The sequence below is a fragment of the Cyprinodon tularosa genome, unplaced genomic scaffold (assembly GCF_016077235.1).
Source record: "Cyprinodon tularosa strain WSP-4 unplaced genomic scaffold, ASM1607723v1 ctg497, whole genome shotgun sequence".
Classification (NCBI taxonomy): domain Eukaryota; kingdom Metazoa; phylum Chordata; class Actinopteri; order Cyprinodontiformes; family Cyprinodontidae; genus Cyprinodon; species Cyprinodon tularosa.
The window spans coordinates 240,013-384,191 of record NW_024039226.1 but is presented as its reverse complement, the minus strand read 5'-3'; the positions used below and the strand labels follow the sequence as shown (position 1 = coordinate 384,191).

Sequence of the window (144,179 nt, the reverse complement as noted above, 5' to 3'; positions counted from 1 at the left end):
GATGGGCTGATGACCTGGTCAATCTTAAATGGACCGAGAAACCGGGGAGCCATCTTTCTGGAAACAGCCTTCAGTGGGAAGTCCTTAGAGGAGAGCCAAACCTCCTGTCCCGGCAAATAAGCGGGTGCAGGAAGGCGTTTGCGATCTGCAAACGCCTTGACACGGATGGAGGCACGTTCCAGGGCTGCTCGGGTCTGGTCCCAGATTCTACGGCAATGGGAGAGGTGTGATCTGATGGAGGGGAGGACAGAGTCAGGGAAGGATGTGGGGAGGAGAGATGGCTGGTAACCCAGAGAAGCTTCAAATGGGGAAAAACCAGTGGCCGTGGAAACGTGGGTATTATGGGCGTATTCAACCCAAGCGAGATGCTGACTCCAGGTGTTGGGGTTCTGGGAACAGAGACAGCGGAGTGTGTTCTCGATTTCCTGGTTGAGCCGCTCGCATTGCCCATTGGATTGTGGGTGAAATCCAGAAGAGAGCGAGACCTTAGCTCCCAGACTCTGACAAAAGTCACGCCATACTCTGGAGATGAACTGTGGACCGCGGTCAGAAACAATCTCAGTGGGGAGTCCATGAAGCCTGAAGACGTGGCTGATTAGAAGCCGGGCTGTCTGATGGGCAGACGGGAGTCCGGACAGGGCCACCAGGTGGCAGGCCTTGGAGAACCGGTCAATGATGGAGAGGATAACTATTTTGTGGTTGGAAGGAGGAAGACCAGTGATAAAATCTAAGGCAATGTGAGACCAGGGGCGGCTGGGTCTGGGTAAGGGTTGGAGAAGACCAGTAGGTGGTTTGCTGGAGCCTTTATTTCTGGCACAGACAGGACAGGCAGAAACAAATTCAGAAACATCTTTATTGAGTGATGGCCACCAGTAATACCTCCGGATAAGGGCGATTGTGCGACTAGAGCCAGGATGACCAGAGAACTTTGAAGAATGACCCCAGCGGGTAACTTGGGACTGTGGAGGGCACATAGCGTCTTCGTGGGGGGCGCCTCCGGGGTCTGGTTCGCCCACCAGTGCTTGCTGCAACTGTCTCTCTAGCTCCCAGGAGATAGCTCCCACAACGCAGGACTCAGGGATAATGGTTTCTGGATCTCCGGGGTCTTCAGAGGAGGAAAATAGCCAGGACAGGGCATCAGGCTTAGTGTTCTTAGAGCCAGGGCGATAAGTGATGGTGAAGTTGAAACGAGAGAAAAACAAAGACCAACGACTCTGGCGGGAGTTCAGACGTTTGGCGGACTGGATGTAGGAGAGGTTCTTGTGGTCGGTCCAAATGATGATGGGTAACTCTGTCCCCTCCAGCCAGTGGCGCCATTCCTCCAAGGTCAGCTTGATTGCCAGAAGCTCTCGGTCTCCTACGTCGTAGTTTCGTTCTGCAGAAGAGAAGCGTCTAGAGAAGAAGGCGCAGGGATGGAGTCTCCTGTCGGAGGCTGACATCTGGGACAGAACCGCTCCAACTCCTGTGTCTGAGGCGTCAACCTCCAGAGTGAACTGGACCAGTGGGTCAGGGTAGGTGAGGATGGGGGCCTGAGAGAAGCTCTCTTTAAGGAGTCTGAAGGCCTGATCTGCTTCTGATGACCACAGGAATGTCCTTTTGGTCGAAGTGAGAGCTGTAAGAGGGGAAGCAATGACACTGTAGTTCTTGATGAACACTCTATAGAAGTTTGCAAACCCTAGGAAGCGCTGAAGTTGCTTTCGGGACGTGGGAGTGGGCCAATCAGTAACTGCTTTGACCTTTCTTGGATCCGTCTTCACCTGTCCACCCTCAAAGATGAAACCGAGGAAGCTGATGGATTCTTGGTGGAACTTACTTTTCTCTGCTTTTACGAAGAGTCGATTTTCCAGGAGGCGCTGTAGGACCAAACGGACATGCTGCTTATGTTGTTGGGGATCCTTTGAAAAAATAAGTATATCATCAATGTACACAAAGACAAATTGATTAATGAAGTCTCTGAGAATGTCGTTTATGAGAGCCTGGAAAACAGCAGGGGCGTTAGTCAAACCAAATGGCATGACCGAAAACTCAAAGTGGCTGATGGGGGTCTTGAACGCCGTCTTCCACTCATCCCCCTCTCGAATCCGGACCAAGTGATAAGCATTGCGGAGGTCCAGTTTAGTGAACACCGTGGCTCCCCGAACCGTATCGAAGGCTGATGCCAGGAGGGGAAGAGAGTATTTGTTTTTAATTGTAATCTGATTTAACCCCCGGTAATCGATGCAGGGGCGTAAGGTCTTATCCTTCTTCTCAACAAAGAAAAACCCTGCTCCGAGGGGTGAGGATGACGGGCGAATAATGCCTGCATTTAAAGAGTCATTAATGTATTTCTCCATGGCCCCCTGTTCAGACTGGGATAATTTGTAAAGACGGGCCGATGGCAGCGGAGCCCCTGGTAGAAGATCTATGGAACAGTCATAAGGCCGGTGGGGTGGAAGACAGAGAGCCAGATCCTTACTAAAAACCCGATTGAGGTCATGGTACTCAGAGGGTACCAGGGACAGATCAGGGGGGACCTCAGGACAGAACGGGGCGGCCGAAGAACGAGGAAGAGCTGACTGAAGACATGAAGCCAGGCAACTGGAGCTCCAGGTCTCTATTCTGGATTCTCTCCAATTAATATGGGGATTGTGAGCTAACAACCAAGGGCAACCAAGGACTACAGGTGAGTGTTTGGTGCGAAAAACAAAAAAGGAAATGGATTCATGGTGATTACCGGAAGTTATAAACTGAAAAGGAAGTGTCTGCTGGGTAATAGTAGCTAAAGGACTACCATCTAAAGCTGCAACAGAAATGGGAGACGGTAACGTGCGAACTGGGATCTGAAAACGATTAACCAAAGTGGGATCTATTAAATTCTGCTCAGAGCCCGAGTTCACTAAGGCAGAAACAGGGTGGCGAGAGTCCTGAAGGTAAATAACGGCCTTTAACTGAAACCTAGGACTGGGGTCTTCAATACATGCGCCCGCCAGTATCCCCAGAGTTACTGGCGGACCTGGTCTTTTGGGCGGAGGGGACACGACAAACGGAAATGACCGATACCGCCGCAGTAAAGGCAAAGTTGGCCCCTTATGCGCTTATCCCGCTCCTCAGCTGACAGGTGGGGTCTACCTATCTGCATGGGCTCCTCGGTGGGCTGGCTAAGGATGGGCCGGGCTTGGGAAGGCACGGGAGGAGCTGAGGGGGAAGAACGTTGTACCGGAGGCTGATCGTGACACCGCCTCTCACGAACCCTCTCCCTGAGTCGCTCGTCTACCCGAATAGCGAGGTCGATTAAATCCTCAAGACTGTCGGGTTTGTCACGGCTTGCTAGCTCGTCCTTTAATCTTTCTGACAGAGCATTGAGGAACACAGGTTTTAAAGCGCGGTAGTCCCAGCCAGCTTGAGCTGCCAAAGTGCGGAAGTCGACTGTAAAGTCTGCGACCGATCGACTTCCCTGTTTGAGCGACCATAATTTCTTAGCCGCCTCCTCCTCCCCCATGGAGGAGGCGAACGTTCTTTTGAAGCGATGCAGAAAATCGGCATAGCTGTAATCGAGGATTGTTTCCTCATCAATAAAAGACTCGGCCCATTTTAAGGCTCTGTCTCGGAAAAGACCTATTAAATAGGAGATCTTGTGGGCGTCGTCAGGAAAAGACAGAGGAGAACGATTGAAAACTAGAGAGCATTGTAAAAGGAATCCCCTGGACTTACTCAGATCTCCAGTGAACGGTTCAGGGGCCGGAGTTGAAACCCCCACGTCGGGCGCAGATGATGCTGCGGGGACAACGGGAGCACTGGCTGCAGGCGGAGGAACAGAGGTAGGTGGATTAACATTCAGCAAGGTCTTCACATCCTGCAGTTCCCGGGTTAGGGAGCTCAAGGTCTGCATAACCTGTGTCTGCTGTTGAATCATGGTCTGAATCAGGGCTTCATGCTGGCCTAGCAGTAAACCCTGGTGGGAAATAGTACTGCGTAATTGCTCTCCAGAGTCAGCTTGGTCAGTTCGTTCTGTCATGTTTGGGTTTTCAGACTCTGAATAAGAGCAATCACGGAGGCACTGATCAGTTAAGGGTTTTATTGAAGTTTTGTGGTGTACAGAGAGGAGTCCGGCAGGCAGGGTTGTCAGGATTCAGCTGGAAGAGGTTTGGTGACAGGTGAGAAACAGTTCGGTGCAGGTAGAGGAGTGAGGGATGTGTGAGACTCACAGAGAGGAAGGCTTGGTGTCTGTTTGGGAGGATGGTGTCCAGTGGTCCAGGCTATGGGTGCAGGTCCGATTGGTGAGACCAGATGGTGGTGTCTGAGGGTGGACAGGCAGGTGAGCTCAGGCAGGAGGGCTTCTTTGGGTTCTGAGGCCAGAAGCCTCACTGGTTCCTAGAGGCTGACTGAAAACGCCTCTAACGGGGGTCCAAAGCGCAGAGGTCTCTGGAGTGGTTTCAGGCTTGGGATCCTGGATTCTAGGAGAAGGGAGCAGAGAGGACAGGGTTAGATTCAGGCAAAGCTAGATGCTAGGCTTGGTTCTGGATCAGTTGTACCAACGCTTGAGCATTAACGAACTGACGCCCTCCTCCTGTTTCCAGCTCCTTAAAAAGGGTGGGAATCAGCCTGATGAGGAGCACCTGCCCGTCCAGCCCTGCAGAGAGAGAGAAAAAAAAGACAAACCCAGCCTGCACCAAGGACTGGGAGTATGACAATACCAGAATGATTGACAATTAGAACAACCCTTTATTTTGATGATCCACCTGGAAAAAGATAATCCTTTCCTATACCTTTAAAATAGGCTGAACCCAAAGTTTTCATTGAAGAGATACATTTGTTGTTTCAATGTTATATCTGTGTGTAGAACACTTCCATTTTCAAAACAAAAGCTAATACAGACCACAAAATTGTTTTTTCTATACATATGCACCATCTGACAATGTTTTTTTTCCAAAGATCTATAGCTGAAAATTACTACTATTTCACACCTTGTGTAAATCAGTCTGACTGGCTATGCTATTGCTGTCACTGCAGCAAAATCTCTGTGAATGTTTAGTGGAAGCCTGTGCAATGACTGAAAGTAGGCTGGCGTGACAGCTCAGACTGCAGACACTTCAGATATGCATCCAATTTAATACCATGTATTAAAGTTGTTTGAATTGAATTCTTTGGAAGGTGAAAATAGTGGAATTGGGTCGTTCAGACAGCAGAGAGTGTGAATTTAGCCTCAGACATTACAGTCAAATTCAGTAAGTAAACATGGATTAAACTGCACTGTGTAACTCCAACTGAATGGTACTAAATTCAGAGAAGATCAGTGAATTGCCACCATTTTAACAAACCTGGCATTACACGCAAGTCTTATTTGTTAAAAAAGGAAAAGAGTTTTATGACACGTAGTTTGATTTAACATTTATTTCAAACACAGACTTCACTTCTATAACCTAATTTACAACAACACAATGCAATAACTGATCTTTTTGGTTACAGACTGGCAAAAAACTGGAATTTGAATTCTAATAAGTTTATTACAGTAATTTCATATGTCAGCTGACACAAGATAAAACAGCTTGAATATCTGTTAAAAGTGAACTCTAGCTCTATAGAGTCCAAATGAACTGTAGAGAATATTGATTAGCAAGGGGATGATAATTCCCATCATGCTCATAAAATTGTAAATGATTCACTAGAAACAAGTAAGACATGTTTAGCAGATTCCAATAACCTTCTTCTGAAATTGCTGTTATGAAACAACACTAAGGGAGGTAATAAAGCAGATTGATATTTGATTGAGAGCTGTATTTGCAGAATTATTAATCCCCAATAATATTAGGTTGTTTAGCCTTCTCATGTAACAGATAAATACTTTCATATCAATGGGATATTTTGTTTGATAGCTTCCAGCTTCCTGTTTCCTCCATATGTGACAGTGAAGTATAGTTCTATATAGTTATAGTTTTATTCAGTTTTGTTGTTTTACCATGACAAAGATGAGAATCTACTCAAGTTAAAAACCTTGTCTCTAAACCTTTACTTTAGAAATGCTTTCTGCAAAAAGTTAGTATTTTTCTTTTCTTATTTAACAGAAATAAGATCGTTGATCCTGTGTTTCCTTGTGTTACCTTTGTACTGCCCTCCTAATGGTGTGCATAACCAAAATTAGACAGCCAGCCAAACTCCCTGAATGATAACGCGAGAGTCAGGATGTAGCGTCTCAAGCTCCAAGTTTACTGCAGACTCTTGTTTCCAGACAAGGTGTAAAACTGAAATAATACAGAAATAAGGTCGAATGAATTTCTAATACAAACACTAATGCATGAATATTAAACCAAAATTACATGAACTATAGTAGCAAATACAGTACAGGTATCTTTAAAATCCTGGATGTATGATATAATGAGCATATCCTATGCGGAATGATGGTGATGAATTAATACCTAGATATTAATCTAGCAACACGAAAATTTCCATCAATATACATTAAAACTAAAAGATATCCATGTAAATGATACATATTACTTACAGACTATGCTTTCTATGGCTCAAAGCAAACAGATGGTGACAGATGAAAAGACAGCTCCATAATCTGCTGAGGTCTCCATTAACTGACAGGAACATGTGCTACTGCAATACCACATTTGACCACATTACCAAACAGGGGGGCGCTAAAATGCCTAAAACTCAAAACTGCCTGGGAGGCAGAACACTCCCCGCCTGGCATCTGTAATGCCACTTAACTATTAAACTATCTAATTATCAACTTAGTCCTCTTTGGGAACAAGAAGAACAATGGCTGAGACTGGTCTCAGAAATGTCTTTGGAACCCCTTGCGCTGCAGTCTTCACTTCAACCTTCCGCACCTTTCCATCCTGGCTTGGGTGGGTCGCGGTAACCAGTGCCAGCGGCCAATCGTTTCTTGCAGCTTGGCTGTCTTTTAACAGGACTATATCGCCTTGTTGCAGGTTGCGGTGTGCCCCAACCCACTTGCGACGGCTCTGTAGTGTAGGGAGGTACTCCCGTCTCCATCGGGTTCAGAATGTGCTCGCAAGAGCTTGCACCTGTCTCCACTGGCTCTGGTGGAGGTCCTTATCTGAGAAGTCCCCAGGTGGAGGAGGCACGGCACCCTTTTGTGGGAGCAGCATTGCGGGAGTCAACAGAAAAGGTGCATCTCGGTCGGTAGACACTGGAGTAAGGGGTCTCGCATTAATGATCCGGACACTTCCCACATGAAAGTGCATAGGACCTCATGGGAGAGATGGACGTGCTCCTGTAGCAGTATGGAGTCGAAGATCCGTCGGGCTACTCCAATCAACCTCTCCCAAGAGCCTCCCATATGCGATGAGTATGGGGGATTGAACTCCCAAGAGCAACCTTGGTCACTCAGGTACCTCTGGATACTTGACCCTTGTTGCTGTTTTGACAGTCCGAGTTCCTTGCTAGCAGCAATGAAATTCGTCTCACAATCAGACCTTAATTGCTTTGCAGGTCCACGGATTGCAAAGAGTCGCCTCAGGGCATTGATGCAACTAGAGGTATCCATGGACTCGACTATCTCTATGTGCACAGCTCTAGTGCTCATGCAGGTAAACAATATCGCCCAACGTTTACTTTCGGCCTGCCCGCCTCTAGTGCGCCTTGCAGTGACTTTCCATGGCCCAAAAACGTCCAGCCCAACGTAACTGAAGGGTGGAGATGTACAGTACTGAGACGCTCAGGGGGCAGAGCTGCCATGGTTTGCTCTTCCATCTTGCCTCGTAGCTTCCGACAGGTGACACACCCATGTATGATGGAGCTGACGAGCCGTTTGCATCCAATGATCCACAGGCCTGAAGACCTTATTGCACCTTCAGTGAAATGGCGCCCCTGATGTTTCACCTGCTTGTGGTGGTAGGACACTAACAGGGAAGAAACATGGTTTCGCTTTGGTAGAACTAGGGGGTTCTTTTCAGTGTGTTTCAATGGTGCATGTGTGAGCCTTCCTCCTATTCTCATGAGGCCTTTTTCTACTACTGGAGTGAGCCTACAGAGTGGGCTGCTGCTTGGTAGAGCCTCACCATTTATCAGAGCAGAGAACTCAGCTGGGAAAGCTTCTCTTTGGACGGCCTGTATGATGATGTTCATGGCTTGTGAACGCTCATCAGGTGTGCGTGGTTGTTTGCACCAATGCCAGCCTTTACATCCCTTTGCGTAGTCCTTAGACTTGTGACACTGGACTATGTGGATGAGCAAGGTGACAGCTCTCACTAGTGAGTCCCAAGTAGAAAAGCGCTTGAACCTATCTGTTGTGAGAGATTGTACTTGGACCTTTGTTTGGAAGCTTGATACCTCGGGTCGCACATCAACATCAAGTTCGGGTCTAATGAGTTCGAAGGACTCGGACTTCTCCTGTAGACCATCATACGGTCTTTGAAGGAAAGCTGGTCCGCTGAACCATGTAGTTCTCGCAAGGTTTGATGCAGAGACAGCCCTGGATGCGTGATCAGCTGGATTGTGCTCTGTTGGTACATAGAGCCACTGCTCTGGCTTGGTTGACTGGCGTATTCGTTGCACTCTGTTGTGTACATACACGTAAAATCGCTTCACCTCGTTATGTATGTACCCCAAGACCACTTTGCTATCACAGTAAAACTTGACTGCATCCATCTTGAGATCTATTTCGTCAAGGATGAGCTCTGCCATTTCTACTGCTAGCACAGCGCCACAAAGTTCGAGGCGAGGGATGGTAGGCTTACACTGAGGGGCTAATTTGGCTTTCCCTAGGACGAAGCCGACATTGCTTTTCCCATCTTCATCAATGGCTCTTAGATAAGCAACAGCTCCAATAGCCTTGGTGGAAGCATCAGAAAACACACATAGTTCCAGTCGTCGTGCCTTAGTAAGGGAATCTGATGTGTAGGTACGAGGGATGTGCAGCTCCTTCAGCTCTAGGAGTGAGTCTCGCCAGGTTACCCATTCACTTCGTTTCTCCTCTGGGAGTGGAGCATCCCAATCAGAAGTGTCACAGGTAAGTTCCCGAAGTAGAACTCTTCCTTGCACTATGACCGGAGAGGCTAGACCAAGTGGATCAAAGACACTGTTGATGGTGGACAGGACACCACGCCAGGTGAACGGCTTGTCACCCACATATACTTGGAAGGTAAATGCATCACTAGCTATCTCCCAGCACAACCCAAGACTTCGTTGTAAAACCGTGCTCTCCTCACTCAGGTCTAGATCCTGTATACCTACAGCATGATCCTCTGGTGGGAAGGCCTTCATCACAGCTGGGCTGTTGGAGACGATTTTGTGGAGTCGAAGGTTTGACTCAGCAAGAGATGCTTGCGTCCGCTTGAGGAGGCTGATGGCCTCTGTGTCACTGGGCAAGGACATGAGCCCATCGTCGACGTAGAAGTGTCTCTCTATGAACCTTCGTGTGTCTGCACCATGTTCACGTTCCCCTTCTTTGGCAGCAAGCCTCAGCCCATAGATGGCAATGGAGGGCGAAGGGCTATTGCCGAAAACGTGCACCTTCATCCGGTACTCGATTATGTCTTTCGTCGGGTCATTATCCCTGAACCACAAGAACCTCAAAAAGTTGCGGTGGTCCTCTCTGACCAGAAAGCAGTGAAACATTTTCTGGATGTCCGCCATGATTGCCACTTTCTCCTTTCTGAAACGGATTAGGACTCCCAGCAGGCTGTTGTTAAGGTCTGGGCCTGTCAACAGCACGTTGTTGAGGGAGACACCACGTTCCTGAGCACTGGAGTCGAAAACCACTCGAATTTGACCAGGCTTCCGAGGGTGATAAACTCCAAATGTTGGGAGGTACCAGCACTCCTCGTCCTGCATCAGGGAAGGGGCTGGTTCGGCATGATCGTCCTCAAACACCTTTCTCATGAAGTCGAGGAACTGTTGTTTCATCACAGGTTTCCTGTTCAGGGTCTGACAAAGTGAGGAAAGACGATTGAGTGCCTGCTTTCGATTGTTTGGGAGCCTCCTTCGTGGGACCTTGAAGGGTAATGGGGCGACCCAGTTGTTCTTGTACACCTCAGAGTCCATGATCTTTAGAAATGCAATGTCTTTGATGGATTGAGCAACCTTATTGTCATTTTCTGTTGTTTGAAACAGGTTCTGACCCAAGCGATGCTCAGTAACTCTTTCTGGACTGGACTGGGGGGTGTTGATGAGACTGCTTGGTTGCTTCCCGCCGTGGCACATCTTCTCTTTCAGATCAATGAAGTTATTGCAAGGTGACAAGAAGGAAGGACGTCCCTTCTCCAAAACGTGGGTCTTGAAGCCACTCACCCTGGGCTTATGGGCGTGTCCAAGGCACACTTCCCCAACCACCGTCCAGCCTAAATCCAGCCTCTGAGCGAAGGGGGAATCATGGGGGCCATTTATCTGCTGGCGCACCTTGTGAGCTCTTATGATGTCTCTCCCTAGCAAGAGAAGGATTTGTGTGTTTGGATCAAGCTCAGGGATGTGCTTTGCCACGGACTTTAGGTGGGGATGAAACAGAGCCACCTTTGGGGTCGGAATTTCTGACCTATTGGTGGGTACTTGGTCGCATTCTGTAAGTGGCGGCAAAGTGAGTGTAACTCCCCCATTCACAGACTCTATCTCGAAGCCTTCTGCCTTCCGGCCAGACATTTCCATGATGCCAGCACATGTTTTCAATGAATAGAGAGAGGAGTTGCTTTTGACATTGAATAGGTCGAAGAATTCGGGCCTTACAAAGGAGCGGTTGCTCTAGTCGTCATGTATGGCATACATGTTGATGGCCTTGTCGCACTGCCCCTTAGGAAATACGCGGACCAAGCATATCCGCAAATCTCAGTGCAGCGTGACGTGACTGTAGGTACACACCCAAGTTCTTCTCCTTCTTCTTTTTTCTCTGCCGTAGAAGCTTGAACCTTGGGTGTCTCGGGTACCGGACCAGGGTGCATTGCTGCAATATGGCGGTAGTAGGAGTCAGGACCAGGAGATCAGGAGACCAATTCCAGTTTGCCTGACCTGTCTTCGGACTTCTGCTGGATTCTCCCTGTTTTCAGAACCTGGATATGCTTCCTGATTGACCTAGACTTCCCTTCAGTACCTCTTCGGATCTCTCATCTTCTGGCCCGGTCATTCTGTATATATATATATATATATATATATATATATATATATATATATATATATATATATATATATATATATATATATATATATATATATATATATATATATATATATATATATATATATATATAAATGCCTTGATTGAGTCCACGTTTTACCCAGCTTAGAAGTAGATAGGCTGCATTGGTAGTGTGCTAACATGTTAGTATAAGCTTCAGCCATTTGAAATGTGTGTGTGTTGGTGCATAGATATATATGTTTGTTTTGCTTATCTTCTGTGTATAACTAATTTAATTGGCTGTTTGTTAGAGAAAGGTAGTGCAGAATATTTAACAGCATGTTGAGAAAACACAGAACCTGAGGCGGAACTTGAGGCAAAGAAATGCATTAAAGGTGACGGCCCCCACAAATAAGCATACATGAAAATTTTATAATAGTGCCAAAATACGGAAGAACAAGTGATGATGTATTGCATGTCTGGATTAATCATATTGTAGTACTTAAGATAAAAAACGGAAATGGTATATGTGGATAATATTTGGTATATTGGCAATTTCTTGAGTTCATAAATCCTTCTGTCCCTTGGGTTTTTAATCTGATGTAAATGTTTTCATATCTTTAAAAAAAACAAAAAACAACGGTGTACATTTAAAAGCACTAGGATTTATTGTTTTTAATTCCAACGTAACTTTTTCTATCCCTGATAATGCCATACTGCAGGCCTGGTGTCTCTCTCTCTTTTTCTCTGCAGGGCTTGACAGGCAGGTGCGGTTCATCTCTGATAATTGGGAGCCTACTTAAGGAACCGGGACTAGGAGGAGGGCGTCAGTTCTTTCTTATCCAGGGGGCGCTAGCTGGTTGGATTCTCCAGTTTTTTACCACCTCTCTCGAGGCTCATATGTATCAGAAAACCCTTTAAGTCATCCTTGGGGAATGCTTTATAGAGAACCAGCCAGAAATCCTTCTCTTTCTGCACAGGAGTTTATGGCTACAGGTTGCACTCAGACTGATGCAGCTGTCAATAACAGATGAGTTTTATGAAACCTTCCCAAACTGAAATGGAAAACACAAAATGTTTCTTTCTTCAGTATAGCAGGAACAGAATAGCCTAGACATCTTAATTGGTTTCTCCAAACCAAGGGGATAAAAGATCAGGAAGATCCAATAAATGCACATCTTTCTTAAAATCAGTAGCTCAGTAAAATACACTGACATGATCCTAGCTTGTCAGCTAGGGAAAAAAAGCCTATTTGCTCTAGAAGTCCGTAGATTAGCACAAACCCATAATTTGCTATTCTGGCCTATGGTGCTAAACCCTTGTTTATCAAGTGGGAGAAGATAAACGACTCTTTTAGAGCTGCTCAATGCATGAAATTGATGAAAATCTCAAAAGCATAAAACTAGCTGTAGCCTGATGATCCTTCACCTGGTCAGGATTTTACAGACATTATGACTCTACACTGATATTTATACTTCTGTGTTATTCTGAGATATTTTTACCTCTTGCACGTGAGCAGGGGGATTAAACTGTCTGAAATGCTATAATTCTCTAAAGGTGTGTCTATAAAAGCAGCTACATCTCATGACATCGACTTCCTGAACAGATGGAAATATTTTATTTTTCAGTATTTGGACTCCTTGGGTTTTGGTCTCGACACACCAAAATCTCTGTAACCATAGGAACATTGTAAGGCTGTCAGTAGTAGAGTTTCTGATTTAGGATTTGCAGGCATGCTGACAGCTTTGCAAAGGTATGATTTATTCCCATAGGCTCAGCCTTTATTCCAGTCAAGAGAACAATGGACTGTGGGACCACTGGAAAGTACTTCCACATGCACAGGAATTGTGGTACAGTATTAGGGTTGTTTTGTTTGAATCACATCTACATCTCAACCTGGTTCTGGTTTTCCGCTAATCTTCTGAAAGCTAAAGAAAACGTCCACAGTTAAAAGACAAGACATTAAACCATCCTCTAGTCTGAAGGGACATGAATGAATTATTTGTAATACCCAAACAAAAAGCGTGATTCATATAACAGTTTCAGTGTTTTTTTTTGGTTTTTAAGACCAGCAGTCCAGATGCTAGATTTTAACGTTTCACACTGCCACATCAAATACACAAACTTTCTTAGACCTTTACTCTACTAGGCATTTTATACAGAAAACAGAAAAGTTTGTTATATTGTGTTGTTTACCAACCTTAAGCTTGGTATGGTAACAAGAATTGAATAATTTGTTATGACCTGATTATTTTGTGTTGATGTAAACAATAATGCTGCACTTGACCTAACTTTAAATCTTTGCCCTGTTCCAAATTATTTTCTGAACATTTCAGTTGATGAACCAAACTAATATATTGAAATTGAACCAACCTAATGTATGTACTTTTAACTAAATCAACATGAATTAATGTTTGTATTGACACCAGTTAATTAATATAAATATAGCCAATTTATAATTTTCACATTTCATTTTACTTTACTTCAAAATTAATTTCCATTTCCCATATTACAAACTCTATAAAAAAAAAAACACTTGGCCAACAGATTGCTTTATATGTATTTATTAATTCTTAACATAGTCTTAAATGATGTAAATCCAGGTGGTGTAAATTGACGTTAACTAACCTCGGCAAGCGGTAGCAGTTAGCATTTGTCGCTAACATGCTCACCACAACAGCCTTTCTGCTCTTTATAACATAACACTGGAGGCTCCTGGTGCCAGTGAAGGCCGGGTATCCAGCATTTAACTCGAACAAAACTCCACCCTGTGTCATGGTCTTGGTTCTGTTCTGTTTTACTCTGCTCCATGTTTTCTAGTTCTATTGGTTTAATTCCCATTTTGTTTTATTTCTTTATATATTTGAGTTCTTAGCTTTTTATTTGTTGCCTCTGTTACCCTCTTGTGTTGGTCTCCTTTTCCCTAGCTCCTTCCTAGACTGCTCTCTTCACACCTGCTCCCAATCTGTTCGTTAGTCCTCTCTTTGTGCAGTCTATCATAAATACTGTCCATGTGCAGTTCCTCAGGGCTGTTTCCTCTAGTCCTATTGAACCAGATATATCCTACATCCTTATTATGCCCTTGATATCATTAAAGCAAACTGCAACAGGAATTGTAGAGCATCGATCTAACAGTTGTCCTGGCAACAAATTCTCCGACATGAGCTGGAAACCTTTTTTCCTGCTCAAACCTTTTAATTTGTGTTTATGGCTATGTCTTTTCATACTTACAGTTGTCATATGTCCTGTGCTTTTGGACAATGGATTAAACAGTCCTTTGTTTGACATAGGTCACCAAAAATGTATATCTATCTGCTCTTGTCTTTGGCCTTTATGATAATGTTTGTTGTTTAAGTTCTCCTGGAAACCTTATAAGCCTTTTGACAACAGCTGGATTTATGATATGCTTAAATTACCAAATTGCACAAAGGAAATGCACTAATTTGGGAAGGAATGATGTTAAAAATGTTACAACTTTGGGACTTTTTCATTCACTTCCCTTTTTTAAATAAATCCTGCTTTTGGGGTTTTTGGTTTTTAAAACACCAAGCGTATTAATATTGAAGGGGTATGAATACCTTTGATAGCAAATGTGCCACATTTCTCTGATACTCTGATTGAATTTGTTGGGCCCAAAAGTGGAAATGCATAGTTATCCTATTTATATTTGACCTTGATCCTCACCTTCTAACGGACTTGGACATCAAACTAAAACCTTTGGTGCCAAAAAAGAAATAAAAATCAACTTAGAGCCATCCGGGTGCTTTTTATCTCAGAAGGAGATCCCTGAACGTCTGTTGTGGAGTAAAATCAGAAAGGTCACCTCCAGCTGACTGCTCCAGACTACACAGCAGAGACTCACGTGCACTAACATACACATACAGCTGCAGCAGCTGCCAAAACAGAAAAGAGAAGCTCAGATTACTACAATAACAGCAGGAGACATCATTTCTCAAACACACGTCACATCTGCTCAGTTTTTACATTGTTTATAGTACTTTGTTACTAATAATAAAGGTGCATTGTATATAATTTAGTGACATCACCCAGTAAAGCTAGACATTACAGCCAATTATATTCTTACCCCAATACTATTTTAAAATGAATGAATAAAGCATTTTCTGAAAATCTCAAATTCTTGATCCCATTTGATTTGGTTCTTTTATTCAAATATAGAAACCTTGTAGACTGAGGTAACACAACTCAGGACTTAATAAGATACAGTTAACAAGCCCAAGGAATATTCTGCTGACTATTTACACAAGCACTTTTTTAATTAGGGGTTCTCCTTTTCATGTTTTTGAATTCCTGACAAAAGTTATGCCAAAGTGTCAAATATCATAGGTAAATATGGAAGCTAAATATTTAGGTGGGTAGGGTAAGGTGCATAAGTCAAAGAAGGTTGGGAAGCCCTGCTGTTAAAGATGACCTTCTGCCCAAATCTCAAATATTTTCATAGCTTCAAACAGGTTTCCTCTGGGATCATCCTGAATTCAACTCCATCTATCTTCCCCTTGACTCTGACCAGCTTCTCTTTACAACGGCAAGATGCTACCTCCACCACATTTAACTAACAATAGTCTGTGTTAAGGTTGATGTGCATTGTTTGTTTTATATGTAATCATCAGGGAAACATAATCTTATTGCCCTTACACTTATCTGTCAGAAGTCATTCCAGTCTCACTCCAGGTGCTGTTTGGTCAATAATATTGTAATATCATATCTTAAAGGTCATTGGTAACACTGCTTCAACAAGGTGAATTAAAATAATAAGTTTTATTAGAAAAAGCACAAAAAACATGCTCCATTTTTAGTTAGAAGTTTTCATTTCAGAAACACATTATTGATCCCCAAAAGGAAAGCATATTTTTCTGGCCAACAAAATGCATTGGGGTTTGTATTTTTAATGTGAGAGAAAATGTGTAAAACAGATGAGAGGTTCTGAATACTTTTGCAAGGCATTTGGGCATGGCATGAATAGATGAACAGATGCAAAGTAGTGTAACTTTAGATGAAAAACATTTAATATAACAAAACATGAAACAACTTTAAATGAATTACTGCACAAGAATGCCTCAAATAATTTACAAATCACCTTGTTTTATATAATTGAGGACTTAATGATATCAGTCTGCATGGGAAAAGTGCCCCTTGTTTCCCCATGGAGAAAATTCAATTCAATAAATGTGGGAAATCATTTGTTATTAGATATATGAGAGCTATAGAAAACAGTCCTAGCATGCATGTTTTACACATGTGAGGATTACATCAATGTGCCATACGTGGGTCTATACTTAAAGAATGTTTGTAGCAGATGTTGCACACCCTGGTTGTAGAGAATTCCTCTTTGAAAGACTGAGTAAAAGGCTTTGAAACTCAACATTATAATGTATTATGGTGTTTAAATTCATAACATAGGCATCATGGATTACATGGATCAGGGATAACAATCCTTGAAGTGGTCTTCTTACATTATGATAAACAGGGAATTGGATAAAAATGTTGGATTTGAAGGCTACCTGAATGGTACCAGCAGTCAACCTTAAATTTTTAAAGTTTTTTTGTCATGATTTTCTTAAGAGATCTGACCCACATGCAGTAAACCACTCAGAGAACCAGGATAAAAGTTTGAACAGGTTTATTGATAAGGACAGCGGGGATAGGATTCAGGAAACTCAGTGTGCTGGTGAACCGGAACTAGAAGAGGGAAGGGAAGTATCAATGGTTAGTTCAGGATCAGTGGGAACTTTGAGCGATGACTGGAGAGACTGAGAAAACGGTACTCACATTGGTTGAGAAGACCTCTTCTCCAAGAATCCAGTTAGTGTGGGTTTATCCGGAGATAGAGACTCGTTGGAGGGCGGACAGGTCTTGACTTGGTTGGATCCTGAGGAGCTATTGAGCGGACTGTCACTTGGGAATCCAGGAGGACTTGAACGGAACTTGTGGAGGTTAATCCCCTGCTCAGTGTGAGACTCAAACAAAGGCCAAACATCCAGCTTGCAGGAAGGCTTCCTGCCAAAAAGGCAAAGAGAAAAAGCAAGGTTAGGCTCGGCGAAAAAAAAACAAAGACTTAGTTAGACTCAGCAAAACTCAGCTTGGCTAGAGTACCCAAAACTGGCAAACACTCTGGCATCGAGGTAGTGACAGTCCAACGCTCAAATAGTCCTCAGTAATGAGCCAACCATCCGCAGGTGTGTGGGAGGACCAACAAGAACAGGGTGCCACCTGGTGGTGGAAGGAGAGAACAACACAAAAACACAACTCACACAAACTGGATTCCTAACATTTTTGCACATTTATTATGAGATTTAACCATATAAACCGTGAAAACTTTTACCTCTGAGCCTATCTGTCCCCATTCTGATCTGTTTGCCTGATCTGTCCTCAGACTTCTGCTGGACTCTGCATGTGTACTGAACCTGGAACTGATCTCTGACACCATCTGTTTGTTCTTGATCAATTGATTAAGAAGGTTTTAGATTTGTGTCACACTTCTTGTCTGTTCGGTCACCCTGGGGTTGCAAAGAATATCCAAGTCATCCAATCTCAGTTTTGGTCGCCTAAGGGAGGATGTCAAGGAGTATGTGGTAGCACGTGCCTTGTCCAACCAAACCAAGCAATCACACAGACCTCCCTCTGGTTATCTCCACCATTTGCCAGTTCCTTCTCAGCCTTGGTCCCACATCTCCATGGACTTCATCACTGGAATATTCATCTCCCAATGTAACTATGTCATTCTCACTATAGTGGACAGATTCTTTAAGATGATTAATCTCTTTCCATTACCTAAACTACCTGCAGCAAAGGACATGGGTAGTATCCTGACAAAAGAAGTGTCCTGCCTGCATGGAATTCCCACTAACATGGTCTCTGACAGAGGTCCCTAGTTCGTGGCATAATACTGGATGGAGTTCTGTTCATTGTTTTGGATCTCTTTCAGCCTGTCTTCTAGATTTCACCTGCAGACTGATGGCCAGACCAAGAGGGCCGGCCAGGAAGTGGAGCTTTGCATGATTTGTGATCCTGGTGCCACAAAGTGGTCTGAGTACCCGCCATGTGTTGAAAAATAAATCAACTCCCTGCCATCTATTACCATTGGTCTCTCCCCTTTCTATGTAGTTTATAGATTTCAGCTAATGCTGTTCTCCATTCAGAAGAGAGAGGCTAAAGTCCCTTCAGCTCATATGACTGTAGTGGGGTGTCAGCAAGTATGTAAGAGAGACAGAAAGACAATGACAATGACTGAGTGTGCAGCTGTTCAGAGGATCTCCATCTGAAGTTAAGTTATTTTCTCTGTGATATCTCTGTATCTAAGTAACTCTAACTGACTACTTTAAAACATAGCACCTTCTGCTGCACTTTTCTACTGAGCACTTGTCAGTTTCACACGGTTTTATTTCTGATAGCAAGGAGTAGCTAGCCTAGGCTAGCGCTAGCTTAGCATTGCTATGGCTTCTCTCTCTCCCTCCCTTGACTCTTTTCCAACTCTTCCTTCTTCCTCTCCTCTCTCCTGCTCTCTGTGTCAGATGTTCAGTTATTCCTCTGCCTCCTTTAGTGATAATGGGATGTGTAATAAGTGTAGTATTTTTGTAGCTTTGGAGGCGAGGGTGTCAGAGTTAGAATCCAGGCTTCAGGCTGTTGAACATCCAGGAGTTAAAGTAGGCCCCCCACGTAGCTGTCCTCCAAAAGTGCCTGAGCAGCCAGGCGATTGGGTAACTGTACGCAGAAAGCGTAGTCGTGGATCTCTGCCCACTGGTCACCACCAACCCGTTCACGTTTCTAACCGGTTTTCCCCACTCAGTGACACACCCACTGAGAAGCCCACTCTGGTGATTGGCAGCTCCATAGTCAGAAACGTGGCATTAGAGACACCAGGGACCATAGTCAAATGTTTGCCGGGGGCCAGAACGGGCGACATCAAATCCTACCTGAAACTACTGGCTAAGGATAAGGTTAAATACAGTAAGATTGTTATTCACGCTGGTGGTAATGACACCCGGTTACGCCGATCGGAGGTCACTAAAATTAGTGTTGCTTCGGTGTGTAAGTTTGCCAAAAAAATGTCGGACTCCGTAATTTTCTCTGGTCCCCTCCCTGATCTGACCAGTGATGACATGTTTAGCCGCATGTCGTCATTCAACCGCTGGTTGTCTAGGTGGTGTCCTGAAAACAACGTGGGCTACATTAATAATTGGCAATCCTTTTGGGGAAAGCCTGGTCTGATTCGGAGAGACGGCATCCATCCCACTTTGGATGGTGCAGCTCTTCTTTCTAGGAATCTGGCCACATTTATTAGTCCTCCAAAACCCTGACCACCCAGGGTGCAGACCAGGAAGCAGAGTTGTAGTTTAACACACATCTCTGCAGCTTCTCTACTGTTACCCACTCTTTACTCCATCCAGACAGTGTCTTGCCCTCGACTAAAATCTAATAAATTAGCAAAGATTCCCAAAGGAGTAAATCATGACAATCTAATTAAAATCAAAATAACTCCAATTGGGGAAAAAGTTAAACAATTAAATGCGGTCTGTTTAACATAAGATCGCTTTCCTCTAAAAGTCTACTAGTTAATGACTTGATTTGTGATAATCACATTGACTTGTTTTGCCTTACAGAAACCTGGCTGCAGCAAGAGGATTATGTGAGCATAAATGAGGCAACTCCTTCAAGCTATTTAAATTTTCACATCCCCAGAAGTTCTGGGCGAGGAGGAGGAGTAGCAACAATCTTCCAGTCTGACTTACTGATTACTCCCAAAACAATTAATACCTACAACTCTTTTGAACATTTAACCCTTAATTTCCCTGATCCAAATTTCAAGGCAAGAAAACCTCTTCTTTTTGTAACTTTGTATCGTCCACCAGGTCCTTACTCTGAATTTTTAGATGAGTTTTCAGAGTTCCTTTCTGATTTGGTATTAAATACTGACAGGGTCATCATAGTGGGAGATTTTAACATCCATGCTGACATTGAAGGCGATAGCTTAAGAGCAGCCTTTAATGCTATCTTAGACACTATTGGCTTTGTTCAAAATGTGAATAGTCCCACGCATTCTCATCTTCATACTTTGGATCTTGTGCTGACATACGGCATAGAATGTGAAGAAATAACAGTATTTCCTCACAACCCTGTCCTCTCTGACCACTTTCCAATAACCTTCAGGATTACTTTAACAGAGTTCTCCTCCCCCAAAAGAAGGTTCAATTTTAGTAGATCTTTATCAGATAGTGCAGTTATAAATTTTAAAGAATCTGCTTCACTTTCTCTCTCCTCTGTGTCACTGAGCAGTGCTGCAGAGTGCAAAAGCTTAGCTTATTCCCCTTCACAGGTTGATGATTTTGTTGATTGGGTTGCTAGTTCTCTGCGTATTGCCTTAGACAACGCAGCTCCTTTGAAAATGAAAACCGTTAAAAATAGAAAGCTTGCTCCTTGGTTTAATGCAGAGCTGCGTACTTTGAAGCAAAATGCTAGGAAACTGGAGAGAAAATATCGCTCCACAGGCCTGCGAGAGTCCTTCCTAGTCTGGAAAAATGGTTTACTGCTGTATAAGAGGACTCTTTGTAAAGCAAGAGCAGCATACTTCTCCTCATTAATAGAGGAGAATAAGAATAATCCTAGATTTCTTTTTAATACAGTTGCCAAACTCACCCAGAGCCATAGCTCTGTTGAACCGTCCATTCCACCTGCTCTTAGCAGCAATGATTTTATGGGATTCTTTATAAATAAGATTGATCTTATTAAAAATAAGATCATAAGCACTCCTCTATCCGCGATTGTACCTGAGGTAGTCATGGAATCTGAACCGGGTTTAGACTGCTTTGATCCAGTTGAACTCTCTGAATTAGCAAAATTATTGTCTTCATCTAAGCCTTCAACTTGTATGTTAGATCCAGTTCCAACCAGGTTATTTAAGGAGGTATTCCCTTTGATCTCCTCCTCCATTTTAGATGTGATTAATCTATCTCTGTTACAGGGATATGTACCTAAAGCTTTTAAGGTTGCTGTAATTAAACCTCTGCTTAAGAAACCGTCTCTTGACCCAGATGACTTGGTCAATTATAGACCTATATCCAATCTTCCTTTCTTATCCAAAATTCTTGAGAAAGTAGTTGCCAAACAAGTTTGCGATCACTTCCACCATAATGAACTTTTTGAAGAGTTTCAGTCTGGCTTTAGAGCTCATCATAGCACTGAAACAGCTCTGGTGAAAGTCACTAATGATATTCTCATGGCCTCAGATAATGGACTTGTATCTGTGCTCGTCCTGTTGGATCTTAGTGCTGCATTTGATACAGTTGACCATAATATTCTTTTAGAAAGACTTGAATATTTTGTTGGAATTAAAGGAACAGCACTAGACTGGTTTAAATCTTATCTATCTGATCGAATTCAGTTTGTTCATGTTAATGATAGATCTTCAACACGCTCAAAGGTTACCTGTGGAGTACCACAGGGATCAGTGCTAGGACCAATTCTCTTTACTTTATACATGCTCCCAATTGGTAGAATTATTAGACAGCATGGGATTAATTTCCACTGTTACGCTGATGATACCCAGCTATATCTGTCTATAAATCCAGATGAAGCTAACCCATTACATAGATTACAGGCATGTCTTGAAGACATAAAAACCTGGATGACTCTTAACTTTCTGCTCCTGAATGCAGACAAAACAGAAGTTATAGTCTTTGGACCAGAGTCTCTGAAAAAGAAACTGATTAGCCAGTCACTTCATTTGGATGGGATTAAACTGATTTCAGATAATAAAGTAAAAAATCTTGGTGTTATTTTTGATCAGGACCTGTCATTTAAATCCCATATCAAAGAGGTTTCTAGAATTTCCTTCTTTCATCTGAGGAACATTACAAAAATTAGAAATATCCTGTCCAGGGGTGATGCTGAGAAACTAGTCCATGCATTTGTTACTTCAAGGCTGGACTATTGTAATTCTTTACTATCAGGAAGTCCACAAACTGTAGTTAAAAGCCTTCAGCTGATCCAAAATGCTGCAGCCAGAGTTCTAATGAAAATGAAAAAGAGAGATCATATCTCTCCTATCCTGGCTTCTCTTCATTGGCTTCCTGTTAAATCAAGAATAGAATTTAAAATCCTCCTTCTCACATATAAAGCCTTAAATGGCCAAGCTCCATCTTATATCAGAGATCTGATTGTTCCTTATGTTCCTAACAGAGCACTTCGCTCTCAATCTGCAGGTTTACTAATGGTTCCTAGAATTTCTAAAAGTAGAATGGGAGGCAGATCTTTTAGTTATCAGGCTCCTCTCCTGTGGAACCAACTACCAGTTTTAGTCCGTGAGGCAGACACCCTGTCTACTTTTAAGGCTAGGCTTAAAACTTTCCTTTTTGATAAAGCTTATAGTTAGGGTGGCTCAGGTTATCCTGAGCTATCTCTATAGTTATGCTGCTATAGGCTTAGACTTTTGGAGGACATAGGGACCCCCATTTCATCATTCTGCTTCATTCTCTCTCTGTTCTCCTATTCTGCAGAATCTGTTAGTTCAATCTCTAACCTTCTGCTCTCTCTGCTTTTCCTCAGAGTAGCTTTGCCTCGTCTGTTCCTGTTTGGCTGTGACGTCATCCTGGAAAGAAACATCAGCTGTGCTGCTTCTATCAACACCCTTGTTTATAGATGTTGGAGATCGGCCTGTTTTCCAGTGTGGTCCTGTTTCTCTGACCGTGACTGAGTGGATGTGCTCTCTTCGTCCTCTGGCATGGGAGCTGCCTTGGAGCTCGTCTGCCTGGCTGCGTGTTTCCTGGACGGGGCCGCCTTTTACAGCTGCTTTTTGTATCTCTGCTTCTGTCTCCTTGAACCCCAGTCGGCCTCGGCAGATGGCCGCTCACACTGAGCCTGGTTCTGCTGGAGGTTTCTTCCTGTTAAAAGGGAGTTTTTCCTCTCCACTGTCGCTACAAGCATGCTTAGTGTGGGGGATTGTATTTGAGTCAATGAGTCAATGCAATCAACTGGTTTTCCTTAGATAGAAAACTTTGTATCAATTTGACTGTATGATCTGGTTGAACTGTAAAGTGCCTTGAGATGACATGTGTTGTGAATTTGGCGCTATATAAATAAACTGAATTGAATTGACCCAAAAGATTGAGGCACAGTCCAAGGCCGCTCAACGTTACCGGAACTTCAATATCAGGAAGGTCAGAAGGTCTGGCCCTCCAACAGGAATTTGACCATAAAAGTGGTCATCAGAAAGATGGCACCACGCTTCATCAGCCCATTCCCCATTTCCAAGGTGGTGAACCTGGTGCCTGTGCATCTGCAACTCCCAAGAACCATTAAAATTCCTCCAACATTCCATGTGTCCTGGGTCAAGCCTGTCAAGACATCAAGGTTTGACACCCCTCCTCCAGACCCCTTCCACCCATCCAACTCATTGATGGAGATCCTACACAGTACGTCGCATCCCAACTTCAAGAAACAGGTAGAGGAGTTCAGTACCTGGTTAACGGGAAAGGATACGGTCCAGAGGAAAGATCTTTAATTCCTGCAAGACTCACTCTGGACAATATTATGATCTCAAACTTCTGCAAAGCTGCAAAGCCAATCAACAGTATATCAACATCAGAATATAACCAGCCTACAGACCAGACATCAGGGCCAGATTATTTCGAGCCACCTGGTGAAATATATCCCAGTATTTTGATCCCTGAACCACATCTGATCTGATGGCCTGCCTGTTTGCCTGACCTGTCTTGTCTCTTCATTATCTGAGCCTGCCTAAACCCTGGCTGATCTGAAAGCCTGACTGTTACTGGACCCAAAAGTGTGCCCTGACTCTCCTTTGGATTGCCCCTCATATTCTCCCTGGAAATCGGATCACCTGGCCTGAACCCTGGACCTACTCATGGACCTCGCCCTCTGGTTTGCCCTTTTGCTATTAGGCTCAATTGAATCATTGGTTCCTGGTTCCATTGATGTGGGAGACCTCCTACTTTGTTCCTGTATTAAAGGACACTTAGCCAAATTCTGTAATGATTATAAATCTGTTGACCTGACATCCTACATCATGAACATCTTAGAGAGAAAGTCCTGTTGGTCCAACTGAGCAAGCAAAAAACCGCTATTCAAAAGTGTGTTTATTGCTGTGTAGTTGTAGTTGAACAGGCCATAATACACCTGTTTCAACAAACCAACCGTTTCGACAAGGCAGGAAGCACTATCAGGATCATGATCTTTCATATTACTTGTACAATTAACATGAATTAGCCTGGCTTACTTTGTCAGAAGTTCCAGAGGAGTCAGATAGAGGCATCAACAGACATAAGGATCAAAGACTTTCTGAAAGGCAGACTGCAGTTTGTGAGACTGAAAGGTCAACTATCTAACCAGGTAGTCAGCTCCAAAGGGGACAGCACTTCTAACTGTTCTGTTGTTACTCTGTACACATCTGACCCCCAGTTCAAGAAGAATTCCTTTAATCTGGAAATATTAAAATGAATTAGCAGTCACAGTGTGCATCAAGCAGGAGAAGAAGCTGAGTAGTGGGAGCTTGTGAACCGCTTTATGGCATGGTGTGTAAACAATATTCTGATTCGGACTCCCTTAAACAAGGGAAATAATTATAGGTTTCAGAAAAAAAGGGAACAAATCAAATACTTTTAAAATGCTGGGAGAAGAAGAGGAGGTGATAGAGGGGTATAGATACATTTGGTGTCCATCTAGACAACCAACTTACCTGTAGTCCCTACTGTGAAGCCATCTTTAAAGTCGTTGGGAAACGGCCATTCCAACCATTGCATTTCCGAATTCTCCCGAGTGGTGCACGACTTTACAAAAGTAAATAAAGTGAATGTGATTGGTCGTTTATCAAGAGGGTGGGACTGTTGTAACGGAAGGTTCGCAAGAAAGTTTGGTTCTGGCCAGTTTCTCAGAAGCATCTTGCTAACCAGTTAGCAACTTAATGCCAGTATCTTCCCAATGGGAAATTACATTGGGACCAAGTAGCCCTAAATTGGCGTATAATTACCTGGCATGCATAAGATAATAAAAAACCTCACAGATTTTGAGACAGCATTTTTTTTTTTTTTTTTTGAAAATAGAAATTTTCAAAATTTTTGGAACTATGGTCTGATAAAGGGTACATTTATATACATGTTTAAGCCATAATGATTTGACATTTAAATATGATTTCCCTTCGACTTTAACAAGGGGCAGAGCCGCCTGTACTTTTTAAGGAATCTTGGGTGCTTGGCGAGAAGTAGTTTCTGGCCCCTATGAGTCTGAAATTGAGTCTAGCACTGTCTCTCAGTGTCTTGTGGTTTTGTGTTTTTTCCTCTCTCCTTGCTTTATTCTAGTGTCTTTTTTAAGTTTCTTTATTTCTGAAAGAAAGGCCTGAGAGGAAATCTAATAACTATTTCTCCTTCCTGACTTTGCTTGATATCAGGTGAAACAAATTTTACTATAACACAAACAAAATGCCTAAGATTAGCCCAAATCCTTTGTCAAATCCCCCTCTGGGACAGTTTAGATGATGCTGTCACCCTACTCATGAACTTCATGCCTCATTTGCCCCCCTCCTCTGATTCCCTTCACAGACCCTCCCTCTGTTTGCCCCTTTCCACCTGACTAGCCAATCAGACCAGACAGATTTGTCTGGGTATGAAATAAATGGGCAGTGGGAGGGGTGTGGATGACCGACTGGACAGGACCAAAACCCCTGCCGGCCAGGCAGAGGCTGAGAGGCTAAGAGAAAAACATCTAAAAACATCTGTTGTCCTCGTTTGTTGGTGAATAGCCTATAAATTAAATACATCTCCTAGCTTTTCCTCAAAGATCTACATAACCACAGGTGTAGAGGAAGGGCAATCTGAGGCCCGACTCAAGAGGAGAAGTCGATAAACAAGAGGGGGAAGCAGGGGTGCAGGACTCAGACTGAGCAGATGTCAGTTTGGCTGGTTCAGGCTGTCAGCTCAATCCCACTATGCTAGCAGGGGGACGAAGGTTCTCTGACTTGGAGATATTAGTAGGGATGGAGGACGAGCATAAGGACAGCGCCAGGAGCAGAGCTGGGAGCTGCGTGGAGTTTCACAGCCTTAAAGTAAGTCAAGTTTCCAGTCTTACATTTGATAACCTTAAGGTTTAAGACCAATTGTTCTCTGTTAGGATTTTCCTAAGGGAATCAACAAGTGGTTTTGAAAACAAAGTATTATTTGAACCTAATCTCAGATAGCAAAAATAAAATAGATTGCTCACTTCCAATATTTAGGGAATAGAAAAAATATTTAAAATGGACAGCCAGCATAAAAAACTAAATACACCCCATGGTTTACAAGCCTGCAAATCCACCATTTACAATAGGAGTTTGTCTCACTACTAGTTTCTGTTAAAGAACTACTTTTCATAAGATGGCTTCAGTTGTGAATTCATTGGTGTTGTCTTCAGTCCAGGTGGTGTCTTATGTTGCTTGAATGAAGTGAAGGATTTACATGGTATTGCTTTGTAAAAGTAATTAGAAGTGAATAAATCATGGAAGATGTGAGGTGTTTACATCAATATGAATAGTGAAAATTGAAAGAATAGAGAAAAGCAAAACTTTAAAGAAAAAAGGAGACTTTTGCGTGAGTTCATAAAATCTACTTTTTATTTGATTTGCCTTAACAAATCAGGGACAGGATCTGGATGTGACATAAAGTGAAGGAAGGCAGCAGAGACAAAACTTTTTTATTCAAACTCTTAATGGAGGATGATCCATTAAGAGTTTGAATAAAAACTGAAAAAAAAAACTGTTCCTATACTGAGTACTCGGCAGATCAAAGTACCACTGAAGGTAAACTATTTCCAACCCTGGCTCTTGGAGCAGGTGGTGGTACTGGATGAACTGAGAGGGTCTCTGGAGGATCTGGTGGATCCAGGGAGACCTGCACCGACACCAATGTTTCACTTTCGACAATAAACACAGCTCTGTGGCTCGCTAAGCAAAATTAAATCATGTTGAGTTCATCATACAACAGCAACCCACGAGCAGATAAAGGCTGCTCCTGTTTGATGATGCTGTGAAGTGAGCTGGGCGACATTTTGCTGGTGAATTGTTTGTAAAATCTCAACCTTGGTTATTAATGTGTTTGGACCTTTACAATGACAACATGAATGCATTCATTTTAAGACTGTGTGTTCTGGGTTATTGCCCTGTTGCTTGGACCTATATTGGCCATAACTTAAGTGTTGACCAAATACCCAAAATGTATGTCTAGGAAACTTTTGTTCTTAGAGAAATTTGTCATTAGCTGAACAACTACAAACTTCTAAGAGTATTATGGCTGAAAAAAACCTTTTCATACTCACCATGCCTGAAGAAAAATTTGGTTTTAGTTTTGGGGCAAACATAATTTGTATTATGAACAAAAACTCACATTTTATGTCCTTTTTGTTAAAAAAATATTGTTTCAGAGGTCGTACTTTAGAAGTTATAGAGATAAGACTTTCTTGTGCCAACCCTTTTCAAACAAACTTTATTTATTTTGCTTGTTTATTCCGTCATGAGCCTGAGTAAGAACAGACCATTTTGGTGTAAAAATGCCTTTTTTGTCCCACAATGGGGAAATGTACGGTATGTAAAAAAAACCCAGGCCATGATAAAAACCAAGGACTTCCTCGCTCCAAGGTACCAATGTTACTCGCTGAAGTACCTTTAAACCCTTGGGAATGATCCTTGTTTTATATGTCCTCAAATAAAAACAACTCAATATCTTAAAGAGGGTACAGTGTTAATGCCTGTATTTCTTGTATACATAATTTTTAAATTACAGGACAAAGCATGATATGCAAATGATAAGCTGAGTCATTAAGGTTCACATACAGAAACAATATCTCTGGGCCCTTTGTTTTTACCCTGTTCTAACATTTACGTATACATTGCTGGCATTGAGGATTGGTTTAATACATTTTGGAAATTCAACTTGGAAAAGTATTTCTTCTTTCTGAAATGTTTTTGATTTTGTGGTTATACAAATGTTCTAAGTGTAACTTTGTCAACTGGAAGTTTGATTCAGACACAGATAACATTTGGTCCCTTTCTAAAATGAATCCAATGTTCTGTGTTGCTAGAGCTGAGCAGAGTAAAGCTTCCTCAATGTAGATTTAAGGTTTGATAAATTAAAGTCACATCTTCAGAATCTGCCAGAGTTTGACTCTTTAAAGCTTCATCAGCACAGCATAGGTGACCAGAGAAGACAGAATTCATTTTAACTCAATAGAGCTCATCTGCCTGGCTGTGTGTTTCCTGGGTGGGGCCGCCACTGGAGCTGGTTGACAGTTGCCTTTTGTATCTCTGCTTCTTTTTGTATGTCTATGTCTGTCTCCTTGAACCCCAGTCAGCCTCTGCAGATGGCCATATTAAGCCTGGTTCTGGAGGTTTCTTCCTGTTAAAATGGAGTTTTCCTGTCTACTGTCGCTACAAGCATGCTTGGTGTGAGGGATTGCTTTCAAGTCAATGAGTCAATGCAATCAACTGTTTTTGCTTAGATAGAAAACTTTAAATATATGACTTTGATTGTATGATGTGGTTGTAAAGCGCCTTGAGATGACATGTGTTGTGAATTGGAGCTGTAAAAATAGACTGAATTTAATTGAGAGGTGAATAAATGTAGCTCTTTTTTATGGAAAATACTTTAATTTCCTGCATATTTCATATACATCCAATTTATTCATGTTTACATGTTGCTTATTTTATATATTTGTCTGATTGCATCATTTTTAAATATAAATGAAACATTATATTAATTTACCCAATAATATTCTTTTTACCAGATACTTTGATACTCTTATTTAAATAATTTCTTCGATTAACTACTTTTTTTTCCTCATTAAGAATATATTGATTTAGTATTAACTTTACTTTAGTGCAATTTCTGGCTACTTTACCCATTTCTTTCTGAAAGCAGGAATAAAACACTGTGTGTAAAACACAGAAAATACTGTAAAAAAAAAGGACTTAATAATTAAAAGAAAGACTTAATAGAATGCAGAACTTCTTGTCTTATCTTGAATGATGAAAATTATGCATTTTCAGACTGCTGTGACATGCAAGTCTTTTCTTTTTTCTTTAGAAGACTATCATAACTGGAAAAGAACAAAATGGTTAAAAAACCAGCACCTCCTAAATCCGAATCTCTATTGCAGCATCTAAACTATAACAGGGCTCCATACAGTTTCCTTACCAGAAGTTTGTTTACATTAACTTAGGGGGTTAAAAGTCAAAATGACTCATGGTGGTAACTAATAAAAAAGGAAGAATCTTTAAGGAGACATGAGGCATTCACTGAACAGGATCTTTGAGCATTCAGTAAGACTGTTACAGACATCTTGTATCGATAGTTAAACAATTAGAGCGAAAGTTTTTTAGGAACATTTCAGAAAACCAGCTAAAAATTGAATATATATGTGAGTGTGTGTGTGTGTGTTCATATATAACAGGAATACAGAAAGCCTATTTCTGAGGCTGTTTTTTACATTTGCAGTTCTTTACATTTGTTTTACAAGTAGCCTAATATGCATTTGAATTCCAAAGTATTTCATAGCTCTAATAGTCACAGTATAAAAACACATTTTGTTTAGCTTGCACCTTCCTATCCAAACATAACTTACAACACACTTAATAAAGCAGGAAAAAAATGAACGCACCATGCCATTAAGGAAGCATGTTGGAAATCTTATCAAAAAGCGCTTTGTTTCATAATGTTGGACTCACGGTGTGTGTTTTTATGCTGATACAGATCTCCTCAATTCAATAAAGGGTACCTAATATAGGCAGTGTTCAGACGAATAAGTTCAGTCTTTATTACTACCACTTCTCTGTGCTTCAGTTAAATCCAGCAGACCAAAAGAGATTTGCAAGAGATTGGAGAGAGTGGAGCTGGGCCATGTTGCCAGATGTTCAAACTGTTTTTACAGGGGAGGACTGGACCCTGTTCTCTCAGGTCTGATCTGTTTTAATGATCTCAGACCCGCACCATAGGGATCTGTTATTAGGTTAAAAATGACACCTTTTAAAAAGTTGTCACAATGAAAATTTGAGAAATCATAATTTGTTTGTAAATTGGTTGATGTTCAGTGGAGTTCCTAACTATCCATGCCTTTGGAGAATGTGATGTTTATCAGCCCTAGTGAAAGATAGTAGATAATAAGTAGAATAAAGTAGTGAGCTGTAATGCTTTAACACCACAGTACTGGAGTTTTAAATTGAAGCTTTGTAGGTCAAAATTTAACCTTAACATTCATCTGTCAAAACACAAATGATTTATTTTAAAGTTTTTTGGGGGGATGTTTCTGAGAGACTGAAGGGAGTTCTGTCCATTTTTATTACATTAAACTTTAAACTCTGGAGTCTTCTTTGATTTACTAAGTGAACTTAAATGTATTAAAATTTGTGTTTAGGAAACAGACAAACCAGCTTTGTATTTAGATTTTCAATGTTTGACCCATTTGTCCTTACATTTTTAGTAGTATAATAGTATGAATACCAGCAGTAGTCAAACTGCCAATGCACCACTATTGCAGCTGTCAGGGGTAGCACATAATAAGCAATAAAGTGTTTTTTTCCTCTTTTTTTTGACAATAGGAAGTATGATGTTTTTACATTTTCTGCAGGATTGTTGAAGCCTTGTTGTAAAAGAGTGAAATACTCTCTGCTTCAAAAAGGGAGTTTAAGGTCATAACGTTTTCATCAAAGTGATATTTTTTTGAAGTAATACTTCATAAAGTATCTAATGTTGTGCAGAATGGAAGTATACATTTTACTGATAAGTATATAAACTATAATATATATATTTGTTTTCTTTTGTTTTTTTTGTTTTGTTTTAGAAATAATTATAACAAAGCTTTCTATTGCTGGAAGGGTCCAGCAATAGAAAGCTTTGTGATGGGGCCTAAACATGACTTCTTCTCAGCGTTAACGTTTCTCACATTCAAGCAAAAAAAAAAAAAGAAAAGAAAAAATGAGGGTCAAAAATTGGTCAATGGTGCTTGTCACTACCCGATCCGTCCCAGATGCATGATCCGCCCTGCGCATGCACGAACAGATATTTTTATTTTTTAAGTTTTTTTTATTTTCATTTAACCTTTATTTAAGCAGTGAAAAAATCCCATTGAGATTAAAAATCTCTTTTTTAAAGGAGTTCTGGCCAAGAGGCAGTAAAGTTACATAAGAAACAGAGAAACATGAAATGTAATGACAGGTACATAAAAAACATACAGTATCAAGTATATACATCCGGGTGTCCATAAATAATGTAATTATGGTACTAAAACTACTTATTTCTATCCTTAACTCACTTAAGACGGCTAATGGAAATCTTTAAAAAAATGTTTTATGACTTTTGTGAGACAATTTTGATGCTTTTTACATTTTCTTCACTAAACAGCTTCCTTGATGTCATCAAGGGACATGCTCAGAGCAGTCCAGCAAAATATGATTAAATCATGTTTATGTGCATTTTAGTTGTATTTTTCTTTAGATTACGCACTATATACACCATAATGTTATCACAAAAAGAAAACATAAAACTCAAAAAGACTAGATTTATATTCATATCCCAAGCTGAAAAAGTTAGCCACCAAAAGTGGCGTAGGATCCTATTTCCAGTGCAGATCAGGCAGAGACGAGTGATAAAACAGAAAGGATTTTAAGGCATTTATTTTCTCACGAAATACATTATTAAGCTTTAACACATTATATTTTAGTACGTTTACGATTTTTGGGACGGGAAAACCTCATTTAAGTATTTTCAACAAAATCGAGGATGACCCGGATGTATGATGTCTGGATGCGCAAATGAGCTGATGGCGCATGCGCAGAACGGATGGTGCTTCTGGGACGGATCAGGTAGTGACAAAGTTTTAGAAAACAAGGGTGCTTGAAAGCTTAGCAGAGTTAGCTGCTTTTTTTCTCCAATTATAAGTTAATTTTTGCTAATGCTAACCCTTAGCATTAGTGTACAGACTGGTAAACATTACAAAACAAGTGAGGAGACTGCTTCACTTACTTGCTTAAACTTGTAAACTATAACTATTATACATATAACTTGTAAACTATTATAAAACTTGGAGTTTAACACTTTAACCTAAAAATTTTAGTTTTTCTTTTTTGCTTATTCGGACATAATAGTGACTTACAAAATGTGATCAATAATTACACATCTTAAATAACTTATTCAAGAATAATACATTTTATTTATTAGTAATTGGCCTTTACTGAGGAAAACTGTAATCTGCATTTATAGATAATTCTTAATGTTTAAGGGACCTTAACAGTTTTAAATATCAACCCTTAAATATTTAGAACCATTCTGTACTGTTATGAAAATACTCGTGGTGGAGTGGCGGCCTAGTGTTTAGGGCATAGAGCTTAGAATTAGAGGTTCTGAGTTCGAGCCCCACTCCCACAGACTCCCACTCTGGCTCTCTGAGCAAGACCCTTAACCCCCACACTGCTCCCCGGGCTTCCCACAACGGCAGCCCACTGCTCCCCAAGAGGATGGGTTAAATGCAGAGATAAATTTCTCCAATGTGAGATCAATAAAGTTAAATTATTATTAGATTAAATTATTAGATTTATATTTTATTCTAGATTTCTTTCTAAATTGTCTACCTTGGCTCACATTCAAACTAAAGGTTTTCACTCTGCTGAGGTTTTTTTTGTTCAGGATGATCTTTAATGAGGTGCTAGACTAACATTAGCCTTAATTAATTTTCTTGGGCTAAAAACAGCTTTGAATGTTATGTAAACTTTTTGTTTTGGCTCCTACTTTTGATGATTCAAATTCAGAAAATACAAGGCAGACTGAAATATCACAAAACATCTTGGTTTAGGTCTGGTTCTGGTTTTGAAAGCTCTCTGGACTCTTGTGAGTCGGTGAATCGGTGAATTCTTGATTATGTAGTTAGAATCTTTTTTTTAGATTAAAGTATTTGAAAGTCTCAGAAGAGGGAAGTGAATTAGGTTTTCGATAAGCTTTAAAACAACACAGCTGAGCTTGCAGTGGCAGAGAGCAGAGAAGGACCGCTGCATGAGTCAGAGGTCAGTGAGAGAATGAAGGTATGTTTGTGTTCAACACATCACACAGATACCATGAGGCATATGTCTGCTCCTATATCAATTATACAGCCGTCCCCGTGTTCGCACAAATACACACATAGAGCCGCACCAGGATCAGAAGCCATGGAGTTAAGCGTGTCATTAAAGTCATCTCGTGACTCCTTCAGGTCGATCATTATTGTAGCCTAAGTAATAACAAATCCAAGTATGCTATACATTTAGGAATGTATTGTACTTTACATACACAAGGAGGCCTCTCAGCTTCAATCACTGTGTTCAGTCTTGCGAGTGAGTTCACAGGGTTTGTCGCTCATACTGTATGAAAGTACAGATGAAATTCATGTATATGAAGTCATATGCATGTTTACTTTTATCTATGTGTTCCCATTTGAGTTTTCAACAGAGAAGTAAGACTTTGGTTCTATTATGGCTCTAGATTTGTATTGGAAATGCATTCATTTTTAGTTCAAACGGCAGTTTTGTTTCAGTTTTATGCAGTTGCAGGGTTTCGGACATTTAGTCATGCTTATTCAATGTACCAAATCAAAATGATTATGTCATCAAGAGCACACGCAAATATTGTAGCCCAGGTGTGCGTGCATGAAATATTAAAGGGAGACTGGGAATATTATATCCTCAACCTGTTTGTGTTTGAGGAAGAATCCCACCAAAGTCCTCTGGAGGCCGAAACAAATTGAGAAACCAAAAGATCAGCTTACATTCTTTGGTGGTGAGACTCAAATCTTCATGAGGTAAGACCTGCTGCTGCGACTAATATGAAGGAAGGTGAGAATATATCTCATTTTTTCATCCTTAGTGGAGAAGTAGATCCTAACGTGTAAACATGCCGTGCCTAACAGAAGAGTTCCTACCTTTTTATGTTGTACTGATAAGCAAAAAAGGGATTAGAAACACTTTGGTTAGGCAGGGCACAACTTTAATGCCTTATATTAGGGTTAATATATTTTTATATGATAGGCATTTGCGTGGCCAGCAACATTTTCTTGCATTTGAAATTATTTTTCTAATCGATTCATCTGTTGATTCTTTTTTCTTTTGTTTTTATTGATAAAGATAGATAGGAAAAGGTGCTTAAAAAAGATTTTATAGAACATTTAGAACCAGGGGCAGTTAAAACTATGCAACTTGAAGAGGTGTTTGTAGAGTATATTTACAGACAAAAAAGCTTTTTCATCATCAGGGCAAAGCATTTATACTTTTGTAACAATTGTGGCATAATTACATCTCTGAGCGGGTTGCTCTCTCAGCCAAAGACGTGTCTGTATACTCAAGTTTACTTGAGAATTATTTTAATATTTTATTTATTACATATATTACGGTTAAAAGTTTCAGCTCAAGTATACAGCTTGACTAAAATGCTGCTAAAAAAATCTTGCCCAAATGTTTTTGAAAGATAGTAAAAAAAAAATCTTCCAGCATGTGATTTATTTTATTAAATGTATACTGTTGTTTTGAGAAGTCAGATGTGGGTCAAAGAATCAGAATGAACAAACAGCATCTTGAAGAAATAGCAGAAGGTTTGAATGATAAAGCTGTAATTTAAAGCAGAGTTGGGCTATTAATGCCCATTTTTGGCCTTTAAAGTAAACTGGCAATAGATATCACCCACCTAAACCCGACTGGAGTCGGGGAGAAGAAACTAACTATTAAAAAATACAATGTTTAAAAATCCTATTAAAGATTTTTTAGCCTAGATGGACAACTCGTTATGTGGTGTTTATGTAAGGCAGAGCTAGGTACCGGTAAGTGTATTTCTGTGACACAATTTAGCAGCAAGACCATTAAAAATGGTGTACATAAAAATAAAAATAGAGAGAATAAATAAAAGTATTCATTGCAATGGTAGTGGCATAAAGGCAAAGGTGGCTATAGAACTACTTTAATACTTTTTACTTAAGTAAAAGTAGAACATAATCAACCAAGGAGTCACACAAGTAAGAGTTAAAAACATCTTTAATTGAATTGCTGCTAATGTACTGAGTAATTGCTGATCATAGCAGCTGATTTAATGTTTGTAGTGCAAAGGCAAAAAAAGGATTGAAAACACAAATAAATAACATAATTAAAAAATACTAAAATCAGCAAGAAGAATCACCTTTCAAAATCCAGATCACATCAGATAGATGTAACTAAGTAAATGTAACTAGTTACTACCCACCTCTCCATAGAGATGATTAAATAATTAGTGATTATGAATAATTTTAAATAAATAAAAATGAATAGTGAAATCAATGACATAATTATAACAAAGTAATAGTAAAATATTTGATTAAAAAAGTGAACGGGAGTTGGACCCCATAATGTTTTGGTGACGCAGTCAAAGGCCACTAGAAACAAATACGTTTTCTGGGAATTTATTAATAACAAGCATAAGACCTAAAAGCTGCTTGTATATGATTGGTTTTGGCTATGCAGAGTAGATTAGAGCCAAAAGACCTGAGAGGTCGGGTCGGTTGATTCACTGTGAGCATGTATGTAATGTAGCTTGTTGCTAAGGAAAACAGTGATGTATAGATTAAAATAAGTATTCTAAACTCTACTCATGTTTTAAAATGGCTCTGTTCAGATATAAATGCATTGAGAATTAGTGCCTAGACTTTAAATATTTCCGCAGACATTCTAAATCCCAGCAAACTGAGATAAGAATATTAAAAAGAAACTTACATCAGATTCTTTGTTTAGATGTAAAAATCCTTCAGAAACAAACTTTAGGTTACTTCCATCAGGAATTGTTGCAAAGTACTGATTCACGAATACAAAAAAGAGTTCTTCGATCTTTTAAAACTGAAAACCAGGATTGTTGTATGATTGTGAAGATTCTTAGTCATCAAGGTCATAGTCATTCTAAAAAAGTACAAAAAGAACAACAAATCACTGGACTTGAAACCTTGTTTTCCAGGTTTGAAGATGTTTCCCTTCTAATCTAGGAAGCTTTTTCAATTCAAAATGTCTGGATTAGTGTTCTAAGAGTTCTAAGCCTTATAGAGTAGCCCAGAAAGCCTTGTTATGGCTCAGAAAACATGCAAATTGAACTGAAAGAACAGATCCAGGATTGTTGTTCATTTAATAAATGTAACAATTATTTATCTCTTATTGACCTTTATATAAAAGTTTGCTTGGTTTTAGGTTTAAAGAATTTGGAAAATGTGCATCATTGTGCTTATTATTTAGCCAGAAGGGACTTCCATTTGTGAATATGTACTGAGAGAAATAAAAATAAATGTGTGGACACAGCCTGAGTCATCCATTTCAGGGTGCAGAGGTCACTCAAAACAACAACAAAAAAAGACTTTAGAGTTTACCTGGACTTGAGCTGGAAGACTGAACATGCTGAGGACTCGAGTCTCTGAAGACCTGAAACTTGAGGGGAGCAAAAACATTCAAGTGTCAGAATCTGACCTTTAAAAAGGAACTAATAAAGGGATTGGCACTTAGAAAGCAAGCCTTACAGCTGACTTCAATTTCTACTGCAGACCTGGCAAAGACCTGCTTATAAATGTTTTACTGCATTTTTGGATGAGCCAAAGCAATTCTTGTTTGGTTAACCTAAAGACTTGTTTAAGAGATGTCAGACATGTTTGTTTGGTTACCGAACAAGACACGGCATTCTTAATGCTGCTGGCGTAATTGTCATTTATGACATAGGGCTTTCCTTCAGGACTTCAGATTTTTTTTTAAACTTCGTCCTGTTTAAACTCTGGCAAGAATTGCTTTTTTTTTTCTTTTAAAATCTGCAGCTTTATTGTTTTGCTGTTTGTGCCGGCTCCATCTCGGTGGTCGCTGGGAGCTTTGATCAAACAGGGACCCGTCAGTTTAAGCTGTTCTCACATGGATCTTTTCACAATCAACTGGTATGGTTTTTGTTGGAATTTCTGTCGGCTTATGGGTGGCCTTAATGTGGCCTCTTTACATGTCCTCCTCAGAGCTTTGCTTCACCGGGAACCGAAAGGGCAAAGGATTCAGTGTCAGCTTGCATTCCCTTGACTTGGCTTCAGAAAGTTTTCATGACACAGCAGATCATGAAGTGTAAGGCTTCAGTGTGGCGGTAGAAGGTATTGGCTGTAAGATGGAAGGGAGGATTATGTCCCTTTGATTTGGCATTCCTGAGTTCGGGGGTATTAGGAGGAGCCGAGCAGAAAAGGGAAATAAAAAGTGTGGTGGAGAGACAGCTGGAAGGAAAGGAAACAAAAGAATTGGAAAAAAAAAAAGTAGGAAAGACGTACAATAGAATGCGGATAACGTTTAAATAGTCCACCCCCCCATTTAGGAACTTTTACACCTGCTGGGTGAGAGGTGGCTCCCTCTACTGCCATTACTGCAACCTGGACTGAAATGAATATAGCAATAAAAACTTATGTCTTTTAGTCTTGATGTAATAGATGATTGTAATGGGCTATTAACACACCCGACAGATGCACTTGAATTGCACTAGAAATTGCTATCTCTATCTACTTCTTGAATTTACCTCCGGAAAACAGCATCATCATCAATCGGGCCATTTTCGCTTTCAGAAACAGCTCTGAACGTCAGTGATAGCTATCTTTAGCTTTTAGCTGAAGCATTTGTGGTGTACAGATAGTACATTGATGTACTGTAAAATTTAGAATGCAATGACTGTGTGGTTTGCTTATTAGGTGGTATGTGAGAGCAAAGGGGCAAAATGACACATTATGCATTATGAGAAATGGAGAGTTGACGCACACTCAGCCCTTTGATTAGCTTGTTTGATAAATGCAAACTCATTAAGACGTTTTGAGGTAATTTATCTATCAGTCTTGGTAAAAATAAACATTGTGCCACTTCCATTGAAAAGTTAAAATTTACAGTAAAACTGCTTTAAGCAGCATCTCACAAATACTATTTTTGGGAAAGCAAAGTAGAATGTGTTTACTTTGTTGTGCTTTGAGCTTAGATGACAATCAAACAACTGAAAAACAATAATAAATAAATCTGAAGTCCTGGATTTGTTCTGAAAAACTGACCAAACACTAAAAAAACATCAAAAGGATAGTTCAGATTATATTGTTAAAGCATATAAAAATGGAATTTGACTTGGTGTTGATTGTTTGCAGACTATATATATATATATATATATATATATATATATATATATATATATATATATATATTGTCTGCACAATCAACACCAGGTCAATTGTATATAGCTATAGATTCTGTATTCTCTCTCTCTCTCTCTCTCTCTCTCTCTCTCTCTCTCTCTCTCTCTCTCTCTATATATATATATATATATATATATATATATATATATATATATATAGAGAGAGAGAGAGAGAGAGAGAGAGAGAGAATACAGAATCTATAGCTATATCTATCTATAGCTATATACAATATAAACATACAATATAACTATACGCAATATATAATACATGTACATAGCTATATGCTATATACACAGTAGGCTGTGCGTTAATGTAACACAGGAGGTCTGGAGATGCTACGTTGGTGTAGCTCGTAGATCCTGAATGAGGGAGGGTGAGAGGCAGTGTCAGTGTTACGGGGGTCTCTGGGCCTTGTTGATAAGGCTGGTAGCGGATGGGAAGAAACTGTTCTTGTGGCATGAATTTTTGGTCCTGACGGACCGCAGCGTCCTGCCAGAGGGAAGTGACTAACATGGTTTGTGGCTGAGGTGTGAGGGATCAGCCATAATCTTCCCTGCATGCCTCAGAGTCCTGGAGGCGTACAGATCCTGGAGAGATGGAAGAGTGCAGCCAATCACCTTCTCTGCAGACCGGATGACACGCTGCAGTCTGCCCTATATTGATATATAATAATATAGAACATTTCAGTGTTCACTTGATTAGTTTGATGTCGTTCTTTAATCAAACTGTTCAGTTTTGTAATGTCTGTAACCTTAGGTGCAGTATTTTCATTTACTGATTCTGATTGGTTGTTTTCATCCATCTGAATGCAGTGTTTACAAGAAGTAATTTGATTGGATGAAACTGATCTGCTTGGCCAGGTGTGTGCAGAGAAGGAATCGAGGAAAGGATTGGAGCCGAAGGACAGCTGGTGGAAAAAAGTTTGACAGAGTTGAACAGACACATATTAAGCGAGCGGGTGTGAGGTTTAAACGCTGCACGCCGGTCTCCCTGCTTGCTTAGACTGTTTACTGCACACACAGATTGGTGTCACAAAAATAAATTATGCAGTGTATAATGTTTCTTTCCTTCTTTCAAATTTCACGGACGTTTTTAATCTTTCCCAGCTTGTTTGCTACAGTATACACTGCATGGTAAACAACAAAAAAAAAGAGACCACCAGCCTGGATCCTCTCCCTATGGCCAACCAACCACTGCCACCGACCATTTAGCTCTTAATTCTACTGCTCTGACGTTTTCTGGTATTTTGCTTCAATCTTAGAGTTATTTTTCATCTTTTTGCTGCAGAAATGAGTTATATTACTGACCATATCCACGTTACATATAATTAGAGCTATCCCTTTAAGAGGCAACAGAGGGAAAAATAAATTTAGGCATATTGGATCACAACAGCAAAAAAAAAGAAAAAAAGAGAAAAAAGTAAAAGGAGGAGGGAGAATGATTCATCTGGAAATCTTATTATTATTGAGGAGGAAATCTCTGAGATGGATTAGAGAGGAAAAAACAAGGTTCAAAATAATAACCAGTCATCATAATTTATTTCAATATCCTTTCTGAGGTATAGTTTTTAATTATTCTGTAGGGTTTACTCTCGGTCAAAGCTATCTTGAAACTTCAGGACGTGCAGATGAGACTCATGTTTTCTGCAGCTTCCTGTCTTGATGCTGTCTCATGCCTCTTTTTTTGATGAAACCAGATGTATTGTTAACCATCAGAGACACAATCTTGTCCAGCAGACACTTTTTACAAGACTGATTCCCGCGCATCAAAATGTCATCGTTTCAATGAAACTCGCAGCTGTAGCCGGGCAGACATCTGCGGCTGCAGATATGAGTCGTGGTTAATGGTTAGAGCTTGCCGCTGAAGATAAATCTTCTGGTTAATTGTTTGTCTGGCAGGAAAGATTCTGAGAAACACGATAGCATTTGCAAGAAAACTGCAGCAGAAATGACAACAGATAACACTAAAAAGATACTTGCAATACTCTTGCAGGTTTTGCTGAATTGTCTGGAGTCTGGAGATCTTAAAATATAAACATAAGCAACTGAATATAAACAAAAACTATGATAAAAAATATATTAAATCTCCAAAGTATCATATATGCTCTTTGGGTACAATCTACACATAGAATATTACCAATAAGTGTCTTTTAGTAATGTTGGAAATGCTAGTTAATTAAAGCATGTCTAAAGAGATAATTGCTGTTCCCATATGCATTAATATTTCTGTTTTTTCCCCCCAATCTGATTCAAAATAAATAGTTATTTTGAATAAAACATTTTTTTAAGTTTTAAAATGAATCCACCAAAAGTTGAACATGTTAGCCTAAAGGGCTGCTTATCCACCCACAGCAGTGTATCGCAGGGAGCTTGTCGCAGTTATTTTTGATTTATGCCCAATATTGGGGCGTTGTCTGCACTGTTATTCCATGCCACAACGCAAGAGGGACAATCCCGAACTAGCTGTGGGTCTAGATACGGCTGTTGTGCGACAGCGGAGGGACATGAGGACAAAAAAGAGCGGGGATCCACGTGGAAAAAGGGTCCCAGGGTTCTTGCGCACCTCGCTCTCCTAGGTGGTCCAACTTACCGAGTTGTTTTCCACAATGGCGGTCATAAAAACAAAACAAACCGGTAAGGTACCAAACAGGAAACAGGTTATATATTTGAGCAATCGGATGCCTCCTGCCTCCACTGTCTGCAGCCACCTACAATTTTGGAGAGGTGCATCAGAGTAGGGCTGGGCGATATAGAAAAAAAGATTATCGATAAAAAAAAATGCATATTGATCGATTTATCATAGTTTTATTTGCACTGTGTTTCACTGGTTTAAATTTAGATGATACCACACTGAACTGCTGCCTCAAAGTTTTCATGAGCCGTTATACATGAGATATCTGTTGAAACAAACAAATGTGATCGGCTGAGATCCCCTGTTTACTAAATTAACAAGCGCTAACACTGGAACAAACGCAAAATCAGAATCAAAAACTACAGGTTGTTGAGTACTCTGTGAGAGTTTCAAATATTCAAGGGTAGTTTAACAAAGTTGGTAAATCATATACCAAAGACTTTTTTCAAACACAGAGAACTGCTCAGAAAACTGAAAGTGAGGGAGGAAGATAACAGGATAGCTTGGGTCTAATTTTAGATCCAGGCTCATTAAGTGATAAAACTTTTTCTCTTCTTAGGTAGCAGGCGCTCTGCTATGGCAACAAAGGCTTTAATGGATTCTCTGAAAGCTCACATCTGTTTTTAAATGTGTGTGGGAGTGTATCATTTGTTCTCTTAGGGACTCTTGTCAGGAAACACAACGACATGTCCATTAGTTTTTCTGTGCAGTTGCCTTCAACAAATCATTACCCCTTATTTCATCCATACCATTACAGAACTTTACATCCCAGTGTTTGCTGTAGCATTTAAATTCAGCCGAGGTAACCTGCAATAATCAGTCGTTTTGCATGGGAAAAGATTATGCATCACAATTGATTGAAGTTTGCGGTTAATAATAACTGTCAGATAATAATATAAATTTGGAATGACTAACTTGACCCATAAGAAAATGAATACATTTCTAAAGAAAAACCAGTAACATGTATGAAGAAGCCCGGTTCAAAGAACATTGAGTTTATGTCCTCAGAGTAATGTAGCAATTTGAAACGCAAAAATATTGCGTCCAAACATCAACATTTCTGGTACCGCAGTAAATAGCTGTATTTCATAATTTGTTTCTTAGTGCCAGAAATGAAAGCAATGCCCTTTAAATCACCTTTATGTTGAGGACTTTGCATCTAAAGGGCAGCACCGGTCACAATGTTTTAACTTACAAAGGAAGGCTGAGAACGTATCAACAAACCACTGCTGAATGCCTTCTCCCTTTAAGCAGGTGAAATAATATAATGACAGCTGAACTTGTGTCGTTATCTGTTGCAAACGTTTGCCAGCTTGAATGCTTTTCCTGGGAAATTATTTCTCATAAACACAAAAAGGGGTGCATGAAATAAAACAGTGACTCATACGGCAGCTGAAAGGAAAAGTTTCTTGTGCCACCAAGACCATTGATTCTTCATATCTTTTAATTCATCTTTAAGGCCCTGCATGGGCTGTTAGACCTATTTGTATTTGCAGGTGTGTGGGAAATGCAGCAGAGGGTGAAGCATTAACACCGTGCTGTTTGGGTCTAATTCAGGACCAACAGCCACCTTTCCGACTGATAACGATCTTGTTATCTCAGCATCTTTTTTTCAGAAATGTAGCTGTTGTTGAAGCTGAAAGCTTGGATTTCACTTTTTTAAAGGAAGCACCGACTTTTAAGTAATAAAGATATTGTTTAATATCTACTCAGTGTTAAGAAATCTAGTGTAATTTGGTTTGATTTGTTTTAATTTTTATTGTTAATTTGTTTGCATGAAGTAATCTAAATTCTTTAAAATTAGAGGAAGAAATGCAATAGATCTAACTTATATATATTATTATAAGGGCCTTTGTTTTTGTAGTTTCCTGCAACTCAAACATAAAGCTTTATACATAATATACATTTGAAAAATTCTGACCTAAGGTCAAAGTGCAGTTTTTAACATGTAAAGTAGGAAGCATTTTTTATAGTCCTGCCAGGAAGATCACCATCAAAGTGGTTTAATCTTAATTTTTATGGATATGCCAGATTAGTTTGTGCAGAAGTACAGAAAAAAACAGCTTGAAGTTAAAGTTTCTGAAAGCAAAAATAATCATTTGAAACTGGTAAGAGGATCAGACTTGCCTCTGATTCAATTTTAATCTCACTGCTGGTTCTCAGTCTTTTCTTGTGTGATTGTCAATCACCTCCCAGCTGTCTTCTGAGTCAGCATTATTCAATTGTATAAATATGTTATCTTATTCATTTCAAAAGAGAGAGCTCACATACAAGATATGAGCTTTTCAGTCCCTAAAGGTCTGCTACCTTCCAAGCAGAAAATATTAATTTAAAACTTACAAAGCTTTAGCAGTTCTTTGATCAGCTATGGGTTAATTAAAAAGCTTAACTGAGTTTCACAAAACAGAATTAAATTGGAAGGCAACTGGACTTTGGATTAGTTTTTCTGAAGACGTATCAACACCTATGCAGGACTCTTTGTCAACTCTGTAGGCTTGCTTTCACCGCTCGCTGCACTGATGTTTTCAACCTGCATGAAGGTCCCTTCTCCTACAGTAAGCACATCACAAGTCAGACATTTCCCTGTCATATCTGCAGGGTGACAAACATCTTAATCTGGCCATAGTTAAACAATATCAGGGCGATCATCTGCAGGATAAAATTGTATTTTAGTTTGTTTGTAATGTAGGCTGCAAAGGGATGCAGTGGGTAGTAATTCCTCCCACAGTCCAAAAACATGACTGTTAGCTTAATTGGCTTCCTTTAAATTCTCCTTAGGTGTGAGTGTGTGCATGAATGGTTTGTCCTGTTTCTCTCTGTGTTGCCCTGCGATGGACTGGCGACCTGTCCAGGGTGTACCCCGCCTCTCGTCCGTAGACAGCTGGAGATAGGCACCAGCACCCCTCGCGACCCCAGCTGGCATAAAGCGGGATGGAAAATAGATGGATGGATGGTTTTGTAAGTTATTGCTGTACCATTGTTGTTTCTTAGCCATGGTGTGAGATGCACAGACTCTTGGATTGATGATCTAATTGAGAAATTTTATCATCTGCTTCGATTTTAAGCTGTTTTTTCCCCCACATAGTATGTTTATAAATCTTAGTTTAATTGCACCTGTGAATATGTACTTTATTTTTACTAGTAAGCTGATACTAAAATAATGTATTAACTTCCTTTCAGTTCATTCATTTAAAAGTCAGTGAGATTGAATAAACAGCTCCCCGTGATTTGGCAAGAAGCTGCAAGACATTCCTGATTCTAAAAACACAAACGTTTTAGCTCCTGAAAAAGATCTGTTGCCAAAATTTGCAGGGTGAAAAATGAAGATATATTATGTTTTTCTTTTAAGTAGATATTTGGGTTTTGTTCATTTCACAAACATAGAAAATTATCTTAAAATGTAGAATCATGCAATACTGAAAATGTAAACTTCCTTTTAAAGTCTTTTCAAAGCTACCTTTTATTTATGCAGTTGTTACAATTTTAAGACACACCTTTTTAATTATTAGAAAAAGGTATGCATACAAAGACCCATTTACTTTTTGCTGTATGGAGTTTTCTAATTTTGGCGATACAGTATTTTCATTAGTTTGCAGTCGATTATTAATACTGTTCTGTGTTGGCGGTTAAGCATCGTAGTGGGAAAGGGGTCAAGGTGTTTTAAGCTGGAATTTTTGAACAATACTTTTAAAAAGACATTTAAATTCTCAATAACTTCACCTTTATTGACAAAAGTGTGTTGTATGTTTAAAGTTTCAGACTCAAACATTTACCTTAGAGCGAGAGGTTATTAGGTTTTCCCAGATGTGTTTCGGGGAATCAGGCCAAACATCCTATCTACATTCAGCACTCCACTGCATATTTCTACGCCATTATGTTTTGACAGGTCACATGAATGGATGCTCAGAAAAAAAAAAAGAAAAAAAAAACAAAAAAAAAAACAATCACTTCATTCAGGAGCACCCCGTAACCTTTTAACCTGACTGAAAATATTTCCCCTGAGAGGAAGAACGGAAGAGGAGTCGATAAGTAAGTCAATAGTTTGTGACGCTGGATTTGTGTGATTAGGATGTGATTAGTGGGTTTGTGTGCAATGACATATAGTGTGCACGTGTGTTCTTTAACTAAGGGGGGTTATATGTGACCAGAAATGAGTACAAAAAAAAAAAAGATACGTTCCACTGTGCAGTTTTGGTTCAGATCCTGGTTTATTTCTGGGTGCTGTGTAACCAAGATGCAACATCCACTCTCATTACGACATGCGCACTCAACCACACACACATGTAGGTGCCTCTTAATAAAATCCAGACCAGGCCTTGGCTGTTTTTCCAGAGTAAGTAAAACCATGAGGGGAAGATGTAAAAAAGGGAGTTTTGCTCTCCAAACAGCTTTCCTCACCCTGCCCACACAGGGCTGTCAAACAATTCACCCTGAATGACAGTAGCTTTTGTTTGTTTGACGGTGTGGTATTTCCTTACCAAATACAAGAATAATCTACATTTTAATAGGGATTATTTATCTTCCTTGTTCAAAGTGGTGGTTTCTTTGAAAATGGCTGTTGTTAGTTATCATTTTTCCAATAGTTTTTGCTACTCTTAAGGGAAAAAAAACTTTTTAAACCGCAAAAAGGTGTCCATCTATCCAAGATCTTAGATCTATCTAAAAAGTTTTTGATCTCGCTTTGATAGGTTCTACTCCAAAACACTTTCAATAATCTTCCAGTGCTGTAAGATAGCTGCACTTAGTAAGACTTATTGTTGATAAAATATAGATAGATAGATAGATAGATAGATAGATAGATAGATAGATAGATAGATAGATAGATAGATAGATAGATAGATAGATAGATAGATAGATAGATAGATAGATAGATAGATAGATAGATAGATAGATAGATTATTATTTTACCTTTTTTTTGACACATCTTCTGAAAAGAAGTTTGATATTCCAACAGAATGATCTATTGGTTAGTATATTAATCTCAAAGGCAGATGAGAAAGACTTTTTGGTGTGTTCTGAGATTGTAAGATTTGGTTAGATGGACACTGTTTACGGTGCACTGGGAAAAATATATAGCAAAGTGAGAATTCTATCACTAGAGCAAGTAAAAATGAGCTTTGCTAGAAATACAAAAATTTTACAAGATAAAAAAAAAAAATCTTAAAGCAAGACATAAAACTCTAGCTTATACTGTATATTGAATAATAAGCCTGTGATGCTTAAAAGAAGTATCCCTCAACTCAAATATGGCATCTTTTTAACTTTAACATGTCATTATCTTGTTTTATAATGTATACAACTTGTTGTTAGCAGCTTAGTTGTAATAGTGGTATAGATGTAGGTGTTAAACAAGATTAGAAAATTAACATTTTAAGGCTAAGTATCTCAAAGTAACCTTTTCTTACTAGAACACTGCAAAAGTAGTTTAATTCTAAGTATTATTTTATTAAAGCAAGTGAATTTGAAATGATTAGTAGGAGAACAAGAGTAAGAACGCTTCCAGAGTGAGCTCCTATTGTTTCTATCACGTTTTAACTGTAGCTCAGGTTCAGGTAGTTCTAATCTGCAGATGCAAACACCACCTTGCATATTCTAAAATCCGAGAAAATGTATCCGACTTGTGGGCATCCTGGAACTTCCGGGAGACTTGGGATGTCTGATGTTAGCACAACAAATCATGGAGCTACCTTGAGCTTTACAGCTCCCCTCCTCAGCCACGCTCTCCATTCATCTCCTGGTTTCAATCTTCAGTCACTCTAGCAGCAACGTCCACCTCTCCCTCTTCGGTTCTTTGAAAGAACGTGTTTATTTTATTTTTTTTCCGTTCTTCCAGCAGCTCTTCTTTGCTTTTTTCTATTCTGGAATCCGCTTAAGTAACTCTTTTTGGTATCCATCGTCGCTAACACATTGTACGTAACGATTATGGTTTTAATCTACGCTCTGGATTACCCATAATTCCAAGTCATAGTGTAAAAAAATAAAATACTGAAATACACAGTTTTTATAAGATCTTTATTGCAGTTTGAAACATATTATATGAGTGTATTTATTACCATCCGTCTATTGAACTATACACAGTTTTTAACAAAGTAATTAAAAGTACCACTGTCTGTCTATTGGTGTTGAGTTTAAACATACACTCATTCACTCACTCACCATCATGGTGAAATCTGGCATGTGTTGCGGTATAAATACGGTCCAGTGCACTTGATCACTTCAGTATCAGGTGTGTTTAAGAGTAACTTTTTGCTCTATTACATCTGCAAAAAGACGTCTCAGTCTACTATATTGCGTAGGGGGTCCACCAATTGTCACTGATGGGGCCCCTATGTGTTGGGCCCATAAGCAACTACTGTCTCTGCTTGCTGATATTTACGCCATTGCCTGTGAGGCATCCTGATCAATTGCTCAAACCACCACGCCCGACTACTGTCAGTGAGGAGAAGCAGCACCTCTACTAAAAGCAGAGTTTTCCCCCTTCTCAAAGGCTGAGTCATGCAGAGGAAGCTCATTTCAACATAAACCATAAGAATTTTGTAAAATAAATATTTTATAGCTTTTATTATCGAAGAATAAATGAAATTTCAGCCTAAAATGACTCACACCGTCGATAATCAACAGGTAGAGTTTTATTGAAACAATAAATTTGGTCTTCAGCCCTCAGGGCCCGGTGGAAGAGAATTTTAACGTTTCCCTCTATAGTCCTAGATGATGATGGCTTGCAGCAGAGGAGCATCAGAGGGTTGGATGAGAGAGGTGAGGCTGAACTAAGTCTTTTAGTCTGATTTTTTTTCACTTATACCACATTTAACAGATTTATGGATCTAAAACCTAAAATGATCTGTATCCCAATTTGTATCGTTTTCAGACTGAGAGGATAACCTAAAAAGATTTCATTTAAATTTCTATATTTTGTTCAGAACTTGCTATACAGGAGAAATACTGTACTTGCTAAGAATTTCTGTAGAAATGTTTTCTAATTTGCCTTCTTAAAGCTTTATTTAAAGCTGAAAAACCACCTTCATCCTCCTGATGGTAGTCTACTGTACCTAGATATGGTCAACATGTAGCCAATTGTCACTGAATATAAAAAGCTGCGTTTCCTGCTGCATGGAGAGAGCAAAAAATAAAAATAAAAACTAGCATCTTCAAACTGCAAAACTAACAGCTTTTCCTAAAGCCGGGCATACACTGTACGATTTTTTTGCCCTTTTTGGGCCGATTCTCCAGTCGTGCGAGAATTTTGCGATCGGGCCGACTTTCAGCCTAATTCTGCATTGTGTAGTGTACAGGGGATAACGAAGGGCAATCAGTATCGTAAGGTCTTGAGGAAATCTAACATGATTGAGATTCAGTCTGCCGTTGTGGGCAACTTGCTCACTGCGCAAACCAGGATTCTTATTTTCTATACTCCATTACTTATTTTTCTTCCTACTTCTGAATTCTACTCATTACATTTTCATACAAGTATCTGTATGTTCTATTCCTTTCATTTTTAAAACAAACATTACTCGTTACTCTTGGCTTCGGTTTAATGTTTATAACTATTTATTTCACGTCGTGTGCGCCATCCAATGCAGATCATTGGCGCCATCCACATCTAGTGAAAACTAGTGTAATTGATGAGTCATATAACGCAAACACTCATTGGTTAGCTATTTGTCAAATTTGTGCTGACGCCAAAGGAAATGATCAGAAGCGAGCAGGTGTTTTTCAAACTGCAAACATGAATTGTCTATGCCATGCTACAATGTAGGATTCAGAAAAAGATGTGGAAATGTCTGAAAGGTCTGACACAGGCGAGAGCGTATCGACAGAGCTTATGTCGCTTGCGTTTGGTCGCGAACCAGTTTTGCTGGTATGCTTCTGCACCATCTGTGTGGAACTTCTAGGGACGCACAGGAGTTTCCCGCCAAAGCGCAAGGGGGAGCCAATTCGAGAACTTGCGAGAACTTCGGTAGATGGTCAAGAGAACTTCGGTGGCGCCGGCGGGAGTGAAACCTTTCGTCGGTTGTCCGTTGTAATTGTTGTTTTTAAAAATGGCGCTCCCCGGCACCAAATCGAGAAGGACGACCACACAGCCAGCCGGAAAGGCATACGAAGGACTAATCACTGCTGCTTTTTGTCACTTCCGCTTTAGGTCTATGTGGGTTTGCGACCGTCCGACGCGTAGTCAGGATTTTTTTAGGTGCGCGACCACGGTAGCAGAACCTCTGTGCGGGGGGAGACAGATTTGACGGTTGCAGAGGCTATGCTTCAGAAGCATAAATCGGCCTTACTTCTACTCGTTTGGCTTCCAGATAGACGCGTCCGAATAGCTCCATCTCACTGCGGACCTGAGTCCCACGTGGTTTTTAGACAGACACCGTGAGCTCACACTGTATAACGAAACTGCACAGTATGAGCTGTAGCGGCGTGCAACAATTGCAAACATCGTACAGTGTATGCCCGGCTTAATATTGATAATGTTTGCAGACAAAAGAGATTGACGTTTTAAAAAAACAATACATTATTTCACTTTAATAGTTCAGTAATTTAACAACAGAGATGGGATCCTTTACCATCTCTTTTTTGAAAGTCAAGCTATCATTCTCACAGGGACAGCAAACACAAGCCAAGTCAAGCTGGTTGAGGTCAGGACTATAAATATGCCATTTCATTCAGTTCAACACCAAATTGTGGAAATAGTCACTAATAAACAGGAAATAATCAACCTCTTGGAGGAAAGATATGGGATTGGATCCTCGTGTCAATTGTATTTAGAGTTGAAAGTGTCACTGAAATCTATTGAAATCAAAATTTGGTTATATTTCAAGAATACTATTTCATATTGAACATGTTTAAAGCCTGGAGGCTTAAGAGAATAAATCCTTGACTTTAAGCTCACTTTTTTGAGCCATGTCAGAGCCAAAGTCTAAACTTTAAATAGGTGTGAAGTGCTTGTTATTGTCATTTAGAGATGCTTTAGAATTGGGTGTTTGAAGAGTATTGTTGTTTTGAATAAAAATATGATCTAATAAGCAATGTAATTAGATTTTTAATTTTGGATCAGCTAATCCTGACCTGTGGTGGAATGCAGGCTGTGACCTCTGCACCTTTAACCCCCGCCGTGCTGATAAGCCTCGGCTGGTAGCAAGAGCGTCTCTCTCACACACACACTTTGAATGTGAGCGCTGATGGATGTGTCACACACACAACCGTCTGCGAACGTACAAAACTCCATAAAAACTGGGCGTGCACATGCACACCTACAGCCCTGCTGATAAAGGGAAGAAGCAGCTGGAGTGTGCATAAACACACTCACCATTTTCTCTTCAAGTGCCTGATTGATTGGTTCTTTCTTTTGTGACCTCCATGTCTGGCAGCTCCTGCTGAGAGCAGAAGGGCAAGCTTCTTCCAGCTGTGCTTTTAGACACTTTATTGACATGATCATCTAATAGAAGCCAGCAGCGGCCTGCGTCCTGTGGAGAAATTATCCTTCAAATAGGTAGTCCTGCATCCCTCTTTTGTCACTGCTGCTGTTATGATATATCCCCATACACCTTTTAAATGAAAGCTTTTGTATTATAGCCTCATTTGGAAATTCAGACATAAAAAAAAGACACAATATAATTGATTTGGATAATATAATTGTGTCTCATCACTGAATTTGAATTTTAAATCAATTACCCATCCTCATATTGAAGGATAATTTAACTTTCTCCCTCACCAGTTCAAACTCCCATTTAAAAAGCTCCCTGTTATCTCTACTCATTCTTCCATCTCCTAATGTTGCTTTGTTGGTTGTACTACAATTAGCCAAATATTTATCTCCATCATTAGATGCATCCCACCTATATGATCTAATTGCACATCATCTGAAGGTTTCCAATTCCAGACTTTTTCAATTAAAGGGGATAGCTACAATTTTAATCCTCCTGGCCAGTAAGTGGTGCAATAGACCCCTCTTGTTTTCTACTGTTTGCAGTCTCATGCTAATATGCTAATTATTAGCGTATTTAACTTAGCTGTCCGGAAGACACCTATATGTGGATTTTTCTTAAGTCAATACCCTCTCTCAAAAGCTTTACAGATATTTATTTCTTTGTTCATTTTTATTTCTTTGTTTTTGGATTTTGGCTAATGCTGACAATAAGCCACAAAGCTACTAGCATCATTTTTGAATTATTGTTTCCTATAATTATTGCAAGCAAAGATCATGTTTTATAAGTTGAAATGTTAAAAAAGGAAATCCATAAATAAAACTGGGAAAAATTTCTCATAAAAAAAATAAAAAGTTATGAAGGTTACTCTCCTCTTCTGTTAGACTTTATTTTTTTCACTTAATTTCATTCACATTCTATTTTTTCAATAAATTTTCCAAGCTGTTTCTCTATAATTAAGTTTTCCAAATAACAGATTTTAATATTTTAAAATTTTATTTGAAATTATAGATGAGAATGTAATCTGTAACAAAATGTTTGAATAGATTGCAATTCATGAAACAAACTGAAAAAGGAAAAAATAAAGTGTGCAGACAATATATATATATATATATATATATATATATATATATATATATATATATATATATATATATATATATATATATATATATATATATATATATATATATATATCATCTTGCAACTCTGTATCTGCTCTTTGATACGTCTAGTAGACTATTATGTTTTTAGCATTTTATATTGCAAACAAACTTTGAATTGGTTAATAATAATAATAATAATAATAATAATATCACTCATAAACAGCCTTTAGAAATGCCAGAGACCATTTACTACTGATAAGCAGATAGCTTATAAATGATTGCTAATCATTTATAAACTGCATTTACATCATCTTTATAGGTAAATAGCTCATATTGCCCTGTCATGTTAGCTTAGCCCTAACCCTTACATCAGTGAGTTTAATACTTAATAAATCATCTATTTACATTTTATGCAGTTTATAAATGAATCAAATATTAATACATTTTCTGTTAATTTTTAATACATTGTCTATTTACCATTTCTAAATGATGGTTTTGATTGTTATTGTACAGTAAAGTGTAACATCTAATAAAGACACATTAACCTCATTCTGATAAGGCTGATCAGTTATCTTATAAACTGCTGATTTGGGGCCTCAGCGAGTATGAACCTATGAAAGGAAGGAAAAACTGACACCTATTCAGTACCAAGCAACCACAGATAGAAAAGACTCGCTGGTAACCAGGCAGATTGTTGTGGAAGAAATACAATCAGTATAGGTACAAATTTATAAATTACTGTAGGAGAAGCAAGCTCCCTTTTGCTGTTACCAGCTGCTTCCTTACAAAAATACTTTTTTAAACAATGAAATAATGTGGAAACTGTTGAACATAGAATTTAAAATGTGCTTTTAATTTTAATACTAAATGACTAATCCCAGACAACAACAAATGACCTAAATGACAGCAAAGGAAGTCATATTTTCTAATAAGTCTTTCTTGACAAGCTGCTGCTGGCAGCCCTGATGGGGTCACCAGTTTAAACCCCCACAGAGGGCTTAGCTACTGGACCGGATATGAGCTTATATGAAATACTTTTCTGTGGTCAGTGACATTATTTCCTTGGCTTGCAGTTAGCAGGAGGCCAGACTGATTGATTGGACAAGCAACCTATTTGAAAAACAATTTCCTTCAGTGTTTCATTTAACAATAGAAATGAGCCTTAAACTATGCTGTCCAATTAAAGTGATTCAATAAAACATTCCAATCTAAACATTTTGCATTGTGTCAAATAACCAAATCAACTGTGCTAAGACATGCTTTCAATTGGTGAAAATAAGGAGGCAGTGCCAACAGATCTCCTAAAAGTGTTACATCCTGTTTCGCTGATTAATGCATTGGCAGGTTTAAAAAAACACTAGTCTGAGACAAGGAGCTCCTGCACACTGTCTCCAACTGACCAACTAATCCTCTGCACAAAGGTCAAACTGCTTGAGAGAAATCCTTGCTTCCAGTTGTCACATTTCTCTCTTTCCTGGAGCCTTTATTGCTCTAAGCGGCTGTAAATTCTGATAATTATGGTTTTAGAAGCCTTTGGAGATAACTTCTAAAAAATAAAAAAAAATTGCTGTTTTTTCTTTTACATTTTTCTGTGAGAAGAGTTGTGGGATCACCGACAATATCATTAAAGCATCTTAGTGACAATAGTGAAAAATAGTTTTACTCAATCTTTTAAAGGAAAAGTCATATTCAGAATTCAAACTTCTGAAAGTATTTTAAATATGAAATGATTACATACTGTTCAATAAACAGTGTTGGGCACGTTACTTTGAAAAAGTAATTAGTTATAGTTACTAGTTACTTCTCCCAAAAAGTAACTAAGTTACTAACTGAGTTACTCCACAATAAAAGTAACTAGTTACTAGTAAAAGTAACTATTGCGTTACTTTTGCGTTTCTCGCCCCCGTAAACCTCACCACCCAGCCCCCACCTTCTCGTGGTATGTTTCTAAAGCCAGCTGAATAGAGCGGACGACAAAGACAAGAACCTGCAGAGAGTTTAGCATTTATTGCAACTCAACGTAAATGACATCAAGGGGGAACGCGATGTGAAGTTTTTTAACAGGGCATTCAGATCTGGTGAGTTTATATGAAATTAATAACTGGGGATGTCTAATTCTGAAATGCTGTGTGTTTGGGTTGTTATAGATACTGCAACATCTATCTATCCATCTATCTATCTAGATCTATACTCTGTGTGTGACATAAAATATGGATCTCCATCCCTGCCACAAAGGCCATCAAATAATGTTTAAAATAAAAAATACAGTAGGTTGAAAAGGCAGAGTATCCATCCATCCATCCATCCATCCATCCATCCATCCATCCATCCATCCATCCATCCATCCATCCATCCATCCATCCATCCATCCATCCATCCATCCATCCATCCATCCATCCATCCATCCAGATTTCTCCCTTCTCCATATAGGCTATCATTTGATCGTTCATGCTCTCCATAGTTCTCCTGTGGCGCGAGCACAGGGCGACTGTTGCGCGCCTTTAGCGAGCATGCGCGTTTCCTGTCGCTTGCGCGGTGAATCGTGCCGCCTGCGCTGTGCGGAGATGCAGAGGAAACCGTATGTGATGGGGAAACGCAGCTCGACGTAACACCAGTATTTCCATGTGGAAAACGCTGTTTTGCTGCTGGAGTCCTCCTCACTCTCCATCTCTCTGTGCGTGCTGTACGTTAACACCCACCAGCAGAAACACCCACCTACCCAACTGACAGACGGAATCTCACTATACATCAGCCATTCTCATCCTAGTATGAAAAAAAGGTTCATTGTGCGACCTGAGTAACGTGCAGTAACGGGGTGTCTGCAATGGTAACTGCGTTATAGTTACAAGTCAAAGTAATTAGTTAGATTACTCGTTACTCAAAAAACATATTAGTCTATATTTGTAGTTATTTTCTTTTTAGCTTGGAAATTGCCATTTTTGATAATGAAAAGTATAATTAGTTAATAAACTGTTTTATCATATTTTATATTTTTTACCCATGGAGGTTGCCATTTCTTCCCTATTGCAGTGCATGCTGGGTTGATGATGCAGTTAGATCTTACTTGACTGGGACCTACAGATTAAATAAAAACAGATCTAAAAAAAGAAAAGGAAACAAAACAAAAAAACACGAGAACATGACTTACTTCAGATGATTTGGTACAAACCATCTATAACCTCATACTAACTGAAAAGCATGGAGGTGTAAATACCGTGGTCTAGGGATGCTTCAATCCAGCCCAACCTGACCAGCTGACCGATAAAGAGCACAAAATGAATCCTTCCATGTTTTAGAAGATAGCTGAAGAGAGAACATACTAGAGAACATACCAGCAAATCCACCAAAGACTGGCTGAGAGTTGAATGAAAAGCCTCAATGAAAGTTAAAGCTCTTTATCTCATAGAGATCCTGCAGGATGACTTTAGAAAAAGGTGCTAAAAAAACAAAACCCACTTCACAGCTGATAACAGCCAATGGTTACAAACAGTGCCTATTTCTGCCAAACAGTATTAACTTGTGATTCAATCACCTTTTGAGAGATGAAAGCATATAATATACATTTCTGAACATCTCTTTTGAAAAAACCAGATATTTAGTTGATATCTTATTTTTTTTCCACATAACTCTAACATATAAAAAAGGAGTCATGTGGATGGCTTGTTACGGAGGAGCACTTCTTGTATAACTTGCCTTGAAAACAGTTGCCAACACCCCACAGACATGCAGAACAGAGAACAACTATTTACAACATTTTGCCAATGGGTAATGAGACTGTGTAAGGACAAGAGAAGCAAAACTCAAATTCCTTTTCCAAAAAAAAAATTACTTTCCTGTTATAAATAATACAAACATCTCAGCACATAGAAAGACAATCTCATTAGATTTTTTATTTTCATTGTATTTTCCTAATATTTACCACAGTTCTCTTACTCTGCAAAAAGTTGTACAGTTTCTTTCCATTTAAGATTTCCAAATGCATAAATGCATTTATGTTGACTACATGTTTGTGTGTAGTACTGTATCACCTAAACAGAGTCCTTTTAGAACACTACATATAAAGCTTTATATATATATATATATATATATATATGTATGTATATATATATATATATATATATATATATATATATATATATATATATATATATATATATATATATATATATATATATATATATATATATATATATATATGGTGATTCAAATAGCTAATTTTGGACTTAATGTTTCCAAAATCCATATTCCTTTCCCTACATTGATATCATTCATTTATACACATTTTCCATTGAAGGTTCTTGTTTTCACATCCAGAAGCAACAACATGAAAACCTAAAATTTGTTGACCTTGTTGACCAGGTCAGCAAAGGAAGTCAGGAAAGTAGAAAATTCAAAATTTTAAGTAAGTATGGGTAAATATTCCTTAATTGGTCTTAATTCTTCAGTGTTTAAATCACATAAGCTAGTGAGCCTTGACGAAAAAAGATCTCCTTGTTGCATCCTTGAAATTTCTTTGGTTTAGAAAATGCAAACAAAACTATGCGCTAAACACAACCGTCCACATTCTTACATACCCACATAAATCTGCTGAATGATGTAATGATTATAAAGAGAAAATAAAATGTTGAGACATATACGAGTGGAAGTTTAAACACTAATAAGAAGTGTCAGGTAACAAAGCTCAAATACTTTTTTACATTACTTATTAGAAATTGTATTTTTTAAGACATCTTTTTACTTCTACTCCTTAACTTTTTTTTTTTTTTTTTTTTTTTTTTTTTTTACCAATTATTTCTATTTTCTAATCCTTACATCTTAAAAATAGATTCCTTGGTTTTTCTATTATTTTAAGCTAATGGTCATTACGGCCTGTTAGTATGAAATAAAATACAACCATCAAAATAACTTTGGTTTTCAATTTTTTATTAATTTTGCATTTTTTCCTCCCTTCTCTTTTTTGATCATTTTGAGTTTATGAACACAAACCTTGCTCTGTCTATACATATACATAATATATATATATATTAATTTTGTCTAGCAACACTTTAAGGCAAACAGGTGTTTACTGTAAGACTGAGGAAATGTTCACTCAGGTATGCTGGTTCATCGTTCATGAGCACAACACTGTGATTTTTCTGGGACAGTTTGTTTCTGTAGAATAACTTTCTTAAACAAAAACTCAACATCAATATTTTTCTTACTAAGTTCTCATTTAGAACATTTAGTTTATTACCGGTATTCCTTTTTCAGTTTTGTGTTACTGGTGTGAATTCATAATTTCCTTTAATGGTAGGGTATGTTAACTTTGAAGCATAACTGTGTGATAATCTGAAAGACCCATATAACCAGTTAATCGGCTATCCAATAGCCACTGAGCTGGCCCGGCCACATTGTTAAATCCCATCCCGTTTTTTGCTCCCATCCTGCTTCAGCCTGCATAAAAAGCTCATGGCTTTGTTTCCTAACTTGTGAAACTTCATTCACCTCAGTCAGTAGCCCAGTGGTTATGTGCTTTATTGACATGGGGCTGACCCAATCATACAATATCATGTAGTATACATTTATGCTTTGGTCATGTTCACAGAATATGCTAAAACACTAGTGCAGTATAATGCATAATAAAAGTATGGTTAATGAATCTGTAATGATTCTAAGAGGGAAATTGAAAATGGTTTTGTCTATGGAAAAAAAAATCCAATCTATTTATCATACTTTTAACTTTTTCATCAAAATTTCTTAATAAAAAATATGTTTTTGAGAGAATCTTTGCTGTTTTTTCTGATTTTATTTCTCCAAATTATTTTATTTATCGTTGTTCTCATGTTTTATTTTATTAATTTCAAACTTAATTTTTTCTATATAGATTTTATCTTTTTAGTATAATCTTGTTAAAATTTCTCTTATGTCAGGATAAATTTTACAAATTGCACCTTTTTTCAAAATGTGTTTTACAGAGAGCCTTCTCTCTTCGCTTTAAGCAAATGCTTGCTCTTTGCTAATAAAATCAATATTGATACCTTAATTTAAAATATATGATCAATAAAATGGGCAGCTCAGTGGAGCAATGGGCAGCAAGAAGGGGCCTAGTTTGATTCCTTGCCCGGGGTCTTTCTGCATGCAGTTTGCATGTTCTCCCTGAGCATGCATGGGTTCTCTCCGGGTACTCCAGCTTCCCCCCACAGTCCAAAAACATGACTGTTAGGTCTCCTTAGGTGTGAATCTCTATGCTGCCCTGCAATAGATTGCCGACATGTCCAGGGTGTACCCCTCCTTCTGTCCATAGACAACACCCCTTGCGACCCCGCTTGGGATAAGCGTGACGGAAAATAGATGGATGGATCTGTAAAATGCTATTTGGAAAGAAAGCAGGTTTTTTTTTTTTTTTGTAAAAAAAAAAAAAACAGAACTAAGAGAAAAATCTGGAAAACAAAAAATTTTAAAAAAAGAATCTAAGTCTCAGTTACTATCAAAACCGTTTTCTGTAAAGATTTTTTTTTCCATTTAGTAATGTTTTTTTTATTATTTACATTTACAAAATGTTTTATTTACTAGCAGCAATATCACTCCATAAATAAACAAAAAAGAGTTGTAGAGAAACTACAAAAAATAAAAATAAAATAGAAATGGCCCAATTACAGAAAGCAGAAATTCAAATAAATGAAGGCCATTGGAGTGTCCTAAAGATTATAGACTTGATAAGAGGGCAAATTTCAACCAGATTTCTGCTTTGTTTATTTGTTAAAAACTTTTGAAATTTACTCAAGACTGTATGATAAAGACTCTGAGGGGTATGATAACTTTTTTAAGGCAATGTACCATTGAATGAAGTTAGATATACGGAATGAATTTTGCTCCATTATTGTGGCAAGCAAAGAACACGCTTTGAAAAGGAAATCTGAAAAAATAAAATTAAACTTATTCAGAAATTAAACATAAGTAGTATCTTTGTGCTTATTTAAGATTTTAAATATGTACTAGTTTTTGGTTTCATTTTTCAAAATGTACATAATTTACTTTTTATACTTTTTACTTTTTATATTTATTTTCTTTTAAAGGTTTTATATATTTGAATTTTTATTTTGAATTTCACTTCTTCAGATTTAATATTTACAAATGGCGTTAATTTTAAATTGCATTTCACCAATTAATATCCTGTTCGCTTCTAGTTCAATAGCAATGCTTGTTCTTGATGCACACATCTGTCATGATCTTAGCACTGAGGGCTGGCCCAATTGCTCATTACACACACCTACCTAACTATGCCCGGTTAGTAATTTCCACTCATCTAATCCACCTGCTCCTGCTTTCTCTATATACGGCTCATTCCCAGCTATCGGGACCTGATGATTGAGATCATTGCAAATGTTCTAGTTCATGTTCTCGTTCTCGGGAGCCAGTGGTGAGAGAGCTTTTTAGTGTTTCGTAGTCTTCCTGATATCCTGACCTGATCTGCCTCTTGTCCGAAGAGTCTTCCTGTTCCTGTCTTGGCTCAGAGGAGAAAGTAGTTTTTAGCATTCCGTAGTGTTCCTGATATCCTGACCTGTTCTGCCTCTCAAACACTGAGCTTGCCTGTGCCCATCTGAAATTTCTAACTTAAATGTCTGCTGGACTCCTGGAACCCTGATCCTTTGAGCCTTACTGTTCTGATCTGTTTCCCTGACATGGCTTGGACTCCTGCTTGCCCTCCAGGACTGCTGCATAGGGGACACTCTGGGCGGCGCCCGCCACATCTAATTTGGCAGCCCTCCGGCTGCATCCTTCCGCATTCTATGGAGATGGACTGAACTGTGAAACCAGATAAGTGACTCACATGGATAATCATCCTCCGTTAGATTATCAGCGTCACTTACCTGTATTTTTCTTCAGTGATGGGCGGTGCCCAGCCACAGCCGCTGCAGACCCGCAGCTCCGCTTATGCATTTTAATAAGTATTCCACAATCTATCTAGCCTGAATTCTGGGTCCTACGTTCTGAGTTTATGACAACATTGACCGATACATTGTTATTACTATAGTCCATGCAGACCAATAAAAAAAATGCACCTTGTTCCTCACTTCAGAGGAAAGCCCACCCCCGGGAGTTAAGAGAATGGGATACATAAAACACAAATTTAACAGAAAGCAATTTTATCTAAAAAAAAATAATATAAATTTGCTAATAAGTTTCTTTTGAAACAGCAAAAATTGAAAAAAAAAAAAAAAGAAAAAAATATACAGCCTGTAAAAAGAATATGTGACATTAATGTATGTCAAAAAAATTATATACAGAAAAAAAATTCTGTAATATTTTCTTTTTACAGAAACAAAATCTGAGAAAGTAGCAATTACCCTCCAAACCGTTTTATTGATTTAAACATTTTCAACATTTTCATTTTATTTCTGGATTCCATTTTTTTTTATTTCTAGTAACAAAACATGATTTTGGTACAACATTGATAGAACAACATTTCCTCCACAGTCAAACGTCTTGATATGAGACACTAAAATAAGGTTAGGTTGATAACAACCAATACAAAATGCAGTGGGCATCCTGACTGTTTAGGGCCATGGCCCTAATCAGATTAGTAGGGTTAAAAGGTCTGCAAGAAGAAGGAAGGGGGAGGGGTCTATATGAGTGTCAACATGTGTGTGTGTGTGTGTGGGTGTGTGTGTGTGTGTATGTGTCTAATAACAGAGCAGATGTTACAAACCAACATCCAGGCTTAGACCGTCTGTTTCCCGGATTTATTTCCCTGCAGTTTTGACTCAGTGACTGTCTGTCTGTCTGTCTGTCTGTCTGTCTGTGAAAGGATAAAGTCAGAAGAGTCCAATACTATCAGAAGGACATTTTAAACCTTAAGGGTTTGTTTCATAAACATTTCATAAATTATTTCAAAGCCTAAAGTAAACCTTGATATAATATCTGTGCTATGGCATAATATAAACGAAGGGTAAATATGCTTCTCTGAAATTTTAATTCAAATTTAAGACTGAATTACTGTATGCAAAGTCCTTGACTGGATGCAGTCAGCTTGAATTTTTTATTCTTTTTTACTATATGCATTGTTTGATTAAAATGTCAGCTCTAACCCACTGTTGGCCTAGTGGGTTGGAGCTGTGCGCTTGTGCTCTGAGAAGGTTCCAAGTACCCTGTTCGATCACCACAACCACCGCTCTGGGTTCCTGAGCAAAACCCTTAACTCCCCTGGCGCCACACAGAGGCAGCCCACTTCTCCCCAAGGGGATGGGTCAAAATACAGAGAACAAATGTCCCCATTGTAGGACAATAAAGCGATTTACACATTTTTTAAGGTGGCACATTCTGACCTGGAAGCTATATACTGAAAAAACTGAATTTAATTAGATGTACTTAGTAGTATTTTATAGTAGTATTTTTATTAAATTCCATCCAAAGTTTTAGTTAATGGTTGTTGTTTTTTTCAGAAACAATAGACTGAAGTGGATCTGTAGCTTAAAATTCAAATGACTTAAACTGATTAGTGGTGGGTAGAATACCCAAAAATTGCGCTTACTGTAAGTAATGCTATACTGCTTTGTCATATGTTTACTCAGTTAAGAGTAAAAAAGTATTTGGTACGAAGGTCACTTCAGTACTAAGCAACTCATCATGACATGATAATTATGTAAAAAAGAGACCAAAATGTAAAGATATGGGCAAATTCTTCTATCTTAAGGAATCTAATAAAATAATTGAAAAAAACGAATAATATAATTGAACAATAACTTTCATATCCAGGATGAAGAAACACTTTTTAAACCAGTTTAATTTTAAAAATAAAACTTAAAACCAGCACCAGAATATTATGAAATATTGTTTATTAAGATTAGTCTTTAAATGTGTTAATGCCATTGCTCCTGAAATATATGCAAACTAAAGCTCCCGGTGTCACTGCCAGAGGCCCTGCCAGTGATGACAGCAGACCAGCCAGATGGACAAACACAGTAAAAGGGCATCAGATCTGTAATACTACACCCACTAACAGACCCAAATCAGCAAGTAAAACAATGACTAAAATCAATTCAAACCTGTGAACATTAGAGCAATTTATGCACAACTGTTGTGGATCATCTGTGTTATATTTTCTGTATGCTTTTATTTTTTTATGTTTGTATTTTACTGGATATATTTAGTGACCTGGTCTGGAAATTAGCTATTAACTAGACAACCAATGACCAATGGCATTGGTTGCACTTTAAATAAAACAATCTTTTTTTCTGTTCCTATCAAGTAAACTTTATTATATAAAAGGCTCCAGTGATGCTATTTCCTCCATACTTTATCTGAGCTTAATATCTACATGTCTAGTAGATTCAAGTGAGCTTGTGTACCGAAAAAGGATGCTTATTTAAACATAAACAGTCACAGTGTATTGTTGTCTGCAGCATATTTTTAAACAAGCTTGTTAAAGGAATAGTACACCCAAAACATGATTAGCCTTCATTTTCTACTCACCCCCATTATCCTGGCCTCGCTAAGCACTGTGGCCTTCAGCAGTAACTCAGCTATACAGGTAGCTAAACACTTTCCCATTCGTCCACCAAGAAGCACTGCATTAGGTTCTTTAGCAGGATTTAATGAGAATCGTGTAAAACTGTAACACACAAAGATACAGAAAATGAATGCCAGCTAAGCTAACATTGGGCTAATACAAGTAAAAATGTCTATCTTCACATAAAACATGTCAACAGGTTATGAATTATGATTAATATGACAGGCAAATTAGAACAGTACTTACAGACGATGCCGTTTTGCACTTAGATTAAAGAAAACACAACAAAAACTGCTTCTTTCAGAGCAGATGGATGAACAGGCTTTCTTCCTTTCTGGTAAACAAGTTGTAGTAATAAAAGTGACCACAAGATGGCGTTTGTGAACTAGCAATACACACAATTATAACATTTGCCACTAGGTGGCCTCAGTAAATGAACTAAACATTGAATAACATTAAGTTAAACAAGTTCCATTACACTCCCCGCCTGGCGTCTTTAAGAGATGCCACTAAATCAAATGTCCACATTACTAGGCGTCACTAGAAGAATCAGTTCCGAGATTGGTCGGCTGAATGTCTTTACATCCTGATGTCTTGCAACTTTTACATCCACTTTTCGCACAAGCCCGTCCCTGCTGGGGTATGTCTTCTCAACAAGTCCCATGGGCCACTCGTTGCGCTTTGCAGTGGAGTCCTTCAGGAGGACAACATCTCCTTCCTTGAGATTTGTTTTCTTTACAAGCCACTTTTGACGACCTTGAAGGGTGCAGAGATATTCTTTCCGCCATCTTGTCCAAAAGTTGTTGGCTAGTATTTGAACTCTCTTCCATTGGCTCTTGAAGACGTCCTTCTCGGTCAGGTTGTTTGGAACTGTAGGGGGAGCTCCTGTTTTCTGAGTAAGAAGCATAGCTGGAGTTAAGACCAGTGGAGCTTCAGGGTCTGTCGAAATCGGCACAAGGGGTCTGGCATTAACAATAGCTGTGACCTCTGCCATGAAGGTCACCAAGACTTCGTGGGTGAGCTGAGGTCGCTTCACATCTAGGAGTAGAGCATCTAGAATGCGGCGAGAAACCCCAATCATTCTTTCCCAAGTCCCACCCATGTGGGACGCATGGGGCGGGTTGAACTCCCAGGTGCACCTCTGTTCTGTCAGATAGTCTTTGATTGTGTTATTGGCATCCTGTGGTGATAGTTTCAGCTCATTACAGGCGCCAATAAAGTTGGTCCCTCTGTCGGACCTGAGTTGCTTGGCTGGTCCACGGAGTGAAAAGAATCTCCGGAGAGCATTGATGAGGCTTGAGGCAGTCATTGTTTCCACAACCTCAATGTGGATGGCCCTGGTAGACATGCATGTGAACAACACTGCCCACCTCTTGTTGTTCACTTGACCTCCTCTTGTGCGTTTTGTCACAATCTCCCATGGGCCAAAAACATCCAGGCCCACATATGAGAATGGTGGGTCCGCTTTGAGCCTTTCTTCAGGTAGATCAGACATGAGCTGTTGTTCTGACAGTCCACGTAGCTTTCTGCAAAACACACACTTGTGAATGATGGTGCTTATGAGTCGCTTACCTCCAACCAACCACAGTCCACTGGTGCGAATGGCTCCTTCTGTTAGATGCCTTCCCTGGTGTTTCACTCTGTCGTGATGATGACGCACTAGCAGAGTTGCAATGTGGTGTTTGTTGGGTATTATGACTGGGTTTGCCTCGTTTCTTTGTAACATAGAATGCTGCAAACGTCCTCCAACTCTCAGGAGCCCCTCATTATCGATGAATGGATTGAGTCTGAGAATAGAGCTGTTCTTTGGTAGACTTTGGTCTTTTTTGATTGCAGAGATTTCCTGTGAGAAGCACTCTTGTTGCACTGTGTGAATGATCAGTCGCTCCGCTTTATCCATTTCTGAAGATGAGATGTTGTTGCAGTAATGCCAACCTCGACAGCTGTCACTGTTTTTGCTTGAGAAGCTTTGAGCGATGTGAGTGAGTCTGGCAACCGATTTCAAGAGACATTTCCAGTTGGAAAAATGTTCAAAGCGACTTGAAAATCGTTTGTGAGTTGAAGACCCTGTTACCACATTGGTGGCGTTCACCCTGACCTCTGTGTCATCATCTGGATTGATTAGCAAGTATTGTTCGTCTGAATCAATCTTTGTCGAGTCCATCTCTGTGAGGAATCTTGGTCCAGTTAACCAGAGGGTGTTGACAAGCTCTTCTGCTGCGACTGATCTCGAGCCACAATCCGCTGGATTGAGTTCGGTGGGCACAAATCTCCACTGATTAGGCTGAGACACTTGTCTGATGCGCTGCACTCTGTTACTGACAAAGACGTAAAACCTTCTTCTCTCATTGTGAATGTAGCCTAAAACTACCTTGCTATCTGAGAAGTACCTGACAGCATCCAGTTTTACATCTACCTCATGCATAATAGTTTCCGCAACTTCTACAGCTAGGACAGCTGCACAAAGCTCTAATCTTGGGACTGTTAGCTCAGGCTGGGGGGCGAGTTTTGATTTGCCAAAAATGAACCCCACTTCATGATGGCCGTCATCATGGGTGATTCTCAAATATGCGACAGCTGAGATAGCCTGTACTGACGCATCAGAAAAAACACAAAGCTCAATTGTCTTGGCTTGACTCACTGGAAATGTGACGTATGTTCTTGGAATATGAAGGTTTTTCAAAACTGAGAGGGACTCTTGCCAGCGTCTCCACTCTTCGTATTTACTTTGAGGCAGAGGAGCATCCCACGTAATATCCTCTTTAGTAATGTCTCTGAGAATCATTCTTCCTCTGATTGTGATAGGTGCTAGAAAGCCCAATGGGTCGAATAGGCTATTTACCGTAGACAGCACACCGCGCCTGGTGAATGGTTTCTGGTTCTCTGGAACCTTGAATGTAAAAGTGTCTGTCATGAGGTTCCAGATAACCCCCAGGCTGCGCTGTATGGGGAGATCATCTGTGAACAGGTCCAGATCTTTTATATCCTTGGCTCTGTCTTCAGCTGGGAAGTGGTTGATAACTTTGACACTGTTTGATGCTACCTTGTGTAGTCGCAGGTTGGAAACGGATAACATTTCTTGAAGCTGCTCTGCTGTCTTTATGGCCTCAGCTTCTAATGTGAAAGACAGCAGTGCGTCATCCATGTAAAAATGTTTCTCCACTAACTCTGTTGTTTTGCTGCCATAGACTTGCTCCATTTCCTTTGCTGCCCTCCGTAGGCCATAAATGGCAATTGCAGGTGATGGACTGTTCCCAAATATGTGAACTCTCATTCGGTACTCAACCACTTCGTTTCCTGGCTGATTGTCGCGGTACCACAAAAACCTGAGCATGTCTCTGCACTCTTCTTGAACAACAAAGCAGTGGAACATCTGCTCTATATCTGCTAAAACTCCGATTGGACCCATTCTGAATCTCATCAGAACTCCAAGTAGACTGTTATTTAGGTCTGGACCCTGCAGCAAAACATCATTCAGTGAGACGCCGTCAAACTGTGCAGATGAATCAAATACGACACGTATTTGGTTGGGCTTTTGAGGATGATAAACTCCAAAAATGGGTAAGTACCACCTTTCCTTTTCTTTTTCAAGTGGTGGGGCAAGCTCAGCGTGATGATTGTTAAACAGCCTTTGCATAAACTCAAAAAAGTGCCTTTTCATTTCAGGTTTTTTCTGAAGATTGCGTTCCAGAGAGGCAAAACGTTTCTCCGCATATTCTCTGTTATTAGGTAGCTTGCGACGAGGGTGCCGGAATGGGAGAGGGGCAACCCAGCTATTTGAATCATCTTGGAGAAAGCCTTTTTCCATTATTTTCAAGAAGCGTTTGTCTTCAATAGAGGGAGCTAACTGGTGATCATGAATTGTTCTTGAAAACACTGAAAGTGTGTCTGATGTTTCTGTGTACAAGTCTCTTACTTTGATTTTGTTCTCACATTCTGAAAATGTAGAAGGTCTGCCACTGTCAGATATGTATGTCTTCATGCTGCTCACTGTTGGAGGCCCATGCATTCCATTGACACAGACATCACCGACTACCACCCAGCCGAGATCTAGTTTCTGTGCAAATGGTTCATTATTCAGTCCGTTTATCTGTTTTCGTACTTTGTGCACTCTCAACAGGTCTCTTCCTATCAGCAGGAGAATCTCAGCATTGGGGTCGAGAGGAGGGATTTCTGAGGCTATTTTGTTTAGGTGGTCGTGGTGATGGGCCACTTCCGGTGTCGGGATTTCTTTCCTGTTGTTAGGGAGATTGTCACATTCAATCAATGTGGGAAGCTGCAGACATGTTTCTTTGTCTAGAGACTCTATGACATAACCATGGGCTCTTCTTCCATATGCTTGTGTTGCGCCCATACACGTTGTGATGCTGTAAGGAGCCTCAGTGCCGTGTATGTCAAACTTGTCAAAAAACTCACTTCTGGCCAGGGAGAGATTACTCTGGTCATCCAGAACTGCATACATCCTCATACTCCTATGCTGCTGACCTGAGGGATACACGTTAACCAGAATAATCTTGGAACATGATTTATTACTTTGTCCTATACCACAGACTTTAGTGCAGTTCGAGCTTATTTCCTGTCTCGTCTCTTCCTCCCCGCCGTCCTCTGCACACGGTGGGGGCTGACTTAAGGACTGAACAGCGCTTGTTCCACTGAAATGCATGGCACTAACATGTTTGTCACTTGCACATTCCAAACATTTGATTGGAGCTTGACAGTTTTTTGCCATATGACTTGTAGAAGCACAGCAGCGATAGCAGATCATGTGTTCTTTGAGAAGTTTTTTGCGTTCATCAAGAGTCATTTTCACAAATCCTCTGCACTTACTCAATGGGTGTGGTTTATTATGGATAGGGCATTGTTTTTCTGGGTTAACAGGGATTTTCTCTGTTAATTTGACAGGAGTGCTTATATGATCTTGTGTGACATTTGTTTTATTGACAGCAACTGGGTATCTGACTGGTGCACATTTTTCCTTTCTCTGAGGAGCACACGTGAGTGAGAGAGTCTTAAAACTTGGATCATTCCTTACTTCAGCTTCTGAGCACACAAATTCTTTGAAGAAGGAGAATGGTGGAAAAGACACGTTGTATTCTCATTTAAATCTAGAACCTTGTGACATCCAGCGTTCCTGTAGAGGGTAGGGGAGCTTCTCTACAATTGGCTGGACACCTCTAGCCGTGTCCAAATAGGTTAAACCACACAACTTGTCACTTTGCTTTGCAATTTGGAGCTCTTGTAGAAGATCTGCTAGCTCTTGAAGTTTGCGGTTATCTCTAGAATGGATTTTGGGAAAAGCTTCAAGTCTTGAGAAAAGAGCATTTTCAATCGCCTCTGGTGAGCCATATATTTTGTCCAGTCTTGCCCATATTGATTTTAGTCCATCCATAGGCTGGTTAATATTAACTGCTCTTATTCTGGCCGCATGCTCACTTGACTCCTTGCCAAGCCACTTCACCATCAGATCAACTTCTTCACTAGGTGTCAGCCCTAGTGGTTCTATAGCACTGATGAATGAAGCTCGCCATGCTTGATAATGTTCTGCAGTATCATCAAATTTGACCAGACCAGATGTTATGACTTGGCTGCGTGCTAAAAACCTTGCCAGATCAAATGTGGGATTTCCTGAATTTACGTTAAAGGTAGGAACATCAGTTTTCACATTAACATTGTGCATTGAGTCACCTCTGTGGTAAGAGTTGAAGTTGGGGGATTGTTTAATGTGTCCTCCTGTCATGTCTGGCTGATGAATGGGAAGAGACTTAAATTCATCTGAGGCTGCATATTGTTGCGTGGTTACAGCAGCAGGCACAGGTACTGTATATTGTTGCATGTTAACAGCATTGGGTATAGTGTTAGGTGGGTGTGAGTGAGCCCCCTGATCCTTGTAGTTGTACTGACTGAAGTAAGATGACTGCTCTTTTACATAGTCTTCTGTCCTTTTCAGTGTTTGTTTGGCTACAGGACTGCGCTCAGATGTCTCGCTGTATTTTCCTTCCTCTATGTCTGCTGCTACTGCCTCAAATACTTTTGCTTCAGCATTAGCAGCTGTAAGTTCCCTTTGGAGAGTGAGTGCACGCAGTGATGCTTCAAGTTTTGCCTTCTCAATCTGAATATGTGTCTCTTTTTCATGAAACTCCAGTTTAGCTTTAGCTGCTTCAGCCTTAGCTCTTGCTTTAGCTGCAGCCAAACTGACAGAGGAGCATGTAGATGACCGTGAGGCTACAGAACGGACGTGGTACACTGTATCTATATCCATGTCCTTATTTGATAGCACATCACTTGCCTTCTGTTCATTACCTTTGTTGTCCATGGCTCAGACGTTGTCTTTTTCTTTGTCTCTTCTGCATGGGACGTCTTTTTACTATCCTGGCCTCGCTAAGCACTGTGGCCTTCAGCAGTAACTCAGCTATACAGGTAGCTAAACACTTTCCCATTCGTCCACCAAGAAGCACTGCATTAGGTTCTTTAGCAGGATTTAATGAGAATCGTGTAAAACTGTAACACACAAAGATACAGAAAATTAATGCCAGCTAAGCTAACATTGGGCTAATACAAGTAAAAATGTCTATCTTCACATAAAACATGTCAACAGGTTATGAATTATGATTAATATGACAGGCAAATTAGAACAGTACTTACAGACGATGCCGTTTTGCACTTAGATTAAAGAAAACACAACAAAAACTGCTTCTTTCAGAGCAGATGGATGAACAGGCTTTCTTCCTTTCTGGTAAACAAGTTGTAGTAATAAAAGTGACCACAAGATGGCGTTTGTGAACTAGCAATACACACAATTATAACATTTGCCACTAGGTGGCCTCAGTAAATGAACTAAACATTGAATAACATTAAGTTAAACAAGTTCCATTACACCCATGCTGAACAACACTCTGGAGTACTTTTTTGATATCTCAAATGCATCTGGAGATCTGGGAGGCTTCTTGCTGTCTGCTGACATTCAAATAATGGAGGTCTATGGTGCCCGAGGCAGAAAGGTCCATAAAAGTCCACAAAAAACGTGTCAATATTCCTCCATACTGCTCGTCCAATGTATTCCAAGTGTCCTGAGTGGGTAGCATCCAGAATTTACTCGAAACGAAGTAATTTAGAATGTTTTTAGAGCATAAACAGTAGTGTATAGGATTTCCTGAAAGCGCGCTGGTGAGTTCACGACGCTACGGAAACCGCGGCAGACCAAACCAGATGAAAGTGCGCATTCAGCTCGGCAAAGAACTCATGCTCTTCCTCAACACTGAAGTCCTCAGACATTTTTCTTTCATTGTTTCTTTATTTGCACAGGTAAACAGCACATTTCTTCTTCTACGCTTGCATTATCGGCAGAGCAGACGCTGAATGCGCACTTTCATCTGGTTTGGTCTGCCGGCTTCCGTAGCGTCATGAACGCGCCGGCGCGCGCTTTCAGGAAATCCTAAACACTACTGTTTATGCTCTAAAAACATTCTAAATGACTTCGTTTCGAGTAAATTCTGGATGCTACCCATTCAGGACACTTGGAATACATTGGACGAGCAGTATGGAGGAATATTGACACGTTTTTTGTGGACTTTTATGGACCTTTCTGCCTCGGGCACCATAGACCTCCATTATTTGAATGTCAGCAGACAGCAAGAAGCCTCCCAGATCTCCAGATGCATTTAAGATATCAAAAAAGTACTCCAGAGTGTTGTTCAGCATGGGGGTGAGTAGAAAATGAAGGCTAATCATGTTTTGGGTGTACTATTCCTTTAATCATTCAGTGGAGTTAATCGCAATGGATGGGCTAGTCAAACCTTTTACTCAACCGAAACTAGCAACATTTTATTAAGACATTACTCAAGTAAAAATATTGCAGTTTAGCTACTCCTAATAGTAGATTTTTGTCAAAAAAGTTACTTATATAATTCTAAATGAGAAAATGTAAGTAGTCACTACCCCTCTGCTGATTGGTCCTATACTGGATAAATCAAAGATGATCTAACATGTTTTTAGACTGATGAACTAAGGACTTCCGAAATTATGGGCCAGAGGTGATTTCTCAATAAATATTAGGGAGGCTAAACCTCCCCTCAATATTTCATTAAATAATTGATCAAATATTTGTTGTCTAACTTCATAAATGCAGTCATTAAACAGAATTAAATATGTGCTAACATGCGCTTGCTTTAATTAGTATGCTGAACATAAGTCAGCTATTCAGCCCACTTTTGGGCTGTGCCTAAAGTGTTATAACAATTTTTAATACAATATGTTACACTTGGATTTACATTTGGATCTTAATACCATTGAGACTCCCCTGTTCACAACTGCTTTATACCAGCTAAGACCGAGATCCACAGAGCCAGTAAGGCTGGAAGGTCCCAGGCGTTACCTAGTTTTTAGCATGTTGTAAAAAGTGAAAACTTTTTGGTATTTGGTAACCATCGTGCTGACTGTGAAACCTTTATAAGTCATAAATACAAACCTCCACAACTGAACCCTCTAGAGTTGAGGTGTTTCTTTAAATGAGGAAGTCTTCAATCAGAATGAATGTGAGCTCAGAGTCACTGCTTTGGTTTGTTCTCACCCATCACTGACTTCTGTGTTGTTGACCTTTCCTATTTTAAAACATTTACACTTTAAAAGCCCTGTTAATGGTCTCAGCTGATCGTTTGATGAATGGGACATCTATGACAACAAACCTGCTTCCAGAAAAAGCCATAAGCTTAAGAAAGTGTTGTACAACAAAATCAGCAGCTCAAGCTTAGATCGCTTTCTAATCCGCCCATGTTATAGAGCTTAACATTGGTCTAAAAAATTCTGAGGGTTGATGTTCTGCAGCATACAAAGGTCTCAGTAAGGTGGTTGCTTTCAATGTGACTATTCGACACAAAGAAAGGTGCCAGCTGTCCTTTGATAATGGAATGAGTGTTGAGATAGACCACATCATTGGAAAAACCAAAGAGAAAAATACAAAGAAAATATTTAAAATGTCATAGGCTCTTATTTAAATGCTAAATAAGATGATATTGGTATTTTGGTGTTAATTTCAGTATAGATAATCTAGTATGCGATTTGACATGGGATGGACACTGGGATTAGAATGGTTTTAAAGATCCTTGCAGAAGCAAAGTTGGTGAAGGGTTTGCTTTAATGGAAACTCAGCTGGACACAAACAGGTGCTCTGGAAAAAGCAAGGCATTGCCAGCTCATGTACACCAAAGAGAATAAAGCTCCATTATTACGAAAAAAAGTAATGTGTCTGATTCTAAACTATTTAGATATTCCAGAAAAGCTTTCCCCAAGACAGAAAGGACACAAAGTAGGACATTTTCTACGTTAATGTGATTTTAATGTGATAAAATTAACTAGAATCCATCCTGTTTACTTTAAAGGGTTTATTGTTAGCCCTGAATTAGTGATCCCGCTTTAGCTTTGGTTTGAAGCGGTCGCCAGTTAACCCACAATTTCCAGTCTCCATTGTTTGGAGGCCGTCCTTGTCTCTCCTCCACCTGAGTCACTCCCTCTCACTGCAGGCTGTGTCTCAGTCTGCTTCAACAGGAGTCCCTCCGTCTGTCTCCTCCACGACGTCTCCAAGGCCCGATACGCCTCATCCAGCCCACGCCACAATATTTAGACAAAGTGAGAGAGACAGAGACACGCTGGCTGTGGCCGAAGCCGGTGCTGGGATTCCTGCCATCCAATTCTCTGTAACTAACCCTCATGTTTGTCCTGGTGGCTTTAAAGAGTAGATTCGTAAATCCCTGAGGAGTAAACAGATGATGGACCCAGAAACGGTGGTCGTGAAAACCAGGCTCAGCTCAAATTCTTCTTTAAAGAGGCCTATTAATGTAACATTATACTCCAGAGTAGTTTAAGGTGGACAGTTTTGGTGGTTTTAACCACATAATTACTTCATGATGGTTTATTTAGCATCGTGCTGAAGGTTTAAATGGTTCTTCATGTGTGTTTTGGTCATTTTGTTAAAACACCAAAGGTATTACATTCACACAAAAATGATCTTCCTTGGTTTTATAAACAACGATCCCTGTAAAGGAGAGGTACAGTAAACTGTTATGCAACTTGAAAATACTCCTGAGGGTTCAATCCACCACAAGAATTGGTGTTTTGCAATACTTAGAGAAAGTCAGCAAAACGATTAGGAGAAACTATATATTTAGGCAGCAGAGTTTACAGCAGACATGTTAATTCTGCTACTGGACATCTGAGAAGCCTTAAGGAGAAGGAGAAGAGCAAATGAAGTTAACTTTACAAATTAAACCCTAATTCTTAAGCAAACTTTACAAAAAAAACAGCCAATTATAAAAGGTTTACTGAATCAGATCACCTTTTATCTGGCTCCCCCCTACATGATGCTACTATAGTTTCTATTTTAAATGTAGTATGCAATTCTTTTTGTAATCAATTACTTTATTTTTAAATGTATAACTTTTTAGAAAGGGTCCTGTTTTCCTCACAGAACATGCACGTTGAATGGAAAGCTGTTTTTCAAAGATTATCATATAAATTATTTTTTTTTATTTCTACCTACAAAGCTTTTCTAAAAGATTACCAAGACCATCTGGTGTATTCTGTTATTTTTGTGATTTTGCTCATTTTTTTAATGAACATTTTTTTAATGAATGCACTTGAACTTGTTGGGGAGTCTAGTGGAAAGGGGATAGAGCAGTGAATTCTGAGGTTGTAAGTTTGGAACCCACTCCCACAGACTGCAACTCTGGGTCTCTGAGCAAAGACCCTTAACCCCACACTGCTCCACTGGTGCAGCAAATGGCAGCCCACTGCTCCCCAAAGGGGCGGGTTAAATGCAGAGAGTGAATTTCGTTGCTCTGACTTGCTGTTACTGTACTTGCGGCAGTGTAATAACAATAAAAACGCTGGGGAAAAAACCCCCCCAAACTTTTTAATAAGAGTGCAAAATGCAATGCAATTAAACACAAAAAAATTATTCCAAGTGGGATAAGACTCAAACAATGCTCTGAATTCATTGTTTACTGAAGCAAATGACGCATTAAAGGTATACTATGCAACCGGTGTTGATTTTCCAGCGAGGCTCCCCCCAGAGGGCGAAAGTAAAAGTGCACTGTCGTAAATATGCTCAGCTGTTCTCCTGGTTTTTCCGTCAAGCCAGGCGCGGTTGATTTGAGCTTAGCAGACAGGCGAACGCAACGAATCACCATGTCTACTGAGGTAAGTGACTATTTTGCTTCAATTTTCAAGTTTGAAAATTTAGCATGTTTTCATACATTTACAACTGCACAAATATCGCCACTGCGCTAGCAACGAGCATGCCTTTCACTGGGGGCGTGTAGCAGTTCTCGCCGGAAAGCAAGACCGACTCTCGCGATGCACGAGACTTCTGAGCCTGTGGGTGCGGGCCGAGGGCTCCTGGAATTGCAAGTACGGTATTTCCCCTTTCCGAGAAAACCTTTGTTCGACCTGAAATGACTCATTTAATCATCCAAAACGTTATGGAACACATTAATTAACTGGAAAATGTTGCATAGTGTGCCTTTAAGATGGAGTTGATCAATGCATAAGTATCCTTCCTTGTTAATGGTGATACCAGTAACAGAAATGCTGTTCTTAATCTGCACTAAGTGGAAAGGACATTATGAATAAATAGGTAGACTGATTGGTTCTTAACTTGATGCTGTGATTTTGCGTTTGTTAGGAATGTAGGAGCTGCAGTAGATCGGTGTATTTAACTAGTATGGGTTGGCCTCTGAACATGCAGAGCTATCGCTGTACTGCCAGTCGTTGCAAAAATGATACTGCTGAGGGCGCCACATCTGTTCATGTCTGATCATCACTTTAATTCTATTAAGGCAAAAAAATTATCTAAACTTTCAGGGCGGATGCTTGGTGTATAAAGCTATATTTCATCCTGATTAAATGTTTTTTGGTCTTTTTTTGTACAGACATACAATCTGACTATGCACCTTTAAATTGTTGTTATGTTGAACAGTTTTGATTTTTCAGTATAATTTTTTTCATCTATGTTTTGTGAATGAGAGAAATATATTATTACATTCAAGCACAGGTTGTTTGAAGGAATACTGACAGGGTAAACAAACCTGCAAAAGTAAGAGTGAATAAAGATATTTCATTTAGTATTACTCAAAATGCTTATGCATCTGCTAATGTTTTCATCCTCTGTTGCACCTTTTGGATCATTCTTTAGATTTTTTTTATCCAAAGTGTTCTCCAAGCTACGTGATCAGTTGAAAGGTCCCTTAATTGGGGTCAGAGTTACCTCCCTTAATCTTAGAAACTGCCTCAAGAGGTTTTCACAGACCAGTAACCTCTATGAACTCTAAGGATAAGAAAGACCTGAAGCATAATTGTGACATAGTGATGTGGTCCAACTGGTTCACTTGAATGTAAAGCATTAAAGGTAGCTGGACAGCTTGCGTGAGGTACTAAAGCTCAGGGAGCACAAAGCTAGGTTTGGGTGTATCCAGCAAATGTTTTGGTCAGATCCAATCCAGCTGAAGAGGCGGCCAACCCTAGAAATGCATTTGTTTTTAGTACGTGACGTGGCCCCTGTAAGAAAAGACACATCTCAGATAAAATCAAGTTAGTCATTTTCATCTGAGTCTGTTTAATCTACTCACAGTGACTGGACTGGAGTTTTACGCAACCCTGAAGTTTAAAAAAATGCTAAAGAAGAAAACAATCATTCCCTCCAGATGTGATCTCTTATAATTGTCATAGCCATTCCTCAAACATTCGTTCACCAGAATACTCTAAATGATTATATTTTTTTCAGAAAAAGCTAAAGGAAACAGCAGGGCTGTATTTTTGGCAGGAATCATGGCAGTCTGCCTTCTTAAAGGAACAGCGGTGGTTGGTGGCGGGAGTTGGGCTGGAGGAGGCGTCTGAACCATTTTGGGTCGCAGCAACTCCCTGTCTGACTTAAACACCTCCGTCGTATGTCCTTCCCCCTCAGTCCATTCATCATGTGTCCATTCCTGACTCCACAAGCTCTCATCACACTCTTGCGGCTTCACCTCCTCCTCTCTGTAAATGAGCGTGTTTGTTTTCATGCATGCCTTTTATGTAAATACGCAGCCGTATTGTAAATGTGTGTCAGTGTTTACAGTGCAAAGTACAAACCGTACATCCATTCTCTGTGCAGATAAGGATAAACCCCTCATGTATGGATCTTGGAACGCCTCCAGCTTATTTTCTCCATCTGGAATTGACTGTATCAAATCTGAGTCAGTTCAAAACTTCACGTTTAGAACGTGTGTATATTCTCATCTCCCCTCAAATGACTCGGCCTCCAGTTTCTCCCTGTCCTTAAACGACTTGACCAATCTGGATTCAGGTATGAGGAGAGTCTTTGGCTTCAGTGTGACAGTAAGACATGTAACCCACTTCAGGCTTCAGGAGATAAATTAAATGCGTTTCAACTTATCATCAGAAGTTGTGTTAGTTTGCCATGGGAACAGAAAGAAACAGTCCCATTTTTTTTTATTGCTGTTACCCAGCCACTTACAAAGTGGAACATTTAAGAGGTAGGAACAACACAGTGCAGCACAGAGTCGGTTCTGGTCAGCCAGTGACGTTTTCCAACCACATTTCGGACACACCCTGAATTTAGCCCTGCTTTTTTTCCTCTGGATCTCTATAAAGATCAGACACCACAGTTACTTCCTGGAAAAAGTGGGTTGCAGTCAAATTTGGTAACAAATCAGACCTGTTTGCAGTCACTGCTGGAATACAGGACAGCATCTGTCACAGAGGAATGTGTGTCTCTGTTATTATCCTCACATAGTGAAAGTTTAAAATCTGAACAGAAACAGGTGGTCTCCTACTGTCATCTGCAGCACCTTGCTGAAGGATGAAAGAGGATCAAAGGAGGTGGTTTTTGATAAGATAGCATCAATGCTCTTTTCATCTTAAGCACACCACTTTAGAGAGCATAGATAAGCTAAAACAATAGGAGCATACCTTTGTATTTGTGAGCAAGAGATAGTGGTTTTACATTATACTGATCTTTAAAACTTAAAACCCCATTTAAAAACACATTAATAAATACTGTTACTAATTTTAGTACAGTCTCAGTTTCAATGAAGTAACTAATCAATGCGTTTTACTTTGGTTAATCTATATTTTTAAGTGTTAAACATAAGAGAAAGCATGTGTTGTTTTAGTTATTCCCTTGCTATTCTACACCTGACTGAGCTTTATGGAAATAATGATGTTAATGCAGTCATCCCCAGTTTCCTTACTGTAGTGAAGTGAAACAGTTATCTAAACCAAAAACCTACAACTCTGCATTCTCAGATTTCCCTCAGAAATCTGATTGAATCCTCTGCTGCCAGGCATGTTTCTTACAGTGAGTTTTACTGTAGCAGCATCTGTAAATCAAATAGTGCGTCATACGATGTGGAAAAAGCAACAACAACAAAAAAATCTACTGGCAACATTCCTCCTCATCAGTCCTGTTATTCTTGGCTAAGGCAGTGCATTCTTACACCTGGACTGGACCACACTGCCATGTAGTGTTGAGGAAACTCTATACAGCACTGACTGTACACAGTTATCCTCTGTCAAGTTACTCAGATTAGATCTGCTTTTTTCAAAATAAAAGCTCACAATTTGTCCAATACATTTTTGTTACATTTTAATAGACAATCCCATTTATGAAAGCAATGGATATTCTAGGAAATATAATTATAGTTTTTTTTTTTTACTGAGTGAGACTTTCTCAAAAATGTTTTCCATAGCGAAAAAAACCCCTCAAAACTCCACTAATTAAATTACAAACAGTTAGAATTCAAATCAAGTATTTGTTTGTAATATATGTATTTTATTACCATTTTTTACATGCAAACTTATAGTAAACCTCTATTAATTTTAATTATGAACTAAAAACAGTCATCCCACATCATGAAAGTTCTACAGAGTTCTGTTGGTTCACCTCAGCAAACAAACAAGCAGCTATCAAGTTTGCTTATCACTGGACTTGGAGATGAAGATGCCAACATCCACCTGCTTCAACAGACCCAATGCTATTTAGACAAGGAAGACAGCACATGTGAGGATAATGTTCTCTGATTTCTTCAGTGCATTTAACACAATTCAGCTTGACTTAGTCTGATTGCATCTCAAGCAGAGTCAGGTAAAGGCATCAGCTATTACCTGGATCTAAGACTACCTGACAAACAGACCACAGCTTATTAGAAAGAAGGGTCAGCTGTCTAATCAAGTAGACAGCAGCACAGGAGAACCACAGGGCCGGTACTCTCTCCATTCTTTTTTACTCTGTATACGTCTGACTTCCAAGATCAGACAGAGTCCTGTCATCTGCAGTCATTGAGTGCGACAAAGAAGAACAAGAAGCTGAGCACAGAGAGCTACTGAGCTGCTTTGTGGCATGGTGTGAAAACAGTCACCCATAGTTTTGCAGTTCGAGGTACTGTGTGTGAAAAATAATAAGTGTTTTAGTTTCCTTTTTCTTTTTATTCATTGTCAGGCCATAATGGATGATTGGTTTGCATGGAATACAGTAGAAGAAAATCTGGATGTGTGTGTTTTAATGAAAATCTTTAATCTGGACTCATTTTAGGGGTTAATGCATCTTATACCTGTTATAGCATGAGGTCTATTCAGAAAACACCAAGCACTAAGGCACCGGAGGCCAGACTCGGACTGGGAACAATTTTCGGCCTATTTATCTCTTAGGCCATAAATCTAAAGAAAATTTTTTTTTACTCATAGACGGCCATCCTAAACTGCCAGATAGGGAAACATCCCAACCTGGCAACAATGCACGTAAGGAGGGAAACATGAGCCTTTAGATGCAAAACACTAGCCTGATAAACCAGACTAAATGTGAAAATAAATGTGTAATTTATTCTGGCCCCGATGAATGAGACATCAGAATATTGTTGATGAGAACAACCCGTTGTTTTTAAAACCATGTCTGTGCCTATTGGCCAACGATCTGACCAATGAGCGCAACTGACTGTGACGTAGTTAGCGTGACTGAAAGCTAGTGGGGAATGTAAACAAAGAGCCTGTCGGTAAAACGGCGAATATACGTCCTTCTTAAAAATGAATGAGCATAGAGCCTCTTCCAGCATGCGTTTCAACGAAATCCCCAAGTCTAATCCTTCCAAAACTGATTCCAAAGCTGAATCAAACGAGAACTGTTCAATAGTTGTTGCCATCTTCCTTGTTGTGCTTTCTCCAGTGTTGCGCAGCTTTGTCATCCCGCCCTCAAAACCACATCTCTGCGTTGTGATTGGCCAGCCAGTTCTAGGGCCTGGCGCGTTGATCGAGGCTAAACCAAACTAGCAGGCAAAAATGATTTTGGCCGCTGGCAGGTGGGGCTAGTTTACTAGGCTAGGAAAACCCCATCATGCGCTGCAACATATTTTTGCAAAATACTCTAACATAAATTCGCCAAATATAAGAGGAACATTGTAGTTTGGTTTAAAAAACGAATTTTAGTTTTATTATAATTTAGTTTGTTGCAAGGATTTTACAGTTTAAAGAAATAGAAAATTACACCATATGCCAACCGTCACAAGGATGTGCATGACAAGGAAGGGCTATATATATTGCATGCATCATTTAGGTAGTTAACATTGTATTACTTCTTGAGCTCCTTGAGCTATTTACTGTCACAGGTAGGTGCATTGTCTGGAGAGTAAGTGTTGGGGCATGTATGATTTAAGGAGGGCCGGTCCTCATACGCTGACATTGGTACCGGCCCACCGGGCAAATGCCCGGTATCACAGACTACCAGTTTGAGCCTGCTGGAAGCATAGGTCTAACTGCTTATGAATCAGAAGTGGAAGCAACTCACCAAGCCATCGTCTCGTTACATAAATGTTAAACACGTGATTATTTACAAAATTACTCATAGGCTCCCATGACTTATACTGATAAATTATCTCCCGCTGTTGTGGTTTTGAAGGATGTAATCCGTTTTAACACCAATCATTAGGACAAGAAAACAGCTTTTGTTATATTTAGATAATGAGAAAATTAACTCCTTTTCTCTTGAAAATCACCACTAAAAAGTATCAGACAGACAGGGCCGCTCTGGGCTTCCGTACTTTTCCTTAGTATGAAAAATGTTTTTTCAGTCAGAGGCTTCTCTAGATCAGCTGTAACATAGACTGTCTGCAAAAAATGGGTTACATCATTTATTTATTTCCTTTTAGATTAACAGTGCAATAATAGTGCAATGAAGTTAGACTAAAATTTCAATATGTTTTGATTAAATATTTTTGATTTTCCATTGCTTTGACATAAATATCTGCTGCTCAGTTAGTTTTATGGGATCAGGGCATAACTAGCTGTTTTGCTTTTTCTCGTCATTTTAAAATATTATTGTTTTTAGAAACAAACCTAACAAATAGTGAAACAAACGTTCATCCGCACTTTTAATGTGAAAGTTTCAAACCGGATGCGCTCTTCCTCCCCAACCAGTGGAGTGAAGTGAGGAGGGCAGCTGAGGAGCGCTCAGACCGAACAGCGCTCAGGCTGAGCCAGGATCCCCCCTCAGTGGCTCCTTTTAGTCGGATCACCTTCTTCTTGTGATGGATCCTCTTCCTTCTGTCCTGTGCGCCGGATAAACCTCGGACTTTACGCTTTCGTATGATGGGAATTTACCGCCGGTGCGCTCGGCTCCGTGGATGTACCCAGCCTTGATGGAAAGCATGTCACCACAACAGGGGAGCATGGGGCAGAACAGGTCCGACTCTCTGACGGGGGACAGCAAAGCGGTGCCCGAAAACAAAAAGGTAAAAGAGGTTTGGAGTCATTTTCCGCTGTGCGCGCCTGTTTGCGCATTGTGCCATTTGCGCCCTGATGCGCTCAGCTCTCATTTAGCAGCCAGAGGAGAAACCTTTAGATCTATGAAAACAAATCTCCATATTTCATCATCAAAATTCATATGTAGTTTTTTTTTAAATATATAAAATAGTTTCTAAAATTTTTATTTATATTTGCATTTCTAAACTATTTATTGGGGAAAAAATATGCTGAAGGGAAGAGCTTTTATTGTTAAAACTGATGTCATACTAGGTTTGGAGAGCTTTTAGGTGTCAAATAAAAGAGAAATTCTAGCGGCTTATGTAAACTTAAATTATTTTGTTAATATTTGAAAATATCTAATTGCATTTTATTGTTGACTAAAATGTTTAGATAAAAAAAACCCTCAAGACTCATAAGGAAAATCATTGTTTGTTTAAAAATGATAGCTATCTATTAATAATTTAAAAGAAAAACATAATATTTAATTGCGGCTCTATTCCCCTGTACATATCTTACCACAGATTCAACAATGAAGATAAAAACAAAACAATATCTGCCTCAGATTCTGCAGAAATCGCTTTGAGAACTTGTTGTAAACAGCGCCCCCCCCCTCGCTGGTGTGTTTATAAGCTGTCACTGCACCTTAATTGATTGAAAAGCAAAAAGCTCCACAGTTTGTGTGATATTAAACAAAACTCACCCAAATTTGGGAAATATCATTTAAAATGTGAACATTTCAATACTTAATTGTTGTTTTAAATAAACTTGGGTTGTAGGTATCCTGTATGTATAATTACAAGAAAAATAATAATTTTATCTTCCCTAACCAGAACATTGAATCCTGGTTTTAAACATAAGATTTTATTTTTGCATACCCTTTGCATTACTTCATATGAAAAAAGGAAACTACATTTCTTATTTATTCCATGTGTTTTCTACTTTCTTATTTCTGTTTCACTTCTGGAAAATAAACCCTAAAAACTTGCCTAATAGCAAAACCAAAAAATATCAAAAACATGTTTTCCGGTGTGTTCTTTGCCTCAGAATATTTTGTGTTGCATCAGGTTTTGACTGAATCAATGTTATTCCAGGTTGCTTCTAAAGGGCAGACTTCCTCTTTATACTCAACTATTCATGAGCGTCCTCCGTGCCCAGAGTGCACTGTGGAGCGTGTCCTTGATAGCACAGCGAACATCCTCCCAGTCATTTGTCATCTCTGGGAGTTCCGTTTAGATTTCTGCAGAAAGGGTCCAGTGTAGAGATTATGGAATAGGCAGTAATAAGTAGAGGTCTGGGCATAAGCTGATTGAAAGAACTCAATTTTGAAGAGTTTTTTGCATCAAAACTACTCAGAAACCGCCACAGAACAGAGTCTAAATGTGAGATGAAGGTCTGAGAGTTGTTTACTTCTGGCTTGTTTTATAAAAGCATTCATCCCTTTAGGCGCTTGGTTTTCTGGTCCCATGATGCTCATCGTTGGAGTGTTTTTTGTTGGACTTCTATGAATAAGTCATGGGTTGAATGAACTCTGGACTCATTTTTCCTTTTAGTTACTCTGTTAGAAATGTTGAAAATAAAAATAAATAAAAAAAAATCCTTTGATTCTACCTTTACTTGAAGTACAGGTTTGAGAAGATCAGTAGCATGGCTGTTATTTAGTTTTTGTTATATGCTCCTCTCAGGGAGGACCCAGGAATCTTAAACATTGTGCCATACTCTCAGATGATGCATTTCACTGCCTCACTCCCTCTGACCTTCATGTTTTAAGTCTGTCTCGTTTCCTCCTTTCCTTCCCTACTGCTGTTACTTCTCATTTTCTGTCAGTCACAATCCTCCCCTTTCTCTTAAATCCTTAACTTCCTGCAACAGCTATCAGACAGCCTCACAGAGTGCTGACTGTGGACTTTCTGCCCCCCCGCTCCTGATAAACATTACTGCTACCCGTCATCGAATGTAACCATAAACACTGACACAACCTTCCCTTTGTGTGTGTGCTGCTGTGACTCATGTTTTGTGTTTCTCTTTCCCTCGGCCCACTCAGAAGATGAAGACCCTGGCCCAGAGGAGACAGTCGGCTCCCTCCCTGGTCATCAGCAAAGCACTTACAAGATCAAGAAGCGCTTCCAGGTACCTGCATGCACCGCTACCCATAATTCCCTTCTGTACTCCTCATGCCTATTTAACTGAACGGCATCAGAAACTCAGCTCCTGGTGCCCAAGCTCACTGTGAGCTTGCTGAATTGGTGTTTTCCTGATATAAAAATGTGTCCCAGTTTACCTGTATCGCACGGCAAAGACTGATCTAAATTAAGTCAACCAATTTTAAAAGAAGCGTAATTCCCCTCAGTTTGGGATGGAAAATAAGATGATCTTCCAATGGAATGAGCATTTTTTCCCTTACAACTAGACAATTAGATATTATACACTTGAAATAGAATAATTAAGCTGTTTTTCCTTTTTTAAATGTAAACCCTCTTATTCAATTTGCAGATTATGTTACTACCCCCCTTAAAACCAATTTTAGAAACATTAACTTACTTCAAATTCAATTTTTGCAGTGCAGATGGTCACAGATATCTTCAGAATCACAGGATAGCTGCAGAGAAAGCTGCTACAAGAGCATTTATTACATTTCAAAATGAATTTGAGTTAGGTTTTGCAGTTAGTTTCAATATGGAAAAGATTAACTACGATGCAAAAATTGTCCATATAACCAAGTCTTACAATCGCAGTCGAAAAGTCTTTTTGATTTGTTTTGAGATTAACATACTAAGCAAAGGGGGCAAGTAGGAGGATATTTTACTCAAAATAAGTGCAATTACTAAGTGTAATTGTCTTACTTGCAAATTATTGCTCTCATTTTGAGTAGAATTATCTTAAAAGAAGATTGATACACAAACAGAATCTGCTTTTGTTTGGTGAATCAATCTCAAAAAAAGTAAAAAAAAATATTTTTTTTTGCCAAAATCAAACAAGACCTGGTTCGATGGTAAGTTTTTGCAGTGTACAAATTGGCGTCATTGCAAAACCACAACACTAATTCAGACCATGTGTGTCATTTAGCTGTTCATACACTGCAAAGCTGATCCAAAAAGAAGTAAATATGTCTTAAAATAACTTTGTTTGCCCTTAAATTACGGAGGTAAATAAGTCAACTTGCTAATTAAATGAGTATTTTCACCTTAGATAAGATAATTAGATTTAAAGCACTTTGAATAAGGCAATAGAGACATTTTTTCTGTAAAAATAATATTTTTCTACAGGCAAGATGTAACATCTGCTAAAATAAAGGAGAAGTATTATTACTTTAAGAAAAACTGACCGTCTTAGAGTCATAGTTTTAGCAGTGTTTAATCATAACCTATCACACCTCATTGTCAAAAAAGCCTAAACTTGAATGAGGCTTATTTGCATCAGCGATGCAAAAAATGCTAAATGGAGCATCCCTGATGGTGAGCGCTGTTTATCTGTGGGTCCTTCACAGAGCGGACGGTGTTATGGCTGAAGCTGCTATCCAGTTAGCTCTAAGTACCTTAGTGCATATAAATGTTTACTTCCCTGTATGACAGAACTTTCAAACAGATTAGAAAGTGTAACTAATCTAAAAGAAAAAAAAAAACTTTTCACCAATGTCTTCCCCCCCCAACGGGTTAAGGCCAATTTATACTTCTGACACATAGTTACAACTAGGGATGGAACGGTTTATGAAAACCATCCGAACCGTTCGGTTTGACTGTCTCGGTTGGATTCGTGTGTGTTTCGTTCGGTTCATGCGCTGCTCCTTTTTCCCATAGGCGAAGAGTTTACACTCCAGAGCAGAAGGTGGCGGTACTGCGACCAAAGCCTACCACCAGTAGTAAACAAGAAGAAGAAGCGAAGCAGCGTAGCCGGGTGTAGCAGAAAAAAATCAGTTGTTGTGGAGAATTGTGTGGGTATGGCGAGTGGGAAAGAACAGGAGTTGGAAGACGCGCCAGCAGCACTTTATAGGTCTGCTGTATGGGAGCGCTTTGCATTTAGAGTGACCTACGATGATGGCGGAAAGAAAGTTGTGGATAAAAACAGTGTGCAAGCATTGTGCAACACGTTTTGTTTATGCTAAAAGCTACATGACCAACATGTCAGGCTAACAATCAACATATACCAAACCGTGACCACGAAACCGTGAACCGAACCGAACCGTGGATTTTGTGAACCGTTCCACCCCTAGTTGCAACCGTCAAATTTGTCTCTGTGCGCAACCAGGCCCCCCGCGCAGAGGCTCTGCGACCTTCGTCGAGCACCTCAAAAAAATCCTGACTACGCGTCGGGCGGTGGCAAACTAGCGCAGACCACCAGCTGAAGTGCACAGACAAAAAGCAGCTGTGATTGGTCCTTGGTATGCCTTTCCTGCTGTGTGTGGTCGTCCTTCCCGATTCTGTGCCGGGTGCGCCATTTTTAAAAACCGAGGAGTACTAACAACAATGGACAACCACAATGAAAGGTTGATCGAGGAGGTTCGGAAGTCCAACCACTTGTACACTCCCACCGAATTTCTCATGACCATCTGTCGAGGTTCTCGCGAGTTCTCAAATAGGCTCCCCCTTGCGCTTTGGCGGTAAAACTGCTGTGCTTCCCTAGAAATTCCAGACCAACATTACAGAAGCATACCAACAAAACTGATTCGCTTCCAGACATAAGTGACATTTGATGTGTACGGTTGCAGAAATATAATCCGCCCTTTAACTAGGTAGTTTCACATGCCTTCACACTGCAAAAACAATCTAAAAATGAGTAAAAATGTCTTGAATTAAGTGTATTTATTTAATTTGAGTAGGTAAAGTAGATGATTTGCCAATGGAATGACTGGTTTTCTCTTAAAATAAGATAATTCGATGATATGCACTTGAAATAAGACAATGCAATTGTGTTTTCTTAATTTAAATGTAAATTCTCTTGTTCCATTGGCACTTATTTTAAGAAAAAATGGCTTGAAATGATGTTAAAACATGTCTTTGCTGTTATCCTTTCAACTTGTCCAACTGCTGTTTGCCAAGATATTCTGCTGTTGTGAGGATCCCTGGAGTGATTCTTGAGCCTTTCATGTTTTTGTCACTTTATTTTTTTTTTCTTTCCAAAAAACACCAAGCGCTGATTTAAGAGGCTGATAGCACATAGATTAAAGAAGAATAAATTGAGCCCTGGAGGCTTTGGATAAAATCAAACATTAAAAAAATCTGGAACTCTGGTGAGTAGATATACGCTTTCATTTGCAGATATTAGTTATAAAGGTTACGGCTTAGAGTTTAGATGTTTGCTCAAGAGTTTAATGTTTTCCCTCAGTTTGCTTAAACTCTCACTGACTTGCTGCTAACTTCTCCCAGAGCTATCAGTCTTTTCATCACCCCCCGTATCACTCAGATCCCTTCCTTTTCCTTTACCAGGGTCGGAAATAAGCCCTTCCAATCCCCTTTGGAAACACCGTTTATTTACAAAGTACTTTGTTTTTGTCTAAACTGAGACTAACTTTTGCTGATGCCAGCTTCAGAAGCAGATTTATTCTCAGTTTGCTTCTAGTTTGAAAGTCTTTATGGTAAAAATGTATTTAATGCCACGAGTACCTCACATTGTACGGGCACGAAGACAGAGCTGGAGATCTGGATTTGCTGCAACATGAATGCGTTTTGGAGCTCCAGCGCTCGGCCCAGAGCTGAGGGGAGCTCTGTTAAATGGGTCGGTTCTCTTGGGGCAGGATTTGTTTGTTGAACAGAGTTGGGGAGACATATTCTGTTGGCAGGTATGGTGAGAGGTTGAGAAAGGACCTCTATTGACTGAAAGACAAATGGTCTGCCTGACAGAGCCACTTAGTCTGTCCCAGTCGAGCCTGACTGTGAGTGTGTAACGTAAGAGTGGATGTGGAGCCAGAACTTGACACTCTCAGCTGTCACCCTTAACCTTTGACATCGAATTAGAAGTTGTTGGGGTGTGTTAGGTGTTCCTTTATGTCCAGTTGTGTGTTGGAGAGATGCTCGAGTTATTGGATTTAGAAGACCATTAAAGTCAGTCTGTTAAGGTCCTGTTTATGGTTGGTCTGTTTCTTTAAACAAGTCATCTCTGTCATGAATTAGTTTGTTTTGTCCGACCCTGTGCGTGCTTTGGAAAGAAAAAGCTATGGAACCCTAAAGCCACATAAACGCAGTTAAAATAGATAAATGAGTGGTTTCAGCAGATCTTGGCACTGGCTGCAGCATCATTGCATCACCAATGTGCTCTTTATCTGAGTAAATCCCTTCAAAAGGGAAGGGAGAGCAACAGAATAGACTATCTGTACAATTCCTACTGTAACAGAGCTGCTATTTAGGGTTTAGCTTCGAATATGGGCTATTTGTTGTTGCTTTTTTTTTTTTACCAGAATGCAGAATCTGAGAGGAAACCTAAACACTTTGGGCTTTGCACATTTATTTTTTTCCTCATATTTTGCCCTCAACAACCACTAACTTCAAGCTTTATTGGGATCTACTTGTTTCAGACGTGTAATTTGTCCACATAATTTATAATGTTGAGAAAAACAACTGTTCTGTGAAAGGAGCAAGGAGAGGATTAATCTAAAACTGCCAAGAAGCCAGCTATAACTGAGTAGGTGTCGAGACTCCCTGCTCATGTGGAAAAAATCTATAACCTCCAGCTTCACAAGTCTTACTTAATGGAGGCGCAGCAAAATTAAAATGCAAAATGTTTTTTTTTTATGTGATATCATACCTTAAACATCCTCTCCATGGTAGTGGCAGCACAAGGCTGAAGAGAAACTGCTGGAAATTACTTTTCACAGTCAATTGGAAGCTGGAGGCATCTTAATGCAGGACAATCCTGGATGAAAAGGCTGCAAAAGACCAAAGTGGGTCAACTTTCAGCTGGAAAATAATCCAATGAGACCTGAGTAGATTAGATTCAACCAATCATACTCCAAATGTTCAAAGCTGGTAGAGGAATACTATAAAAAAAAAAATTCATGACTTTCAAAAACTCTCATGGCTCTATAGCATATTATTATATAGTTTTTCAAGAAATTGTAAAAACATGTCATCGTCTTTGAATTGTTAATCCTGCTGCTTAAACTTTATTCAAGGTATGACCAAATAAATCAACTGATTACATCCGATTTAGCACTTTTTAGCACTACCCCCTTTGCTCTGACTTTGCCTTCAGTGGGGGTAGTGCTGAAAGGGTCTCTAAGGGTCTCATAGCCTAGAAATCATCTAAAGGAATAATCTCATCCAATGATGTAGGGAATAAAATGCAGATGTATTGGAAGGAAAGTTACAGCATTAGAACAGAAAGAGGAATGCCCAGCTCTGACTTTGCAATCTGTTTTATACCAGTTTCCATATCTTTATTTTTAAGCAAATTTTATTTTTATTACTTTGATTTTTCTTAAAGTATTCACTACTTTATTGTTAGACTATCAAATAAAATCCGATAAGTGTACATTAACGTCTGTGGTTCTGAGGTGAAAAACAAACAAATAAAGAATTTGCAGGGCAATTTAAATCTCCTCTCTCTGGGCGAGTATGCAAACCATCTTCTGCCGACAGACAACAGTCAAATGACATTTGGAGACTTTGCACTGAATGTGACAAGCATTATTTCCTGGTTTAGATAGTGAGAGGAAAGGTTTCAAATCTGAGGTCTGATGGGGGGCTGGGGGCAGTCCTAAAGACCTTTTCTGACTCTGATATCAGCATCCTCTATACCAGAGGTCACGGGTTAGCAGACCGCGGTCCGGATCAGGACCCATCTGCTGGCTAATCTGGACACAACCTGATTTTAAACATTTAGAAATTACCGCATGTTGTCTGACCAAAGTGTCTAATTTCACTTGAGCCGCTTCTCCTGTTTGTATGGTAGAGCCCTCCGGAGCTTCCGGCACCAGGCTGCACATGATACACATTAGCCAATGAGCTGCTGTCAGTCTGGGTTGCTGCTGCTTGCTACTGTTAGATACAGCAGGCAAACCTGTGGCAAGCTGGGCAATGGGAAAGAAAGAGAAGATGATGAGAAAAAGTGAAAGAAAGTGCGGAATGCTGGAAGAACTACGGTGAACTGGTGACAGAAAAGTGAAATGGTGTGCTTAAAGATGACACAGCACATTTTCAGTATGTTTAGTTCAACCTGCTGATGTGAAGCAGGATTCTCCACCATGAACAGAATCAAAAATAAATATGGATCCAGGCTCAAAATGAGCACCTTGATATTTGCTTTAGAATTGCTTTGTCTCCATTCAAAGCCTGGTTTAAAGCCTACAGGGCAGCATAAAGCCCACTGCTCTCATTAAGCCGTAAAAAAGGAAGGAAAAAAGGGTCAGGTCAGGTGTTTTATATAATATTCTAATCAGGAAATTGTCTACATACCAAACTGAACTATTGTTGTTTTCTACAAAAAAACAATTTAGATTTTAAAATGTTTTTTTTTTTTTATTAATTTTTTTTATTTATTAAAAAGTCAATGTATAACATGGATACCTAAACACCTCATTTTATTTCAGTGTCAAATTCTGTTTAAAGTAACAGATTATAAATCAAAATGTCTCCGGACCTTTTATTTTATCTATTTGGACCCTGCTGATTTTTAGTTGGCTACCCCTGCTCTATACTTTATTGTAGCAGGGGGTTATCTACAGCTGAATGGAAGTGTGATCAGAAGGCAATCTACAGGTGCTGGTCATAAAATTAGAATATCATGAAAAAGTAGATTGATTTCAGTAATTCCATTTAAAAAGTGAAACTTGTATATTATATTCATACATTACATACAAACTCATATATTTCAGATGTTTATTTTGTTTAATTTTGATGATTACAAATGACAACAAATGAAAATCTCAAATTCATCATATCAGAAAATTAGAATATTGTGAAAAGGTTCAAAATTGATGGCCCCTGGTGCCACACTCTAATCAGCTAATTAACTCAAACCACCTGCAAAAGCCTTTAAATGGTCTTTCAGTCTAGTTCTATAGGCTACACAATCATGGGGAAGACTGCTGACTTGACAGTTGTCCAAAAGACGACCATCGACACCTTGCACAAGGAGGGCAAGACACAAAAGGTCATCGCTAAAGAGGCTGGCTGTTCACAGAGCTCAGTGTCCAAGCACATTAATAGAGAGGCGAAGGGAAGGAAAAGATGTGGTCGAAAAAAGTGTACAAGCAAGAGAGATAACCGCACCCTGGAGAGGATTGTGAAACAAAACCCATTCAAAAATGTGGGGGAGATTCACAAAGAGTGGACTGCAGCTGGAGTGAGTGCTTCAAGAACCACCACACACAGACGTATGAAAGACATGGGTTTCTGCTGTCGCATTCCTTGTGTCAAGCCACTCTTGAACCACAGACAGCGTCAGAAGCGTCTTGCCTGGGCTAAAGAGAAACAGGACTGGACTGCTGGTGAGTGGTCCAAAGTCATGTTCTCTGATGAAAGTAAATTTTGCATTTCCTTTGGAAATCAAGGTCCCAGAGTCTGGAGGAAAAGAAGAGAGGCACTTCATCCACGTTGCTTGAAGTCCAGTGTAAAGTTTCCACAGTCAGTGATGGTTTGGGGTGCCATGTCATCTGCTGGTGTTGGTCCATTGTGTTTTCTGAGGTCCAGGGTCAACGCAGCCACATACCAGGAAGTTTTAGAGCACTTCATGCTTCCTGCAGCTGACCAACTTTTTGGAGATGCAGATTTCATTTTCCAACAGTACTTGGCACCTGCACACAGTGCCAAAGCTACCAGTACCTGGTTGAAGGACCATGGTATCCCTGTTCTTAATTGGCCAGCAAACTCTCCTGACCTTAACCCCATAGAAAATCTATGGGGTATTGTGAAGAAGAAGATGCAATACACCAGACCCAACAATTCAGAAGAGCTAAAAGCCACTATTAGAGCAACCTGGGCTATCATAACACCTGAGCAGTGCCACAGACTGATCGACTCCATGCCACGCCGCATTGCTGCAGTAATACAGGCCAAAGGAGGCCCAACTAAATACTGAGTGCTGTACATGCTCATACTTTTCATGTTCATACTTTTCAGTTGGCCAACATTTCTATAAATCCTTTGTTTTTATTGGTCTTCAGTAATATTCTAATTTTCTGATATGATGAATTTGAGATTTTCATTTGTTGTCATTTGTAATCATCAAAATTAAACAAAATAAACATCTGAAATATATGAGTTTGTATGTAATGTATGAATATAATATACAAGTTTCACTTTTTAAATGGAATTACTGAAATCAATCTACTTTTTCATGATATTCTAATTTTATGACCAGCACCTGTATGTCCTTGGATCCCCCCTTGAGCCAGTGCAGGTGGTAGAAGACAGAAGGACTCTGGCAAAAAAACTAAAAAAAAAGAAATGTCTTGCGTCCCATGCATGGAGTTATTACAGAACCGGAAAGCTTCTCCAGGGAAAGATCCCTGCTCCCTAGGTGCACAAAAAAGCGTTACTGCAGATTCTTTCTTCCAGGAGTTCCAGGAGCAATTCCAGGAATTGTCAATGTTTTCTTTAATTTGTCAATAGATGTTTCACTTCTGTAGCATTTTAAATCATTGTGACCTTTCATCATTTAAATGAAGAAAAAGCAATAACGGCTCAAAGAATCAGCCAAAAAAAACAGAAAAAAACGCCAAAAGTGACCAAAATGTGCGCCAGACCAAATAGGAAGATGTCTGTGGTCCCCACCTACAGAGCCACTGCTTTATTTAGTGTGTTTTGCTAATTGCCAATAACTTCCACCTGTTGTCTATTCCATTTGCACAACAGCATGTGAAATTTTAATTTTGTACATTGTCTGATACTCATTTATACTTTTTATCTTTATTTGTGGGTTTTTGCAGTCTTTCATATTGATACTGGTGCAGCTACATTTCCCCAATGTGGGACAATCAAGGATATTTCTGGTGTGGATGCATGTAAAAGTTAGAAGATGGTAACTCTTTAAGACTGGACTTGAGAACTGCTGTTCTATTCCTTTATTTCCTACTGTTGCTTTACTCTTAATAAAAACGCAGAGTTCCAGCATCCTGACCCCATCCTCTGTGCGATTGGTCTGCAAACTTTATATATTTTCTCATCGTCTCTGTACTGCAGTGTGAGGTCAGTCAAGTTAAAAGATACAGAAGGAAATAATAGTGGGTCCTTATTGTTAATATCAGCTAAAACCTGTGGTGGAGTTACAGAGACAAAAACCCACAGAAGTGTCTTGTGATTTAACATCTCTGAATTCTACAAATGTTTTTTTTTTATAGTTGCACACGCTGATGTAGAAACGTTTCTCCTTATCATCAAACTAAATGTACTAGCAAGGGGTAATTGTGTTTTAACCTCTTAGTTTTGGCTGAAGAGTGGAAAATAGGCTTGTTCTATGCAATAAAATCAGTGGCCGGTAAATTCCAACGTTTTGCAATACTATGACTACTAAATAGATTATTTGGTCATCCATGGTTGGAATGTACGTCAAAGATGACCGTAATTGAGTTTGACAGTAGTAATAGAATTAAAGCTGCCACTGTGGATCTTGGAGCTGGTACAGGGTGGTGTGCACTGTGTCAAATGACGTCTTTTATAATCTGGATGGCTGCAAACTGAGCTCCCACACTGAGCTGTGAATTGCTAAACTGTTGAAGAAACAACAATTCAGTGTGAGGTTCACTAGGTATCATACAACTGTTAGTACAAACAGAAAAACAACAGCAGTTCCTACTTTTACAGCCAGCATCCTTAACTGCTCTCCCTTCTTCCTGGTCGGTGTTGGTCTGATGCCAATCATAATCACATTTGTTGGAATTTAAGACTTGCAGACTGTTACATAAGTGTGGCACATCCTCATGAAGGCTCCCCATATTTTCTTTAAGGCTTTACTATTTTACAGATTAGGTAATGTTTTACTTCAGCAGCCCGCACATGCAACTACACCCATGGGAAATCTAGGCTTTCAACAGATGTTGAATGAAGAGCCAGCCAACAGCATCTCTAGTGTTTCACTTTAGAGATAAAATGTTTTTACGATGGAGTTTGAGTTTCTTTTCCAATGTTACTAATGTCAGAGATACAACAATTTCCTTTTAATTTGGTCTACAAATGTTTAAAATATCACAGCAAGTGTAAAAGAGAGTAGTTGAGTTGCTTTAAGCCAATTTATGCAGTGTATGCAACATATTAGTCTGGAAAGGAGTGGTTAGGGCCCTGAATTTAAAGGCGGGACTAACAGTCAGCAGAATCAAATATGATATACACTCACCGGCCACTTTATTAGGCACACCTGTCCAACTGCTTGTTAACACTTAATTTCTAAGCAGCCAATCACACGGCGGCAACTCAGTGCATTTAGGCATGTAGACATGGTCAAGACAATCTCCTGCAGTTCAAACCGAGCATCAGTATGGGGAAGAAAGGTGATTTGAGTGACTTTGAACGTGGCATGATTGTTGGTGCCAGAAGGGCTGGTCTGAGTATTTCAGAAACTGCTGATCTACTGGGATTTTCACGCACAACCATCTCTAGGGTTTACAGAGAATGGTCCGAAAAAGAAAAAACATCCAGTGAGCGGCAGTTCTGTGGGCGGAAATGCCTTGTTGATGCCAGAGGTCAGAGGAGAATGGCCAGACTGGTTCGAGCTGATAGAAGGGCAACAGTGACTCAAATAACCACCCGTTACAACCAAGGTGGGCAGAAGAGCATCTCTGAACGCACAGTACGTCAAACTTTGAGGCAGATGGGCTACAGCAGCAGAAGACCACACCGGGTGCCACTCCTTTCAGCTAAGAACAGGAAACTGAGGCTACAATTTGCACAAGCTCATCGAAATTGGACAATAGAAGATTGGAAAAACGTTGCCTGGTCTGATGAGTCTCGATTTCTGCTGCGACATTCGGATGGTAGGGTCAGAATTTGGCGTCTACAACATGAAAGCATGGATCCATCCTGCCTTGTATCAACAGTTCAGGCTGGTGGTGGTGGTGTCATGGTGTGGGGAATATTTTTTTGGCACTCTTTGGGCCCCTTGGTACCAATTGAGCATCGTTTCAACGCCACAGTCTACCTGAGTATTGTTGCTGACCATGTCCATCCCTTTATGACCACAATGTACCCAACTTCTGATGGCTACTTTCAGCAGGATAATGCGCCATGTCATAAAGCTGGAATCATCTCAGACTGGTTTCTTGAACATGACAATGAGTTCATTGTACTCAAATGGCCGCCACAGTCACCAGATCTCAATCCAATAGAGCATCTTTGGGATGTGGTGGAACGGGAGATTCGCATCATGGATGTGCAGCCGACAAATCTGCGGCAACTGTGTGATGCCATCATGTCAATATGGACCAAACTCCCTGAGGAATGCTTCCAGCACCTTGTTGAATCTATGCCACCAAGAATTGAGGCAGTTCTGAAGGCAAAAGGGGGTCCAACCCGTTACTAGCATGGGGTACCTAATAAAGTGGCCGGTGAGTGTATATATATATATATATATATATATATATATATATATATATATATATATATATATATATATATATATATATAAACAAAATATGACATATATTGTGTCATATAATATGAATATGACAAAAAAGCTTTTTTTTTTTAAAGACAAGCTCTTACAGCGGCCAAGTTGTTAAAAATTGAACAATATAACAACACTTTTGACACATAATAAAGGACATTATTAAACATAGCTCAGTTGCAGCTGCCATCTTGGCTGTTACGGTTACAGAGAAAGCGCTGTTGCATCATGGACCAGCCTCTTGCGCTGTAATTTGTCTAGTCTGTTTTAGTATTAAGCCTTATTAGACTGATTTATTTCCAGTATAACGCAGTCTGGCTGGTCTTGCTAACTTTAAACTGTCTCAAACATCTCGAATTAGCAATTAGCATCATTAGCAACCCTAACTCTTCACATCAGTGTGTTTTTGAGAAAACAGAGATCCACGACTGAGAGAGCTTATAAGTTTTATAAAATAAAAAAGAAATACCTAAAAATGAAAGAGTGTTGTAATCTGGCAAAGACCTCTACAGGAAGATTCAAAGAAAGACACCAAAGCAAGCACACAGTGTTGCATGTGGCAGTTGCTGTTGCCAGCTCTTTAGCAAGGAAAAGCACTACTGGCTGTCCTAAATGATGCTATATATGTTTTACCTAATTTACATATTTGATAATGATCTTGTCCTAGTTATAGTAAAGAGCAAAATAATAGCATTGGCAAGACAGAAGGTAATTAGAAATTGCCTAAATACTTATTTAAAGGTATATTAGAGGACGTCATTCTATTGATATGTTTACATAAGGCCGTCCTACGTGCTCTACCCCATTTTCACTTACCGGTGGTGAGATTGACATAGTGGAAAAATTGCAAACCTTCTTTTGGAAAGCAAGCTTGGATGAACGATGCAAATGGCAACTTTTAAACAGAGCGTGCATGAGGAGAAATGGGCTCCTGCATAGTATTACACGCATTTCGCAAAAATCTACTGTACATTTAAGACAGTAAAGTCTCCAATACATATAGATGTCTATATGTACTATATTGGCAGTGGTAGTGGAAGTTGTTTTTGTACCAAGCTATTTCAGGAAGGCTGCAAAGGTAGTTTACAGTAAATGCATGGATCTCTGTTCTAGCTATAACTCTATCTTCCAACTAGTGTTGCACCGATACCAATATCGGGCGGGGCCCCGATCCAGCACTAAAATGGTGGTATCGGTATCAGCGAGTACCAACAAATAGAGCACCGATACCATTCTGAGAGCCAAAAGTTTATTCAACTATTGTCACCCATTCCAGGTAGGCAATAAAAAGTTCTACTGGATTACTTTATATTAGTCTTTTTCCTGTTTTACAAAGGTAGGCAGCAGCTTGACAAAGCCATGATGGCAATTATTTAATATCCAAGTAGTATGCAGTTCTTTATATATACACACATATCAATTTCAAACAGATGGTATCAGTATGTTATCGGTATCGGCCGATGCTGCACAACCAGGTATCGGTATCAAGGCCAAAAAATGGCATCGGCGCAACAATACTTCCAACACAAAGAGTATTAACGCCACCTAAAGGAATGAAGTAAAAAACAATGATTTTCATTTGGAAATTGTGATAACATTGAGAATGAGATTAATTGTCCAGCCCTAACCCTAATCAAATCTAGCTTTCTGTTGTTATTGTCTGGATAACCATGTTCATACATGTTTTTCTACATTAAGTTTTTTTCTCATTGGAGCACCTTCCTCTCTGCAGTGTGTTATTGTTTTTCGTGTCTACATATGTGTGTTCAATAAATATAGATGGAAAATGTGAAAAGTGAGTTAAATCCATTATTATTAATCAGACATAATAACCGAAAAAAGTACAGGAAGGATCATTACTACAACATTCAAAATATCGATTCTTTAAAGATTGAAAAAAGGCTAATTATATTTTTTGTATTCATAATGTGCCTTTTTTAAACCTGTTGGATCTCTCTTATCTTACTAACCTCAACCCAGTTTCTAAGGTTCGAGCCAATTTAGTTGAATAAGATGCATCTCAGATCAGGATTCATTCAACAGATCATTCCTTAAAGAAAAAACACAGCCTCTTTCAGAAACTAGGGTTACTTCTTTTATTCTTTTACGACTTGTCAGAGTTCAACTATGCTGATAAAATCCATCAACCTTTATATGCACACTTTTGCTGCTTGAATATTCATCCCTTTGGATTAGTATGCAGTGCTGTGAGGATCTTTGTACGCTTTAGCCCTCTTATTGTGTTTATAAAGTCAACATTTCTCCTCATGGAGCCAGGCCTTAACAGAAATGAGCGTGTACTTTCAGGCGGGGCGGGAATGAAATTTATCAACATCACATGATGCACAATAGAGACATTAGCTCTTCATCCATCAGATTCCAAGGACTGCGGCCTGGCTGTCAATCTGCCATTTAGGAGGGAGGGATGTGTGGTGAATACGGAAGATGTTCTCTTTATTAGTGGGAGCAGCGAGGAAGTGAAAGGGGCTTACAAAAAGGGTTAGCCCGTGTGTGTTTGTGTGTGTGCTAGCCAAAGGTTTTCGGAGACAGATGACAGGAACTGAGACGCATCTGTTATATCAGTCCCATGCAGAAACCTACATTTCCCAGTTTTCCGGTTGTAGTTGGACAGGATTTCAGGAAGCCTTTCTGACACAAAGATTTCTTAGAACTACTGTAGAGATACATTGACTAAAGTTTTGCCATCTGTGTTTCCTAATGAAGGGATTGAGAAAATGATCAACTTGCTTGAGATTGTAAATCCTTACTTATCTCTGATTTGTCCATATTTTAAAGTCATAGGGAAATCTTATTTAAATGTCAAATCATTCTGGCTTAAACATGTATATAAATGTACTCTTTATCAGATGATATTGTTCCAAAATTTTGAACATTTATATTAAAAAAAAAAATTTTATTCTGTTTTTTTTTTGTTATCTTATGCAGGCCAGTTAGTTATACGTCAGCTTGTACATCCAAATTGGCCATTATATATCAACGGTCATCTGTCAATCAAAATTTTAATTCAAATGTCGCAGCTAATATACGCAACCGTTGAAATATGAATCATTTCCCATTGAGTTCCATCCCAGTGTTCACGGGGATGGACGTCTGTGTCTTCAGCAGGCGTAGAGCTAACAGAACTGGGAACGCTGTGAGGCAAGGGCTCAAACATGTACGGCTGTAAGCCTTCTACACCAAACCAAGCTTCTGCCGCCCTGGCGTCCTCTTCCACAACATCTTCGTCCCCGCTTTCCTCCTCTTAATAAAAAATGTATGACGCAGGAGACTCATCCACGACCTCTGACACAAAACTCCCCTCCTCTTGCATGTTTCCTCTGTCCATACCGTTCCTTGAAGGTGTCGTTTCTAAGTCACCAATTTAGTGCTACTTGGTCCCAATGGAATTTCCCATTGGGAACCTACTAGCACAAAGTTGCTAACTGGTTAGCAAGATGCTTCCAACAAACCGGCTACAATCAAACTTTCTTGCGAACCTTCTGCCACAACAATCCCGCCCCCTTGATAAATGACCAATCACATTCACTTTATTCCCTCTTGTAAAGTCGTGCACCACTCAGGAGAATTCGGAAATGCAACAGTTGGAGAAGCCGTTTCCCTACGACTTTATAATCAAAGTTGTCCAGTGATGGACAGTATTAAAGGTACACTATGCAACCGGTGTTGATTTTCCAGCGAGGCTCCCCCCAGAGGGCGAAAGTAAAAGTGCACTGTTGTAAATATGCACAGCTGTTCTCCTGGTTTCTCCGTCAAGCCAGGCGCGGTTGTTTTGAGCTTAGCAGCGAATGACTAATGCTGCGTTCACACTGGACGTAGCTGGCGCGACAGAAGCAGCGAGTTTGCATGCAAAGTCAATGGTTGACGCGCGTCAAGGCGCAGCAAAAGGTCCCGCGGCGCGTTTTGAGCTGCAGGCGCAGCGCGTCGGGCGTCGGGCTAAGCATCTGACGCAGGGAGAGAGACACAGCGCTGATGATCAATCCTCTTTTATTGACGCCTAAATTAACTTAAAATGCAGAAATCTGCCGGCAGAATATGCAGTTTGGATTATTTAGATGAAAAACACCTACCAGCTGCCGTGGTGAACCGCAAGGAGGCAACCCGGCCAGAGGCTGCTGATGAAGGGATCCCTACTTTCGGCGCATCCCTGGTATGTGGGGGTCTGAGCGGCTCCGACAGAAAAAATATTGAAGGCAGGGTAATAATCTGAATGAACTGACTGCACTGATTACGTTTTCGGGTGTATTTTCTCACTTAAACACATATTAAAACTACTTTATTCCCACTGATCACAGCAAATATAGCTGCAAGGCAGAGAAAGGATAGTGAAGCTCCGCCCAACGCGCGTCAGACCCACTTTTGCACCGCGCAGCCAGAGCAGCAAAGCTGTTTCAGCCGCGCATCAGAACTAACTGGTACAAGCAGCAAAAATGAAGCAGCAGACGCAATTTTGCTGCTTTTGCTGCGTGAACGTAGCATAACTGCACAAAGATCGCCACTGTGCTAGCAACGAGAATGCTTTTAACTGGGGGGTGTAGCAGTTCTCGCCGTAAAGCAAGACTGACTCTCACGAGACTTCTGAGCCTGTGGGTGCGGGTCGGTGCTCCTGCAGTTGCAAGTGCAGTATTTCCCCCACAGACCACCAGGGCGGCCGAGAATACCTTTGTTCAACCTGAAATGACTCATTTAATCATCCAAAACATTATGGAACACATTAATTAACTGAAAAATGTTGCATAGTGTGCCTTTAATGAAAGCTCCAACAAATAAAAAGTGAAGAAAACAGAGACGTTGCTGTAGTTTGTCCAGCCAACCCGTTATCCTGTTCCCTCACACAAAGCCGGAATGAGCGGCACATTTCTCTAAATGTAATAGAAAACAGTCTCCTTATGCTGGAAGTTACCACCAAGGAGACGTCTTCACTCAGTAAAAAGCTCCTTGCAGAAGTGTGTTGTTCTTTTTTTGCAACCTAGTAGTGAATAGATATAAATAGTGTGTATTATAGTATGTTGGATCAACAGTATCCAACTGGTTTAAGCTGAAAACTCTCCTTCCATCTTTAAATATTAGTAAGACTAAAAGTTATTCAGAGTCTTTAAAAGTTAGATTAATGTTAGAAAAACAGGATAATTTCATCTAGACCCTGCAGTGAATATTTCTTTAATAATGATTTGTTTTTTTCGCCAAAACAAGCCAAGCGCAAGATAAAAGTATTCAATGTTTTTTTTAAACGGGTACCAGTTTAAACTTGTAATTTTTGCAGCACATTAAAAAAGAACAAGACCACTTTATAACCACTGTGTTGCTTAATTTTTGAATCCTAACTTCCTGACATGATTAAGTTGGTATTGAGTGTGTACTCCAGGAGTGTCGTCATACGGACAGCTCATTCTCTGACTTCTGATTTGCTGCTCATTCTGTGCTGTTTTTCCTGATCATCCGTGCTTAACTAACCATCTTAATTCAATTTAGGAGAATTCTCTCTGCTCCCTTTGAGATTTATTTTTGGAAGACACACAAAGGAAGAGAAGGTCTAATTGTGTACCCTGTTTTTCATTAATTGATTATATAACTAAACACTCGTCTGATGTAACTGATGTAACTGATTTGGTTCGATGAGGGGATCCACGTTTCTCATGCCTCTTAGCAAAACTTGATCCACTGCTCAGTGTTTTTTAGTGCAGAATGATAATAATAATGCATGCTGCCATTTAAAATAATGAGAAGTGGAGACCTTGTTAATCGGAGGGTGCGGACCTTAGGGCAGGGAAACGTGTGCCCATTTGTGTACAAAACGGACAGAGATAGTAAATGTGGCAGCAAAAAGACACTTAAGTGTTTTATCAGATAGTGATGGCTAAACAGGAAAGGATGGCGAACTCTAATTATTTCCTTTTGCTCTAAAAACAAAGTTCCTCCTCATTTTTTATCCATTAACAATGGGGTGTATGCAGAGATTAAAGGTGATTGTGCTGAATGGTAATCTAGGGTTTTTTTGGTATTGGGTGCTCCATAAAAACTGAGGAACCTCAATATTTCCATATTTTTTTCATGCCGATGTTAGACATTCAAAATGTGTGCTACCCACAATCTAACAGGCTTATGCAGCGTAACTTATGATTTGTGGTTTGGTATGAGCCCAGCATTTATTTTGCAGTAAGAAACCAGGAAATATTGTGGTGAACTTTCCATTCCGTTAATTTTTGAGAAGATATCGGGACATTTAATCCCCTTTCGATCTCTTCCAGGTGTGGTTCACCACTACATGGCAATCGTGTTTTTGTAGTCTAGCTGCCAGAAGTCAATAATAGTGGAGAAAACCTCCAGTGTTGACGTACGTCAGTGAAAGCAGCAGAGATAATGAGGTTTTTGATTTTTTTTGGGCAACGTAAAGCCCAGCAGGTAATGTGGGCTGCTCTTTCAAATGGTTCACAATTTACCAGACCTACTTGATATTTATATTTGAATAGTTTCTCTGGTTACAAAAGAAAGTAATACTTGTTGTTCTAAGCTGAGTTGCTAACCATCTTTTTTTATGAAGCAGCTTTTTTATATCTTAAATTTCCTCCAAACCTTACAATTATTGGCGTGAAGTGGATTGAAGTAATTATTATTATTATTATTATTATTCCAAATTCTTCTCTGGTAATTTGTTCTGAAACATTTCATTTACTTTCAATAAAAGTACATCACAAAAATTTTAATTGCCAGCAGTTAGAAACCAGTTTGCCAGGTTTTGAACATCAAATGGAGCATTATTGTCTTTGGCTCATATTCAGAATGTTACGCGTGGTGCAGAACTGTCGTTCCACATCCGTATAAAGACACCATCCACATGGTGAAACATGTTGGTGGCAGGATCATGCTATGGGGATTGTTTTCATCAGTATGCATGACTGTTTTCAGTGGAAGGAAAAAACTTTGAGAAAAAACAAAAATGTATTTTCTCAAAAAAAGAAGATTTTTCCTTTATCAATGAAGATAAGTAATACACTTTGACAATAGAATCAGATAATTTATGTTTATGATAAGGAAAAATGACTTGATTATCTCATTCCAAGTGCATAACATGCAATTATCTTATTTCAAGGGCAAAAATACTGATTGATTTGGCAGATCATCCTATTTACCTCCTTACATAAAGGGTAAATACACTTACTTTCCTACATTTGCACTTGGTTTTTAGATCACTTTTTACCATGCAGAGCCAGAACAGAATGGTTTAGACTAAGGTTCATTTGTTAGAGTTGCACACTCAAAGATCAGACCTAAAACCTGCTAAAAGTCTATGAGTCTTGATGCATTGAATCAAAATTAAAACCGTAGATGTTAGCACTTGCAGGGTTGCAGGGGTTATATTAGTTTACCAAATCTTACTGAATCTAGATTTCACGGTGTGTCTTTTTTTTATCTCTCCAGGGAAAGCTGCATGATACCAGTCAGCCCGGAGTCCTGTTCCTTAGTCCAGGCTTTCCTAGCTGAATGTCCCAGCCGCCAGTTTCTGGGTCACGCCCAAACGCAGCTAAAGACGGGTTTGCAAACCCAGGAGAGACACCTCTTCCTCTTCAACGAAACACTCCTCGTTGCTAAGGCCAAGTAAGTTCCCCATTTCAAGTCTCCTGAAAGTGCAGCGAGCAGCGTCTCTTTATGTGCTGGTTTTTGTGTCTTGGTTACAGAATATGGAGACAAAAATATTCAGGAGAAAAATGAAAAATCTGAATGAAAATATCTTGGCAGAACAATCATAAAAACGTTTCCTACTAAAATTCATTCTGATACTTTCTAAGAATCCCGCTTCATTTCTCACCTTCCTTACTTTCCTGCTTCTTTTACCTTCATTTTTCATATATATTCTACCTTACAATAATTTCACAGCCAATAAAATCCACATGAAGCTTGGCTGACATCAAAGCCCTGCCCTTCCTGTCTCAGTAGCCCTGCAGTAAGGGACTCCCCACCCACAAGCTAAATCACACCAGAACATGCAAAAATAGACACTCAAGGCGCACTTAGACATTTTTGAGGTCTACATTCACACACATTCACAAATAGACTGCATAGATCTGCATTCACTGTACACACAGACACAGCAGGATCTCTGTGGTGTGTCCCAGGAGTCATGTGCCAGTGGATGGAGTTGACCCTTCCTGCACGGAGACTATGCACTATAATTGGCTTTTATTTTTAATGTGGTTTAACTCGGGGTGAATTAGAGGAATGCGCACTTGGAGGAGAGCAATGGCGAAAGGGAAAAGACATTCAGTGATATACAGGTGCTGGTCATAAAATTAGAATATCATGAAAAAGTAGATTGATTTCAGTAATTCCATTTAAAAAGTGAAACTTGTATATTATATTCATACATTACATACAAACTCATATATTTCAGATGTTTATTTTGTTTAATTTTGATGATTACAAATGACAACAAATGAAAATCTCAAATTCATCATATCAGAAAATTAGAATATTGTGAAAAGGTTCAAAATTGATGGCCCCTGGTGCCACACTCTAATCAGCTAATTAACTCAAACCGCCTGCAAAAGCCTTTAAATGGTCTTTCAGTCTAGTTCTATAGGCTACACAATCATGGGGAAGACTGCTGACTTGACAGTTGTCCAAAAGACGACCATCGACACCTTGCACAAGGAGGGCAAGACACAAAAGGTCATCGCTAAAGAGGCTGGCTGTTCACAGAGCTCAGTGTCCAAGCACATTAATAGAGAGGCGAAGGGAAGGAAAAGATGTGGTCGAAAAAAGTGTACAAGCAAGAGAGATAACCGCACCCTGGAGAGGATTGTGAAACAAAACCCATTCAAAAATGTGGGGGAGATTCACAAAGAGTGGACTGCAGCTGGAGTGAGTGCTTCAAGAACCACCACACACAGACGTATGAAAGACATGGGTTTCTGCTGTCGCATTCCTTGTGTCAAGCCACTTTTGAACCACAGACAGCGTCAGAAGCGTCTTGCCTGGGCTAAAGAGAAACAGGACTGGACTGCTGGTGAGTGGTCCAAAGTCATGTTCTCTGATGAAAGTAAATTTTGCATTTCCTTTGGAAATCAAGGTCCCAGAGTCTGGAGGAAAAGAAGAGAGGCACTTCATCCACGTTGCTTGAAGTCCAGTGTAAAGTTTCCACAGTCAGTGATGGTTTGGGGTGCCATGTCATCTGCTGGTGTTGGTCCATTGTGTTTTCTGAGGTCCAGGGTCAACGCAGCCACATACCAGGAAGTTTTAGAGCACTTCATGCTTCCTGCAGCTGACCAACTTTTTGGAGATGCAGATTTCATTTTCCAACAGGACTTGGCACCTGCACACAGTGCCAAAGCTACCAGTACCTGGTTGAAGGACCATGGTATCCCTGTTCTTAATTGGCCAGCAAACTCTCCTGACCTTAACCCCATAGAAAATCTATGGGGTATTGTGAAGAAGAAGATGTAATACACCAGACCCAACAATTCAGAAGAGCTAAAAGCCACTATTAGAGCAACCTGGGCTATCATAACACCTGAGCAGTGCCACAGACTGATCGACTCCATGCCACGCCGCATTGCTGCAGTAATACAGGCCAAAGGAGGCCCAACTAAATACTGAGTGCTGTACATGCTCATACTTTTCATGTTCATACTTTTCAGTTGGCCAACATTTCTATAAATCCTTTGTTTTTATTGGTCTTCAGTAATATTCTAATTTTCTGATATGATGAATTTGAGATTTTCATTTGTTGTCATTTGTAATCATCAAAATTAAACAAAATAAACATCTGAAATATATGAGTTTGTATGTAATGTATGAATATAATATACAAGTTTCACTTTTTAAATGGAATTACTGAAATCAATCTACTTTTTCATGATATTCTAATTTTATGACCAGCACCTGTATGTGTGTGTTTTTCATTCTCTTATATCCTTCGGATATGTTGAACTGGATCATCTACCTCTATAATTAGAGACATGGTAAATGGATGCACAGTTTACAGAGTGTGACTGTGTTTTTACATCTGAAAATAGCTGAATCTTTTTTTATCTGCTTCTCTATAGAATCTGCTCTGTGTTATAGGCCAGTGGAAATATACTGTGAGGTTCTAACCTTATTCAGCGGCCTTTATTAGAATTCGCTGCTATAGACTAAGGCAAAATTTAGAGGCATACATTCAGAATCGCATTGCCTTTGGTGATGCAGCTAAGCTCAGTGCGATTATACAGCATCTGTGAACTTCAACTCTCAAGATTTGCCACAGATTCTCGGTTAGATTCAGGCAAGGATTTTTGGGTCCTTCCAACACATTTAAACAATTTATTTTTTTAAATTAGTTCAATTAAATTTATTTATATAGTGCCAGTTCACAACACGTGCCATTGAAAGGTTCTTCATAGAGACAATTCATTTAGTTCATCCAGTCAGATTGGCTCAAAGTTTTGTTTTTTAGAAAAACCAGCTGATTGCATCGACTCATTGACTTTGCAGGATTTTCTGCTCTAGATGAGCTTGTAGAGGCAGTAGATATTTACTTGCATATAGTCGTTGGCTCTGCAGCAATGTGCAACAGAGAGCAGGCATGCAGCAACAGTGGGTCAGCAAAAGTGAGCCTAAATAGAACTCCAGCACCGGGTGTGATGACGGGACATAAACTGACGTGGTGCCATCTTTTGGCAGAACTGCTGAACTACCAGAAAACCAGATGGTGGCCATTGATACAGCTACTAAATAAGTCCTGGTTCTGCTTTAATGCCACACAGAAAACTGACAGCTAAGAGGGTAGGGCTTAAATGATTGCTAACACCATTAACTAGGTCCTCACATGTCTATCAACTTCGCAGCGACATCAGAATGCTTCCTGCGCTTTAGATATCTCTAACAGTCACTCTTTTCCCAGTGCAGCTCAAGTTTTATTCCTCCTTGACTCAAACATCTTCATCCCCCTGTTTACACTTGATCTGAGGCTGTTCTTTTATTTGCAATTAGAACGGAAGTTCCAGACTTGCTTGCCTCCATTTTTCTGGCTTGTTGACCAATAATACGCATGTCCAGTGACATAATCCCAGCACATGTTGATGTTATGGTAAATTTATATGGAAAGACTATATTTACTTATAAACTCAGCAAAAAAATAAAACAAAAAAAATAGCAAATACGATTCCAGCAGGCGGCAGTAATTTGTTGTAAAAACGTTGTATGTAACTGGAGTGACTTACCGGCGTGTAAATAAAAAATATAAAAGTCAGATAACGCGACTATATACCTTTAAGGTGTTGAATTTTATTCAGTTAACAGTTGTTTCTTACTTTTTCAGATCTCCCACTCATTTCAAAGTGAAGAGCCAGGTCAGAGTGTGTGAGATGTGGACGGCCAACTGCATGGATGAGGTGTGTGAAGGAAGCACAAACCCAGAAAGGAGCTTCGTTATGGGATGGCCCACCTGTAACTTTGTGGGCACTTTCAGGTATATATTCAGGCTTTCATGCTATAAACAAAATTATTCCCACTTTACAATAAAAAATCGTCTCAGAAATCGGTATGTTATCCTGATCAAATAAAAGCGATCCAATGTAATATATCTTCATTCAAATAATAACCCTTATGGTAAACAGAAATGCTCCTGTGAGTCAACCCGCCGAGTACACAGTGTTCTTAGATACATGGAGGGGAGCTACAAATCAAACGTGTAGCTATAAAATCCCTTAAACCCTCAAGCGTTGTGGTTGTTCCCGTTTTTTTTTTTTAAGGAACTCAACTGAACCTCATTGAGCCAAAGAAGTCAACCACATGTGCACACAGCAGGCCCCGACATGCATCACAACAAATACAGTCTCACATGCCATGCTCTGTTTATGCACCTGCTTCGGTGCCACACACATTCATATCACATTTTCTGTTATCAGAAATCCTGTCGTAGCTCAAGGCATCGACTGTGGTTGTGGAGTTGGAGACGGAGCTAAAGGTTTAATTATTTTTCATTTCATTTTTTTTTACTTTTTTTTTACTTCAGCTCTGAAGAAATCAAAGACAACTGGTTGGCACTCATCAATGGGTAAGTTAATGACTATAACTAATGACGATCACAATTTATTTTGTCATTATAGTCATTTTAAATACAAATAACTAATACCTTCCTTTTTATTCTCTATTTCCAGTCAGATAAATGAGGGAAAAGAAAAAGACGACCCCAAAACTATTCCTCTGAAGATATTTGCCAAAGACATTGGAAATTGTGCATATGTATGACTCTTTATAATACTTTCCCTTTTTTCATCTTTGTATCACAAAGATGTTTCCACTGCATTCCTACATTTATTTTAAACAACACTCAAGTACATATTTCCATGATATTTCGCTAGGCCAAGACGCTCGCTGTCAATAACGGGGACAGCACCGACGACGTCATCCGAATGGCTCTGCAGCAGTTCGGCATAGCAGTAAGTAGCTGAATAACAGATTTAATGGAAGCTTTAAAAAAACCAACCTAATTAGGCTTTAACACTTACATGTTTTTATGGTTCATTTCTTATCTTTCATTTTGCACAATTATGAATGTACTTAGACTACTTTCACCAGATTTTAAAACATTTTCTTAAAAAACTGTTATTAAAGCCTTCAAAATTTAGATTTTTATTTTATTTTAATTAGTGGTGATTTATGGTTTCTTTGAAGTTTCTTACGATTGTGAAGCATAATTTTCAAACAGATACCTAATATTAAACCTTTGACTGTTGCTTTCTATCAGGGCTGAAAAACGCCTGTTTCCACGCAACAGCTGATTTCTTTAATCATTTTTTTTTTTACATTAGTGAATTATTTCCTATTTTCCCGTTTAGGGTTGTGTAAAAGATCACCGATTGTGGGTCAGTTCCTGTAAGGATGATCCTCCATACCCTCTCATTGGTAAGTTAGTCATATTCAGCTTTATCATTTACTGTATGTAGCATTCAGGAGGATGTTTGAAGTATAAAAAATCTTGAAACCAATAAAAAAAAAACGTAGAATTATTATTATTTTTTTTTTTTTTTATAAAACTTATATCAAAGTTCATCAAGTGTTGAAAAAAATCGGTCAGGACTAAAGCCAAGAAAAGCCCGGAGAGGGCTTCACTTCTGTGTGAGAAACAGAAAGTCAACATCTGGGAGCGTTTCAGCGCAGATGATTTTTACTCACAGTGGTATTTCCCTGACATTCCTTTGCCATAATCTTTTTGTTCTGTCGTTCACACAGAATTCCTTGCATCCTTTTCTGTTTTTAAGATTTTTCTTGTTGCTCTGTTCCAGAACTGTCCTATTTTTTTTTTTAAATCACATTACTTTGCTTCTCCTCCTCAAACTGCACATACCAGAGCTTCCACCTCTAACCTCTGCTCTCTAACCTTTTGATTCAGGGCACGAGTTTCCCTTTAGCATCAAAATGAGCCACATACGGGATGGAGGGAGCAGTCCTGGCGGACATGGAGGGGGACTTTGGAGGGAGCAGCTCAGTCCGTCGGACTGCCCTGAGGTTCTGTTGCTGGACCAGTGCCTTCCCCCAGACACCCAGTGCCAGTTTATTCTCAAGCCCAACAAAGTGGTACTCGACCCTCCACAGATTATAGGTAAGTCCACATGACTTTTCTGGCATTCAAAATGTCAGTTCATTCTGGTCATTGTTTTTAGCAATTTTTCAAAAAATGAAGCTGCAAAATCCAATGACTCTAGTTGTTAAAATGGAAACTTTTCAGTAAAGATAGAAGAAGACAACCCTCACAACCAGCTGCTGATTTCTGGATATTAAGCCAATTTCCAAGGGTGTCATCAGAAGGTTGAGATGTGGAGCTGATTGCGACTAGGAGCAACGTCACTGACCTGATTCAAAATGTTCAGTCTGTTCGCGGAGAACACAGCCGAATACAGACAGGAGGTTAGACCGCAGTACCGGCGGGCGTCGCCCCCAGAGTTCCTAAAGAGCGTGTGGAGCAGGCGCCAGCCGACGCCGAGCAGCAACCGAGTCCAAAGGGGAAATCCAAAGCCGGAGTCAGAAGACAGGTCCAGGTTCAGAAGCCGGTAGAATCCAGGATCAGATCAGACAAACAGAGCAGAAAGGGGCAATGCAAAACTCGAGATCCTCAGGGCAGAAACTGGTCATAATCAGGAAAACAGAACAGACTAAAGAATGCTAGAATTCATCTCACCAAAACACTTGATTAACCTTGCACTGATTGGAGGCAAACACACAACATAAATAGCAGAGGAACCAGGTGGAAATGATCACCGTTAATCAGCTGCAGAACCAATTAGATAGGGGAGCAAGGAGCAAAGGAAAAAAACCAAACCATCAGCACCAAGATCATGACACAGATAATACAAACCTCTCTGTCAGTTCCGCTTTAAATACATTATGAGTTCCTTTTAGTCATGTATTGTTGACGACTCCTATATGTTCAGTAGAGAGCTCCTACTAGAGATGGGCAGATCAAACTTAGGATTGATACTATCGATACCAAAGCTGGTATTGATATTTATCATATTCGGTTAAAAAGATCGATACTTTTTATGCACTCCCACACGCACTAACTGCAACAGATTCACCAGTCTCAACGTCTGTGTCAAAGCATATTGCTGCTCCCCCCTTCCCTCTCTGCTGGAGCAGAAAATACCATGAATGAAAATAGATGCAAGTTGTACAGTTTCGACAAAGCTGGTAAATGCTCTGTAAACACAACAAGTTTATATAAACACATGAAAAACCATAAGCAAGAAAAGTTCGGGCTACAATAACCTGAGAGGAGACAAAACTTCGCTCATTGGTCCAACAGACCCTCGATTCTCAGACAGACTTCACTGACAGCTGTCGTTTCAGACCTACAGAGAGCATATCCAGCTAGATAAGATAGGCCGCCTTCATATTAACTTTCAAAGTAGATATGAAATGTCATATATTACTGTAGCCTACTCAGAAAGGGTGATTAAGACCTTGAAAGAACCAAGTACATTTATCGCATTAAACATGTTCCTTTATTTAACCCGCAATGTGGAAATTTATAGAATTAAAGCAACAGGCAAGTGCACAAAATAAAAACAAAATTGCATAATGATTGAAAGAGGTGGATTAGAAAAAAAAAACACTATGAACAGTACCATTATTATTCAATTGTTATAATGAATAAAACCACTGAAAGGTCAACAGTTCAATGATACATCAAGCTTAAATGTTAAAAAAGTTTTGGTATTGTATTGATATCGGCGAAACTGACCCTGTATTTACTTGATATCATATCGATTAAAAACTCCCGGTATCACCCACCTCTACCTCCTACATCCTGCTTAATATAGTGCAAAAAGGAAGAGATTTCCTGCAGTTTGGTTAAAGGCAGGAAAAGGAGGAAAACCCCTAAAAATGCCATTGATGCAAAAACTTTCATAGCTCATTAGGAAGGCCATCTACTCTACCTATAAACTTTTACCTAGGCAAAGGAATCATGAGGTCTGGGCAGTGGATTTTCTTTTAAATGTAAAGGAACTCGTTCATGTCCATCGGTCCAATTCTTTCTGAGGAAATGCACGTACAGAAATGCAGAACAGAAAGTACCTTTAAGAATTTGTCCTGCTTGGATAAACCGCTTCAGTCTGATCATTCAGTTCTAACACAGAGTTAAAGTCATGTTGGTAGGCCAGAGGAGGAAGCAACAGGTGGACAAGAAGAACAGAAGAAAAGTAGGAAAAGAGATTTCACTGACTTAGAAAAGACGCTGTTGCAAAATAAGAAACGTAAGGACAAACAAAGACCAAGGAACCCCAGAAGGCGTTGACGAGTGTGAGAATAGGAAGATGGAAAGTGAAAAGAGATGACACAGCTACTGAGGAAGAGCGAAGGCCGGCAGAGGTGAAGGAAAAGAAAACAACTGATCTCTGATGATATGGAGAGGAATTTGCCGAGCGGGAGTAAGATGGGATTTTGAATGGGAGAACAACAAAGAAAACGGGAGGCGGGGGTGGTGGAACGGCTATGATGGCGGACAGAAACGAGGACAAACTGCGGATACAAAAAGTGTACTGGAAAAAAACAGGGTGGATGACATGGGATTAAAGGAAAACAAGTTGTGGAGGAAAAATCTTTTTCCAGTCGAGTAGGCTCCAGTTTACCCACCGCAAGTGGGATTCTTTAGCTTCAACCAAAACAGTCCGTTACGTAATTTCTCCATACCAGCCTTGTAGCTGTAGAGGGATAACTGCCCAACCAATGTTTGTATCTACCCAGCAGAAGCCTTTTTTAGGCCTTTATCTATAGATAAATTAAAAATAAGATTTATAATAAAAAAAAAGAATCACTTGTTTTACTCACTGTCTCAAGAGCTTTTTCCCTTTTTCACCTTTCAGCCACATATTTTAATGAATTTTGTGCAAATAAGAGGATTTTTAGGACGATAAAAAATTTAAAAAACAATCAACAGAAATAGATTTTAAAACAGTTACTAAACCAAACACTGGAAAGGACTTGAATAAAGGTTTTATTCAAAAAAGCAAAATTTTTTTTATTCCGTCCATTCTGATAGCAATAGATAACTGAAAGAAGTCCTTGTTTCTTGAATATTTTCAGACAAACCAAATAAAATCCTTACATTCAACACAAGATGTGTTGTAAAAGTATTTGAGCATCTTAAAAAGTTCACTTAATCCGGATTCTTCAGCCTCCTACGGGGGCATCATCTGCCTGATGGGACTTTCCATACCAAGAAAAAATCCTCATCATTTTCAGACGATTATTAAGCCATAAAAACCCTAAGTCCTTCATCTTTTGGAGCTGAACGCTCATCGGATATGAATCATTAGGTTTGGTTTATCTTCAAGTTTATTTATGGGGGGATTATTTGGACACAACTTCTTTTGCTTGCGCAACGATACAGAGAAGTGTGGCGGCCACGTCACTCCGTCTCTAAACAAAAAATGTTTCCAATATACCATCTCTGTCACCCAAACATGCTTTATAATTTCACTTTAAAATGTTCCAGATGATTTGCTCCAGTTGTGGTTTGGATTTAAGAAGCTTCTTGGCTGTAGGGTTGGAGACACTAAAGCTCAGGGTAGAACAAAAAACCACTAAATGGAGCCTGCTGTGCTTTTCAATGGAATCAAATGAAATATAATGGAAACTGTCAACATTACTTTGTTTATGTGTTAAGTTTTGATGACCTCAGATATATTTCTGCCATTCTACTGTTGATGCAGATTAGTTTTTGTTTTGTTTTTTTTTTGTTATGTTTTTTGCCCAGACCCCTAATACAAAACCCTAAACTTTTGTCATTAAGACAGAAACGGGCCCATCACAGTTTGAGCCGATATCCAATTTCATATATTTCTAAAACTGTAACACTTGGACCCAAAGATTTTAACCAATCCAGAATGATGTTGAAGACTGTAGTTCTGCTTTGTTTGTTTTACGCTGTTAACTGTTCTGTGGTGCCTCCAGATTCGCCCCCGCAATACGGCTACTGTCCACCATTAAAAGAGAGCTATTTGTCATGCTATGCTACGTTCAGACCGCAAGCAGCAGAGGCCGCAAAAAAAAGCTGGTTTGCATGCAAAGTCAAGGGTTGACGTGCATCATGGCGCAGCGAAAGGTCCAGCAGCGCGTTTTGAGCAGCAGGAGCAGCGCGTCTGTGCAGCTGAAGCACCACGTCATGAGCTTCTGGGCATCTGATGCGTGCAACACGCTTCAGAAGCAGCACCTGCTGGAGTTGGGAAAATTTTACTTTTAATGCTCGACGTGGCACATCAACCAATCAGAGAAGCTGATCTAGGAGCTGGCAGGGAGACAGACACAGTGCTGCTGATGCAGAGCGCTATGATAACTCCTCTGAAATGGTTTAGTAACACCTACATTAACTTTAAATGTCGAAACATGCCGTCAAAATATGTTAGTTTTCATTATTCTGCCTGCAGTTTGAAATACGTAAGTGAAAAACGCTAACATCTACTTGCAGCCGCTGAGCACAGATACAAACAGAAGGAATTCCAGATACAGCAATAGAAGGGGATTTCCAGTGACGGAGCACCACAGGTGTACTGCGGACTGTTCGGCTCCAACAGCTAAATAATATTTAAAAGCAGGATGGTAATCTGGATGAACTGACTGCACGGATTAAGTTTTCAGGTGGACTTTCTCACTTAAAAACATTAAAAATACTGTTTACCCACTGATCACAGCAAATATAGACCATTGGAGCAGCAAAGATGCTTCAGCCATGTTAGAACTAGACTTGTACAAGCATCAAAAATGAAGCAGCAGGCGCATTTTGCTGCTCCTGCTGCTTGCAATGTGAATATAGCATAAGACACTCCAAAGGGTTAAAGAACAGCAGCAAATTTATTTCATGCTTTTTCAGGCATTTTTTTGTGATTTTTATGTGGCCAGTTGACAGATAAACTGAAATTGTACTTCCTTTTTTTTATACTGTAACATATTCATCATCATACAGATCACTGAATTTAACTAAAATGTCTCCCTAGAAATTAAGATCTTTTTCTCTGCAGCTCTAGAAAAAACTAAAACAATTACATTTTCACCTTTATTGAATAGAGGGGTGGAGAACTAACAGTTTGAACACAAAAGACATGTTAAAAGCAAAAAAATGCACTATATCAGAGTTATTTTTCTATAGGCAATAGCAGCTCACTCACCTAGTATTTGTGGTTTAAAATAATCCTATTCACTGTAAGAGATTAGCAAAAATATACAAACATTTAAAATGCATCTAGACGAGTCATCTTGTTATAGTACCAGCAGACTGCTAAGTTCTTGCATTCTTGCACCAAATCTTTCAAATCCTGCTGGTCCTGTGATTTCATCTTTAAAAATTACATAATATTACATTATTTCTTGGGATTTTTAAACAGAAAATGTACTTGATGTATATAAAAGCGTTGCATGTGTAATGTTTTAAATTTTTGTATTTGAAGCCAATTTAATACTAAGCTTTAAAATATACCTCCAATATACAGCAACAGATTTAGCAGGATGAACCACATTTAGCCATTTAAATCAATGAGATGTTTGTGAACCTCTTTGTGTTTCTCACTTTTTTAATCTTATGCTAGTACTTTTGGTCAGGGGAACACTTGCTGTTAACAAGATGTAGTAATGGGAGCAGAGGTAGATCATCAGGTTCAGTAATTAACCTGAACTGTTTTGTGCTCTTTTTGTTTGCTGTTTGCCCAAAGGTGTCCAAACCACACCTTGACGATGACATCTTTCCCTGCGAGATCTTTTTACTTGCTTTTACTCTTTATTTCTATTTTATTTATTATCTAGAAGAAATTAAACCAAGTTCTACCTTAACAGATTAAAGCGAGCCTGCTAATCTAAAAGGTGTTTGTGAAGCACCTCCATATTTCCTGCAGAATTTTCCTTTAACTTTCTCCTTCAGGCTGTTTCAGTTTCTCTTTTATCTTACTGTGTTTTAGGGTTTTTTAAAATAATGCTTTATTACCTGAGCTAATGTCCACCATAGGGACAAGCACTGCCTCCTCTTCCTTCACTTTATTAAACCTTGATTCACTAAGCAATAATATTTTAGCACATTTTGCATCATGGTTCAATTCAATTCAATTCAGTTTATTTATATAGCGCCAAATTCACAACACATGTCATCTCAAGGCACTTTACAGTTCAACCAGATCATACAGTCAAATTGATACAAAGTTTTCTATCTAAGGAAAACCAGTTGATTGCATTGACTCATTGACTCAAATACAATCCCCCACACTAAGCATGCTTGTAGCGACAGTGGAGAGGAAAAACTCCCTTTTAACAGGAAGAAACCTCCAGCAGAACCAGGCTCAGTGTGAGCGGCCATCTGCCGAGGCCGACTGGGGTTCAAATGGTTGTGTTTTTGTTTTGGGCGACAGCAGCTCCTCCTGAGAAGCACCAGAGCATCCATTACCGGTGACTGTGTTACTGCTAAACGTGGTTCCACAGTGTATTTAGGCATGACGCCATGACAGATTGTAAAATCATGAACTCTGTGAGCGGTATGCGGTGTATTTGGTGTGAAGCCTGTTTTGGCCCTGGGATCCTCCGCCCACTTAAAGAATCTCTTGTTTATTTGAGTCCCACCCTTAAATCCAAATCACAGCTGCCTAGTAAAATATATGGCTTTATTTCAACATTGTAGGAAAGCCAGACTGGAGCAATTGTGTACGGATACAATAGCTTGTTAAAAGATTTATTACAAAGCCATTTAGCAAGACATGATGTAACACCAACTGAAGAAATAATTTCAGATATTAATGTATTTATGTAAATGTTTTTTTAAAGTTTGCATAAATATAAATCAGAAAACTGTATTTCTATTTAACATCCTTTAATCTGTTACCTCTTAATAAAATCGGTAACGCTTTCTTTTACAGTACATCAATGACTATGTAATAACCCAGTGATGGGACTAACGGCGTTGAAAGTAACGGCGTTACTAACGCCATTACCTTGTTTTAGTAACGAGTAATCTAACTAATTACTTTGACTGTAACTATAACGCAGTTACCATTGCAGACACCCCGTTACTGCGCGTTACTCAGGTCGCACAGTGAACCTTTTTTCATGATAGGACTCGTGCGCAGCTGCGTGAAGCTGACACCCCACTCACGTCAAAAAACTCTGCAAATAGACTGAATGGTTAGTGCAACGTTAGTGCAGATTTGTGCAGAAAAAAATATTGTTTGTGCTACTTTTGTTTAAGAGATATTAAAGATTATTTTTTAGGTCATCCAGAGGTGCGCGCCTTGTCATGAGAGAGGGGAGGATGAGAATGGCTGATGTTACGTAGAGCTGCGTTTCCCCATCACATAACGGTTTCCTCTGCATCTCCACACAGCGCAGGCGGCAAGAGTCACCGCGCAAGCGACAGGAAACGCGCATGCTCGCTAAAGGCGCGCAACAGTCGCCCTGTTCTCGCGCCACAGGAGAACTATGGAGAGCGTGAACGATCAAATGAACCTGACAACAGCCAGAAATTATAGCCTATATGGAGAAAGGGAGAAATCTGGATGGATGGATGGATGGATGGATGGATGGATGGATGGATGGATGGATGGATGGATGGATGGATGGATGGATGGATGGATGGATGGATGGATGGATGGATGGATGGATGGATGGATGGATACTCTGCCTTCTCAACCTACTGTATTTTTTATTTTAAACATTATTTGATGGCCTTTGTGGCAGGGATGGAGATCCATATTTTATGTCACACACAGAGTATAGATCTAGATAGATAGATAGATAGATAGATAGATAGATAGATAGATAGATAGATAGATAGATAGATAGATAGATCTGAATGTCCTGTTATAAAACTTCACATGGCGTTCCCCCCTGATGTCATTTACGTTGAGTTGCAATAAATGCTAAACTCTCTGCAGGTTCTTGTCTTTGTCGTCCACTCTATTCAGCTGGCTTTGGAAACACACAGTGAGAAGGTGGGGGCTGGGTAGTGAGGTTTACGGGGGCGAGAAACGCAAAAGTAACGCAATAGTTACTTTTACTAGTAACTAGCTACTTTTATTGTGGAGTAACTCAGTTAGTAACTCAGTTACTTTTTGGAAGAAGTAACTAGTAACTATAACTAATTACTTTTTCAAAGTAACGTGCCCAACACTGGTGATAACATGGCAAGTTACAATATATTACTATGTAACGAGAAACACTTTATGGAGAATTTTGGTAAGTGTTCTGCCTCAATGAGGTAACTCAGTAATTTCACCAACAGCAATAAATTAATGAGTTATTATCTAGTAAAATTCTGTTTATTACTTGGCATATAACAGAAAACAGAACCTAGAAGACAGCAAGCCAATCTTTTTAACTTAACTCTTATTTATATGTAACTTGAGTTCAGTTATATAATGCTTTATTAAGCTAACCACAAGTTACAATTTACTTTGTAAGCTGTTGTTAGGTGGTGGCCAATATTAGAAACTGTTACATGGTAGGCTAGTGATCATTTCTGCACCAAAAAAAATCTAAATTTTTACATAGTAACATACAGTTGTACTAATTACATGCAGGTAATTACCTGCATATATAGCTTAATTTTGGGGTTATTAGCAAATGTAAGTTTTTCTTGTTACCAAGTAATATAGTGTGACATGGTGTCTTATTACCATGTTATTACATGGTTATTGAAGTTCTGTAATGGAAAGTGTTACCATAAAATCCATTGCTTCTAAATATCTTCCTGAAATTGCCTAATAGTGTGTAATTTAATCTCAGTATAAATCCAGATGTTCTGTAAAGGACCTAAAACAGTGAAAAAGAGAATAATAAAGACCTAGAAATACAGCAGATAGATTATGAAAAAGGTTTTGGATAAATTTATAATAAAAATATATTTCAAAACATTAATCTAAAGCAGGGGTTCCCAAAGTGTGGGGTAGGAGAAGATTTTAACCATCATTGTGCCCTAATCCCTGTGGTATGTGATTAGTTATTTATCTACTTATTTATATAAAACATAATTCAGATATTAAATGTACTGTTAAACTGTAAAGTGAATCATGAAAAAAATCAATTAAAAAGATGAACTAATAATTTTTTTTTTTTTTTTACGCATTTATTTAAAAATGAAAGTTATTACTTCACTTTATATGTGTTAAAGAATTTAGCATGAAGTAATTCTATGTATTTTGCAGTCTATTGCATTGTGGTTTCTGGAGTCACAGGCTGAAATCTTTGGGAATCCATGATTTAAAGCTTTGAGCATTTCACATAGCGCACTTCAATCCATCATTTAAAACTGATTGAATGACAATAAGCAAATTCTGATCTCATCTCAGACATCCATGGTCATTTTCCTCTCTGCAGAACCCGGCCAGCAGAAGACCTTTAAGAGAAAGCGATCCCTGATCAACTGGCCTTTCTGGAAGGGTTCCAGCACCCAGCTGGACGGCGTGCCTCTCTCCCCATCGCTGCTGTCTCCCACTCAAGGACGGCTGTTTGGACAACCTCTGAACTCTGTGTGCCCTTCAGGTCACAGCCTGCCCAAGCCTGTCATGGTGAGTGTAGACCTCAGACCAGCTGAACAGAGTCAGGACTTCAACTTAAAGCTTTTTTTGGGATAGTTGAGAGAAAACCAATCATATATTTAGTTTTTTGTTTTCTTTTGCATTCCAGGAAATGTTAGTGTTTCTCTATCAGGAGGGGCCATACACAAAGGGCATCTTCAGGCGGTCGGCTGGAGCTAAAGCCTGCAGGGAGCTTCGAGACAGACTGGACAGCGGGACAGAGGAGCCGGAGATCACACACCAGTCGGTGTTTGTCATTGCCGCTGTCCTTAAGGTAGCTCCGTCGCCCAGCTTTTTCCTGTCTCGCCCGTTTGAAACCAGATAACAGAGAGCAGGTGTGACTGAAGTGTGTCCTGAGCCCCCCTGGAGTCCAGACTGGGTAATCTGTCTGCAGGCAGGGAGCCAGTCACACACACAAGGTGCAGCCTTGTTCAGGCCTAACAGGCACTACAGTGTCAGGCATCCAGGCAGAAGCTCAGGTGTTTACCCAAGACTTTTTTTTTTCCTTCCAAAATGTTCACAACTTGTAAAAAGTCTCTTTCTTTTATCCGTCCACAAACTTTCATGTATTTAAGGAGAATAACAATAATATGCCAACACACTTTAGCCAACAGTTTTATGAGCAGATGTACAATGATACATGCTGATCTGTTTGACAAAGGGAAAGTGAAAAATCACATGACTGATCAGCAGTTTCCTCTTCCAATGGCGTCCTGAACATAAGAATTAGACTCACGCCCCTTTCTATCTCTCCCTACAAACACCATTTAGTCATTTAGACACTGTTTTTAATCTAAATCCGGTCGGTCCGTCAAAGTCTCGATTTAGTCCAATTTGGGCTGTGTTTGGTTGGTCTGATTTTTCCCTCTTTAGTCCAGTAATTGACGGGGAAAAGACCGTTTTCCACGTCTTTTTAGCGATCTAAAAAATTATGACCTTTTCACTTTTCACCCAATTGTAAATGTCTTTTGGACGTAAATCATGTCTTTTGAACCAATTTTTGTTCGGTCGGCTACATCTCTCCATGGAATCAACCGATGCTAATTCTAGCTAACATGATAAAGTACTGTAAGTACAATTCCAACATATTCCAAACATCAGCCCATCACTGATCTGTGGTCCGTTCTACTGTAGCTTGCCAACTCTAACTCCTGTTTACTAACTCAAAGCATATCGTCAGCGAATTATGACATCACACTCAAATTGACTCATTAATTCTTCAATAGATGGAAACACGTCTAAATCTCCTTTTGTTTTTTGTTTTGTTGTTTTTTTTACATTGTCAGTACGGCAATGTGGCAATAAGAATAATTGTATTGATGCCAAAAAGAGCCCAACAGATTTTACTTTCACAAGTGGAACAGTACGGCTATTGCCATAGTGTTCCGCTTGATTTATGCATATAAATAGCTTTATTATGATTATGCAGGGAGTTTTACAGATTATATGGATACTAAAATGTAAGTAGAACAGGAAAGGAAAAACAAAAAAAGGAGAAAAGATGAAAGAAAGAGGAGATAAAAGGGAGATAATGATAAAACATCTTCAGTCTGCTTCATCACCTGCAAAGAGATGTAAACAAGAACATCACAACCAACGATATAGAATAAGAAATACAATAAATTAACACCGTGATACTGTTGCTGAAGTATAAGTGGTATTATTTAATCTGACATCTATACTGTGGTAGCTGAAGATAAGATTATGGGCTTTCTGTATGGAAGTACCTGGAGCCAAGCACCTGTAGTTGTTTGTGAAAGTGCACTTGTGCATGTAAAGTTTATCCAAAGGAAAAATGCTCAATAGTGGTTTCTGAACGTTTTAAATGTTGGCCCAAATTGTGCATCAAATTTGTATGGAAAAACAGCTACTGTACTTATTGGGAAGGTTAAACAGATTTGCATATTTAGAATAGGGCTGAAACAATTAATCAGATTTATCGTGATTAATTGATCAGTGAGATAATTATAAACTAATTTATCAATTGAATAGTTATTAACTAGAGTGTAGAGACTCTAAAAAATGCCTTTAGCTGACAGAGCAAATCAACTTAGAGCAGTAATTATACCAAGATTGTAAAAAAAAAAATATATAAATGTTTTGCATTTAATATTAAAATAAAATATGTGTGTCAATCTGCTCTCTCCAGAACTCCTCAAAGGGAAAAGTTTGAGTTTCATCTTTGGCTATCCGATTATTAATCAATTTTTCAAAACATAATTGATCAGCTCTATTGGTTTTTGCTTCCTGCTTCCTGTTTGGACCTGTTAACTTCCTGTTTGGATTAACTGAGTGTGCAGCTGTTCAGAGGATCTCCATCTGAAGTTAAGTTATTTTCTCTGTGATATCTCTGTATCTAAGTAACTCTAACTGACTACTTTAAAACATAGCACCTTCTGCTGCACTTTTCTACTGAGCACTTGTCAGTTTCACACGGTTTTATTTCTGATAGCAAGAAGTAGCTAGCCTAGGCTAGCGCTAGCTTAGCATTGCTATGGCTTCTCTCTCTCCCTCCCTTGACTCTTTTCCAACTCTTCCTTCTTCCTCTCCTCTCTCCTGCTCTCTGTGTCAGATGTTCAGTTATTCCTCTGCCTCCTTTAGTGATAATGGGATGTGTAATAAGTGTAGTATTTTTGTAGCTTTGGAGGCGAGGGTGTCAGAGTTAGAATCCAGGCTTCAGGCTGTTGAACATCCAGGAGTTAAAGTAGGCCCCCCACGTAGCTGTCCTCCAAAAGTGCCTGAGCAGCCAGGCGATTGGGTAACTGTACGCAGAAAGCGTAGTCGTGGATCTCTGCCCACTGGTCACCACCAACCCGTTCACGTTTCTAACCGGTTTTCCCCACTCAGTGACACACCCACTGAGAAGCCCACTCTGGTGATTGGCAGCTCCATAGTCAGAAACGTGGCATTAGAGACACCAGGGACCATAGTCAAATGTTTGCCGGGGGCCAGAACGGGCGACATCAAATCCTACCTGAAACTACTGGCTAAGGATAAGGTTAAATACAGTAAGATTGTTATTCACGCTGGTGGTAATGACACCCGGTTACGCCGATCGGAGGTCACTAAAATTAGTGTTGCTTCGGTGTGTAAGTTTGCCAAAAAAATGTCGGACTCCGTAATTTTCTCTGGTCCCCTCCCTGATCTGACCAGTGATGACATGTTTAGCCGCATGTCGTCATTCAACCGCTGGTTGTCTAGGTGGTGCCCTGAAAACAACGTGGGCTACATTAATAATTGGCAATCCTTTTGGGGAAAGCCTGGTCTGATTCGGAGAGACGGCATCCATCCCACTTTGGATGGTGCAGCTCTTCTTTCTAGGAATCTGGCCACATTTATTAGTCCTCCAAAACCCTGACCACCCAGGGTGCAGACCAGGAAGCAGAGTTGTAGTTTAACACACATCTCTGCAGCTTCTCTACTGTTACCCACTCTTTACTCCATCCAGACAGTGTCTTGCCCACGACCAAAATCTAATAAATTAGCAAAGATTCCCAAAGGAGTAAATCATGATAATCTAATTAAAATCAAAATAACTCAAATTGGGGAAAAAGTTAAAACAATTAAATGCGGTCTGTTTAACATAAGATCGCTTTCCTCTAAAAGTCTACTAGTTAATGACTTGATTTGTGATAATCACATTGACTTGTTTTGCCTTACAGAAACCTGGCTGCAGCAAGAGGATTATGTGAGCATAAATGAGGCAACTCCTTCAAGCTATTTAAATTTTCACATCCCCAGAAGTTCTGGGCGAGGAGGAGGAGTAGCAACAATCTTCCAGTCTGACTTACTGATTACTCCCAAAACAGTTAATACCTACAACTCTTTTGAACATTTAACCCTTAATTTCCCTGATCCAAATTTCAAGGCAAGAAAACCTCTTCTTTTTGTAACTTTGTATCGTCCACCAGGTCCTTACTCTGAATTTTTAGATGAGTTTTCAGAGTTCCTTTCTGATTTGGTATTAAATACTGACAGGGTCATCATAGTGGGAGATTTTAACATCCATGCTGACATTGAAGGCGATAGCTTAAGAGCAGCCTTTAATGCTATCTTAGACACTATTGGCTTTGTTCAAAATGTGAATAGTCCCACGCATTCTCATCTTCATACTTTGGATCTTGTGCTGACATACGGCATAGAATGTGAAGAAATAACAGTATTTCCTCACAACCCTGTCCTCTCTGACCACTTTCTAATAACCTTCAGGATTACTTTAACAGAGTTCTCCTCCCCCAAAAGAAGGTTCAATTTTAGTAGATCTTTATCAGATAGTGCAGTTATAAATTTTAAAGAATCTGCTTCACTTTCTCTCTCCTCTGTGTCACTGAGCAGTGCTGCAGAGTGCAAAAGTTTAGCTTATTCCCCTTCACAGGTTGATGATTTTGTTGATGGGGTTGCTAGTTCTCTGCGTATTGCCTTAGACAACGCAGCTCCTTTGAAAATGAAAACCGTTAAAAATAGAAAGCTTGCTCCTTGGTTTAATGCAGAGCTGCGTACTTTGAAGCAAAATGCTAGGAAACTGGAGAGAAAATATCGCTCCACAGGCCTGCGAGAGTCCTTCCTAGTCTGGAAAAATGGTTTACTGCTGTATAAGAGGACCCTTTGTAAAGCAAGAGCAGCATACTTCTCCTCATTAATAGAGGAGAATAAGAATAATCCTAGATTTCTTTTTAATACAGTTGCCAAACTCACCCAGAGCCATAGCTCTGTTGAACCGTCCATTCCACCTGCTCTTAGCAGCAATGACTTTATGGGATTCTTTATAAATAAGATTGATCTTATTAAAAATAAGATCATAAGCACTCCTCTATCCGCGATTGTACCTGAGGTAGTCATGGAATCTGAACTGGGTTTAGACTGCTTTGATCCAGTTGAACTCTCTGAATTAGCAAAATTATTGTCTTCATCTAAGCCTTCAACTTGTATGTTAGATCCAGTTCCAACCAGGTTATTTAAGGAGGTATTCCCTTTGATCTCCTCCTCCATTTTAGATGTGATTAATCTATCTCTGTTACAGGGATATGTACCTAAAGCTTTTAAGGTTGCTGTAATTAAACCTCTGCTTAAGAAACCGTCTCTTGACCCAGATGACTTGGTCAATTATAGACCTATATCCAATCTTCCTTTCTTATCCAAAATTCTTGAGAAAGTAGTTGCCAAACAAGTTTGCGATCACTTCCACCATAATGAACTTTTTGAAGAGTTTCAGTCTGGCTTTAGAGCTCATCATAGCACTGAAACAGCTCTGGTGAAAGTCACTAATGATATTCTCATGGCCTCAGATAATGGACTTGTATCTGTGCTCGTCCTGTTGGATCTTAGTGCTGCATTTGATACAGTTGACCATAATATTCTTTTAGAAAGACTTGAATATTTTGTTGGAATTAAAGGAACAGCACTAGACTGGTTTAAATCTTATCTATCTGATCGAATTCAGTTTGTTCATGTTAATGATAGATCTTCAACACGCAGGGATCAGTGCTAGGACCAATTCTCTTTACTTTATACATGCTCCCAATTGGTAGAATTATTAGACAGCATGGGATTAATTTCCACTGTTATGCTGATGATACCCAGCTATATCTGTCTATAAATCCAGATGAAGCTAACCCATTACATAGATTACAGGCATGTCTTGAAGACATAAAAACCTGGATGACTCTTAACTTTCTGCTTCTGAATGCAGACAAAACAGAAGTTATAGTCTTTGGACCAGAGTCTCTGAAAAAGAAACTGATTAGCCAGTCACTTCATTTGGATGGGATTAAACTGATTTCAGATAATAAAGTAAAAAATCTTGGTGTTGTTTTTGATCAGGACCTGTCATTTAGGTCCCATATCAAGGAGGTTTCTAGAATTTCCTTCTTTCATCTGAGGAACATTGCAAAAATTAGAAATATCCTGTCCAGGGGTGATGCTGAGAAACTAGTCCATGCATTTGTTACTTCAAGGCTGGACTATTGTAATTCTTTACTATCAGGAAGTCCACAAACTGTAGTTAAAAGCCTTCAGCTGATCCAAAATGCTGCAGCCAGAGTTCTAATGAAAATTAAAAAGAGAGATCATATCTCGCCTATCCTGGCTTCTCTTCATTGGCTTCCTGTTAAATCAAGAATAGAATTTAAAATCCTCCTTCTCACATATAAAGGCTTAAATGGCCAAGCTCCATCTTATATCAGAGATCTGATTGTTCCTTATGTTCCTAACAGAGCACTTCGCTCTCAATCTGCAGGTTTACTAGTGGTTCCTAGAATTTCTAAAAGTAGAATGGGAAGCAGATCTTTTAGTTATCAGGCTCCTCTCCTGTGGAACCAACTACCAGTTTTAGTCCGTGAGGCAGACACCCTGTCTACTTTTAAGGCTAGGCTTAAAACTTTCCTTTTTGATAAAGCTTATAGTTAGAGTGGCTCAGGTTATCCTGAGCTATCTCTATAGTTATGCTGCTATAGGCTTAGACTTTTGGAGGACATAGGGACCCCCATTTCATCATTCTGCTTCATTCTCTCTCTGTTCTCCTATTCTGCAGAATCTGTTAGTTCAATCTCTAACCTTCTGCTCTCTCTGCTTTTCCTCAGAGTAGCTTTGCCTCGTCTGTTCCTGTTTGGCTGTGACGTCATCCTGGAAAGAAACATCAGCTGTGCTGCTTCTATCAACACCCTTGTTTATAGATGTTGGAGATCGGCCTGTTTTCCAGTGTGGTCCTGTTTCTCTGACCGTGACTGAGTGGATGTGCTTTCTTCGTCCTCTGGCATGGGAGCTGCCTTGGAGCTCGTCTGCCTGGCTGTGTGTTTCCTGGACGGGGCCGCCTTTTACAGCTGCTTTTTGTATCTCTGCTTCTGTCTCCTTGAACCCCAGTGGGCCTCAGCAGATGGCCGCTCACACTGAGCCTGGTTCTGCTGGAGGTTTCTTCCTGTTAAAAGGGAGTTTTTCCTCTCCACTGTCGCTACAAGCATGCTTAGTGTGGGGGATTGTATTTGAGTCAATGAGTCAATGCAATCAACTGGTTTTCCTTAGATAGAAAACTTTGTATCAATTTGATCTGGTTGAACTGTAAAGTGCCTTGAGATGACATGTGTTGTGAATTTGGCGCTATATAAATAAACTGAATTGAATTGAATTGAATTGACAGATTAATCAATTTGCAAAATAATCGTTAGTTGCAGCCCTTGTTTAGAGACTAACATACTTACCTGCATCTGTGTGTTAAGACATTAGCAGCGTCTAATAGTACCCTGTATTTTCATTCATCCCTTTTCTACCTCTTCTCCACTTTTTATGTTCATTGCAATAAAACACATCAGTGTTTGTGGTCATACACCAACAATGTGTGAAGAAAGAACAAGGCAGTGCAAAGTGTGAAGCCGTTTCTGGTTGAATGTGAAAATGATTTGTTAGGCACACATTGAAGAAAAATATAACAAAGTTTAAGGGTTGTTAATAAAAAGTAATATTTAGTCCTCTCCATAAATGTTGAATCTTTTTATTCCACTTTGTGCCTGTAGGACTTCCTCCGCAACATCCCGGGCAGCATACTGTGTGTGGATCTGTACGAGCAGTGGATGGATGTGATGGAGGGGGATGGAGGAGAGGAGAGGCTGCCAGCTGTTCGGAGGTAAAAGCTGGAAATCCTGGAAGGGTTCATATTTAGCATCCAAATCCTTCCTGAATGCTCAGATTTTAGAATGTTTGCTATACAGATTAAATGCAGCGCTTTTATTCCAGAAGGAGCGACCTGGATTCCTTTAGCTGTGGGGGGAATAAATAACATGCAACATCAAAGCAGCAATTAAATCTAACTAGAAGTTGTTCAGAGCCCTAAATCTATAAAATGCACATACATTTATAGTGTTTTACCAAGCATAGATCAGCGTTTTATGGCAGATTGTAAACTTTCTGCCTACCTTTACATATCCTGTGTGCTGATCATCGTGTTGCAGGTTGCTCCACCTCCTTCCTAGTGAGAATCTCCTTCTGCTGCGTCACGTGATCGCCGTGCTGCATCACATACAGGTCAGCGCCCACGACAACCAGATGAACGCCTTCAACCTGTCCGTCTGTATTGCTCCCAGCATGCTTTGGCCTCCGACCCCGAGCACTCCTGAGATGGAAGGAGAGGCCACTAAAAAGGTAGAAATGACTCACTAACTGGGACTTTTTACTGTGCTGCAACTCATAGGCATCTAGTTGTTACTGTTTGGTTTTATTTAAAAGAATTGATCATGATTTAAGAAGATATGCTTATTTTTAAAATCAAGCTTTAAGAGGCATTACGATTATTCTAATGATACTGCCACCTGTGGCCAAAACACAGAATTGCAGCACTCTTCTGCTCGTTCTCGTAGCACGCACTCATACTTAACAAGGTTTTATTGACTTTTTTCCACAACACTTGAAGTTGCCCTTAGTGTCTGAGTAGAGCTGAATGAGGGTCGCTTCTGGATATATAAAAATCCAATTTTGAATATAATAATTTTAGGGCTGCAACAACCGATTATTTTGCAAATCGATTAATCTGTTGATTCTTTTTTTGACTAATTTATTAATAATCGGATAGCTAAAGAGTCTTTAAAGACTACTTCAAGCATATGGACAAATGGAAAATGATTGTTTTTTTTATTAAATGCAAAATGTTTATATATTTTTTTAACAATTTTGGTATAATTACTGCTCTAAATCGGATGCTCTGTCCATTTAATCCATGTTTCAGAGTCACTATACTCCAGTTAACGATTAATCGATTACTAATGAGTTGACGGTTATTTCAATAATCAATTAATCGTGATTAATCTGATTAATTGTTTTAACCCTAAACGATTGTTTGCTAGGTTTGGGCCATTTAACATGGACGCCCTTGACATGATATCCGCCAAAGAGCGCAAGAACTTTCAACCTGAAGTAATAAGATACAGGCTTCTAGATGCATCTTTTTCTGTCTGTTCATCAAAGATGTTTTAGCTGTAAATGGTAAAAAAAAAAAGGCTATTTTAAATATGATTTTTTTAAGTAAATGTGTACATAGAGTCTCTTTGAAATGTAGAAATAATATTTAGCCCAGAAATGGGTAGCAACTAATTACAGTAACTGTTTGACCAAAATGTACACTTTTGTTTTTGTTTGTTTTCTTTAACCTCTTGACCTACCATGAGTAACTTTTCTAAATTAAGAAAAATCACCAAATAGACATCAAGTTAAAGATAAGCTAAAATTAGTTTTTTTTTTTTTTTGTGAACAAGCTTAGTTGTATTTATTTTAATTCTAATGATATTAACATTACAATATTATTATGGCATATGGACATCGAGGTAATACACAGTAAAAAGTATAAATGGAAGTAGTTTTACCACTTTAACAAGCGCTATGTTACATATTGTGTTAGTTTACTAGGTTTTATGTCTTAAAGTTTTTAATTTGATCATTTTTTTCCTACTGTGAGTTTTTTATTTCAATTCATTTTAAGCTTGTACACTTTTATTTTTATCACTAAAGCACTGGAGTTTGCAGAATAATTTATGTTTTGGTCTGATTAAATAATTTTATAAGGAAATCAGATGCCATGATCAGTCAGGTTGATTAGCCTATTAGTTATTTACTCTTAACTGCATCATATTGTAAAAGGACACTTTTTACTTTTACTGGAGTAGAATATATCAAAGTTGAGCTACTCTTGATGTAGTGCAGTTTTTGTGGCCCTCCACCCTCCTCTCATTTAGCCTTATTGAGTTTAAAGGTACGTCACTTTTCCTGTGAGCGTTAACTATAGTTTTAACAATATGCAATCCACTGTATTTGTTTTAGTATTTCTGATAAGAACAAAAATGGAAAAAAAGCTGAAATAAAAAAGTATTGATCCTGCACTGCAAAAACGATCTAGAAATAAGTAAACATTTCTAAAATTAAGTGTATTTATCCTTATTTTAAGTAGGTAAATGAGATGGTTTGCCAATGGAATTAGTATTTTTATTCTTAAAATAAGATAATTAGATAATATGCACTTGAAATAAGACAATGCAATTTTGCTTTTCTTATTTTAAATGTAAATTGTCTTGTTCCATTGGCAAAATGTCTATTTTACCTCCTCAATCCAAGAACAAATGCACTTATTTTAAGAAAAAATTACTTATCTAGATTTCGACTTTTTCCAGTGTGTAGTGAAGGTGGAATTACTTCCAGTTCGTATTCTTTAAGAGATCACTCTTTAAATTACTCTTCTTCTTACAGTAAACAACTCTTAGACAAGACTTTAAATTTAACATGATTTTAACTAGGTTTATCAAAGAAATGATCCCAAATGCCATCTGTCTTATAAAAGCTCCTGCAGGAGCAGTATAGCTGTCATCACTGGGAGTTATCTGTCAGGCTGTAAAATAGCCCAGACTCCTCTGTTTATCCACATCTACATGCTGCCCTGAGATAACTGACAGTTTTTTTTATGCATGCTACATCTGTGAGGTCCACAGTGTCCCTGGATTATTTGATCATTTCCCATTAACTGCTTTCAACAGCTTCAATAAACACCAAAATGCATTTACTCAACTTACTAGGGTTTTTTCAACTATTATTAAGACCTTTTGAGTTTTGTCACACTGGTTTTACCTTTAAAGGCCAAAGGAAAAGACCGCTATCCTGAAAACCAGATGGTGCAAAAAGGAAGAACTGCATCCAATAAGAGGCTCAGCCTGACAGCAAGTTGGATTTTAGCATTAGCATAATGTCATATCATCTTAAGCTTGAGACAAACCTGATATTTATTCTTAACTTTTATTCAGTGGAATCATATGAGTAACATATTGAATTGGATCGTTGGATGACTAAACTGATCTTTGTCCTACATATAAGATTCACCAATTTAAAACTTTAAAATGGGATTTTTTATTTTTACTTTCAAGATTTAACCAACAAAATCATAACAGTAGAAATAAAATCAGCAATTTTGAAGCCCAAGTTTTGGCTTTAATCGTTCTAGTTTTATCCCTGTTTCTTATCTTTATGATAGCTTAACCCCCCACCCCTCTTATTGAGCCACAGGCTTATCCAGCCAACCTCCAGCAAGAAAATCCAGTGTGTTTCCCAAAACCCCTGAATAGCCAGATCTGTGTCAGTGTGACACAGATATTGAGCACTTTGTGTACAATTTCCCAGACAAACTCTGTGGAATTTTACATTTCAGCGGGATATTGTAAACAAAGTGCTCGAGTGTGACTGAGAGCGCGACTTCGAAACCAACCGTTACTGTAACAGTCGGAACGCCGAGAGGGGCCATTACCCAAGCCTTCACGTGGCAGCCGTCATAAAATGAAATCATCACATTCTTGTATTCGACTGAGGTTGAAACCTCTGATATTACGGCAAGACGTTACAGGAAAGCTGAAGCAATCTTAGGGGAAAGGTGCATATTTGTCAGTCATTAGCTCCAATTATCAAAACAAACCTTTGTTTATTAAACCAGCATGCTCATATAATTATTCTTCCTTTGTTGAATTAGGAGTTGTGGTATTTTATTTATTTCAATCATGTCATAAAGAAAGCCTAATCGTAACAAAAGTAATCATGCATTTAAATCTAATCCTAATCAATCATTTACTGTATTTCATATCATGCTTCCATTTAAGCTTGTCTATAAGTCATGCAATGTGTTTTTATTTTTCTCTTTAGTTAAAGATATTCGGAAATTATGGAGATAATTTATCATTAAAAAATGCTTAAACGGACTCCATACTCGAATTCATTAGTTCAGTATTATCTACAAACTGTAATATGATCCATTTTAGGACTGAAAAAAATTGGATTAATCATGATTGAATGTTAAAATAAGTGTCAACAAATTTTGTAATCGAATATTCAATATCTTGAATATGCAGACTCAAACATGCCATTAGCTGAAATAAAAAAACCCTCAGTGCAGTAGTTATACAATAACTGTAAAGAACAGAAACAGTTTGTGTTTTGTATAATTTGTAAAACTTAATAAGTATGAAAACAATTAAATCATTAAAAAGAAATTTGGCTAGAGAAAAAAATTTGAACATTTTAAATGTGTAAAAAATTATTACATTATTTTTGATCAGATAAAATTGGAAAAAAATGAAAATGAAAAAACAAAACAAATATGAGCAAAAAGAAACTTTTTTTTGGATAAAATTTTGTCAAAACTTTGTTTCTGTATTGCATTTTTCTGCTAAATTTCCTTTTACAAAACATATTCTTTGCTTGCAGCTGCACTAAACCACAATCCGTTGTCCATTTTTTTGCTGCTTCCATCAGAATCCGTCATGCAGCTCCTAAAAAATAAAATCCAACACACAACTCTTTCTGATTTGTATTCACTTTTAATAGTTTATCACCGTGTGACAAAAAGTCTCTGTGGGTGGCTGTTTTGCTTATCTTTTCAAATATGTGTGTGAAAGCGAACGTGTTTGTTTCTTGGAGTGGCAGCGGTTCATTGAGAAAACATTCAAAGAATTTCCTACACTGTTCCAACGCCAAGTATGTGTGGAGAATGGTGTCACTGAAAACCCCCCTTTTTTCTTTCTTTCACACTCACACACACACACACACACACACACACACACACACACACACGCTTGTCAGCACAAAAATCCTCGACACCCTCAAATACCAGAAGATCTGTTTCGCAAATACTCCCCTAGTCACATTTTCCTCACCACCACACTGGATGTTTGCATGTTCATTCCAACCATAGGCAACCTTTTTTTTTCTAACATGGAAAATAAGAAAATGTACAAAATAACAAGCTGACATTTGGACACTTCCTGCTGGTTCCTAACCTTGTCGGCAGACACGTGGACTCTGGGATTTAGCAGATTTTGTTTAGCCAGAGTGTCTGGTTCTCCTTCATGCAGTATATAATTTAAATGCTTTCGGCTGAACATATTTGTGTAGGAGCTTTTGAGGTAATTGCAGCTTTAGTTTGTGCACCCTTTGTTTTTCTCTCAACTGTGGTTTAAAAAAAATGCTTGCCAGCCTTTTACGTCTGCCTAGTTTGGCTTTAAGGCTACCATGACTTTTCTCTACCGCTGCTTTAGTGACTTCAAGATTCTAATTGTGCACTGATATACAGAGCCTTGCAAAACACCCATAAGCTAACAACACAATAGCCGTTTCCCAATATGTGTACGTCATCAGCCTCAGCCCTAGTCCTGTTCCAATTCACAAGAACTGAAGACCGAGGAAGGACAAAGTCCCTGGAGGTTGTTCTCGCTCCTCCCTCTTTACCCAGCATGCATCAGAGCAGACTTATCCGTTCTTGAGATTGACAGCTGTCCCAGCATGCACTGCGGCAACAGCAGCTTTCAATGGAGCGCTCAGAGCTCAGAGTACTAAGTTAAGAGTTCTCTCTTCAGTTGCCGTTCTATAAAAGTACGTTTTAAGATAATTTGAGGTGAGAACATTATACCTTTAAGCGTCACTATATGACCCATTTACCAATTTAATGCATAATTTAAATTATATCTGAAGTTGAGAGGACTGTGGCAACCAGCGGACCTCCGAGGGTAACGACAGCCAGGTCTAATCCTAGCCCGTCGGCAGCAGCCCTCTCTCTGCATTGCCGTGTGTGAAGGACCGCTGGCACTAATGGCGATTTTTTTTTTTTTTTTTTTGGCAAAATGTTCATTTGATTTGTGTTTATCTGACTGTTTTAATTATTATTCCCCCACTAAATGAAAAAAATCTGAATTTATTATTATCAAGAGACTATTAATAACAGGAGGAGAAATGCAGCTCTAGACCAGTTGAGCGTTTGGTGATGTCACAAGTACACTTCTGTTCCAGTTGACCTATATTTATGCTGCAGGCTCCCGTTCTCACCAAGTCCATACTTTCCTGTGTTCTTCTCAAGAACATACTTGCCGAGGACACAAGTCCGTAATCACGTTCTTGTGAATTGAGAAACTGCAAATGTTTTTTTGTGTTATACCTACATAAAGTAGCATATCAGTAACTTGAAGGAAAACATGTTTTTTTTTTTTATCCCAAATGCATTGACCAACCTAAAAGTTGCATGAAGAGTAGATTGTGGAAGAGTTTTCAATTCCATTCATATTGATTTATTAATCCCAAAGGGAAAGTTAAGTAACTTATTTGCAATTCTTCTACAATTTCTTCTAGGTGCTAAGAGCTGTAGGTGTTGGAAGGATCTTCTGTAGGGGTCTGCCTTGCACCAGATCTTGAAAAGGCTCTTACTGTTGTTTTGATCATCTTCAGAAGAAGATTGTTAAAAAATATATATATTATTCTTTTTTTAAATAAATAAAAAAAAACATATGGCTGAAGCCAAATCTGATAAGGACATCCCCAGGCTGAATCATGGTGATGGCAGCATCATGCAATTCAATGTTTTGTCTGAGAATTAATTGCAAGACTAAAAGAATCACTTTTTGCTGATATGATGGAAAATTTCGAGAAGAAGAATGAACAAATATTTTAGAATCTAGATGAGGTAATGTGGTGAGGATACACCTCCAAAGATTTGCAGCTGTAATTGCCCCAGAAGCTGCAAATCTTTCCCTATCTCTTCCCGAAAGACGCAGCATCTTATGCCAATTGAAGACACTCCATGACAGGTATTGAAGGGCCACGTGACCAAAGGTGACACGGTTCAAAGATGACGAAAGTTCTTTGCCCGGGCACCGTTCGCACGTGTCCTCGTGAAACCAGCTTGTTAAAAAAATATTTTCTGTGCTTGTAAGACGTAAAGATGACATCCAGCTGAGCTACAGGAGGAGTAGTTGTTAATCGGTTGCTGACGGATGGAAAGGTGAAAGAGTCCTGGATGCCCATAGGCTCTTTCCAGTAGTGAGTTTTATCACGTAGCAGCTTTGACTTGGTGACAGGAAGGTATTCTGGATGAGCTGAAGGAAAGCATTAAAGTGAAACTAAACAGACACCAATAATATCAAATAGATATTTAGCTGCGTTTCCTTTATCCTTTACAGTCTTAATTTAAAGCTGCATAACTAAGTTTCTGAAATGTTTTTATAAATGAATAAATTTTTAATTATTTATACCATACGTTTAAATGCCTCCTATCATTGCTGGCACTTTTATTATTTCTGGCTTTCCTCTCCTTGTAAAAGTATTACAAGTCTGTAGTAGCCTACAGACTTCATTCAGTGCCCGATTGGAATTGTATTCCAGCTATTATCCTTAAAACATATTTTCCGATGTTAAAATTCACTTTTTTTATGTTTGTACAAAGGAAAGATGCCAGCAATCTCCTTCTATAGTTGTATTTAAAGCCTCTTTCTTGGTTTCGGACATTTATTCATAAATTGCCCTCTAATCCCTTAGATCTGCAGGCAGCTGTACAGTAAAACACAGCATTGTTACATTAAGACCTCCAGGTTTCCTGAAAGGCTTTTTCTAAGCAGGTTTATGAGATTTTAAGGTCAAATTAATCATAATAAAGAGCCATTAAAAAGTACAGGCTATATCAAGCAATGCATTGCAACTGTTATATTTTATTCCCTGACCTTTCTTACCTGTCTAATCTAAATGTGTCTGTCATAGAACTTCTTGGGCTGTAACGCTCAACAGACACCTGCCTCCATCTTATCCTGGCCTCTTCAAACTATCATCTCCATGTCCTACATCTGTATTTCTGCTTTCCATTTATCTAAGACCTACAAATTGGAGTTCAATGTAATCTTCTAGGTCAGGGAGGGGCAAAATAGGTCCTTGAGTGCCACTGTCTTGCAGTTTTTGCATGCACTGCTCCTTCAACACACCTCAAACAAATAAATGGCCAGCGGCCAGGCCTCTGTTAAACTTACCAAAAAGCCAAGGGGTTTAATTTGGGCCTTCACTTCAGGTGTGTTAGAGCAGGGATGCATGCAAAAGCTGCAGGGTAGTGGCACACGAGGAGCCAACGATGCCTGCCCCTGTTCTAGGTGACGGCATTCCCATTTCTGGTTGTGCACATAAACAGGACTGAAACGTCAAATCTTATAAACACTGAAAAATAAAACATGTACAACTGACTAAAGGTAGCATAAATAAGAACAATACAGTCAAAGCAAGAACATTTAATTACTGTTGACATTCAGCATTCAGCTTTATTGCTAAAGTTGAGTTTGGTCGTCTTGCCTTGACTTTCGAATCATAATTCTAACTTTCAGGGTACTAACTAGGTGTAAAATGACAAGGGTTGTGCTGGAATTTTCCAGAGTATTAGAGTAAAAGGTGCTAAATAGAAATACCTGCAACACAGTTAACATTTTTATATGAAAGAAAAGATCACATAAAATCCCAGTAAAGTAAATTTAGGTTTTTTTTTGTGTGTGTGTGAAATGTTAAATGTTTCTGAATGGGTTTTGCAAGTCACTGTATATATTTGTCTCCACCGCATTTGTCACAGAGGCAGCGCAGCGGAAATAACTCTCGTACAAACCCAACAAGCAAATTTCAGTGGAGACTTCCAGAGTTTGAGACTCTGATGTTTGTTTAGAACGATGTCTTTGGTGTTTAGTAAATTTTCCCTGTTTAGTTTAAGAGGCAGTTGCTTCAGACAAGTTTTTGTGATTTGTTTGAAGTCTAAGCTGATAGCAAAGCAAAGACACTGCTGGCCCGTTTTACAACAAAAACCTCACCTTGTTGGAATGTCCATCCTCCCAGTAAACAGAAATCGTATGACTCACCTCACTGTGAAGCATTCAAGTTTATATTATGCTACTCGTGGCTTCAAGGAGACAAGGAGAACGTCTGCAAGTGTACAAGCTAGAAACAGTTTTATATGAAATCACAAGGATGTTATCCAGAACTGGGATGAAAGCATTACAGGAAGGGAACTTAATGTGTAATGCAAGCTATGGAATTCAAATACCCTCGAAAGACTTGATGTCAGTGCAGCACAAATAGTCTGAAAGGTCAAAATAGAGCCATTTCGTGGCTGTTTCAAACCTCTTACACAGTAAATTTTGCATTTAAATCAGTGTTAAATTAGATATACAGTCTACGTAGTGTATATTTTACTCCAGTTGTTGTTGTAATAACTCTAAAAGAGTCAATGTATACAAATAGTCTTGATTTCAAGATCAATTGTCTTTCTTGCTTTAGAAAAAAATGCAAAATATATAGTATTAGCGAAGCCACACTCTTCTAAATGTGCTCTGTATTCTATGACAAAATTCACTCGCACGCTATAGCCCCATAACAGTTTTTCATGACACTGGTCAGTTTTTGTAATACTGAGACACCATGTATGCCACTCATACAAACCTCCCTCAGAGAATAATGAAAGTGCTACAGAAAGTTGTTTCAGAGTCCCAGTTTTGTGTTACTTGGTCATACTACTCTATGCAGCCTCTCTGTCTACACCATTGAGGTTTACCTTTAGGATTCTGATTATAAGTAAAGTACTATTAATATTAGAAATAGTAGTTGAAGATGAAAATGTTTTTACATATTTAACAGTTTTCTTAAAATGATTGCACAAAAGTTCAGCTTCCAAATATTTTCAAAGATCATAGTGCAGTGTTAATGCTAGAGGCCCTTTGTGTAAAACTTTGAATGAAGATCTGAGTCTTTCCTTCTGCTTTAGTGGTGCAAACGTTAGTTTTGATGTCCATCCAAGTTAAAAAGTTTCTTTAAAGTGCATTGATGACAGGAGTTGTGAATTGGCGCTATATAAATAAACTGAACTGAATTGAGATATATGTAACTGTAATTTTTCTTTGGTCAAAAAAACAAAAACAAAGATGACTTCTAAAACAGACTTATAAAAAAAGTTGATAGCTGATGAATTTTTCTTCCCCCCTTTTTTCACCTTGGCATGAATGTCAATAACTGAGTAAATACTTTATCATAGTTTAAGAATCGGACAGCTTATATTACATTAAAGAAACTAGTTATACACTTTCAATGACATTATTTGGTAGATACAGTACATGGTGGTTTCAAAAGACAGTAAAAAAATGAAGGGTGTGTTTTCAGTGACACCATTTTGCAAGAGCAAAATTTTCTTTGTATCAGTAATAGTGATAGAGTTTTATTTTACAAATTTCTTCCGACTGTGGCGGTCAGACTACGTGATCTCTACAGGAGTTTGACTTTGCAGTTTGTGCTGACACAGAAACTTTGAAACTGCATGTTGGCTCAATTTCTGCTGAACTTTGGCTGCTTCCCTAAAATGAACTGATAGAACAACTGAAACAATAAACAGCAACTATCCCTCAATGTGTCTAAAGAGGAATGAAAACATAAGCTGTCAGCTGCAAAATGAAGCCTAAATAGAGAAAGAAAATGCTGATGTGCGAGCAATGATGTGATTTAACCGACATGTCTTTATTTCTCTGCAGGTGTGTGAGCTTGTGCGCTTCCTCATAGAGAACTGCAGCAATATCCTGGGAGACGTTGCCTCATTGTTCAAAGACATCAGCCAGAAGAGCAATAGCGACCATGGATCTGGTAAGAACTGAGTCAGCAGGCTAAAAAAAAAAGGAAAAAGACGGATGGAAGCCGCGTTTCCAAGTTTTTATGTGATCACTTTCAATCCTAAATGCTTTTAGTCCCATTTTCGAACATACAAGTGGGGCAACTTCTCACTCACTGTGATTTTTAAAACATTTATTTGCTTTTTGAAAGCAGCAATAAAGCCTCACTCTGTTCTTCCTACAAGTGATATAGACTGAGACTTACTGTCTCTGTGTGTCTAGCCCTGTCGTCTAGGTTCTTTCAGTCCCGTTGATTGCGGTCAACAGGTTGACCTCCCCTAATTTCACTGACTGCCAGGGTCACAGGTGCTGATTAAAATCCAGATGAATCCCCTCTTTCAAACATAGCACAAACTACAAAATAAACAAATAACCGCTTGAGGTCAAAGAGCCCCCAGCAGGATAAAGCTTTGTCCTGTGTTCTCCACATCTTCAACAGTAGATGGCATTTTTTTAATCTTCCCTGTTAGAAGGTACTGTTACAAGAAGAGCGGGACATTAGCCTTTTTGCCAAAGTGGTTTTCCAACATTACTAGCCACTCAGTATCGGAAATTTATGTTTAATATGATTTAAGCTTAGATGGCGAGCTGAAGTGTACTTGAACTAGATTAACAACACTTCTGAATGCAAATGATACATTTATATAGGTCTTTATTGAGTGTTCAGCTCCATTAAGGTTCTGTCTAAAGCACTTTTTATATGAAATATGCAGTGTAAAAAGTAAAAGAAGCATGATTACTCATCCCATAGTAAAAGCGGTACAGTGAAGTAGAGGATTAAGTTTAGAAAAAAAACGTAAGTGTAAAAAAAGTCACTGTTTCAATGTTTAGGATTAAATATTATAGTAACTTGGAGCAGAAAACGTATCTGCAAGGGAATGAGAATTTATAAAACTCAGGAAAAAAAATCAGATCACTTAATTTTGTTCTTCCCGTTCTTGACTTGCCTTCTCCCACATTTCATTAAATGGCTTTTTTCCTACTATCTTGCCTTCCCTCGTTTCACTCTCATGTTTTCTTTTTGTCTGCTCTACATATATTCTGATACGTTGAATGTTCTAGGACATTAGCACCTCCACCATTTCACATGTTCTTCACAGGGTTCTTGCCTGTCTAAAGTGACCTCTGAAGGGACCAATAAGCAAACACGCACACATGCACATGAGCCGCTCATCAGAGTTTTAGTGTCATCATGTCACATTTCAGTTTGTTTATTACTCCATTTAACTAAATTACAATTAAATATTTTATATGAGAATCAAACCATCGTAGTGGCTTGTCAGCCAGTGCTGAAATTCAGCCACATTTAGCATGTTGGTGCGTACATTAAAGAAAAAATGGCTGCAACCGATGCTCCAGCAGCTGTTGGTAATTAAATCGATTTTAGCTTCTTTAGAATGCATAAAAATATTAGGGGCATGGCTAAACTAGTGCTAGGTTAAAATATTCCCCAAAAAATGTTTGCTTTTGTTCCTTTGGCAGTGGTTACCTCTTATCGGGGTAAAAATTGGCAAGAATTTGATGAAAGGCTAGGCATCACAACATAAATGTTATACTGTAATACACCCCCAGGTCCTAAACGCAGATTTCAAGCTTGATAGAAACAATTTCAGCACAGGGTTGTTTCCGATGAGTAATATTTATACTCCTACATGTATAAGTATGTTTTTTGTTCTTTACTACCAATTATGTTTGATATTTTACATCTTTTAATCTATTTTCTCCCAGATGTCTCCTCCTTCCAAATGAATGACTCATGCTACGACAGTCTCGAGAATGAGCTGAATGATGATCCCGAGTCCCCCTACCAGGAGCAACTGCTGCTTCGTGAAAAAGCCAAGCCGGAAAGCCGCAGCCGAGACTCAGTGATCACCCTGAGCGATGGCGACCCTGAGCCTGACCCTGACACCGACCACCTACTGCAGCTTCCACCTCTTGCTAGACCAAGGAGATTTAGCCCCGCTGTGCGCCAGCCCTGCAGCAGCTCGTCTAATGGACCCCGAAGGCTCAGGAGAAGTTCTGAGCCTGCCTTGGCTCTAGCAAATGTTGCATCCTCTAGTGTTGTGCTGGTTCACACAGATAACCACCACCAGCCTTTGAGGAAAGCAAGCTATGATGCAGCGATGGAGGGAGAAGGAGAGGAGGATGAGGTGTTTGTGGAGCAGGGGCTGAACAGACTGCAGCTAAACGAAGAGGAGAAGGACAGGTGTGATCAGAGAGGACCCAGCGGCGGTCGGAGGAAGACAAAGCACGCGCCGCCGCCTCCGCTGCGGCTGGATGCCAGTTGTTCCAGTCTGTCGTCACCAGCCACTTCCCCAACAGGATCCTCCCTCAGCTCTTTAGACTCTGCCTTCTCACAGTACTCCACTGACTATGCCCTGAATGGTGCAGCTGCTCCACAGTCGCCCAGAGACTCCCCTCCTCACAGGGACTCCCTCCCTCATTGGCAATCAACCGTCCTTCCCCCTCGGGGAAACCAAACTTCCTCCCAATCACACGGGCTTCACCCAAACACCTGGCTTAAAAAGGACCGCAGCTTGTCTCTACGACAACCTGATAGTGGACACTTGGAGGACATGCCCGTGGTAAACGGGAACTCAGCCAGTAGCGGTTCCCTGGTCGCTGTCGACGATCCCGCAGTGACAAATAAAAACTGCCAGCGGCGATCAAGCAGCCCTCCGTCCTACCAACAGGCTCTCATTCAGCTTCAGCGTAACCGCTCTCCTTTTTACAGAGGGGCGGAGAAACCTCTGACTGTCAAAGAGCTAAGGCAGCTTCATGACGGGAGCTGCACTCACAAATACTCCGGCCCAACCTCATCCGACAATCCCAAACTGATGGGAACCGAGGTCTCTCAGAGAGTGTCAGGAAATGAGAGGGTTCGGCCCCCACAGAGTGTTTTCTATGGACAGACTCCCACCTCCCTGGTCCTCCAAAGGCCAAAATCCCACTCTCTTACTCCTACGGTGGAAGGTCACAAAGGAAGGAAGACCCTCCCTCGCCGGGCCTCTGAGCCAGCTAAGGTCTCAGCAACTTCGGACATCTCCAAGAGCCTTACCCTAGACAGGTCTTTTGGCCACAGATCTCAGCTGACAGAGAGGCGACGAAAAGCCTCAAACGTGGCGTCCAGTCACTCTAAGACGGAGCTCTGCCTTTCTCCTTCCGCCACTCGGGTGGTGAGGGACTACTTCTCCTCGCAGGGTAAAGCGGACGCTGACTCCTGCCTTCAGAGGAGTCAGGAGGTAGCAGTAGCGATCGCGCAGGGTAAGAAGGAGTGGCAGAGCCGGCGGTGCAGCGACCCACGACTGGAGGACTTTGAACAGCTTTTCTTTGCCGAAGAGTCATACGTGTAAATAAGAACACTGTACAGATCACCTGTAAATGGAGGACATGTTTTTCTAATGAAATATGTTGACTCATGCGCAGCTGTTTTCAATACTGGTATTATATTCTCCATATTCACGTTGTTTTATGTTGTAAAGTACACTTGTTGGTACTCATTATTTTCAAAAGGTACAGATACGCAGGTTGATTAGGAATGTTTTCCAAATATTTAGAAATTATTAGAGCTCTGAACAATTAATTCAGCTATAACAGCTTTTCCTTAACCTATGGGCTAAATTAGCAGCTTTATTTTTTTACTTATATTCATGTTTCCATCTTCCTTCAGAAAAAAAAAACTTTTTTTCTATTTTGTTTCATTTGAAACAGTGAAGAAAACAAGTGGATGCTCTTTTTATGTTTCTGTTACACAGATGCTTTTATTATGTAAACTACTCCTTTTCTACAGGGTAACGCTTTATAAGTATTTTTCAAACTCTTACGGTTATTTATTCAAGTATGCTCGCCTTCCACTCACACACAGCAAGGTGCTTTACTTAGTAACTCTGGTTTGGAAATATGTGACCATGATCAGAAGGTCAAAATGAGAGATCCATACATTAGGCTTCTTGATCGATTATCTCTATGGTTTGTAAAGCTTTGCTGTGCATACACTGATATCTTTGCCTAATATTAATGTTATTATCTAGGATTAAAACAATTAATTTGGTGTTTTTAATTGTCATTTTTAGCAAAAAATAAAAAAATTAAATACAGTTGAATCTAAGAGGACTTCCAAACACTAGTTTAGTTTTTAAGGCCAACTTCTTCATATTTCCTGCATCTTTTCGATATGTAGATGCTTGATATGTTGCGTTCACTGACAGGAAAAAGATCAGATTCTTAAGTTTTGACTCTGGTCAGGTTAAGTAAGGAGAGAGCCCAGTGGCTCCAGGTTTAGCTGGAAAAAAATATGCTCTTTTCTTTTAACAGCTAATTTGTCTGTGCATCCCTCATCAAAATGTGTTTTCATATTTACTTTTTTAGCATTTCTATATTTTTAAGAAGAAATCCACACAATTTCCCAAGAGTACAGCTGTTTGGGTTTATATCCTCTCTGTATCTAAACAAAATTTGCCAAAAATGTCTATTGATTGCAAAAAAAATGAACACATTTAAACTTTTTATTACAGCAAAAGAAAAACATATGCATTTAAATCTGTTTGAAAAGGTTTTAGGACTGTTATGTGTTTTTATTTGTTAAAATAGAAGAAGGGGTCGATTGTTTTAAGTTTCTTAAAAAGTACTCTATCCTTGTTTTTTCATAAATATATATATAATTAACTCCACTACCGTGAATTGTGTTCAGCCTGTATAGTTCTGCATATTTATGACACAGATATATGTATAAATATATATTAATATTATCTTGATTCTTTGGGTAAGGTTTGTGAAAACGAAAGGTGTATTTTTGTACAAGCCAATGCTGCTGCTGCTGTCTTAATAGAAAGTATATTTGCTACAAAACCCACAATTTGTATATGTGTAAATCTGACATCTAATGCTCACAAGAACAAAGAGAAATGTGGTTTTTTAATAAACATTGCTTTTGTTCTCTACAATGCTTTTTTTTTATTCATGTACAATTTGGGATGACTGGCCAAATATAATTGGAGTGAAAAAGTTCTGGTTGCTAAGCAATTAGAGTAAATATCGAATATATAATTCACAAAACATGACATGCAAATCAGTAAGCATGGATAGATCTATCTATCTATCTATCTATCTATCTATCTATCTATCTGCCTATGCCATGTTTGCAAATTATTCAAATAATTAAATTTCCCTTTTAGTTTTCACATAAAATAAAGATTAATAAAATTATTTCAGTTTGTATTTATGAATAGATAAGGCATGAAGTAATTTTATCCTGTTTTTAGGGGTTCTATTTAATTATTAAATTTGGGCTCACAGGCTGAAATGTCTGGGAAGCTCTGCCATACAAGAATAGTAGCAGGTACTTTTTCTTCAACACTTCTTTCCTTACAGTAGAGCATTTTCTAACTAATAAATTAATCAATTTAATGGCACTATTTTAATGTTTATAATTTGGCACCTTGAGATTTGGCCCTATTTTCTACATTCCACATACATTCTTCTTTCAGTGCATCTATGCTGTACTTGGAAATTTATTTTCATACTAGATATTAGCTTATTATACGTAGACATTTCTCAATGACGTAGCTCTCTTTTGAAGTCCTACTTGAGCTCAATGAATACTAAGGTACTCTAATGGAATATTTGAAAACAGACTCACAAAAAAACATTTTGGCACTTTTTGAAGTAATATATTTCACACAATAGTTAGAAAGTTGGTGAACACATCAATGTGAGAATTTGTGAGTAACCCTAAAGCATTTCTTTCTTTGAAGCATGTCAAATAGAATTGTGTCTTTGATTATCTCTATTAGAGACAGTTTAAGCCCACTGCCAAGATGTTCTTCAGTAAAACTCTAACCCTCCTCCCTGCTGGCTCCAAGGTCCTTATGATTGACATCATTATAGTGTAGATAAACTGTTGAATGCGAATCCCTACAGTATATGTACTGTAGGTGTGATTGAGGAACTTAGAATAGAATAGAATGGGAAGAATAGTAAATTCCTCTTTTGCCCATAATGAGGAAATGCAAAGGCAGACATTTAAAAAGACTCACAAAAAAATAGAACTTTAAAGTGTGTAAAAAGCAAAATAAAGACTGAAAATGCTGCACTGTAACTGTTAAAAATATGAGGTATTAAAATATTTAACAAATGTACAAATGGTTAATTTAAAACAACTATCTTACAGTAAGGGGCAGTCAGATCAGCAGCAGAAATGAGATGTGCACATTTTAACAAAAATGTTAAAAGTATGCAAAAACAAAAAAAACAGCGCAAGTAGAAGCATATGTGTAACAAAAAAAAGTTTTAATAAAAGCATATATGTAAACAAATATGGAGGTTGCTGGGAGTATTGATATTTCGAGGGTTACAAAGATGCTGGTAGGAAGGATCTACGGTAGCGCTCCTTTGTGCATTAAGATGCAGCAGTCAGTCACTGAAGGAGATCTCCAGTTCAAAGCACTCTCTGTGCTGTAAGCTGCACGTACCGTTTATCTCCTGAATGAATATGTCATTCATAGAGGACTGGATTGAATAATTCCAGTGTGACTCTCACAGTGACACAACAGTGGAAACAACGGTGGCTTTGTCAGTCTTTCCTCAAGCTTTTGTCTGCTGTTCTTTGTTAAAACTATTGCTTCAAATTTACACCATTTGTAGCTGGGGTCAACGCGTTTATGTATATACAAGCTAAAGCCATTGGTTTATCAAAATCATTCACATTCCTACATTTAAAGTCTTCATATTTTCCAAAATGGGAGAAAAAAAGGATTAAATGCTGCACGGAATCATTGATTTATTGGCTTTATATTCTTTAGTGAAGCAGGTTGCTTGGAAACACAAACACTACTATGTTGCATCATGGAGGAATGCCCCATAAAACACACTTTCCTTCTGTGAAAAAATTATTGTACATTGAACATGCCAAAAACTGTTAATGGCGAAAGCTGCATGGATTCACGTCTGAGTTTTTTAGAAATTTGTCAAGCAATTAAACTACAGATTATCTTTAAAAGTGTTACTCTGTCCCATTTATTTCCTAGACAGATCCATCCACTTGGTCATCTTCAGGTATAGTATACAGTAGTAGGCTTATGGTGGTTGTCTACCATTTCCTGAATGTCTTATTTTTAACTAACTTAACAAACTGGACTGGGTTCCAAGAAAATCAACAAATAGTACGGAAAACTATGACTTTTGAAGGAATAGAAAATGTGAAATGGTCTTACTATACAACCCATCATTAGTATTCTAAAGAAGAGCCAATCAAATTAGAGCAGCCTTTGGGCAAAGAGCTGAGATTAGATGAGACACAAATACATGCAATCCAGTTTAAATCATTCATCTCAATCCCAGCATTGCAGCCAAACCAAGCTAAACCTGACAGCACATGTTAATGGACCATTAATGCCTGCTGCAACAATCTGATGCAAAACATTAGATTGTGCCATTAATATGGTTGTTACTTTGACATGCTTGAGCTACTTAGGGTGACCAGACGTCCTCTTTTTCCCGGACATGTCCTGTTTTCATACCTAAAAAAAAATGTCCGGGTGGGAATTTCAAAATTGTCCGGGATTTTGGTTGACTACCTACAGTGCAGCAGAACCGAGCCGTGAGCTCCGGGGCTAGTTCGTCAACTCCGCCGACGGGATGATGGCTCGGTTCGAGTGCCCGGTCTTGTCCAGTAAGCCCCATCCCCCCCAAAATAATTGTCCTTCTTTTCAGTAACTCAAATCTGGTCACCCTAGAGCTACTTAGATATTAGCTAGAAAGTACACCTTAAAAACATTGTACTGGACAAGCCATGGGCACACAAGACAAAATGTGCTCAACTTACAAGTGTAAACTTGTAGCACCCAATGTCCAGCTGTAAGTCCAACTCAACCATAAACCATCAACTTGGTGGTCCTGACCTGAGACTTAGGTTGTTTATCGTCTTAAAACCCACCGGTTACTCGCCAGTTACCCGTTTTATCTCCTACATGGCTTGTAGCATACCAAAAGATAAGCCTCCACAGAAAAAGCTTTACTCTTGTCAGTCCTCCATAAGAATCAGTTCTGATGACATCTCCTGCGCCCCAACATTGTCATCCTCCTCTTGGCTGCTTCTCAGATTAATAATGTCCTTCCTGAGCCTCTTGGTTTACCTCGGCCTTGCCAGGTTCGGAGGTCTTTCCGTTCTCAGATTACTGATGAAGCAGAGATCTGGGGGTTGCTGAAAACTTGAGAGATTTATTTATAACTGAATCCTTTTTTTTTTATCTTCCTTATAACTTTATAACTGGACTGTTCGTGTTTGTGGTGTATTTGTTGGCCTCCATTATGTGTTTTTTTTATGTGTTTTTCTAAGATACACTTTGGTAGATTCTAATATTGTACTAATTTTACAGATATTTGAATAAAGGAAACTAACTAATGAGTTAGTGGTAAAGCAAGAGACGTATCATAGCTAGTGCATTAATGTCATCTCCCCATGACTGAGAAATGTGTAAACATCAGCAACCACTTACTAATACATCAATGTCAGCTGTCACAGCAGGTGACAGGCAAGATTAACGACTTAGTATATCTCTCTTACTGGTAGACGTTAAATGACTCGCTCAGGGAGGCATATTTTAGACACTGATTATGAGTAAAATGCTGGAAGCTTAGCAACACTAGTCAGTGCAAGTTAGAACCTAACATAAATGCCAAATGGAATATGCTCCATTTCTTTTTAATTGGGACCTACATTAAAAAATAAAGGTTGTCTTATTCATTGCAACTTTTTCACCACACAGAAATGATGCAGCTTCACTTCAGTATGGTAGAAATTAGGAATAAGATAATTAGATATCTTGCATTTAAAAAAAGATAATGTTGACTTTTTCCCTTATCTTAAACATAAATCATTTATTCCATTTGTAAATTTTCTTACTTATCTACTCATAAAAAGAAAAAAATACATCTATTTCAAGATATATTTACTCATATTTCATGGATCACAATGAAGAAGAAGGCACACAAGACAAATAAGAAATTTTTTCTTGTATTCACACCAGAATTGTGTTTCAGGGCTAACATACTGCATGTCACTCAGGAATGAAAGCTATCTCATTTGTTAGAGTTTCTAGATGATGTAACTGACAGATAGCAAGAGATTTTACATTTGGATGTGAATTTCTTTTTTCAGGTCCCTGTAAGGGCATGAAAACTCCATGCAGAAATATCACAGTTAAGGAATGAAACCCAATAGTGTCTTGCTGTAATGCAGCAGTGCTACAATCTGTGCCGCCATGCAGCCCACAATGCAGAAAACTAATAATGCATTTTTCTTTTTGGTGTAAAGGCAGGGTGCATGGGAGTGGAAAGAACAACCTCTGGGTTTTGAACTCTTTAGGAGATAACAGTAAAGGTGTAATGTAAACAACGGGTGTCTGTCATACTCTTGGTTAGATTTAATAGAAAGAAATACAAAAAATGATAGATAAATGGAAAAATCAAT

The 144,179-nt window shown here is 39.2% G+C and overlaps 3 protein-coding genes across 4 annotated transcripts; 1 reads left to right on the top strand and 2 right to left on the bottom strand.

Annotated features, from left to right (window-relative positions):
* Positions 1 to 25,785: 25,785 nt before the first annotated feature.
* arhgap20 (Rho GTPase activating protein 20) lies at positions 25,786 to 139,479 on the top strand. Of its 2 annotated transcripts, none has more exons than XM_038302646.1 (15): positions 25,786 to 26,123; positions 81,728 to 81,813; positions 100,651 to 100,827; positions 104,528 to 104,677; positions 105,224 to 105,265; positions 105,369 to 105,453; positions 105,573 to 105,650; positions 106,050 to 106,116; positions 106,604 to 106,813; positions 116,059 to 116,249; positions 116,368 to 116,532; positions 123,764 to 123,873; positions 124,199 to 124,388; positions 134,576 to 134,684; positions 136,439 to 139,479. In XM_038302646.1, exons 1-15 carry the CDS (start codon positions 26,007 to 26,009, stop codon positions 138,061 to 138,063), a joined length of 3,402 nt encoding a protein of 1,133 aa, XP_038158574.1. In that variant the 5' UTR covers positions 25,786 to 26,006; the 3' UTR covers positions 138,064 to 139,479. The 2 variants fall into 2 exon arrangements, with proteins under 2 accessions (XP_038158574.1, XP_038158575.1); XM_038302647.1 differs by lacking the exon at positions 25,786 to 26,123 and adding an exon at positions 79,371 to 79,673.
* On the bottom strand, positions 61,883 to 63,964 carry LOC119794892. The gene is made up of 2 exons (XM_038302648.1): positions 62,152 to 63,964; positions 61,883 to 62,007 (listed from the first exon to the last, which is right to left on the bottom strand). The coding sequence occupies exon 1, from the start codon at positions 63,803 to 63,805 to the stop codon at positions 62,420 to 62,422; it is 1,386 nt and encodes a 461-aa protein (XP_038158576.1). The 5' UTR covers positions 63,806 to 63,964; the 3' UTR covers positions 61,883 to 62,007; positions 62,152 to 62,419.
* LOC119794893 lies at positions 65,000 to 68,775 on the bottom strand. The gene is made up of 2 exons (XM_038302649.1): positions 68,548 to 68,775; positions 65,000 to 68,403 (listed from the first exon to the last, which is right to left on the bottom strand). Exon 2 carries the CDS (start codon positions 68,216 to 68,218, stop codon positions 67,001 to 67,003), a length of 1,218 nt encoding a protein of 405 aa, XP_038158577.1. The 5' UTR covers positions 68,219 to 68,403; positions 68,548 to 68,775; the 3' UTR covers positions 65,000 to 67,000.
* Positions 139,480 to 144,179: the final 4,700 nt, after the last annotated feature.

What these genes read in the sequence shown, in the direction of transcription:
- arhgap20 (XM_038302646.1), top strand. Translation starts at nt 26,007, where the DNA reads ATGCTAGCAGGGGGACGAAGGTTCTCTGACTTGGAGATATTAGTAGGG. An exon ending in AACTTTGTGGGCACTTTCAG is followed by an intron (nt 104,678 to 105,223) that starts GTATATATTCAG and finishes TTTTTACTTCAG; the next exon opens with CTCTGAAGAAATCAAAGACA. An exon ending in TGGTTGGCACTCATCAATGG is followed by an intron (nt 105,266 to 105,368) that starts GTAAGTTAATGA and finishes CTCTATTTCCAG; the next exon opens with TCAGATAAATGAGGGAAAAG.
- LOC119794892 (XM_038302648.1), bottom strand. Translation starts at nt 63,805, where the DNA reads ATGGATAAAGCGGAGCGACTGATCATTCACACAGTGCAACAAGAGTGC.
- LOC119794893 (XM_038302649.1), bottom strand. Translation starts at nt 68,218, where the DNA reads ATGGACAACAAAGGTAATGAACAGAAGGCAAGTGATGTGCTATCAAAT.